Below are 110124 nucleotides of genomic sequence, written 5' to 3'. Positions count from 1 at the left end.
ACTGTCTGCCCTTCATGCTGCGCCAGCCTGAGCCTCTAAACCAGCACCCCAACCAGTCCCTCCAGTCCCTCGCCCACCTAAGACTTTCTGTGCTCCCCGGTCCTCTCAGAATGACGACCCCAGCTGCCGAGTATCCACTCCCCAGCTTCATTCCCCGTGCTCCCCTCAGGCCACTCCTGAACTCATGGTCCAGGGTGTTCCAAGCACAATGCCAGGCCTTTGCTACATCCGGTGAGCTTCACCTGATGAGCTCACACACTTCCTTTAAGACTCAGGTCACAGGTCACCTCCTCTGGGTGACTTTTCCTCAGTGCCCCAAAGCAGAACGATCTGGTCCCTCTCCCAAGCTCCTACAAGTCTGTAAAGTCCATCATTACCCTGAGCCCGCCGACACAAAACCACACGCCTTCCCTTCTTCCGTTCCAAAGAAAAGAAATAGCTGGGGGTGGGGCGCCTGGGTGGCGCAGTCGGTTAAGCGTCCGACTTCAGCCAGGTCACGATCTCGCGGTCCGTGAGTTCGAGCCCCGCGTCAGGCTCTGGGCTGATGGCTCGGAGCCTGGAGCCTGTTTCCGATTCTGTGTCTCCCTCTCTCTCTGCCCCTCCCCCGTTCATGCTCTGTCTCTCTCTGTCCCAAAAATAAATAAACGTTGAAAAAAAAAATTTTTAAATAAAAAAAAAAAGAAATAGCTGGGGGCGCCTGGGTGGCTCGGTTAAGCATCCAACTTCCACTCAGGTCATGATCTCGCAGTCTGTGGGTTCTGCGCCGGGAGCCCGCATTGGGCTCCGCGCTGACAGCTCAGAGCCTGGAACCTGCTTGGGAGGTTCCCTCTCTCTGCCCCTCTCCTGCTTGTGCACGCTCTCTCTCTCATTCTCTCCCTCTCACTCTCCCTCACAAATAAATAAACTTAAAAAAAAAAGTGGAGATTGCAGAGAATTTAGAATATATCAATAAGTTAGAAGAAATCAGGGGCGCCTGGGTGGCTCAGTCGGTTGTGTCCGACTTAGGCTCAGGTCATGATCTCGTGGTTGGTGAGTTCCAGCCCCGTGTCGGGCTCTGTGCTGACAGCTTAGAGCCTGGAACCTGCTTCCGATTCTGTGTCTCCCTCTCTCTCTGCCCCTCCCCTGCTTATGCTCTGTCTCTGTCTCAAAAATAAATAAACACTGAAACAAAAAAAAACTTTAAAAAGAAATCAGGATATCTGCCTTCACAGATACAGAGCCCTGTAAGAGAAGAAAAACATTTCCCTGAGTATAGCCTCATCTGCACAGGGTCTGCTCACTCTCTCACCCCTGCCCTCGCACGCTCACCGTTTCGAGCAGGCTGCTCTGGGGTCCACGGTCCCGGGCCACATTTGGAGAAGCAACGAGAAATAAGCACTGGAATCAGGCTTCTCAGGGTTGTTATGAGGATTAAATGAGTTATTATATAATGTGCTTAGCAACAGTGCTTGGCTCATAGTGTTAGCAATATTGGCTATTATTATTACTGTTATTATTATTCTATCTGCACAAAGAAAGAAGCAGTGAGAGAATCCACGATCTTCTGGGAAGAGCATCCTCTTTCCCTCTTCCACCTCCTGCTTCTTGGCCTTTTCCAAGACCACCAACCATCTAGGGACAACCAGCCCCTGTGACATTATGACATAGCGCTTTTCCAAAAGTGCACGTCTTACAAAAATCTGATCATGCATTGCATACCATTTTTAATAAGCTTCTATTTTCATTTAACACAATCTATCTTGGATACCTTTCCACATGTCACTGCACTCTCATCATTTGCTTACAGGTCTCACTCACCTACAGACAGCATCCTGTGGGCAGGCATAGACATCTCATGTCCCGTGCCCACCCTTCTCCCCCACCCCGTGCCACCTCAAAGCTGGCACACCATAAGCCCACTGTGAGTGTGTGTCACGAACGGCATGGGATGTGCAATGGTGGGTTCTGTTCCCTGCCTACGATCACAGCACATGTCCCTAGGGAGGGGAGAAGGCTCCCAGGGGATGCAGGTTCTGCCAGCAATGCAGCCAAGGCCAGTCAAGGCCAAGGAGTGGGAATATCTTTAAAGAACAATCTCTGAGCACATTCCCTAATGTCAGATGGCAGCAGGACTCTGAGGCTCGGCTTCATGAAAGAAGGGGTTTAGACCAGTGTTCTCAACCCACGGCGATTTTGCCCACTCTTATTCCTCAGAAGACATTTGGCAATGTATGGAGATACTTTTGCCTTCACAACAGTGATGGGCTGAGGGATGCTGCGGGTATCTAGAGTGCAGGGGCCAGGGATGCTAAAAACACCCTATAATGCTCCCACAGCAAAGAATGATCTGTCCCAGGTGTGGGTGCCAAGATTGAGAAACCCTGGTTGAGACTTAGGCTTCGGAGACTGCTTGGTTCAAAGGATTTCAGCGTTCTGCAGAGAGAAGGAAAAATAAATAAATGTGACTGTATAATATAAAGACATATAAGAGAGAATGAACCTGAGATTCCAGAAAGTCAACCCCATTTTCCTAGGAGCCTTAGGAAAGTCTCTGAAATTTACATGTAACTGCTAAAGGAAACTTACCAGAGTGTCTCTTGTACATAACAGAAAGAGGGGGCCTGGGTGACTCATTCAGTCAGTTTCCAGTCCCACTTAGGCTGGGGTTGTGATCTCCAGGTTCACAGGTTCGGCAGGCATCGGGCTCTGTGCTGACAGCTCAGAGCCTGGAGCCTGCTTCAGATTCTGTGTCTCCCTCTCTCTCGGCCCCTCCCCTGCTCGCACTATGTCTCTCTCTCTCTCTCTCTCTCTCTCTCTCTCTCTCTCTCTCTCTCTCTCTTTCTCTCAAAAAAATAGATAACCATTTAAAAAAAATTTTTAATTAAAAAAAAAAAGAACAGAAAGAGGGGAGCAGGGACCCTGGCCCCATTCCCAGCCAGCACAGGTGCCCTTTGTGTCTGTTTTTGCTACTAGGCTTCTGTGCTGCCTTTTCTTTGGGAAGGAAAAAAACCTCTGGAGGTAGGGGTCGGGTGGAGAAAAGGTTTGAAAACCACTGGTCTGTTTTGATGTCTATTTTATAGGCCCAGAAAAGGAAAGTGAGTTGCCTGAAGTCACACAGAGAATCTTAAGTAAAAGAGGAACTCCTTATGGCCAGAGCCTCTTTTTACCAGCCTCTTGGCCGCTATCCAGAATCACTGATGCCTTGGGCTAGGAGTCAGATACTTAGGGGTGGGGGACAGGCGTTGGCAAACTATGTCCCACAGATCTGGCTCACTGCCTGCTTTTGTATGGCCTGGAATTAAGAAAGGTTTTTGTGCTTTTTTTAATAGTTGAAGAAAATCAAAGGAAGAGTAATATTTCATGATACATCAAAAGTGTACAAAATTCGAATCTTAATGTCCACAAATAAGGTTTTATGGAAGCACGGGCATGCTCATTCTTTCTATGTCACTCTTGTACTGCAGCATTAGAATTAAGTATTGTGACAGAAACCAGATGGCCCCTAAAGCCTGAAATACTAACTTCCAGGGCTATACAGAAAATATCTGCCAGCGCCTGCTCAAGCTTCTGCCTCAGCCCTGCCACCAATGTGCTGTGCAATCCTGGGCAAGTGACAGAACCTCTCTGGGCCCCCTCACCTACAAAACTGGGATAAAATGTCTTCCCGTAGCTGAGTGTTATATTTGTGTTCTATTGCTGCATAACAGATTACCACAAACTTAGCCATTTAGAATAACGCCTGTTTGTGACCTCAGGGCACTGCAGGTCAGAAGCCCAGGTGGGTTCAACTGGGTTCTCTGCTTAGGGCTCCACAAGACCAAAGTCAAGTCAAGGTGTGGGCTGAGCTGGGCTGTCTTCTGGGGCTCTGGGGAAGAATCCTGCTTTCAAGCTCTTTCAGGTTGTTGACAGAATCCTGTTCCTTGTGACTGAGGACGGACGCCTTGCTTTCCCTCTGGTGGCAGCCAGGGACCGCTCTCTGCTCCCAGAGGTCGCCCTCTGGTCCGGCCCTGAGGCTCCCTCCATCTCAGCAATAGAGACCCTCTCTCAGCCTCACATCTTTGCACCTTTGCATCTCTTTGACTGCCTTCTCTGCTCTCCTTGGAAGGAAACCCTGCTTTCGAAGGGCTCCTGTGAAGAGGTTAGGTTCGCTCATCTCTGTCTTAAGGTCAGCTGATTATAATCTTAGTCACATCTACAAAACGCCCCTTGCTGTGTAACCAAAAGGCAAAGGTCATGAGTGCCGTCTGAGAATTCTGCCCACCACGGGGCTGTGCCAGGGGAGACCGGGCATGTGTGTCATAAACACTGTCGTTACAGGATCGCGCTCTGTGCGCCTGCTGCTGAGACCGCCCGCGTGGAGAGACGGCGTTCACAAAGAATTCAGAAACAAGGCAGATAGGGAGCAGACCTTGCCTCTGCATGCCCCAGGATTTCTAGGCGTACCAAAGGGGAGCCTTCACCAAGGCGTCTGAGCTGGGCTGTGACGCAGGCAGGATTTCCACAGGCAAGGGAAGGTCCGGGACTGGCGGTAGGCAGGACCGCTTGCTCAAGGCATGACGCAGATGACCGGTATTATGTCATTCTTAAGTGGACAATGGACACGTATATTTTTTTAACTTGAGAGAGAGAGAGAGCGAGAGCGCATGAGTGGGGAAGAGGGGCAGTGGGAAAAAGAATCTTAAGCAGGCTGCAGGCTCAGTGCAGAGGCAGATGCCAGGCTCGATCCCACCACCCTGGGATCGTGACCTGAGCAGACATCAAGAGTGGGACGCTCAACCGACTGAGCCACCCAGGCGCCCCAACAACGGACACATTTTTAAGCTTTTGTATAAACCAGCCTATTCAAGGTTAAAACAGCATCAAAGTTAGCATCCATGGACTGCCTCCCAAATGCCAGACATTATGTTAGTTACATCGTATACTTAGGTCCTGAGTCTCAAAGGGCCCTATGTGGTAGGAATTTTGTTCACAGCTCTATTGCAAAATTTGATTCACATACCATAAAACATAACCATTGAAAGTATACGGTTTGGGGGCCCCTGGGTGGCTCAGTTGGTTAAGTTTCAGCTTGGTTTCAGCTCAGGTCAGGATCCCAGGGTCGTGGGATCAAGCCCCACATCAGGCTCCGGGATCAAGCCCCACATCAGTGAGCGTGGAGCCTGCTTGGGATTGTCCCTCTCCCTCTCTCTCTTCCTCTGCCCTTCCCTGCTCGCTTACTCTCTCCCTCTCAAATAAAAAAAAAAAAAAAATTGTTTTTAGTAAAATAAAATAAAATAAAATAAAATAAAATAAAATAAAATAAAATAAAAATGAACAATTCAGTAACTTTTAGAATATTCACAGAGTTGTGCATCCATCACCGTAACCAATTTTAGAACCTCATCACCCCAAAAAGAAACCCCGTGCCCCTTACCGTCACCCTCTAGTCTCTCCGTGCCCCGCCCCCGCCCTAGGGCAACCACGAATCTCCTGGGTCCACAGTTCTGCCTACTCTGGACATCGCATATACGTGGAAACACCTACGTGGTCTTACACGACGACGTCCTTCCTTTGCATGATGTTTTCAAGGTTCGTCCGTGTGGTGACATGTAACAGCATTTCATTCCTATCTACTGCCAGATATTCTATTGTGTGTATCTATTACATGTTGTTTCCCTGTTCGTCCACTGACGGACATGAGCATTGTTTCTACTTGTTGGCTGTTATGAAGACAGCTGCCGCGACCGCTCGGGTACCAGACATATGTTTTCACTTCCCTCAGATGTACGACCTAGCTCATGCACTAACTCTCTACTGAACCCACTGAGGATAAAGGAGGAATTTTTATCTCCACTGTAGTTGAGGAAACTGAGGCTCAGAGAAGTGAAAACAGCCGCGCAAGATCAGAGAACAAAGCAGGCTTAAACTCCGGGCCGTCCAACATAGGTCCTGCCTCTGCATAAATATATAAAATAGTACAGAAGTCTCTGAACCCTTCTCCTTTTAAAATATTAATTTCTTGACAACGGAGCTCTTTGTCTGCTTTATCCAATATATCCAAAAAGTTCTGGTGCCCAGAAGAGGCTTGATGCATAGTAGGTGCTCGATACATGCTTGTTGAGCGAAGGGGAGAATGAGTAAGGAAGTGTGGGTGCTTGGAGGTGAGAGAGTGAGGTGGTGGAAAATCCGCACCATAGCTGTTGGGCCACAGTTGTGCCCGACGTACTGCCAGGATGAATTTTTCAGACTCTTGGAGCTGGTTCCAGCCACCCCTGCAAGGGACGTGCTCTTCCCCCGCAGTCAACCTTGAAAGGCCGGTCATCTCTCCAGTGGCGCACGGGTTCCTGGAATTCTGCGCCTGGGAGACTATTCACGGACAGGCAAGACGCTGCGTCCTCTGAGTTCCTGTTCTAAAAAAGGAAACTGCCATCTGTGGGTAAGAAGAGGATTAGGACTTCAAGGCCTCAGCTTCCTTGGAAGACATTTTCTGCCCGCGTGAGATGGCCCCAGGCTATTCTGGGGCCTCCCGTTCTGGAAGGGCTGAGAGTAGGCTGGCTGCCTTGGAGCATGGGGGAGATAGCCCTGGTCGGGTCTGAGGAGGAAATCTTGTCTGGGAACCAAAACAAAGGGCTGAGAGCCGGGACAGTCTGTGGATGGAGGCCTGGCGACAGCCTTGACTCCAGGGATGACGTCCGGGAGCTTGGGCAGACACATAAAAGGGCTCAGATTCTGGGAAAGCCAGCCATTCTCTCTGTTTCCAGAGATCCTGAGAAAGATACAGCAAGCCCGCCTCTCAATATGCTGAAATGGGGTGGAGTGGGGGTGGGGGAGAGAGGTGCCCTAGCAGACAGGAGGAGCTAGTTTGGGTCCTGACTGTGACTTGTGCCCTTGGCCAAGTCTGTGCCCCTCTCAGCCTCAGTTTCCCTGTCTGTAAAAAGTTGGGGGTCCTCTTCAGCTCCTGGACTCTATTCTGGGGCTTAATTCTCTTTCTTCCTTTCCGTGCTCCTCTTATCCTGAAGGACTCACTCGCTAGTCTACAAGTTCCCATCCAAGTCTTACTAGAAATCCTGGACACTGATGCTCTAGCGTCAGCGCTTTCTCTACAGGTATATGGAGGCTCTTCTGGAGTCACCTGCCTCTAACTCAGGATTTCTTGCATCCTGTACTAATCCACTCCCAGCCCCAGCCCCACTCACCCAACAGCTGGGCTCCCATAAGCACCTCCCACTCAGCCTATTCAAACCAAACCCTCACCCCCAACCCCACTAAGATGCCCTGTCTCACGTGGCCAAAGGTCAGCAAGTGGCACTCCCACTCACCAGCAGCAGCAAAGCCGGATGCCGACAGAAAGGTAATCGCTCGCCACCTTTTCTGGGCCTGGTTTCTCAACGGGTAAAACACGAGGGTTGCATGTGACAAGCGTCTATTGCACTTGATGGTGTCTAAGCCTGCTGCAGGCCAGGATGCTCTGATTTTATTCCATACCTATCATTAGCCTGCAAAGTGACTCTGGCCAAGTCATTCTTCTCTGTGACCTGTTTCCCCATCAGTAGTTGAGATGGGTGGACCAGAGGAGTTTTGGACTTGGGGAAGTGGAAAAAGCACTGACGTTGAAAGCAGGAGGCTTAGTTATCAGTTCGCCTTGTGGCCCTGGGCCAGTTCCTTCTGAGGTCAGGCCACAGTTTCCCCCTATATCGGATGGGGAAGGTTGGCCTACCTGCTGTCCTGGGGCCCTTATTCTCCTGCCTATCATATTCTGACACTCTGAGATTAAGCCTCTTAGGTCATTTAGCTAAAACTCCAGGATATGTTTGTCTCCTCTCATCATTCTGGAAGCTTCCAGATTGTTCTTCGGAACAATTGAAGGTGCCTTAATCACCCTGGCTCCCCAAGCAGTTAGAGAAAAGTTGGCCAGCAGGAGCTTATATTCCATTATTTTAAACAAAAAAAAATTAATATTGCATTCACAGCCTGTCTACAAAGCCCAACCAATTTTCTGAATTTCACTAAAACACCCTTGAACATCTACTTAACAAATCACTGAGCGTGTCTACATAATAGGAAGTACATAACCTCTATAAAATATGAGGTATTGACCTCATTGCATGTTATTGACACACAGTGACATTACACAGTATTGGGCACACATTGTGTTTGTTTTCTTTCAAAGGACATGTACCATAATGTAAATTATAATGAAATGATATATCAAATAAGTGAATACAAGGACCACTTAACATAATAAAACAAGTAATCCAACTTGAATGATCACCCTAATCGATAGGAGAGTTTTTGGAGTGAGGTGTGGGGCAAGAGAAGACGGTACCGTGAGTAGTGGCTGAGGCTGCCTGACCTTGATCTGTGTCCAGACCCAGGAACTGGCAGATGCCCTTCCCTTCTTGACACTTTCGACTCCGGAAGCGAATGTCTCTGACCCAGTATCCGAAGCCATGGATGAATCGTCGGGACAAAATAAATCAAGGTGGACATCTGTTTGCTTTTCCTTGGTTTACAGTTAGTTACACAGCTCTGGGACCACGGTCCCCTCATTGCATTTTTAACTGCGACATGTCTGCTCATGCCATGAGCACGCTCACTGGTAATCACAATCGGTTTGTCTCCTTGACAGGCATGAGTGATGGCCACGTGCTCACGGCCAAGCTTATTCCACCTATGTGCCCCCACCCTTAACACCCTTCACCACGTCCACTTTTTCGGCTAATGAGGGCCTCTGTGGGCCACTTGGGCTCACCCACTATCTTCACAGGCTTTTCAGTGTATTTTTCACTTAAAATATGAGCAACATTGCTCAAAGATGTGAGCAATAATGTCCAGCTCTCCTTTGGCCCTCTTCTGCCCCCACTAATCCCATGTCCCCGAATGCCCCCCTTTCTCTTTCCAGCAAGCACAGATCATTACCACCTGCCTAGTCCCATGCTACTTCACCCTTAAAAAATGAAAAGTGGGGAAAGAAATATACAACCAAGCAAACTCTAGCTTCCTCTTCTCTGATGCTTGCAGAGGAGGGCGTTGCCATTCCCACATCCCACCCCCCAGAAAAAATAATATGGCCCAGTCCCACTCCCATGTGCCCTGGGCAGAAGTCTGTGACCCCCCACCCTCTTTGGTGACCAGATGTCCTCTGACCACACTGGACTTTGGCCCTTTCTACATTGTCCTGGTCACTGGTATGGCTTCAGTCACTACTTCTAAGCCCATAAACCTCTACATGCCCCCTCTCCCCTGAACTTCAGATCCACTGCCCTGGATTTCCAACACCACATGACCATACCCTCAGCACCCTCCTGAGGCTCCAGCACCCCTCCTTGTCCCTTCTCCTCCTTCACCCTTCACATCTCATCAATAACCATGTTGCTGATTTTGCCTTGGAACTATGTTTCGTCCAGATCCCTCTCCTCTCCATTCAGAGACCACCACCCCTGTTTCCGGCCTCGGCATCTCTCCCCAAGACCATGCGACAAATGCCCTCCCAGCCCTGCCTCCTCTGTCCGGTTCGCCCCGCCCCACCCTCCTGGCAGCTAGAGTATCTACTGCAAACTCTCCTCTGATCGTGCGGTGCCCTCTGCTTGAGACGCTTCAGTTTGTCAGACACCCAACTTAATCAAGGCTAGGCAGGAATAAATTTAACGTTAGGGCAATGGACTCTCTCAAGGAACCATGAAAAGGGCTGGAATGAAGGCCATGTTGCCTTGACTCAAATACTCCCAGGATTCTCGCTCGACGTTTCGCATTTCCGCCTCTCCTCGTGCAATTGCTTTCACTCTCTCCTTCTTCACGCCGGTTCCCTCCATGGGAGGGGGAACATGGCCTCTTGCCGTTGCCAAGCCTTACAGATCCTGTCTTCCTCCCTCTATCACCACCAACACCAACTACAAGCTTTAGTTCTAAGCTCAAAAGGTGCCAGGGGCAATCACTTGGGTGAGGTGTCCGCCCCAGACCAATCAGCTGTAGCCAGGCAGTGGGGTCATGTAGCAGGGAAATGGCCACAGGGGGCCCATCTCAGCGTATCAGAGCGTTCCTAGAGATGAGGGAAACTGAGCAAGGCAGGCAGCCACTCGGGCTAATGGTAGCTGCTGCAAATGTCTCTGCACTCATTTTAGCGCTGCTCTTACGTTTCAGTCAGGGTCACGTGGCCCACGAGAATTTGATCAAAGGCACAGGCCTCCGTAGGAAGACACGCATCCTCACAAAATTCTGCATACAATTTCAAGAGATGGAGGGGTGCCTGGCTGGCTCAGTCAGCAACAACGCATGCGACTCTTGATCTCAAGGTCATGAGTTCGAGACCCAAGTTGGGTATAGGGATTCCTTAAATAAATAAAACTTTTAAAAAGAGAGAGAGAGAGAGATTTGTAGACCGTCTCAAGCTCAATCTGTGGATTTCAAGTTAAGAACTCGTGCCTTGGAGTAAAAGTCCTTTGTCTGGTTTCCTGGCATGATCTGGTCTCCCCCCCTCTGCACCCCCCTCTGCCCAGAACCTATTCTTCAGCCACGCCTACTCCTCAACAGGACAGGGTTGGCTTCGCTTTTCACTTTGCACCTCTCCATCCCCACACCACACTTTCAATTTATCCTGCAAAACTCAGCTCATGGGCCCTCTCCTTCAGAAAAACAACCCTCCTTCCAGCCTACCCAAGCTGAGTTTCTAGACTCAGCTTGCCTCTAGATAGCCACACCCGTCATGGCAATTAATTCCTAGTAAGGCTTGAAAAAAATCTGGAAGCTTTCCGGGTAGCAACAGAAGCATAAAACACAGACATTTGTGAAGAGCCACTCTTGACTGTCTCTCAGTAGATGTTACTGTGGTCTGGGTGCAATGGGGCAAATCCAGTCTGCCTTCTGTTTTTGTAGTGGGAGCTGAGTCCATGAACAGGCTTTGAACTCAGAGTAGTTTTTACAGCCGTAAATGGTTGGGGAAAAAAAAACATATCAAAAGAAGAAGAATATTTGGGGACACATGAAAATTACATGAAATTCAAAAGGCAGGGTCTATAAAGAAAGTTGTATTGGAGGCGGCCAGCCTCATTCGTTTACATACTGTCCATGGCTGCTTTTGCCCTGCAGTGGCAGAGTTGAGTAGCAGTGACAAAAACCAGATGGCCCACCGAGCCTAAAATACTTACTTTCTGAACCTTTGCAGAAAATGTTTGCTGACCTCTATTCTAGACCTTCCAAACCACCACCATATCTCACTGATGGTAAGACGTCACTAGTCGTATGACACCATCAGCTTAAGCACCACCGAGGAAGAAACGAGGCTGCTAATGAGACCTTTATAACAAACCCCAACATCAGAGATGTTACTGTTTGGGAGGGGGATGCCTCTTTGGAATTGACTAAATAGATTGTTCCTGAATGCTTATGTGCCAAGTAATACGTTAGCATTTTATATTCATTTTCTTAATTAATAATTCTTAGTTATTCCTTATCCCTAATGAAACATTTCCCAAGAGGAAATAGCTACTATCTCTATGTTGCAGCAGAGGAAACAGTTCAGAGAGGTTAAGTGACTCACCCAAGGCTACACGGAGGAGTCAGAGAGGCTGACTGAACGGCTGACTCTTTTCCACTCTGCCAGGCTGTCTCTAAGTGCCTGTCCAGATCGTCGGTCCCTTCCCCCCGAGCTCTGTGCTTCGGCATAGTCAAGAGGGACTGAAGGCTCTCCTGGTCCCGAGGCTTCGCACATGCTGTTCCCTCTGCTGGCGCACCCCGCCCTTCTCATCCTTCCCGTTCCAGCCAACACATCGCTTTCCTGAGGAAGACTTCTCAAAATGGATGAGTGCCCCCGTTTTTGGATTCCCCATAAAGGGCCTGCTTATCTCTCAATCTCTCCAGGGCTTAGATCACATTCTTCAGAGGCAGGAATTTTTCATCCCTACAGCCCAGTACCTAACACAGAGCTTCATGCAGAGTCGGTATCTGGTGCATGTGGACTGTGTGAGTGAACGAGGCCGTGGAGGGCCTAGCAGTTGGGCCCAGAGATAAGGAGGACAGCGGAGAAAGCCCCAGACTGGCTGCTGAGGACTTGGTCACTTCTGTACAGCGGGGCTGACCTGGCATCTGCCGCTTCCCCACAAGGAACCTCCGCGTGCTTGTGTCCCTTGCTCTCTACTGCAACCCCCTCGACAGAGGGCAAAGCAAGGCAGGGGGAGAAGACGCAGACGCATAATAGCTCGCACTCACATAGCGCTTTGTGACATGGCAGGCACTGTTCCGAGCGCTTCCCAAGATCACCTCATTTCATTCTCCCGACAGCCCGCTTCCTAGATGGGGAAACTGAACCGCCGCAAAGTTAAGTCACCTGACCATGCTAGCAGGTAGCAGAGCTGGGATTTGAACTCACACAGTTTGGCCCCAGGGTCTGGGCTCATACTACAGTGCTATACTTCTAAGTCAACAGAGCCTGCTGAAAAGGGCAGAAAGAGCTACTGAGACCAGCCTCTGGCAAAGGGCTGGTTATAACCAAATCTGACTTCCGGTCATTCCCTGGCTTAGCAGGCATCCAGGCAAAACCAGCCTCGCTTGTCTCTTCCCTAGGAAGAGAAAGTAGACCAAACCATTTGCACAGAGGGTAACCTTTCCTGGGAATTTTATTCAAGGAGGCGTGTATCATGCTCTCCACCATCCGGGAGGCCCTGAGTCACTAAGCGGACAATGGCTCCTATTATGGTTTCCCAAGGGCCCAGATCTGCAGGAAGCCATGGCATCCTGGAAGCAATTGACTCTGCTTCCTTGGAAATCCCAACGTGGGAGTGCGAACTGGAGCCTTACTCACCGGGACAACCCAATGCTAGTGAGTTAACACGCACTGGGCAGGTAGCAGAGGAAGCCTTGTTCTACCTGTGAGAGCTGCAGTCACTGTTCTGAGCTCCTGTCATCTTGGGCTGATGGTTAGGACACTCAGGGTCCAGCTCCAGATGGGCCACATACTGGCTGTGAGACCCCGGGGGGCTCACTCACAATCCTGGGCCCAGGGAGGATCTACCCTCATGGAGACTCTCCCAGGCTATGGGTACCCGAGGGCAGGCCTCACATTCACCTTTAACCACCTCCCCCTCCCCCCAGCAGTCAGCACAGGGCCAGGGACAGAGCGGGGACTCTGTAAATGTTGGTTGGAAGAATCCAACTGAGGTGATAGTGCAGTACTGGGTTTGAGGGGCTCTGACTAAAAATAATAAGAATAATGCAACCAGCTTCCATGTGTTTTTACTCCCCCCCCCCAACAACCGTATGAGAAAGGAATGACCTTTTTTTAAATGTTGATTTATTTTGAGAGCAAGAAAGGGGGGAGGGGCAGAGAGAGAGTGACAGAGAATCCCAAGCGGGCTCTGTGCTGTCAGCAGAGCCCGATGTGGGGCTCGAACATAGGAACCGTGAGATCATGACCTGAGCTGAAATCAAGAGTCAGATGCTCAACTGACTGAACCACCCGGGCACCCCAGGATAGGAATCATCTTTATCCCAATTTTCCATTTTTGGAAAGCTGAAGTTCTGAGAAGTTAAATGATGCGCCCAAGATCGCACGACTCGTCAAAGAGTTGCATTCTTGCACCAATGGTGGCTGCCATCCGAACTGAGTTGTTTGAATGAGGACCTATGTTTTGTTCTTAGAATCCTGGCCTGTATTTCCCAGGTTGGGGGGCAGCTGCAAAATGCAGAGTAGGAAACACCAGCTCTTGGAGACGGCCTCCTAACCTGTGCACACTATGTCAGGGTTCAATTTGTTCAGCAACACAAGAATCCCAAATTTATCACGGGGGAGTGGTAATAATAAACACTAAAGGGGCGCGTGGGTGGCTCAGTCGGTCAAGCATCGGACTCTTCATCTCCACTCAGGTCATGATTTCTCAGTTCCTGAGATAGAGCCCTGCGATGGGCTCTGTGCTGGGCAAGGCGCCTGCTTGGGATTCTCTCTCTCCCTCTCTCTCTCTCTGCCCCTCCCCCTGCTCACTCTCTCTCTCTCTCCCTCTCTCAAAATGAATAAACTTTTTAAAAATTAAAAATTAAAAACAAACAAACAAACCCTGTGAGTGCCACCTTGTGGTGAGTGCCGCTATCACATGTCTAATTGTGGTGCTTCGACAACTGAGGACACATTAATGCTGTGGTTTCCCAGGCCACAAGGGCCACAGGAAAAGTGAGGGCTCCAAAGACCTCCACACGGCTGCATCCCCAGGGCCCGAAGCCCAGACTTCCAGGCCCAGAGAGTTCACAAATGGTCTTTGATGGCCCAAAGCCAAGGCCCCAGGCACTCCCCAGGCAAATGGGGTCAGTGGGTCCTTGATCCCAGGGGGTGCCACGTCCTGAGCTCCTGCCAGAGCCACTTCTCCCCTCCCTGCCTCAGTCTCCCTCCTCCCCATCCCCCATGCCCATCAATAGTACCCACTTCCACAGTGGGGATCCTCCCCAGTCTCCCCACCTTCCCATCCTACCCAATTGGCAGATCTAAATATTATGGGCATCCTTCCATTTCTCTCCTTTCCATCACTGTTCTAGTCCAAACCACCAGTCTCAATCCTGTACAACTTCTAAGGCCCACTTATGGGCCTCACCACCTCCACTCTTGACTCCAGGGCTATCTCTGTGTGCTACGACCTGAGTCAACTTTCTAGAAGGGAAATCTGAGCAAGGGAAATTTCTCTGTAGAAAACCTCCAGGGGACAAAAGTAGGAGAAATGTGCAGAATGGATATATAAAGAATAAAAAATTAATATGTGAAGAAGTTATTTTTAATAGTACCCAGTGCTTGGCCTATACCCATTAAATCCCTGCTCCTCAAAGTGCATCTGGGACCAGCAGTGTCTTTTGTCAAATACCTCATTACAAGACATTAATAAAAGAAATTGAAAAAGACACAAACAAATGGAAAGATCATCCGTGCTCATGGATTGGACGAATTAATATTGTTAAAATGTCCACACTACCCAAAGCCATCTACAAATTTGATGCACTCTCTATCAAAATTCCAACGGCATTTTTCACGGAAATAAAAAATACAATCCTAAAAGTTATATAGAACCACAAAAGACCAGGAATGGCCAAAGCAAACTTGAGAAAGAAGAACCAAGCTGGAGAGATTATGCTCCCTGATTTCAAACTATATTACAAAGTTATAGTAATTAAAGTATTAGTAGTATTGTGATGAAAACGAACATGTAGATCAATGGAGCAGAACCAAGAACCCAAAAGTAAACCCATGCATATATGGTCAATTCATTTATAACAAAGAAGCCAAGAATATACAACGAGGAAAGGACAGTCTCTTCAACAAATGGTGCTGGGAAAACTGGCCGACTACATGCACAAGAATGAAACCGGACCACTTTCTTACATCATACACAAGAATTAGTTCCGAATGGATTAAAGACCTGAACATAAGACCTAAACTATAAACCTCATAGAAGAAAACATAGGAAGTAAGCTCCTTGACATCAGTCTTGGAGATGGTTTTTGTAACCTTGCACTAAAAGCAACAGCAGCCCAAGTAAAAATTAACAAGTGAAATTACATCAAACTACTAAGCAGAGGAAACCATCAACAAAAGGCAACATACAGAACGGGAGAAAATATTGGCGAATCATATATCTGATAAGGGGCTAATACACAAAAGACTTTAAGAACTCATTCAACTCAGCAGCAAAGAGACCAAACAATCCAATTAGGAGATGGGCAGATCTGAACAGACATTTTTCTAAAGAAGACATCCAGACGGCCAGCAGACCCATGAAAAGATGTTCCACATCACTCCTCATCAGGGAAAATGCAAATCAAAACCACAATGAGATACCACCTCAAAACTGTCAGAATGGTTAACATTAACAACTCAGGCAGTAACAGTTGTTGGCGAGGATGCGGAGAAAGAGGATGTCTTTTGCATTGCAGGTGGGAATGCAAGCTGGTGCAGCCACTCTGGAACACAGTATGGGGGTTCCTCAAATAATTTAAGACAGAAATACCCCACGATCCAGCAATTCCGCTTCTGGGTATTTACCTAAAGAAAAATGAAAACACTAACCTGAAGAGATATATGCATCCCATGTTCCTTGCAGCATTATTTATAATAACAGAGACACGGATGGACAGCCCAAGTGTCCATCAATGCATGAATGGATAAAGAAATCGAGGCATATGGAATCTCATTCAGCTGTGAAAAAAAAAAATGAATGAAATCTTGCCATTTGCGACAACATGGATGGATCTTGACGGCATTATGCTGAGTGAAATAAGTCAGATAGAGAAAGACAAATGCTGGATGATCTGTCTTATATGTAGAATCTAAAAGACTAACAAACAGACGAGAATAAAAACAAAAACACAAGCTCATAAATACAGAGGATAGATTGACGATTGCCCGAGGTGAGGGTAGAGGTGAGAGAAATGGAGGAAGGGGGGTTACAAAAAAAAAAAGTAAAAAACAAGGGGCTCCTGGGTGGCCCAGTCAGTTCAGTGTCTGACTTCGGCTCAGGTCACAATCTCGAGGTTCGTGGGTTTAGGCCCCACATTGGGCTCTCTTCGGACAGCTCAGAGCCTGGAGCCTGCTTCAGATTCTGTGTCCCCCTCTCTCTCTGCCCCTGCCCTGCTCACACTGTCTCCGTCTCTCAAAAGGTGAATAAACGTTACAAAAAAAAAAAGTAAAAAACAAAACCAAAACATGTTCATCTGTAGTCAAGCTCCGTGAATAGTAACTATTCAGTACTTTCCTATGTCGGAGATGGCTTGCTTCCTTATTCATACCTAAGAACTGATGGTAATGACTAAATGAATAAAGAAAGAAATAGGTCAGGTAAAAAAAGAAATTGAGGCTTTTAAAGAAAAGGAAGTAGCAACTCTTTCCCAGAGCCAGTAGGCAAAACGTAAAGCAGGTGGAAGCCAGCAAAATAAGTTATAAATAAAATCTAAAGCTGGCAGATGGGGCATGTGGAGATCGGGAGAGAGAGCAGAGCTAGGCTGCTGTGTGACCCCATAACGCCACTTGCCCTCTCTGGGCCTCGGTTAACTATATGATAAAATGCAGGCCGGCAAAGAGGAGGTGGACTCCTCTTCCTCTCTGAGGTCCCTGAGTCTGAGCAGTGAGGCCCCATGTTCGGCTCTTTGGCTCTAGGTCCGGTGGAGCGACGGAAGAAGCAGAAGCTTCTTGGGGTCAGATGGACATTCCAATTGTGATTCCACCACTTACAGGTGGCCTTCACTTACTAGCTGTGTGCCTTCACCTCTCCGTACTTGATTCCCTCTTTTTTTTTTTAATTTTTTTTATGTTTATTTGTTTTGTTTTGTTTTTTTGAGAGAGAGAGAGAGAGACACAGAGTGCAAGCAGGAGAAGGGCAGAGGGAGAGAGGGAGACACAGAATCCGAAGCAGGCTCCAGGCTCTGAGCTGTCAGCACAGAACCCCACACGGGGCTCAAACCCACGAACCGTGAGACCATGACCTGAGCTGAAGTCCGATGCTTAACTGACTGAGCCATCCAGGCGCTGCTTGATTTCCTCTTCTAAATTGGAGGGTCGTGGGAGGTCTGCATGTGCGCTTTTACTGCTGTGCCTGACTCATAGGGAGCCTGTTTGTCTCATTTCCCCTTCATTTCCCTAAAATGAATGCCGGAGGTAGCTTTGAAAATAAATCCCCACAGGCTCTTGGGGATGCAGGCTGGTGTGCAGAGCCTGGCCCCAGACCCACGGAAGGCCAGAGTTCCAAGGGATGTTACAGAGCTCCAGACCTCCCCACCACGGCCCAGGGAGGGAGGTCAGGCAGTCTGTGGACTGATCTGGACAGAAAGAAGTTGTGGGCCATTTTGAACATCACCCCCCTTGCACCCCTCGAGTTGCAGGTACCTTAGCTACGGTCTCAGGAGCTGCGCCCCCGCCTAGCTGGCTGCAGTGGGTGGGGGTGGGGGAGAAAGGACTGGAAGGAAACTCGTATTTAGGTACCTACAGTGGCTAAGTGCTCCACAGACAGCACTCACCATCACAACAGTCGCACAAAATAGATACCATTTCCTTGTTTCGCAGAAGAGGAAACTGAGGCTCAGAGAGGTGAAAGGATTTGCCCAAGGTCTCCTGGCTAGTTCAAGGCGGAGTTGGGGCTGCGCTCAGGTCTGACCCCAAGGGTTGGCTTTTTTGCCATCACAGTGAGTATACATGTCCATCCGCCCGGATTCCAGGAATGAGAACCTCATTCATCCCATTTTTCAAGGCCAGAGCCACTCTGATGAGCAACGGGGCCATGCTTTGCTCTGCTCTGCCGTTTCCTGGAGAGTACCGTGCTGTGCAAAGGCTGCTGGAGGGAAAAATGGGGCCCATCGACCCCAAATTCATGCACACGCGTATGAGCGTGCACCCACACAGCCACCGTCACATGATGTTGCCCAGGGGGACTCCATGCTTCAGGAGCCCCCTAGGAGGGTTCTAGATTCTCTCTCAAAGTTTTGCATCCAGGCATCAACTTACTCAGCCTGGTTCTGGTGGCTAGGAATCTCACTGCCTTCTTGCCGGCCTCCCCGCCTGCTGTGCGGGTCTGTCACCATCCCTCTGCCACAGAGCCCTCCCGATCCCCCAGAGGCCTTCCACAGGAAACAGTCCCAGCACCTTCCTTGAGGGTCTCCACAACCTGGCCCCTGCCCACCTCTCCAGTGCCCCTGCCTCCCGCCCTCCCACTGGACAGCAGCCGTCCTGAACCACCTGTGGCTTCTCTCCCTCTTGCCTCCCTGCATAGTGGTTTCTTCTACCCAGACCACCTGCGCCCCGCCTGCCCTCTTCCACGTCCCCTGCCACACCCAGGCACTCCTCTGCCACTGTGTGCCTCTTGCCCCTTGCCAGTGAGTAATGTGCTGTGCTGAAAGCAGGCTTATTCACCTGGGGTCCTGGGGCCCAGCCGGGCCTGCGAGTCTCTGGATATCAGCTCAGAGATGAAAGGCTAACAAGTGGTGAGGTAAGAAGGAAAGAATACTTGCCTTAATACTTACTTAAATCACTCGGTTTGGGGGCTGGACACAAGGGGCGCGAGGCAGTGTCTGTCTCCTGGCGTCCTGGATAAAGCCAGTGGTGGCAGAGCCCAGACTTCCTAGTTTAGGATTCCTTGTTGAGTCAGACCAGCTTCACCTTCTCCTGTTCAGGGAGGAGGGAGGGAACCCCACCCCCCCCCCACCCGCCCACCGCACATGTGGTCACCTGCTGCTTTGTGCTGCCACCTTGTGGCCTCATGGGGGAGAGCTAGTGTTATTTTTCACCCCAACGGCTAAAGCTTTCAAAGATTTGGGGTAAAACCTGTCTGAGTTGATTTGATCATAGTAAATTTGCCTCCCCATCTCCCTAATAAAAGACATATTTAAGTGCTAATCAGCAACAGACCACCAGTATGCCCACTCTGGGATGTAATTCCAACCAAAGCCACAATCCATGATGCTCTCTCAATAGCTTACGACTCCTTCCTATGGATAAGTGTATGCTTTGTTTGTATTATGTCTTTTGGGATTTCGAGGATTGCCCATTATGGGTTGGGGAGAATGTACAATCATGTTGATTAATTGGCCCAGACAATCCAGGCTGCACTTACTTTGTTCCGGGTACTATCCTGAGACTGGGGACCCATGGAGAGCGACACAGAGCTGGTCCCTACCCTCATGGAGCTGACAGTCTGGGGGCAGAGACAGAGCTTAACCAAATAATCACATAAATATACAATCTGAAACCAAGATAAATGCATGGAAAAACATGTACTTGGAGCCATAAAAGCAAAATAATAGGGGAATCGTTTCTAGTTTGGGGGCTCTCAGGAAAGGCTTCCCTGGGGAAGGAACTTTTGAGCTGGGCTCTGAAGAGTGAGTAAGAATGAGGAGAACAGCACTGGGTGTGGACTGACTTGTGTCTCCCAAATTCATATGTTGAAGCCCTAACTCCCAATGTGACCATATTTGGAAACAGGACCTTTAGAGACTTAATTAAGGTTAAGTGAAGTCACAGTGTTGAGGCCCTAATCGGATAGGACTGGGTCTTTATAAGAAAAGAAGCAGATCTCCCAGAGATCTCCCAGAGATCTAGAGAGATCTCCCTCTCTGTGGGAGCACAGAGGAAAGGCCATGTGAGGACACAGAGAGAAGGTGGCCACCTGCAAGCCCGGGAGACAGGCTTCACCAGAACCCGAGCCTGCTGACACGTTGATATGAGCCTTCCGGCCTCCAGAACTGTAAGAAGATCCGTTTCTGTTCGTGAAGTTATCTGGTCAATCTGTGTATTTTGTTATGCAGCCTGCGCAGACTAGTACAAATCCATAGAAAGGTCCCGAGGAGGACAGGAGTCTGGTCTATGACAGGTGCTGAAAGAGATCTGTGTGCCCAGAACACAGAGAGAAAAGGAAGGGAGAGGCAAGTAGAGCCCAGCGAGGGTGGTGGGTGACCGCCTTGGGTCTCGCAGGCCAGGTTCGTCCAGGAGCAGTGGGAAATGAGTGAGGGCTTCAGGCAGAGGGTTGACATCAGGTGCTTTATTTTAGAAAGAACACCTGGTGCCACCTAGAAAGTGAATCGGAATGAGCCCAAGCGGCTTTCAGGGAGACCTGTGAGGAGGCTGTTGTGCGACCAGGAGACAGATGGTGGCAATTTGTGCTAGGGAGATGGTGGGAGAGAAGTCTCTTGACTGCAGATATTCATAGAAAGCAAAATCAGTGGGGCTTGGCGATGGAAATGGGGAGGAGGGAAAGAGGGCATCCACAATCATAACTTCTAGATTTCAGGCTTATCCGCCAATACACAAGGGGGCCACTTCCTGACATGGGTCACTGGGGGAGGATTGGGTTTGAAAGAGAGTACGGACAGGTAGGGTTTCAGGCAGCGTGAGATCAAAAGGCCCGAGGGTCATGCACATGGAGATGAGAATGGTCAGTCTTGCTCCTTCCCAGCGATGTGACTTTGGGTAAGTTACAGGTCAGTTGCCCACCTGCCTGTTCTCCCTCCGGCTGTCTGCTCTGCCCCAGCCCCATATCTGAAGCCCGGGAACCTAGGAATAGGGTGAGATATTGCTCCCAAGATTATGTTACCTTACATATCACATGGCACAGCTGACCTTAAGAAGGAAAGATGCCTAGCGCGGGCCTGATATAATCACTGACTTTTCTCTGGCTGGCAAGCAGAAGAGAAAAGCAAAGATTCCACGGCACTAGGGATATTTGACACATCGTTGCTGAAGATGGGGGGCCACGTGAGAAGGAATGCGGGTGCCTTGAGGGTTGAGAAAGAGGCCACAGCCAGTAGTCAACAAGGAAACAGGGCCTTGGTGCTACGGCTCTGCCGATAGCTGTGTAACCGCGTTACTTCATGGCCCCGAGCCTCTGTCTCCTCGTCCGTAAAAAGGGGCAGTGATCATAGCCTGCACCAGGTTACTCTGTGTGACCTGCAGTGCTCAATGTTTCATGTACACTCAAGGGCTTTTCTTGAGACTGAATGAGCCCATTCATGGGAAATAAGTGAAACAGCACCTAGCATATAATAAGCGCTTGATAAATGTTAGCCATTCCTGGTTTCCAGGAGTCTGGCTCCAGGACAAAACCCGATGAGTAATCTTTCAGGCCTGACCATGGCTGTTACAAAGCTGTACCTGACAGGCCTCGGGGGAGGCTGCCTGCCCACACCACATGGGGCCCACAGCCCATGCACCGTGCGCCTGGAGGGGAGTTGCAGTCAGCATTTAGGCCTGGCTGGCCAATCTGTTACGCATGTCTGTATCCCTGGCTCCTCCATTTGAGGCCCCTATCAGGGGCTTTAGACAGAGGTCTTCCTCAAGTGAGATCTCCAGATCAGGACGGAGAAGGGAGCCGGGAGAACAAGACATTTTTCTCCACTCAGTAGTCTGGAATCCCAGCCCCCTGCCCCTCTTCCTGGAGGAGCCTCTTGTTGGGGGGGCTCCCTCTGATCCTTCGTGTTGTGGCTGAGCCACTCACTGTCCCACATTCTATTCCACCAGCAGAACATATGCTTGGCCCCTTGCTTCCACTGTTGCAGGGGTTAAAGACTTGACAATTACGCTCATTTGGCTTGTCTGAATCACCTACTCAGTTCTCTCCAGGCCATTGATCATTATCAATGATAATATTGATAGTTTCCTCTGCCTCCATCCATCTTCCCCTCAGGCCCCAACATGAAATCTTTGAAACAGGATTCTTTTAAAGGTTCGACGTCATATTACCCTTGGTCTGATGCCTTTGCGCGGGCTTGTTTCCAAGGGCACAATGTCTGCACTTTGTACTTAGGGCCTGGCGCAGCCGCTCCTGCCCAGGCTTCACCTTGACACCCCACCAGTCCTCTCTAGGAACTCCTGCGGCGGGCACCCACACTGGAGGGCCTTGCCCACGTGGCCTAGCTCCCACTTGTCTTTCAAAACACTGCTCTGGGGATGACGTCTTCCCGGGATCTTCTCCCATGCCCCCAGAGCACGTGCTGCTACTGTCATTGTGTTGTCCACCCTTTGTCACAATCTCACAGTACAGATCAGCTTCTTGAGGGCAAGAACCAGGTCTTATTAGATTTTGTGTCCCTGTGCGTAACACAGTCGCCCGCACATTGAAGGCATTCAGGAGATGTGTGCTAAATGAGAGAGGGGGTGATGAGGGGAGAGAGGAGGGACAGGAGCAGGGAGGGGAGTTTAAGAGGGGGGTGGCGGACAGGAGAGAAGGAAGAGAGAGGGGAAGGGAGAAAAAAAAAACAGTGGAAAAATTCAAACTCTTTGCTTTGGTATTTGAGGCCTTGAAGAGTGGCTTCCTTTCCAGCCCCTTTCTTGGTGCCCTCCAGCCTGCTGAATGCCTTGAGTACCCAGAGCACAGCATACTCATTTCTGCGTCTACACTTGCTATGTGTAGACTCTGTCTGGACCATGGAAACCCCTCACTTATCCTTCTCATCCTCTATGTGGTGAGCTTCTGGTCACCTCTCCCTCACCTCCTTTCAAATAGTAGACCTTCCTTCCCAGACCTCCTTATTCTTCTTCCTAGCTTTATTTTTCTCCATCTGTCATTAAATATGTCATCTGTCCATCCAACCATCCGCCCATCCATCCATCTGCCCATCCATCCATCTGTCCATCTATCCACCACCCATCTATCCATCCATCCATCCATCCATCCATCCATCTGCCCACACATTCATCTGTCCTTCTGCAATTTGACTCTTTCCACCTGAATGTAGGTTCCATGAAGGGAGTATTTTTGTCTGTTTTCTTCACTGCTGTGTCCCCATCATGGAGAACGGCCCTGGCAGCAAGGTCTTCAATAGTCCTTACTGAATGAATGAATTCCTCCTTCAAAATGCAGTCCAACTCTTCCTTTGTGTGAAACTTACCTGCTTCATCTACCTCCCCACCAGGGAAATCCCTGCCTTGCTTGTGTTACTTCTGTGCCTTGTACACAGTTTTGTTTTCCACCTACCACACTGAGGGGTAGATGTCTATCTTAGCCAGGTTTCCTATAAAAAGAACCTGAGGCAAAAGCTTTGTTAAAGGGTACCATTCCCAGGAAGCAAGAGGGAGGGGAAAGGGAAATGAGATGGGGTGGGGGGGAGGGAGTAAATACAAGGGTTTAGAGAAGTCAGATAGACTCTGCTATGTATTGAATTGTGTCCCTTGAGTTCATATACTGAAATCCTAGCCCTCAGTGCGATGGAATTTGGAGGTGGGACCTTTGGTAAGTAATTAGGTTTAGATGGGATCATGAGAGTGGAGCCCCATGATGAGATTAGTATCCTGAGTTTTTTTTTTTTTTTTTAAGTTTATTTTTATTCTTGAGAGAGAATGAGAGTGAGCAAGTGGTGGGGAGGGCAGAGAGAGAGAGAGAGAGAGAGACAGAATATCTGAAGCAGGCTCTGCACTGACAGCAGAGAGCCCAATGCGGGACTCAGATTCATGAACCATGAGATTGTGACCTGAGCCGAAGTCGGACGTTCAACCAACGGAGCCACCCAGGTGCCCCGAGATTAGCGTCCTTGTAAGAAGAGACAACTGAGAACTTCCTCTCTGTGTCTTCCATGCGAGGACACAATGAGAAGTCTGCTGTCTACAAGCTGGGAAGGGTGCCCTCCCCCAGAGACCGACCTTGCTGGCACCGTGATCTCAGACTTCCAGCCTCTGGAACTGCGAGAACACCTGTCTGTTGTCTAAGCCCCAGTCTACGGTGTTATAGCGGCCTGACCAGACTAAGACAGACTCACTGTATTTTGGAACAGCCCTGGAGCATGCAGGGCAGGCGGCAAGCGATTTATTTGCTGGGTTGTTCCCGTCTCTTGCTCACTCTGGGCATTAACCCCCTGCACTGCCACATCGTGCTGCTTGGCCGCTGGGCAGCTGCCGGGAAAGCCAGGGCCTCTGGGGGTTTGGTCCGGCCCAGCCAGTAGACGGGAGCAACAATCTCTCCTCGTCAGCCGGCGCTCCTCCGTCCGTGATAACCCGTCCACATTTTGAGGCGGGACTTGATACTAAGGCCACCCCAGCCAGGAAGCAAGGCAGACGGGCTGAGCAGGTGCAGGGGGCAGCGATTTCCTGACTCTGCCTTTAAATGGCTCCATAACTGAGCTGGGCCTATGCCACATCTCTAAAAGTAGATTCATGTTGCCCGTTCATAGCGTGGCTGAGAGAAATAAGGCGATGTCTCTAACATGGCCAGCCCACAGCTCCCAGGGATCACGCTTTTACTGTTGTTTCTGGCTGCTCGGAGTCTCCTGCGGAGTTCAGCACGTCAGAGCTCTCATTCAGCGTTCCCTGAATAGACCCCACCAGGGTGTGCAATACCTCGCTTCCAAATGCATAAAGAACAACCAGGGTTTAAACGAGGTGGGGCAGGGGCACTGGTCGAAGAGGGCTTTGTCGGTAACTGAGCTTGACTTCAAGGAACAGGCAGGGTTTTGCTTAGCCCAACTGGATGGGAAGAAAAAGTGGATCTCTTGTCCCTTCCCCACCTTAGTTTTGGCCTCGACCACTGTACCATTCATGCTTGCAAAAAAAAAATTAGTTGAATTAATAAACACAAGGTGACTTGGCTTGCCCCCCGTCACCACTAATTGTGTGTCCTTGAGAGCAGGAACCAACCCTTCTTCCTACTGTACCCTACTATACTTCCTACTATAGTGCAGTGTCTTAACTCGTGGACGGTGAGATTCGTTTGCAAGCAACGTAACCCAACTCCAGGCATTTGGACAGAAAAGCAATGCATTAAAGGATCTTGGGCATCTCAGTGTAACTCTGGGAGGCCTGGAGGACCAGCCTCGGAGGATACGTAGCCTTGAACAAGGCCACCGAGAGCCCCTACTGCTGCCACAGTGCAGTGACTCTGGCTTGCACAGCAAACACCATGACTTGGGTCCTGTGCTGCCTCGGGAAACCAAATGGAGCTACTGCGGCCGCTGCCCCCACCCTCACCACGACAGAGTCCACACGGTCCCTGCCTCCCTGACCTCGAGCTGCTGGGACTGAGCCGGAGAGGCTGATGCCTCTGACTGCAAAGCCCCAGCTGCATGTGGGGGAGGGGGGGCTGGGAAAGCGTGGATAGGGCCCGCAGCTTCTGGGTATGGCACTTGCCACCCTCCAGGACTCAAGAGTTGGGAAGAGGTTTAGCACTGAGTGCTCTGAGAGAATTTTGGCTTGAGGAAGCAGGGTGCGCCCGTGCGCCATGGCAGGGAAGAACTCCGAGAACGTGCCGTCCCCCACGCTGGTCCTGAGCTCAAAAGGCATGCTGTGGAATAGTTTAGAATAAAGGCCGGAGAGGTAGGGCGGGGACACATTCAGAGGGCCTTGAATGCCAGGATAAGGAGTTGCTCCTTTAGTCCATAGGCAATGAGGCCATCGCAGGTTTTTGAGCAGCTGTGAGGCACAAAAAGTGGCAAGGAATAGAGCAGGTGATGGGCTGGAATGGGTATTGAAGTCAGACAACCTGTATGTGCCAAGGACAGGCCTTTTCCCTACCCCCCAAAACACAGGACCCTCACATTCATTTCCTTCTCTAAAACCTCCCAGCTGAGTCACTCCCCCGGGGACCGAGATGTTGGCCACGCTCCTCCACAGAGACAGAAACAATGGGAGAGTTGTGTTTTTCTCAAGTAAACACATAGTTCTCACCTTGCAGGATTATCTGAATATTCCATGATTATCTGAATAGTAAATGAGACAAAGTACCTAAAGCACTCATCACATAGTAGGCCTTTAATAAAAGGTAGCTAATAACTATTTGTTGAGCAGTTACTATGTGCCAGGCACCCCTCACCACATCCCTGTGAGGCTATGTGCTATCCCATTTCGCAGATGAAATGTGGCCCAGATTTGCTCGAGGCCACCCTGGGAACAAGCGGCGGAACTAGGATTCGAACCCAGATATGCCTGTCTCTTGAACCAGAGTTCTCAGCCGCTGAGCTCTTTCTCGGGGCAGAGCTGAGCTTTAGGGTTGTGAATGCGATGGCCGTGAGTTAGTGGAACGGGTTGCAGAGGGAGAGATGGGGGGCCATAAGCCCATTTAAGCAGCAGGCTGGCCTCTAAGCTTCATGTGCCTGTGATTCTTTTGGTGTCACTGGCCCCTTAAGAAATCCTGAATTCTCAAGGTCAGAGTCCGCTTTAATTCACCTTTGTAGCCTCAGCCCCTGGCCCAGCACCCAGCACAAGTAACACTGGGGGGGGGTGGGGTGGGGAATGAACGAATTGAATGTACTTTGTGCTCCCAGACAACTGTCCTGTCCATTTCCGTGCCCCCAGTGCCCGGCTGGGTCTGGCACGTGGAGGGTCCTCGTGTGGTCACCGGGCTTCTCATAAACCCAGAACCTTCCCCGAGAAGCCTTTAGACCTCGACTTCATCCCTGCTAGAAAATCGCCTCCCATCTACCTGGTCTTCATGGACAATTTAACCTTCCTAGCCCCCGTGCACTTCTTGTTCTCTGCTGGAGCCTGATTAGAACATCCATTTAATCCCCTTTTAACATATTGAGCCCTGGCAGTGCTCCCAGTGCGCTCCAACCATAGCCTCAGCCCTTCCCCTCTCGGCCCGAAAACAGCCCAAACGTAGGGACGATCATCTCCATCTTCCCGAGGAGGAAATGGAGAGGAAGGTTGCCTGCTGAGTGCAAGACCTGGGATTAGAAGCCCAAGTCCTGTCGACTCTGAAACCTGGGCTTTTCTTTAGTCCTCACCACCGGTAGGAAAGCCGAAAACGTATCTTCCGTGCAATCAGCATTTATGTAATAAAAGGCCCTTCTGTGGGTCCAGCGTTAGAGAAAAGTGTACAACAGCTTCATCCCTTCTGTGTGTGTGTGTGTGTGTGTGTGCGTGTGTGTATACAGACACGCACATGTATACTTGCACACCCGGTACTCACTCCATAGATGCTAGACTCACCACAGTTATCTCCAGGAATTCAGAGTCTCATGGATGTCTTGTTTATTTATTTTTTTTTTAATTTTATTTTTTGATTTTTTAAAATTTACATCCAAATTAGTTAGCACATAGCGCAACTATGATTTCAGGAGTAGATTCCTTAGTGCCCCTTCCCCATTTAGCCCATCCCCTCTCCCACACCCCCTCCAGCAACCCTCAGTTTGTTCTCCATATTTATGAGTCTCTTCTGTTTTGTCCCCCCTCCCTGTTTTTATATTATTTTTGTTTCCCTTGCCTTATGTTCCTCTGTTTTGTCTCTTAAAGTCCTCATATGAGTGAAGTCATATGATACTTGTTCTTCTCTGACTGATTTCACTTAGCAGAATACCCTCCGGTTCCATCCACGTAGTTGCAAAAGGCAAGATTTCATTCTTTTTGATTGCCGAGTAATACTCCATTGTGTATATATAGACCACATCTTCTTTATCCAGTCATCCATCGATGGATATTTGGGCTCTTTCCATACTTTGGCTATTGTTGATAGTGCTGCTATAAGCATGGGGGTGCACATGTCCCTTCAAAACAGCACATCTGTATCCCATGGATAAATGCCTAGTAGTGCGATTGCTGGGTCGTAGGGTAGTTCTATTTCGAGTTTTTTGAGGAGCCTCCATACTGTTTTCTTTTTTTTTTTTAATTTTTTTTTTCAACGTTTATTTATTTTTGGGACAGAGAGAGACAGAGCATGAACGGGGGAGGGGCAGAGAGAGAGGGAGACACAGAATCGGAAACAGGCTCCAGGCTCCGAGCCATCAGCCCAGAGCCTGACGCGGGGCTCGAACTCACGGACCGCGAGATTGTGACCTGGCTGAAGTCGGACGCTTAACTGACTGCGCCACCCAGGCGCCCCTCCATACTGTTTTCCAGAGCGGCTGCACCAGCCTGCATTCCCAGATGTCTCGTTTATTTTTAAGTTAATATACCATAGAGTATATTAGCCAAGGTCCAGTTATGCCAGCAGAGAATTTGGTATGCAGAAATGAAAGCTGGTTCAAAATGGCTGACGCAGGAAAGGAAAGGTCAAGAAGAAGACACTGAGATATCATGGAGGGAGCAAGGGCAGGGACTGCCTCACTCCTAGGGCTGGGGGTGGGCGAAGGGAAGAGGCTGGACTTGTTCAAAGTGAACACTTGGAGAAGGGCCCCGGGGGCCTGGGACCCAGCCCCTGGGGAAGGGGTGCAGGTCCCTGGCACTGTGCCCCCAAGGCGGAGGCATGGTGAGGATGTTCTTCAGGGAGGGGGAAAACCACGCACTGGATCAGGAGGGAGCTGCTAGTGCAACAGAGGTGTCGCCGAGGTGAGGCCCGCAGGGAAGAGCAAAGCCACCGACGTGCTCAGGAAGCACGAGGGAAGGAGCAAGTCCCTTCTCCCCGACCCACCCAGTGCTGGCCGAGTGCTTCCTCCCTCTCCGTCTCTCCTCTTTTCCCCATTCCTCACTTGCCAAGGGAGCAGGCGCACAGATCCTGACACGGGGCCACTGGGCAAAGCGGACCCCGATGTGGTTTGCTCGGTCCCAGCTCCAGCCTCAGAGCGGCCGAGTGTGAAAAGGTAGGGCTGGAGGTGAAAGGCAGGAGCTTACTGACACACCAGGTAGGGAAGGCTCGGGGCTCCAAGCCAGCTCCTGAATCTTTATCCTGCCCCTTCCACTGACTCGCTCTGTGGCTGGAAGCAAGGCACTCTACTTCTCAAAACCTCTGTTTCTTCTGCCGCAGAATGAGAGGGGAGCTCTGACCTCCTGCTTCTCAACCTGTGGTTCTCATACCAGAAGCGTCACAATCACCCGGGAACTTGTTGGAAATGCAGTCTCCGACCCAACTCCCGACGGCCGGGATGAGACTGTGCATCTTAGCAAGATTCCCGTGCACAGTTAAGTCACAGAAGGACTGTGCTAAGTGCCCCTCCGTGCCAGGCCCGTGGCAGGTGGGTATAGCAGTGCGACGGAAAGACATGAGGTTTATAGTCAGACAGGTCTGAGTTAAAATCCTCGTTCTGCCCTTAGCTTCTCTTGACTTCAATTTCCTCATTTGGAACAAAACAAAACAGAAACAAAACAAAAGTGGGGGAGGGATTCCATGAAACTCACAGGATCATGGTAGGGATGAAATGAGATGAGGGGGTGCCTGGGTGGCTTGGTAGGTTAAGCGTCTGTCTGTTGATCTCGGCTCAGGTCATGATCTCACAGTTTGTGCATTTGAGCCCGCATCTGACTGTACAAAGCCTGCTTGGGATTCCGTCTTTCTCTCTCTCTGCCCCTCCCTGTCCTCTCTCTTTCTCTCTCTCTGAAAATAAACAAAGAAACTTAAAACAAAACAAAACAAAACAAAAAGACGCTCCCTACACGAGCAGGGCTCGAGATTCTTTTGTAGATCTGTTAGAGAATCCGTGTAGATCAGGACACCAGGCCAGACTTCCTAGGAGCAGTACTGAAGCCAGGCCTCCAAGAATTCATAGGATGTGACCAAACCACCCTCCAAAGAGACTGGAATCTAAAAAGACTTTTTTAAAAAAATCCGGAAATGCCAAACATATGTTCTCTTCTCTAGAACTGTCTCTAGATGGCGCAATAGGAATGTTGTGACCCAAGGACTGTATTGGTTATGGGACCTTGCAGGTCGTAATGGCTCTTTTACTGGCCTCAGTCCCCACATGTGTAAAATGGAATCATTTTGCAGTAGACATTACTTACATAATGAAAAGATATTCCTGTAGTGGTTTATTTTTTAAAGAATGCCTCCAGGGTCACCTGGGTGGCTCAGTCCGTTAAGAGTCCAACTCTTGATTTTGGTTCAGGTCATGACCTCACAGTTCGTGGGTTCTAGCCCCGCATTGGGCTCTGCGCTGACAGGGTGGAGCCTGCTTGGGATTCTGTCTCTCCCTCTCTCTCTGCCCTTCCCCTGCTTGCTCTCTATGTCTCTCTCAAAATAAATAAAGATAAAAACTTCAGGGGTGCCCAGGTGGCTCAGTTGGTTGAGTGTCTGACCGGCTCAGGCCATGATCTCGCGGTCTGTGGGTTCGAGCCCCACGTCAGGCTCTGTGCTGACAGCTCAGAGCCTGGAGCCTGCTTCAGATTCTGTGTCTCCCTCTCTCTCTGCCCCTCCCCTGCTCGTGCTGTCTCTCTCGGTCTCTCAACAATAAATAGATGTTAAAATTTTTTTTTAAATATATGGTCACATCTTTGTTCTTCAAATTAACTGCTCGAGTGCTCACCTGCCCGTCTCAGAAAAGACAATCTCTCTCTTCAGACACCGGTCTCCTTTCCAGCTAGCCAAGAATTCCAAAGGTTCTGGATTCCAAAGGATTTGAATTCCAAAGGATTCAAATCCTCACTTCACCATTGCAATGACTCACCACTGTCAGAAGGTGTCACTGTTCCACACCGCTGCTGCGGCAGCCCATCAAGGGCACCCCTCTCCTTCATTCCAACAGAAGAACAGCACAGCTAGGCATGGCCCAGAACCCAGCCCTCTGCCTCCCTGAGTGGTTGCTCCGCCACCAGACCCTTGTGGCGTGCAGCCCTTTGAGGCTTTTGATGCTCTTCCCCTAGCTCTAGGACCAGGGACAAGATCACAGTGTCCACTTGCTGGGTGTCTAGACTTTCAGACCTCGGGGAAAAGCACTTGGGAGGTTGGGGGTCTCAGGCCCTCTTCTCCAGGGGTGCTGGATTCCTACATATTTATCGGCCTATGCTCCCTTCAGATTCTTTCCTTTACCTATGACACCCTTTTTTCCTAGAACAGTGTGGTTGTGGCTGAGCCTGAGTCCAGAGACCCTGCACAAAACCAAGTAGGTCAGCACTAAGGCATTTTGCTTGAAAACCGCATTTCTGCCTTGCCAGTCTTCTGCTTCCTAGAAAGGTCTGGGAGGCTCTGCATGGAGTCCATGAGTGAGGTCAGCCTGAGACTGGGGATGCTGAACAGGAGGAGCACAATGAACCACGGAGGGACCTGAGCCACACCCAAGGCTGGGAGTGGAGGAGAAGAAGGGGCAGAGCCAGGCATGAAGTTGAGCAGCCAGGCTGGTGGAAGGAGGGTGCCAGGTCCCATGCCCAGGTGGACGGGAAGATAGGATTTCAAGGAGGACAGAAAAGGGCTGTCAGGATCAGGCAATTCTAAGTCATAGGCAGTCTACCTGCGAGCCTTTAGGAGAGGGTCACGGGAGCCAGCGTGGGATAGGGATGAGGAAATGGGGGCAGGTTAGGAATGAAAGAATGGCATCGCTGGAAAGAACATAAAGATTATTTTTTAATACCACTAATGTTAGGGGTGCCTGGTGGCTCAGTCGGTTAAGCGTCCGACTCTTGGTTTCAGCTCGGGTCAAGATCTCGAGGTTCGTGAGTTCCAGTCCCACATCGGGCTCCACGCTAACAATGCAGAGCCTGCTTAGGATCCTCTCTCTCTTCCTCTCTCTCTCTCTCTCTCTCTCTCTCTCTCCTCTCAAAATAAATAAATAAACTTTTTTAAAAAATCACTAATTTTAGGGGCGCGTGAGTGGCTCAGTTGGTTAAGCGACCAACTTCGGCTCAGGTCGTGATCTCACAGTCCGTGGGTTCGAGCCCCACATCAGGCTCTGTGCCAATGGCTCGGAGACTGGAGCCTGCTTCAGATTCTGTGTCCCCCTCTCTTTCTCTGCCCCTCCCCTGCTCATCCTTTGTCTCTCTCTCTCTCTCTCTGTCTCAAAAATAAATAATAAAACATTTTTTGAAAACCGCTAGTTAAGGACAAGAAGACAGACACTTAAGAGGTTACGTGAACTGTGACCACTCGGCTAGTAAGAAGCAGTTAGCTGCGTTTAACACGTACTTGTCGAGCATCTGTATATGAAGAATTATTCCAAGCACCAGGAGAGATACCAACACGGTAAAGAGGAAGTCTTCACTGTCAACAAATAGGGGATAGAAGTCATGTGGTGCATGTAGGGGAGAAGGGAACAGGGTTGAATCTCCTAGTCTCCTTTTGTCTTCACAGACACCACATGAGTGGGATTTCGTTTTCTTTGATTGGCAGATAAGGAACTTTAACCTCAGGGATAAGATACGCTAATTAGAGGGAGATTCAGAACTGAAACCCAGGTTTATCTGATGGCAGGATCTAAGTGCTTTTCCTAACACTAATATAATTCAGGCACTAAAAACCAAATGGGTTCAAAGGAAGAAGCTGCCTGCCTCTCTCTGGGAGTTGTAGGAAAAGTTTCGTAAGAGCAGTTGTACTGGATCATTGAAAAAACTCGCAGACAGAAAGCCACCGGGTAGGAGAGGGTAAGGTGGAAATGGTGACCAGAGTACATGGGAAAAACTGCGAGTAACTTCCTGTATGAAGAAAGTCCCGGAACTCAGTTCAGCTGGAACCAGAGTCCATGTAAGACAACAGTGGGGACAAGGGGAGAGTGGGAACTGAGGGCCACAGCATATACAGACCTTAGAAAGCCTGGAAGAGAAACTTGAACGTACTCTGCAGATGCTATTTCAGCAGGGAAATGACACATACAATCCGAGCTAGGCTGTAGGAAGACGAACCTGTCAGCATATGTGGGTTGGTGCAAAAGTGAGAAATGGGAGGCCGAGGACAAGTTAGGAAGTTGCTGAAGTAGAGCAGGGCTGGAAATAAGTAAGCGGTCAGTGGAGCTGGAAAGAAAACAATGATTTATATTGCTGTAATACAGATGTGTCTTAATACAACCCATCTCTATTATAACTATATAATTGCTGAGTACATCTGTTCAGTAATAACAGAGATATTTACTGAGTACTTACTACAACCTGCGCACCTTGCTAAGGGCTTTATAAGCGCTAATTCATTTGCTACTCATAGCAGCCTTACGAGGTAGAAACTATCATTAGCCTCATTGTACAGATGGGGAAATGAAGGCTTTGAGCAAATGGGAAACACACCCAGGGTCGTATAATTAGTATCTGCAGAAAACGGAACTCAACCCCCATGTGTTTGACCCCAGAGTCCATGCTGTTACCCACATGTTACATACTCAGCCCTCACGCCCATGTCTCCCGGGCTCAGCCTCCCCTAAATTAACAAGATTTTGATGGAAATGTAAGCCCTGTAGAGTGGGATGTGGAATCCTGGTTCAGCTACTTAAAAGCTGACTGATACTGGGCATGTTACTTGACCTCCCGAGCCTCTTTTCCTTCTGTGGACTGGAGACAGCAGGCCAACTTTGCAGGGCCGTTGAGAAGACCCAAGGTGGAAGCCCATGGAATATGCCTGGGCAGTGCATGGACACTTAGGAACAAGTGGTCAAGGAATGCTCGTTGTTAATAATAATAATACAAGGGTCTTCAGATGAGGGCAGCCAGGCTGACAAAAGGACTAGAGATTATGTCATCTGAAGACCAGTTAAGATGAATGGCTGTTTTTATGTGGAGGAAGGGAACTGTAATAGTCACCTTCAAATGTACAGGGTTGTCAAATGGGAGGAGACAGGGAAGACTGATTCAGCGTGGCTCAAAAGGGCAGAACTGGGACCGTGGAGGCTACTCTAGGAGTTTCTAACCACCTGAGGTGACTCACACTGGGAAAACCCTCTTTGCCAGATGGTGGGATCCTGTTACTGGAGGGTTTCCAGAGCAAATATTTACGAAGGTTTACAATAATTGTCCTCATGTATGGGTATGTAAGAATCACTCAGACAGCTTGCCAAAACCCAAATTGATGCGCCTGCTTCCAGAACTTTTGCTTCATAAGGCCTGGGGTGGGGCCTGAGACTTTGCACCTGTCACCAGCTCCCAAGTGATAGTGCAGCTAGCCCATGTTTACACTTTGAGAACCGTTCAGTTCCCAAGAGGGTAATAGCTTCTAAACCTCAGACCTGTTTGGTTGGTCCCTAATGATGCTCCCAGACGTCAGAAAAATTATGAAATGTATCACATGTTTCACAATTGCTAAATGTGTTCAATGTGAAAGACTGCTCTTCATTCCAAGACTATGACCTTCTGACTCTTTCTGGTGTCGAAATGGCCTTTCTCTCGCCTAAGGAGAATGATAATAGATGATGGTTCTTTTGTTAGTTGGTTTCTTCACATGGCAAAAGAGCAAGCTGGAAACCCTGGGGTGGTTCTTCATTTTTAAAAAATCCTTTTGGTCCATGTCCTTCTAACATCGAGGACGCGCTACCCCTGGGAGAGTAAGAGTTCCGATGAAGTGTTTTCTCAACGTTTATTTATTTTTGGGACAGAGAGAGAGCATGAACGGGGGAGGGGCAGAGAGAGAGGGAGACACAGAATCGGAAACAGGCTCCAGGCTCTGAGCCATCAGCCCAGAGCCTGACGCGGGGCTCGAACTCACGGACCGCGAGATCGTGACCTGGCTGAAGTCGGACGCTTAACCGACTGCGCCACCCAGGCGCCCCTGAAGTGTTTTCTCTAAGAGATCCCTTCCAAAGTTAAGTTCAGGCGTCTTTTAAAAAGGCATTAGACACCTCTTTGCCTGGCGGAACAGCTTACTCAGAACATATTTGACCTTTCATTAATGCTTCCAGTGATCATTAAGCACATCCAATACCATAAAGTGCTCTCAGACCCACAACCATGCCCTCAGGGAGGCTACTTACAGAGGACTGTTTGTCCCTCATTAAACCGCCCATGTGTCAGCTTGTTCTTCTGCCTATCATCCAAAGAATGTCAGGCTACCAAGCTTATTAAATCAGTGGTTTCATTTTACACATCAATTTAAGTCAATAGCCTGTGACTTTGAGACACTTGTCTCTTACAAGGAATAAGGGTCATAGGCTCAATAAAAGATCAAAGAGAGTTGCCCCTTTCTGTTGCGAAATGGTAATGGCAGGCAATTCTCCCTGAGAACTCACTACATGCCAGAACTTACCTAGAGCAGTGAAGTAATTTGCCCGAGGTTAATTTATGGGAGTCAGGATTCAAACAGAACAATCAGAATGAAATGGGCACCGCCAACCTTTACTCTGCCCAGTTCACTGGTGATTCCAACAGTGAGCTTCTGTAGTCTGGCCACTGAGTGAACGCAGATATTGTTTGTATGTAGTTTGGGTACATAAAACTATTGCTTTTTGTGTGTTTGTATGTAGTTATTTCTGTATGTGTGTACGTAGTGCTTATGTGCTAATCGTTTTTGTTTAAGGGATGTTCTGCTTGTTAGAAGAAATTGAAATGATTCTCATCCAAGAATCAGGCTCGGGATCAGTTGACTTGGAGACACTGGCCTTGTGCTGTGTGCTGGGCACATGGAGATTAGGAGATGGCTCTACTCCCCCAAGAGCTGCCCTTGGGAATGCCAGTAAAGCGTGGAAGTTCTCTGGGCTGCGAGTGCCAAGGAGAGAGATCGGTAATGCCCTAATTTCTGCAGACTACCTTTCTATCACCATGACTGGTCAGTCAGAGACACTGGCTTCAGTCCTTCCTATCTAGAAAGCACTGACAGCTGGTCATTATGCCAAGCTGGAAAAGGAGACTGGTGGCTGGATATCTTTTATAGTGGGCTGGTCTTAAGCAAACTGCTCGCGTGTCTGTTGAGAGACACAGGACAGGCCAAAGGGCACAACCAGCTATGTGGTCTGAAGTTAGTACCATCAAAATAACCATGGCATTCTGTAATGTCAGTAAGGGTGTAGAGATATAGCTATTCTTGTACCCCGTGGATAGCATTTGTGGAGAGCAATTTGTCAGTTGGTTTTCAAATATAAAAAGAAATTTAAGAAAATTTCATGTGTTCGAAAATATGTGTGATAATGAAAATTTACTGGAAATTTTCCCATCATAGATTCCCCCACAATGGTCTGTCAGAGTGTGGACTGTGTCTAGTTCACTGCTCTATCCCCAGTACTTTTCACGGTTCCTATACATCAATAATCTCCACCTAGAATTGATTCTCCTTCTTCTGCTGGATGTTGCTGTATCTTCTGGAACGATGGTCACTCCAGCCGTCATCATAGAAGATAACCTGAGAATGACAGCGTAGGCAGCTGAGAGGAAGATCTGGATCTTTCAAGATATCACCGAGCCAGTGAATTAACGAACTCTGGGTCAACCTATGTTCAGACTTCTTGCTACATAAGAAAATAAGCACCCTTCTTCTTGTGGCTGTTTGAGTTACGTGCAGCCAAAAGCATCACAAGTGAGAGACTGAGTGAATGAATGAATGAATGAATGACTCCATCCACTAGTATAAGAAAGCCAACTCCCCTACAATCCAGTTAAAGTCTTATCTTGGAGACTTGGAAAACTGCTTGCTCTTCTTAAGAAAGTCAAGGTTAGGGGCGCCTGGGTGGCGCAGTCGGTTAAGCGTCTGACTTCAGCCAGGTCACGATCTCGCGGTCCGGGAGTTCGAGCCCCGCGTCAGGCTCTGGGCTAATGGCTCGGAGCCTGGAGCCTGTTTCCGATTCTGTGTCTCCCTCTCTCTCTGCACCTCCCCCGTTCATGCTCTGTCTCTCTCTGTCCCAAAAATAAATAAACGTTGAAAAAAAAAAAAATTAAAAAAAAAAAAAAAAGAAAGTCAAGGTAATAAGACAATGAAATCTTGACTACCTGAAATTAGTTTTCTGGATAAACTTTTAGGTGAAAGTGGCACTTTGCAAGGGAAAAGAACCTCTTATTAGGGCTTAAATATATATTATTAATGTAATTATTTATTTAATTATTAATTTAATAAATATAATATTAAACTTATAAATATATAAGAACCTCTTATATATATAAATATATAAGAACCTCTTATATACATATATAAATATATAAGAACCTCTTATTAGGGCTTAAATATATATTATTATTAATTATTTATTTAATTATTAATTTAATAAATATATATTTATATATAGGGCATATATATATATGTATATATATATATAAAATAGTCTTAGAGAAGTTTCAAAGTCAAGAAACATTCAGTCCAATCTCCTAAATGTTAGCAAGCATTAGCATAACTTGAAGACCTTTTTAAAAAGCCAATTCCTGGGACTCACCTCTGAAGGTTTAGACGCAGTGGGATGTGTGAGTCCAGGAACTGGTATTTTGGCCAGCGTTCTGAGGTGGATTGTCTGCAGACTACATTTTAAGAAACCCTATTCTGAAATTTCCACTTTATGTCATGGAACTGAACCACAGGAAACGGCACTTCCCCCAGTAATCAAGGGAGCGTATTCAAGTGATGGAAAAATCCAGAAGATGAAAGCCATATTTTGGCTTATCTACTCACCAGATTAAGACACTGATCAGGCAGGTTTAGGCCCCCCAAGTCTGATGTCCCTATTTATTAAAAACAATATGGATCGGGGCGCCTGGGTGGCTCAGTCGGTTAAGCGGCCGACTTCGGCTCAGGTCATGATCTCACGGTCCGTGAGTTCGAGCCCCATGTCAGGCTCTGTGCTGTCCGCTCAGAGCCTGGAGCCTGCTTCAGATTCTGTGTCTCCCTCTCTCTCTGCCCCTCCCCTGCTCCTGCTCTGTCTCTCTCTGTCTCAAAAATAAATAAAAACATTTAAAAAAATTTTTTTAAATAAAAACAATATAGATCAATAGTCTGCTGCATTGCTACCCCTCAGACTAATCTCAAGGACCAAACAATCTCAGTAGATGTATTGTATGCATATAAGGAGATGTTCTTTGTTAGGAATCTGGTGTTTATTGAGCTCCTTCATAAAAAAAATTATTGGGGTGCTTGGGTGGCTCAGTCGGTTGAGTGTCCAAGTCTTAATTTTGGCTCAGGTCATGATCCCAGGGTAATGGGATCAAGTTCCGTGTCAGGCTCTGCCTGAGTGTGGAGCCTGCTTGAGATTCTCTCTCTCTCCCCTCCCACCGCTCTCTCTTCCTCTTAAAAAAAAAAAAAAAAATTTGTATTGATTAGGTTATATTCATTATGAAAGAAACGGGGACACACATTATAGGAAGTCTGCTACGTTGTCAAACTATAAAAGTGATTTTGCTGACTCTCCAGTTAATCTGAGAGCTTGTTCACCAGAACATCCTATTCCTAAGCATTCTGACTGGGCTTTCAAGTAAATAATGTACAGTTATTAACAACAATGTGCATTCATGAAGAGACTCCCCACCAAAGGGAGCTTCCTTGACTTGGTCACAAATTAATGGCCCAACACCCACGGGATGGGGAAAATATTTGCAAATCATATACCTGGTACGGGATTAATATATAGAATACATAGAGCACTCCTAAAACTCAACAATGACAAAAAAAAAAAAAAAAAAAACAAAAAACATCACAAACCCGATTCAAAAATGGGCAAAAGATTTCAGCAGACATTTCTCCAAAGAAGGTATATGAATGGCTAATAAGCCCATGAAAAGATGCTCAACATAACTCATCATTTGGGAAATGCAAATCACAACCACAACAAGTTACCATCTCGCACCCGCTAGTACAGCCACTATGAAAAAGAAAATGCAAACCAAAACCCAGAAAACAAGTGTTGACAAGGATGTGGGGAAAATGGAAACCCTTGTGTATTATTGGTGAAGACAGAAAATGGTGCAGCTGCTGTGGAAAACAGTTTCCTGTTAAGCATAGAATTATCATCGGATCCGGCAAGCCCACTTCTGGGTATATACCCAAAAGAATTGAAAGCAAGATCTCGAAAGGATATTTGTCCACCCGTGTTGATAGCAGCATTGTGGACATGGCTAACACACGGAGCCAACCCAAGTGTTCATCAGTGGATGAATGGATAAGTCAAAAGCGGTACATACAATGGGATATTTCGACCTTAAAAAGGAAGGAAATTCTGTAGTATGCTACAACGAGGATGAACCTTGAGGACATGATGCTAAGGGTAACTTCGTGTATGAAGTTTGCATTTCAATTGTCCCCTCTTGACTGGAGCTTCAGAGAGATAGAACTTGAGACAAATCTGTCATTTAACAATTTTTAGTAGCCACCTTTAAAAAGCAAACGCGGCAAGTGAGATCAACTTCAATATTTTATTTAGGCCAGGGCATCAAAACATCATTTCAATGTGTAATCAATATAAAAATTATTAATGAAATATTTTGCATTCTCTTTTTTGTACTGCCTTTGAAATCCAGTGTGTTTTACACTTAAAGTACATCTCAGCTTGGATTGGCCACAAGCCAATAGCTAGGAGCTGTTGTATAAGACAAAACAGGTCTATTCTTTGTGTGTGTGTGTGTGTGTGTGTGTGTGTGTGTGCGCAAGTTTATTGGTTTTGAGAGAAAGAGAAGAGCACGAGCAGAGGAGGGGCAGAGAGAGGGGGAGAGAGAATTCGAAGCAGGCTCCGCACTGTCAGCACAGAGCCCAGTGCGGGCCTCAAAACCATGAACTGTGAGATCATGACCTGAACAGAAATCAAGAGTCAGACGCCTGACTCACTGAGCCACCCAGGCGCCCCTAGACTATTCATTTTTAAAGCCCAATGAATATTTGAGCCTCAGCCCACATTCTTCATTCATTCATTGGTCAACAAAAGCCAGAGTGTCTAACATCAAGCATTATGCTAGAAACTGGAAATACAGAAGTGAACGAGACATCATGTGCCCTAAAGCTGTCTGTGGGGGTGAAAGACACATAGATACTTTAAAAATAACGTGAAAGAATCGTGACAGATGCACTCTCTTTTTTGAGCACCTGAAAGGGGAAGGAAGTGCCATAAATGTAGTTTTAGAGGTGGCCCTGAGCTGGTTTCAAGGATGTGTTTAAGGTTAGCTCTACTAAGGACCTGGGTAAGAGCATTCCAGAGGTGCCGGCGTGAGCAGAGGCAATGAAAAAATGAGGGATAATGGGGTCCAGGGAACCACCTAAGAGTGCATGTTTCTGCAAAGATGAAAGAGAGGGAAGTGGATAGGTAAGCAGGACCAGTGTAGGACCTGATCAGTCATGTTTAGCTTCTAAAATAAAAATCTCTTACACTTTCCAAAATATTAGAAAAAACAACCTGCTTTCTACAGAATTGAGGTGAAACGCCGGTAACAGTCATGACTCCTCTGTACTGACTGCCCCAGAGCACCCCACCCCTGGGGCTTGCGACACTGCAGGGCACAGTGGCCGCTACTGCGTTTGCAATGGCTGGGACTCCTTCCTTCCTTCTTCCCCCTCCAGTCCTGCCTATCTGCCTCAGGCAAGTGGAAAACGGGGAAGGGTGCTGACCACAGCCTGTCCCTCAAAAGCCTTTTGGAGTTCAGGGACAGGTCTTCACGCTTCTGGAATGTTTCCTCGTGGATAAAATGGGGCTCACACTACTACCCACCGCCCAAAAAGAACTGCTGTGTAACTCAAATGAATCTACAAAAAGCGCCTCAAGACTAAATAAAAGGTGCATTATGTGGTCTTGCGGGCACGGAGTGACCTGACCTGCCGAGGTCAGGGCCAGGTTTGCATCCTCTCCGGCCGGCCGGGACAGGAATCCTGGGCCAAGCTGCAGGGTGGCTGACCCAGGGCGGTGGGGAGCCCCCACCGCACCCGTCGGAAGTAACCCAACGCATGACCGCTTAACGCGACCCTCGAGGAGGCACCACTTAAGGAGCAGGGGCAGCAGCCGCATCCCTCGACCGCCGCCGCCCGCGTCCGCACAGCCTCCAGCACCGCAGGGCGCAGTTGACCCCACCAGCGCGCGTGTCCCCGACCACCCCTCCCCACGCGTCGGAGAGAAGAGGGTGGAGCGGCCTGACTCCCGCAGCCAATAAAAGCAGCGGTTTCCTGGTCCGATCTCCGGCGCGGCTCACCATTGGTCGCCAGCCGGGTCTCGGCCCACCGAACCTTTGCGACCCCAGCCAATCGCGAGGCGGCGACGCGACCCCAAGACTCCCCGGGAGCGGGCTGCGGGCGGCGCGGGCGCAGGCGGGCGAGGAGCGGGTGGCGGTGACAGGCGGCGCGAGCTGGCACCCCCTCCCCCGCGCGGCGCGCCGCTGGCCCCACCATGGAGCCCGCCGTGTCGCTGGCCGTGTGCGCGCTGCTCTTCCTGCTCTGGGTCCGCGTGAAGGGGCTGGAGTTCGTGCTCATCCACCAGCGCTGGGTGTTCGTGTGCCTCTTCCTCCTGCCGCTCTCGCTCATCTTCGACATCTACTACTACGTGCGCGCCTGGGTGGTGTTCAAGCTCAGCAGCGCGCCGCGGCTGCACGGGCAGCGTGTGCGGGACATCCAGAAGCAGGTGAGCGACGCCGGGCGGGGCACACAGGAGCCGGTCCGCGGCAGTCGGTCGTGCGCGCTGAGAGCGCCACGCCGGGGGCGAGGTGGCGGGCGGTGCGCAGGTTTTGGAGGGGGGTTTGAACTCAAAATGTGATGGGGGGGTGGTGCTTCCCGGAGAGGGAACGGAGTGAGCAAAGGCCTTCGGGGGACAGAACGTTGCTCGGTGTCTGTGGAGTGCCTACTATGTGCGGAGCACGTGCGGGTCCCCAGAGGGATATAAAGGATCACGAGATAGGGGAAGGCGAGCCGTGCACAGGTGGCTGCCACCAGTCCCAAGCGGTCTCAGAGCGGGGAGGCCCTCTGGGAGGTGGAGCTGGCACTAGAGACTGGGAAGTAGGGAGGAAGAGGTGTCAGGGGGAGGGTCGGATTTGAGCCAAGGTCCAGAGCGGGAGAAGGTTGGAAGTCAGTTCCGAGCTAGGTTGGGGCGGGGCCTTGAGTTTGGAGTTTACTCTGTAGCAGCCGGGAGCTGTGGACTCCTGTAGACTAAAGGACTAAAGTGAGAAAGTAGCACCCAGCCAGGGCGAGGAGCCTCGCCGCGCGGCTCTGGGCCTGGCGTTCATTCCTTGGGGAGACATCTCCAGTAACTCTGGAAGTCCTCCTCCGTGTCTGCGCCTCCGGAGCCTGTGCCCCAGCCGGTGCTCACAGTGGAGCCTCCTTCTCCGTGCCCAGCGTTGGCATGAGCATCGGGTCTGGGCATTTTCTTGGCTCCCTCTGCCCCTGCTTATGTTCTTCTCTTAGGGGTGTTAGGTTGCAAGGAGCTTCTGTTTCGTGCCACCACCCTCACCGCAGGTGTAGCAGCCTCCATGTTCTGCTGGCGCAGGGCTGGGTGCTGCAAGCAAGAGTGGGAAGATGGATGCTGAGGGCCACTCCCATGAAGGATAAGACCTTGGACTGGGTGGCAGGATGCAGCGTCTGGAACTGCTTTGCGTGGGCTGCCCTGGCCTCAGTTGATCAGTCACAGCTCCAGAGCCCTGCCTACCCTCCCTTCCCAGCTGCACCCTCTTTCCTAGCTCTTTCCACTTGTTCAGATTCTCCATGTATTTGTCACCGCCCCCCCCTCCTCCCCACCAATCAGAGTGTGAGCTCCTTGAAGGCAAGGACCGTTCTCCAACTCACATCGGGCCCATGGGGTCTGGCCCAGAGCAGCCCAGTGAGCGCTTGTTCACCTGAACGAAGCCATAGGGTTCACTGGACAGGAAGACAAGGGGCTTGCCCAAACCAGCCCACTGCCTTGGACCTGCCATGTGCCACCGCCTGTGCCCCTGATGTCCATCGTTTCTAATCTCACAGCAACCCTGGTAGGTCTTATGCCTGTTTTACAGGTGGAAGAATTGAAGCTGAAGCCGTAGTGATGTGTCCAAGTGGATATAGCTAGTAAATGGGGCTGGACCCCAGGCCCAGGTCAGCCTGGTTTTAGAGCCTGAACTCTGACCTATCTTCTTTCCCAGCCCTTTCCATTCCACCCAGAAGGTCTGGTTCTGTTGCCTCACACCTAGCTCGTGGTAACAGCCATCTGACCAGCCACTTAAGTAGTTGCCCCTTATCTTGGCCGTCCCCACCTCTCTCTGGCACGTGGTCACAAGAACATTGCCTCCCTGCCCAGATTCTTGTTTGGTTCGCATCAGGATCCAGTCCAACCGGTGGTTCAGGCTTTAAAACCTCAGACTCCCTTCCTGTGGCCCATCCGACGCACCCACAATCCATTTCCTGCACCGCTGAGTTTGAAGTCCTGGGACGCAGAGAGTCAGGCAGGGGCAAGGCCTGCTTGATGGTGGAATCCCACCTCTCACCCCTTCACAGAAATCTCTTCCTCAGTAACCCTCCTCTGCTCGAACACCTGTGTTTCACAGGGTGCTCTGGCCTCTGATGGTAGGAAAGTTCTCCCCCATGTTGAGCGGTTTGCCTCACAAACAGCTCTTGCTTCAATGCAACGTCCTCCACAACTTGGTTGCATGTGATAGGATCCAAACTCAGATTGGCCTGAACAAAAAGGGATTTTATTGGCCCAGGTCCTGAAAAGTCCAGGAGTAAAACTGGCTCAGGTATGACTGGATCCAGGATCGCCTGTCCCTAATCTCACAACTCTCCATCCCTCTGCCATCTTTTGGCTCTGCTTTCCTCCGGGTTGACCTCATTCTCAGGGAGACCCGTTTCCCTGTGGAAACCCCAGCAGTTTCATCCAACCAGCTCAGCAACCCCAGTAAAATGGGAGCGCCTCTCCTAGAACAGGTCTTACTGTCTTGACTGGGATCCTGGGCCCATCCCTGAACCTGTCACTATGGCCCGAAGGATGGAATCAGACCTCAGTCCTGTGCCCACCTTCTGGGGCAGGGCTAGACTCAGCATCACCTGGACCAAAGGAGGATGGGAATATTAGAAGCATATGATGAGGAAATGGGTGGTCGAAGCTCACAGCGACAGATGTCCTTCTCAGTAGGAAGGGGACATTTCCTCCCGTGTTCCTGATAGGCATGGCACCTCGCCGTTTGCTCTCGGTGTTTTGTGTTCTGGTCACTTAGAGTAGAGGTTTTGCAAAGCTCTTCCTTCCATCGGATTGGTGGTCCTTCCCTGCCCCTACTCTCACCCTTCAAGTGACACGGGTTAACACACACACACACACATACACACACATACACACACATGCTTAGAACAGGGCTTGGCACATAATGAGCCTCAGTAATGAGTGTTAACTGTTATTCTGTTCTTGACCGTTAACACAAGCACATCTATCTTTCCAGGTCTGAAGTTGGACAGTCCTGCCTGTGAATCTGGGCTCTGCCCTTCACTGGTTGATTGACCAAATTATTCTGCTTCTCGGTTTTCTCACCTACAAAAGAGTGCTGGTCATCCCGCCCTGCTGGGGTTGCTGGGAGAAGTAAAGTACCGACAGTGTACAGTGGGTGCCTGGCACAGTGGGGGCACCCAGTAAATGGTTTTCCCTTGTCAGGTTGTGTTATGACGGCTACAAAACCTTTCCCGAGCTTCCCAGTTAGAGTTGTTTCCATAGCACTTTGATCCTGTTTTTTAGCTCTTTCTTCATCCTGCTTTGGGGGTGTGGTAACACCTCGGCTTTTCTGTTGGCCACACTAGCCGGGGAGGCTTCAGAGGGAAAGGCCTGTGGGCCTGCCAGGGCCTGGCAGGATGCAGAGGCTCAGTAAATATTTGCTCACACGGGAAGGCGTCACTCCAGGCGCCCTCTCGTGAAAACAGGGCCGCGAGCTGCTCTGGGGACCCCTGGTGGGGCCAGCTCAGTCTCTGTCCCACTGTTGCAGGTGCGTGAATGGAAGGAGCAAGGCAGCAAGACTTTCATGTGCACGGGACGCCCCGGCTGGCTCACTGTCTCGCTGCGGGTTGGGAAGTACAAGAAGACACACAAAAACATCATGATCAACCTGATGGACATTCTGGAGGTGGACACCAAGAAACAGGTGAGGGTGCCACAGTTCCCCGGCTCGGGGAGCAGGTGGGGCACTACCCCTGGTGCAAGTGACTCACAGGGAGACAACTTCAACCAAGAAGACCCCGGCAGGGACAGGACCAAGACCCCTGGTCATCACAGAAGGCTCTGCCATCCTTCAAAACCTCATAGCTTTGGAAGAGATCAGTCATAGCCTTGTTCCCCAGGAGGGGCAAATTGAGCTCAGGGAGACCTGTTGATTGTCAGCAGTTCCATGGGAAGAAAGGTTGGGGTAATCGTGGGCAAAGAGGAGAGAGAAAATGCAACCTATTACCCCTTCCCAGTAAGGAAGCATTCTGGTAAAAAATGGGCTTTGGAGGCGGCAAGGAGGAAGGGTGACCCACTTGTTAATAGACTTAGACATGTGCTTAATCTTTGTCCTGTCCAATGGTTTTTCTTGAAACCTGGCATAAGGAAAAAGGAAATAAGTCTAAATCAAAGACAGCACAGGGGGATTGTATCACTTCTTCCCTTCCTTCCTTCCTACCTTCCTTCCTTCCTTCGCTTCTTCCCTTTCTCCCTCTCTTTTCTTTCCTTTACTTTTTTCTTATCTTTACTTCCTTCCTTCCTTCTTTCCCTTCTCTCTCTTTCTTTCTCTCTCTTTCCCTCCCTCCCTTCTTCTCTTTCTGTCACAATTTTATTTCTAATGGAAGATCACACAATACCCTAGTAGTAGGGAGTTATTAGATATAGTATATCCACACTATGGTATTTTGTTGTGAGGCCTTGGCCATGTTGCTTAATGTCCCTGTGTCTTTTCTTTTTTTCCTAAGCAGCTTTATTGATATATACTTGATATGAAATAGTGCACAGGGGTCCAAAGACAATAAATTTTGGCATATGTATGCACAATCAAGACAATGAACATACCCATTGCCCCCAGAAGTTTCCTTGTGCCCCCTGGGAATCCCTTGTTTAGCCCCCTACCTGCCTCTTCCCCCCACATTCCTAGGCCTGCTTTGTATCACTAGTTTGTATTTCGAGTTTCATATAAATGGCATCAGGCATTAGGTACTCTTTTTTATTTTGTCTGACAACTTTCACTCAGCATAATTTTTTAATGATTATTTTTGAGGGGGAGAAGGGGCAGAGAGCGGGAGACACAGAGTCTGAAGCAGGCTCCAGGCTCCAAGCTGTCAGCACAGAGCCTGACTCGGGGCTCAAACCCACAAACCAGGAGATCATGACCTGAGCCGAAGTCAGACACTCAACCAACTGAGCCACTCAGGTGCCCCTCACTCAGCATAGTAATTTTGAGATACATCCATGTTGAAGCAAGTATCAGAAGTGCGTTCTGTTTTACTGATGAGTAGTATTCCATTGTTTATGTAGATCACAGTTTGTTTACCCATTCACTTATCGATGGACATTTGGGTTGTTTCCAGTTTGGGGCTATTACCGAGTGGCTAGGAGCATTTGTGTACAGTCTCTATATGGACCTATACTTTCTTTTGGGTAAATACCTGGAAGTGGGATAGCTGGATCCTATGATGGGAGTATGGTTAACTTTTTAAGAAATGGTTAAATTGTTTTCTAAAGCGGTTGTCGCATTTCACATTCCCACGAGCGTTCCAGTGGCTCCACATCATCATAAACTTGGTGTGGTTGGTCTTAATCCTAATGGGTCTGTAGTGGTAGCTCGTTGTGGTTTAACTTCCATTTTCCTAATGACTGACGATGGGCATCTTTCCATGTGCATACTTGCCATTTGTGTATCTTTTTTGGTGAAGTGCCTGTTCAAATCTTAGGCTGAGTCTTTTTATTGGGTTGCTTTCCTATTATATATTCTAGAAACAAGTCCTTCATCAGATACACAATTTGCAAATATTTTCTCCAGTTTTTGACTTCTTTTGAAAACCAGAGTTAACTTTGGAGTTCAGTATATTAATTTCTTTCATAGGTTGTATTTGTGATGTCTTATTTAAGAAGTCTTGCCCTAGTCCTATGTTTTCTTCTAGAAGTATTACAGTTTTCTGTTTTACATTTAAGACCTTGATCCATTTGGAGTTAATTTTTGCATATGGTATCAAATGTGGGTGAAAAAATATTTTTTTGTATGTGGATTTCCTGTTGTTCTAGCCCCTTTTGTTGAAGAGATAATCTTTTCTCCACTGAATTGGCTTTGCTCCTTTGTTGAAAATCATTGTCCGTATACGTAGTTCTGTTTCTAGAATCTTCTGTTCTGTTGATCTGTTTGCCCATCTGTATGCCAATACCATACTGTCTCGATTGCTGTCGCTTTATAATAAGTCCCTAAGAATGAGCTGGGAAGTACTCCTTCCTTTTCATTTTTCTGGAGGAGTTTGTATAAAATTGGTATTATTTCTTCATGCAGTAATTAGTAGAATTAACAGTGAAACCATCTGGGCCTGGATTTTTCTTTGTGAGCAAGTTTTTATCTACAAAATAAAAATTTATAATAGCACTATGGCTCTTCAGTTTGTTTCTTCTTGGTGAGCTTGGTAGTTTGTGTCTCTAAAGCTGTTTGTCTATTTCAGGTTGTATAATGAATTGACATTAGGTTATTCATGATACTCCCCTACTGTCTTTTGAACACCTGTAGAATCTGTAGTGATGCCACATGTTTCATTCCTGATATTGGTCATTTGTGACTCTTCTCTTCTTCCTGACCAGTCTAGCTAGAGGTTAGTCAACTATACTGATCTTCTCACAGAAGTAGCTTCGGTTTCATTGATTTTTCTCTACTTTTGGTTTGTTTGTTTTCTATTTCATTGACTTCTGCTTTGATCTTTGTTAATTCCTTTCTTTCACTTACTTTGCATTTAATTTTACACTTAATTTGGTCTAGTTTTTTTAAGTTGAAAGCCGAGGTAATTGATTTAGGCCTTTCTTTCTAATATAGATGTTTAGTGCTATAAATTTTCCCCCTAAGCACAGTTTTAAAACAATCCCACAAATTTTGAATCTCTTCACATTCATTTAGTTCAAAATACTTTCTGGTTTCTCTTTTTTCTTTTTTTTAAGAGAGAGAGTGAGCGTGTGCACAGGTGAGAAGCAGAGAGAGAGGGAAAGAGAATGTTAAGCAGGCTCCATGCTCAGTGCAGAGTCTGACGTGGGGCTCAATCCCACGACCCTGGGATTATGACCTGAGCTGAGATCAAGGGCCAGACACTCAACCGACTGAGCCACCCAGGCATCCCTGGTTTTCCTTTTGATATTACTTTCACTCATGGGTTATTTAGAAGCATGTTATTCAGTTTCCAAATATTTGGGAACCCAGAGATCTTTCTATTACCGATTTCTAATTTAATTCGGTTATGGTTAGAAAACATACTTTATATGATTAGAATCCTTTTCAGCTTACTGAGACTTACTTTATTGCCCAGAATATGGGCTATCTTGGTAAATGTTCCATGTGCATTTTTTTTAACACATATTCTGCTCTTTAGGGTGGCATGTCAGTTAGGTCAAGTTTGTTGATTCAAGTTTGTTGTTCCAAGTTTTCTATATTCTTACAAATTTTCTCTCTGTGCTGTCAATTATTGAAAGAGAGATATTGAAATCTCTGCCTGTGATTGTGAATTTAGTTCTCTTAGAGCTCCATCAGGTTTTGCTTCATGTATTTTGAAGCTCTGCTAATAGGTATATAAATGTTTAGGATTTTTATGTCCTCTTGATTGAATGATTTATGTCCTCTTGATGAATCCCTTTATCATTATGAAATGACTGATTTTATTCCTAGTTACCTTCTTTGAGATCTACTTTATCTGATATGATTAATAAAGTCATTTCATCTCTCTCTTGACTAGTGGTGGCATGGTGTCCACTTATATTTAAAGCATGTTCCTTACAGGCAACATATAGTTAGATATTGCTTTTTAATCCGATCTGACAATCTCTGCCTTTTAACTGAGATGTTAAAGCCATTTTTATTTAATGCCATTATCAATAAGGTTTGATTTAAATCTGTCACCTTGTTCTTTGTCTTCTATTTGTCCCTTTGTTCTTTGTTCCCTTTTCCTTTTTCTTTTTCTTTTTCTTTTTTTTTTTTTTTGCCTTCTTTTGGATTATGGAATCATTTTTGTAATCCTATTTTAACTCTTTGGTTGGCTTACCTGTAACTTTATGTTTTGTTCTTTTGGTGGTTGTTTTAGGATTTATAGTTTGCACTTTACTTATCCCAGTCTACCTTCAAATGATAGCATCCTATGTCATGTATATTGTAAGGGTCTTAACATTAAAGTACTTCCGGTTCTCTTCTTTCCACCTTTGTGCTATCGTTGTCATACTTTTATATGTTGTAAACCCCACTATTATTTAAAAGTCTGTTATCTTTTGAAGAAATATAAATAATAAGAAAAAATCTTATATACTTACCGATGTAGTTACCATTTCTTCATTGCCTTGTGTTTCCATCTGGTTTCATTTTCTTTCTGCCTGAAGGAATTCCTTCAACATTTCTTGTATGGTGATTTTGCTGGTGATGAAGCTTTCAGCTATTGTAATGTCTGAAAATATTTTTCTTGTTTTTGCCTTCATTTTGTTTACATTTCTTTTTTATTTTGGGGAACTACATATAACATAAAATTTCTCATCTTAACCTATTTTGTTGTCGGTGGGGAGAGGGGCAGAGAGAGAGAGGGAGAGAGAGAATCTTAAGCAGGTTCCATGCCCAACGTGGAGCCCAATGCAGGGCTTGATCTCACGACCCTGAGCTGAAATCAAGGCAGACGCTTAACCAGCAGACCCACCCAGTTGCCAAACCATATTTTTTAAGTAGGCTCCATGCCCAATATGGGTCTTGAACTCACGACCCTGAGATCAAGAGCCACATGCTCCACAGACTGAGCCTGCCAGGTGCCACAGTCATCTTAACTGTTTTTCAGCGTACACTGAACAAATTCTATCTTTGTGATTTTGGCTACTCAGTGTACCTCATAAGTGGAATCATACAGTATTTGTTTTTTTGTGCCTATCTATTTTGCTTAGCGTAATGTCCTTACAGTTCATTCATCTTATAGCATATTGCAGAATTTTCTTCCTTTTAAAGGGTGAACAATATTTCATTATGTGTGTGTGTGTGTATATATATATATAAACACCACATTTTGCTTATCCATTAATCTGTTGATGGACATTGGGTTGTTCCCATGTTTTAGCTATTGTGAATAATGCCACTAGGAATGTGGATGTACAAATACCTTTTCAAGTCCCGCATTCAATTCTTTCGGGTATATAGCCAAAAGTGGGATTGCTGGATCGTATGGTAATTCTATGTTTAATCTTTTTTGAGGACCTGCCATACTGTTTTCCACAGCAGCTATACCATTTTACGTTCCCACCAACAGTACACCAGGGTTTTAATTTCTCCACATCTTCACCATCACGTGTTATTTTCCGGGTTTTTGTTTGTTTTGTTTTTTGATAATCCATCCTAACACATTTTAGGTTGCCTTCATTTTTGAAAGTTGTTTTCACTGGGTATGAAATTCTCGGCTGATAGGGTTTTTTTTTTCGCTGTAAGTTAAAGATGCTTCACTGTCTTCTTTCCTGCATTGTTTCCAACAAAGCAACCTCTCATCCTGATCTTTGTTCCTCTGCATGGAACATGTCTTTTTTATTTCTGGCTGCTTCTAAGATTTTATCATTAGTTTTGAGCAATTTTATTATGATGCCCCTTGGTATAGTTTTTTTTCCTAATTCTTGTGCTTGGGATCCATTATAATTTTCACCAAATTTGGAAAATGTGGGGGTCATTATTTCTTCAAGTGTTTTTTTCTGTCTCCTGCTCTCCTTTGAGGACTGTCACACATCTATGAGACCTCTTAAAGTTGTTCCAGGGCTCAGCTCACTGATACACTGTAAACATTGTAAAAAAATTTTTCTTTGGGTGTTTCATTTAGGAGCATTCGAATTGCTGTGTCCTTGAGTGCACTGCTCTTTTTTCCTGCAGTGTCTACTTTGCTGTTGATCCCAGCCAGTGTATCTTTCATCTCCGATGTTGTTTTCATTTCTAGAAGTTTGATTCGGATCTTTTTACTGTCTTTTTAATATCTCTACTTAATTTTTTGAATATAGGGAATATAGTAATATAATTACTGGTTTATAACAATTATTTTAATGTTCTTGTTTGCTAATTTTAATATCTCTGCCAAATCTGGGCCTATTTTATCAAAACAGATTGATTGATTTTCCTCCTTTTATGAGTCAAATCCTCCTGCCTCTTTGCATACCTGGTAAACTTCGACTGGGTTCTAGACATTGTGAATTTTACCTTGTTGGGTGCTGAATATTTTTGTGTTCCTGTAACTCTTCTTGAGCTTTGTTCTGGGACACAGCTATGTTACTGGGAAATAGTTTGATCCTCTTGGGTCTTGATTTTTCAGGTGGGGTCAAAGCAGCGGGTAATCTAAGGATAGTTCTTCCCCATTGCTGAGGCAAGGTCATACTCTCCCCATTGCCTTATGAACCCCGAGGTTCTCCAGTCTGCCTTGTGAGAACAGATATTCCTTCCTTCCCTGGACGAGCCCTTGGCATTGTTGCCACTTTCCCGAGCCTCAGCCTCAGGTAACTTCCTTACATGTATGCACTGATCATACTTCACTGAACGCTCAGTGGGCATCCTTTGCGGTTCTTCGAAATTTTCTCTGTGCAGTTCTCCCCTCCAGTGCTGTGTCCTGCAAACTCGATTCACCTTGGTCTTCTGCGGCTCTCAACACAGAGTTCACCGGGCTCCACTGCCTTTCCCCTCCCTGCACTGCCTGATTCCAGGGAATTAGGCTGGGCGTTCACAGGGCTCCCTTTGTTTCCTGCCTCCCAGGGGTCATTAACGTCATTGCCCGATGTCCACGATGTTGAAAACTCTCGTTTTGCTTATTTTGTCTGTTTCCTGCTTTCAGGCAGCAGGGTAAATCTGGTCCCTGTTGCTCCATCTGGACTAGAAGCAGAAGTACACGTTGGCATGTTAATGTGTCTATTAAAAATTGTGTTTCCCAAGAATATTTAATGGCAAGGGATGATGGTCATAGTGTTAAATTTTATTTTTTTTTTCTTCAACTTTTTTTTTTTTTTTTTTTTTTTTTTTTGGGACAGAGAGAGACAGAGCATGAACGGGGGAGGAGCAGAGAGAGAGGGAGACACAGAATCGGAAGCAGGCTCCAGGCTCCGAGCCATCGGCCCAGAGCCCGACGCGGGGCTCGAACTCGCGGACCGCGAGATCGTGACCTGGCTGAAGTCGGACGCTTAACCGACTGGCCACCCAGGCGCCCCTCGTAGTGTTAAATTTTAAAAAGCAAAGCAGAAAAATATGTGTATGCGTGCCTGAATTTGTGTGTTATGTGTGCGTTGTATTACGACATGCAAAATAGCCATACATGCTGTGGGAAAAGACTGAAAGTAAATACACTCCAGTATTAACACTGATAGCTAGGATGACACGAAGAAGTAGGATGGATGATTTTTGTCTTTATCATATATGCGGTTTCTTTCAAGTAAATGAGCACTTCTATAATCTCAAAGAAAAATAATCTAAGTATTAAGTGTAACGATATTTGAAAGGATAAGATTAAACACTAGCAAACCCAGCACCAGAAACCCCATTCACTGTAACGAAAGCTAGTGTCGTATTCTAGAAAGAGGCCATAAACGGCATGTAGAAATCCTGTGTGATTGTGTGAGAAGGTTTGGGATGACACCTTCTGTGTGGAGAAGCCCCCAGTAGCCCTTGCAGCCTCCTTGTGACCCAGGGTCTCTCTTCTTGTGTCAACAGATTGTCCGTGTGGAACCCTTGGTGACCATGGGTCAGGTGACTGCCCTGCTGACCTCCATTGGCTGGACCCTGCCTGTGTTGCCCGAGCTGGATGACCTCACAGTGGGTGAGGACTATAGGGGCAGAGCTGAGGCACCGTGTTGGTTCAGGGGCCGCCACTATTCCATCCATGACAGAAGCCACCACCTCTGTCCACCTAGCGCCAAAGGCAGGGCGTTCACTGCCTACCTTTCCATCTCTGAGCAGCTCAGGTTATTAGGCAGCACCTTCTCCTCTCTGGTGCAAATATGCGTCCCTGTGACTCATGTCCGTTATTCCAGTTCTGCCTTGTAGAGTGAACACAATAAGTCTAGTCTCTCTCTTCTTCCTCAGGATTCATGATCCCCAAAGCTTTTCCTTTCCAGGGCAAACACCTTTAGCTCCTGTAACTATTCCCACAGAGCACGGCATCCTGCTACCCAGACAACCCCCCTTTTCATCAAGGTCCCTCTTAAGATGAATGAACATGGTTTTCTATGCTGGGTCTGGCCAGAGGTGAGGGTGTGAACGCCTTTGACAGGCTCTCACGTCTGTTCCCCTACGCTGGGAAAGCCCTCAGGTCCTGTCCTAGCTCCTCCTTCCCTCTCCTCTCCAGATCCAAAGAGATGGGAAATCTATCCCAAGCAGCCAGCCCTGTCACGTCTCCCTTGTGCTGTGAGCTCCCATGAAGTGCCCTTTACCCGATCCCCCTTGAACCTGCACCCCACAGCTCTGCCTGGCTAACACACATTTTCTCTGCAGGGGGCTTGATCATGGGCACGGGCATTGAGTCATCATCGCACAAGTACGGTCTGTTCCAACACATCTGCACCGCCTACGAGCTGGTCCTGGCTGACGGCAGCTTTGTGCGATGCACACCGGTGAGTTCAGAGACGGGGGACATCCCACCAGCCTGCCCTGGGCAGCAAGGGTCCGGGGGTTGGGGAGGGAGGGACCCTGGGGATGCTTCACTTCAAACACACCTGTTCGGTCTGGGCCTGTATTCATAATAATCACAAAGATTGATTGATATAGCCCCTTACACATGCTCAAATACTATTATAAATGCTTCATATGTTTTAAGCCATCTAATCCTTCGATAACTTCCTGAGGTAATATTATTAGCCACATCTTATAGATAGGAAACTAAAACACAAAGAGGTTGATAAACCTTCCTGGGACACACAGCGAGGAAATCCCACACAGCTGGGATTCAAACCCAGAATATCAGACGCCCAGATCAATGCCCTTAACAAAGTATCACTCCATTCTGCCTCTCTCAGGGAAGTCAGGCCTGAGCCACAAAGCTCTATGCCATATGCTGTGAGGTGTAACTAAAAGTGGCAAGAGGGGTGGTTTGGAAAAAATAAAAGATAATTCTGCCCGGAGTGGGATGCAAACATTTAAGGTGTTTTACCCTAATGAGCGGGACGGGATTGAGACTTTAAACAAACTCAGATTGCCGAGCCTATCTAAGGGGCCCCTGGATGGTAGGGACAGAGTGACTCTTTAAAGGAAGATGGTTCAGAGAGTGACCAGGGTCGGTGGTCCCACAGAAGAGAGTCCGGGGCAGGCTTGAGAGCACTGGTCTTAGACAAGGATTCCCACCAATTCAGCACGTTTTCTGAAACACTTGCCTGGGCCCAGCCTTCCAACCTGTTTATTACCAGCAGAGAAAGGAGACAAACATTCGAGAATCGCTCCCCTTCTCTGAGGCCCATTTTCCTCACCTGACAAATGCATCATCAGGAGGAGATGGTAGATGCCAGATGTGAAGCTCCTAGTGTAGAGGCTGGGTACCTGGCAGATACCCAGTTATTACAGCTGCTGTCTGACAGTGTAGTGAGGTGGGGGCCCAGATGGCCCACTTCCACTGTTCCAGAGACTTCTGCCAGCCTGCTGCCGAGCTCCCCTGCTCCAATCCCCTGCCCCAGTGCACCCCACCCCGCCCGCACCAAGTGCATACAGCATGCGCAGTGACCACACGGGACTGTCCTCTTGGGTAAGGGCCAGACAAAGCTAGACGTTTCCAAAAAGCGCTTTGTTAAAATCAAAGAATCTGAATTAGAAGGACCAGATGAGAAGTCTCCAAGACAAATACCGAAACGAGAAATGATAAGGTTAGAAGCGGATTGCAGAACCAGATGAGGTCTTGCGGGAAGAACGCTGGGTCGGGACTTAGGTGACCCTGCCTGAGCCCTGGCATCCCTGTGCTGACTTGTGGGATGCCTCGGGTCACATGGGAAGCCCTGCCACTTCTTAGAGCCTCACTTTCCTTACTGTTCAAGTGGGAATGTGAGTGCTCTGGGCTGCCAGGGCGGGGCTGGGGGGTGGGGTAGGAGAAGGTTGGATTTCACAGCTAATGGACTGCAAAAGCCTTGTAGGTTTGAGGAATGGCCCATTTTGATGTTTCTGGGCTCCTTACTCGGGTTCACACGATGAGATAGTGACAGCAGGAACTTAGCCGAGGCCCTGGGTCCTTTGCACCCCATTGGCTGTGTGCCACGGTGCGGGGTCCAGGGATTCAGCCTCTCAGCATGTGTTGACTCTGACTCCCAGTCGGAAAACTCAGACCTGTTCTATGCTGTGCCGTGGTCCTGTGGGACCCTGGGCTTCCTGGTGGCCGCCGAGATCCGCATCATCCCCGCCAAGAAGTACGTCAAGCTGAGGTTTGAGCCAGTGCGTGGCCTGGAGGCTATCTGTGACAAGTTCACCCGTGAGTCCCAGCGGCCGGAGAACCACTTCGTGGAAGGACTGCTCTACTCCCTGGATGAGGCCGTCATCATGACAGGGGTCATGACAGACGAGGCAGAGCCCAGCAAGGTAGGCCAGGGTGTCAGCTGCCAAGGACCAAGGCCTGGGGAGAAGGAAGGCCTGGGTGGGCTGGGGCTGAGCCTGTTCCCCCACCCTGACCCTGGCAGCACATTCTTTGAGGCTGTGGCCTTGGTCAGCCCACCTGGGGTTTGGACCCTGAGATCTAAAGTCAGAGCTGTCTGGGGCCCCTGGGTGGCTCAGTCAGTTAAGCGTCCGACTTCGGCTCAGGTCACGACCTCACGGTTCGTGAGTTCGAGCCTCGTGTCGGGCTCTTTGCTGACAGCTCGGAGCCTGGGGCCTGCTTCACATTCTGGATCTCCCTCGCTCTCTGTCCCTCCCCCGCTCATGCTGTCTCTGTCTCTCAAAAATAAATAAATGTAAAAAAAAAATTAAAGTCAGAGCTGTCTGAGGGATGGAAGCATCCATTTACTCTGCCCTGACCCCCTGCCAGATACGTGCGTGTCTCTTGATAGGTGTAACCTTTATCTTCACTGCAACCGCACTGTATACATGAGGAAACCGAGGCTCCGAGAAGTCATGTAAACATCCCCCAATGCAGAACCGAGATTTGAAGGATGGATTTGATGCCTCGGAATCTGGATTGATAGCCGTTTAATGTATAATTTTTAATAGCTTTTTCGGGATTTGTATTCCTGAGAGACTTGGAACGTGTAAATGAGTGAAAGGAAGGAAAAGACCCAACCTGTCTAGAATATGTTTATTCTACCCATAACAATATTGAAGTGTATAAAGAGAAGGGAAAAGTTAAAGTGGGTCTCTTTACCCCAGGCTCACTCCCAGAGCAACTACTTGTAACACTGTGCATTCTTTTTTTTTTTTTTTTTTTTTTTTGAGAGAGAGAAAGAGAGTGCACAGGGGAGGGGCAGAGAGAGAGGGAGAGAGAGAATCCTAAGCAGACAGAATCCTCTGCACTAATGGTGCAGGGCCCGACTCGGGGCTTAAACTCACAAACCATGAGATCACGACCTGAGCCGAAATCACGAGTCCAATGCTCAACCGACTGAGCCACGCAGGCGCCCCATCCCTGAGCATTCTTCAAGGTGTGTGCACGTGTGCAGGTGGACGTGCCCTCCTTTCATGCCATGGTGTCCCGCGATTGCGTGTAAATATTTGACCCAACCCATTGCTCAGCGATGAACATTTATCCTGCTTCAAGTGTTTTGCTCTTACAAATAAGATTGCATCAAAGATTCTCTACCATCTCTCCTTGGCCTCTTGTGCAAGCAGTTCTGTGGGACTGAGTCCAAAATTTGGAATTCCTGACTTAAGGGTTTGAGCATATTAAATACTGACAGCTACAAGCAAACAGTCCTTCAGGAAAGTTGTGCTTCTGTCCGCTTCTGGTGACGGCGTGTGAGAGTGCCTTTCCCCCACCTTGCCAGCACTGGATAGGATCGCGCCTTCATTTTGGCCAATCTGATAGGGTTAAAAATAGCATCTCGTTTTATTTTGCAGCTTTCGGGTTACGTTCGAGGTTAGAACATCTCTTTGTCCAGTTTTTCAGTTTGTTTGTCCTCAGCTGTGATCGCCTGTTCAAATTGGCATTTTCTGGTTTAGTGTGATGTACGCGTTTCTCCACGCGGTTACGTTGCCTTCAAAACGGTCATTTCATGACTGTTGAACATCGTGTTGAGCTAACGCCCTGTCATTTACTAAACCGTCGCCACACAGTTGGAAATAAGTTGCTTCCAGTCTTTCCTTATTTCAGTTCATGTAGCCATGAATATCTTTTGTCTGTGAAGGGAATAATATCTGAAAGTACATTGAAGGATAGGTACTCTTTAGCCTCCTGATCTATACCGATATACTTAAAACATTTTAAAATTGTAAAGGACTGAAAATCATCTGGTACAATTCCTTCTCTAAACAAAGAAACGAGGCTCAGAGAGGGAAAGAGACTTCTCTGAGTCCACCCAGCTAGCATGGGGCAAATTTAAATTCAGGTCTCTGACTTCTAGTTCAGTGTTATAATTTAGCATCATTCACGTTGACCGCTGTGCCCTGTGCGCGGGCGCCGTGGTGGGCACTTGCCATGTTGTCTCTTCTCGTCTCCCAACCACTCCAGGGCGGGTAATGGCTCCATTTTGCTGGAGGAAGTATACAGTGCTGAAAGCAAGGCTCGGGGAGGCTAAGAACCCTGCCCGGCGTCCGCCCAGTGTGTTGGAAGGAGAACAAGCAAATTGGCAAACAGTGTACAGGATGACCCTATTTTTATGGATCAGTGTGTATGCGCAGAAAAGAAAACCGAATACCCCGTGGTGTTTGTAGGTTCCTCTGGAGGGTGAGGCTCTAAGGGGTCTTCTCTTTCCAAGTTGCATATTTCTGCAGTGTTTCCAGTGTCCACAAGGCGTTTACGTCGCTTTTGGAATTGGGAGAAAATATTAATAGATTTTTTTTTTTTTTTTTACAATGCTCACACTCCCAGAGGCCGCCATTCAAGGTTCTCTGCTGCCCAGGTTTGGCCTTGTTGTACAACAAGGAAAGGGGTTGAGTCCTTGCTCTGCCTCTTGCCAGCCCTGTGGCCTCAGATGCTCTGTTCAACCTTGATGGCTCTCAGTGTCCTCATCAGCGAGACGAGGACGGCTCTGCCTTGCAAGGTTGTGGAAGGGATAAAGAACGAACACATAGGTGCCAGTGACACCTGCCCAGAGCATGTTGTTGTGATTCTTCTCCTCCACGAGCTACCATGGGGCTTGCTCGTCTTGCCTCTGCTCCTGCCTTTACCTCTCTGAGGGTCCCCCGGCAACATCCTGCCCCTCCTGCCTGGCCTCTACTCTCTGCTTTCTCCTAACCCTTTGCTGTGCCCCAGCCAGGTGTGATCTCACCTCACCCGCCCCATCAAACTCAGATGCCTCTCCCACCCCCTAGAGAAGGTGGTCTGACCCGGGGGCCGAGGGCAGTGTGTGTGTGTGATTCCGAAGAAGCACGGAAAAACTGCCACAGAGTTTATATTTTTACTGCCATTTTACATGTGAAGAAATAGGCTGAGAGGGTGACCTGCCCAAGGTCAGACGGCGGGTGGCTGGGCCAGGGTCTGGCCCCAGGTCGGGAGCCGGCACTCCTTCCGGGCCGCCAGCCTGCCTCTCTCCTAAAGCATCTGGCCGGATGTCATTTCCTGGGTGAAGAAGGTGAGGCCCAGGAAGTCTAAGTCATCCCAGGGCACACGGCTTGTGAAGTCCTGAAGCATTAGGACTGAAGCAGACTGGCTCCCTATGAGATTCAGGCATTGAGGGCCACAGGACCCGGTGCCAGGGAAGCTTGAGGTTCATTCTCTGAGCGTCCTTCACCGATGGGGGCTGCCTGGGGGAGCGCAGCGCCCAGAGGGTCGTGAGGCCTGCTCTAGGCGGCAGGGAAAGTGCCACGGTCAGTTAGTGCCGTCGGTCACGGGACCTGGTGACAAGAGGTCAGCCTGGCGGGAGGGAAGAGTGCTCCCTGCCTGGAGCCGTGCGTTGTTCAACATTTGCCCTTTCGTTTTCCCAGCGAGGAGGGGCAGCAGCCGGTGCGGGGAGGGGTGGCCGAACCCTCTAGGCTGTCGGGAACTGACTGTCAGGCCCTGGGCGCACCGCGTGACCACGCTCCGTTAACAGGATACCCGCTGCGCTCAGCCTCGCTGGGTTTTCAGGAGTCTCGAGGGTGGTAACAGACATGAAAGCTGTGAAAAGGCCAGGGGTGCGGAACCGAAGCCGGGTATCACCGTCACACCCTTGGTGGCGTTCGGTCCCCGTCTGTAGCTGACACGATGCCCTCTGTCATTGCAGCTGAATAGCATTGGCAGTTACTACAAGCCCTGGTTCTTCAAGCACGTGGAGAACTACCTGAAGGCAAACGAGGGGGGCCTGGAGTACATTCCCTTGAGACACTACTACCACCGCCACACCCGCAGCATCTTCTGGGAGCTCCAGGTGAGGCTCGGATTTCCCAGGAGTTCCGGCCTGCCCCGGCCGGCCGGGCAGGGAACCAGGATGGCTAGCATTGCAACCGCACTGTCTCCCTGGGGGAAAGAGCAGCTTTGTCCCAGGGAACCAGACACCCTGTTGCACGGCGACACGGTCGTTCCTCTCCGGGGACTTAATAGCTCTCACTTAATAGCAGGCTGGCATCGAGCGTCTGCCACCGAGTGGGGCGCAGGGCCAGGTACCTGGCAGAACAGACACCTGTTCCGCCCTTGAGGGACGGTAGCCTCCCTAAGCTGACAGACTCTGGCACCGTGAAGGGCCGCGGGAACAGGAAGTGGAAGCAGCTAGTTCTGCCTAGGGTCAGAGGTGGCTGTCAAGCTTGGCCTTGAAAGGTGAGCGAGAATTTGCTTTTGTGCATGGAGGAGTGAGGAGCAGTGACATTTGAAAGAGGGGTGTCGGGAAGGCCTCTCAGGGGGTGACTTGTGAGAGGGACCCGAGCAGGGGAGAACAAGCCAGGCAGGGCTCGGGGGGAGAGCGTTCCAGGCAGAGGAAGAGCCAGAGTGTGGGTCCTCAAATGGGCTACGTGGGTTCTTTTTTTTCTAAGTCATATAACCGAAAAATAATCATTTTAATGTATAGAATTCAGTGGCATTTAGAACCTTCATGATCTTGTGCAACTACCACCAAAGTTGCTGAGGGCCTTTGGAGGAGAGGAACGGCGGTCGGGAAGCACCAATGAGGCAGCAGGAAGCAGTATGAGCCCCCTCCCTCACCTCCATCCACCCCAGATGGTCGTGGGAGAGGAAATGATACCGCCGAGGAGGCCTGCAGGGGCCAGCCAGGCTCCAGCTGAGAGCAGGGAGAGGAAGACAATATTGAGAGAAGAGATTGAGAACGGGGGGGGGGGGGGGGGGGGGGGGGCTTTGCTGATGTCAGACCACGAGAGCACAGGGGAGGGCCTGGGAGACAAGGGGGTGTTGCATTGCAGTAGCAGGTAACAGGTAACGGGGCACCTGGAAGCCCCTGGTGACTAGGTTAAACAGGGGTGACAGGCCTAAAGGAATTAAGCCCGGTGGCCTTCTAGGAGGAGGTGGTCAGTTCTAATAGGTCTCTCGGGCCAAATGTGATGGGGCCGTGGCGCGAAGTTGGAGGAGTGAGGCATGGAGAGTCATCAAGACCGGGGCCTCGGGGATTCCCCCGCCTCTGTTAGCCCTCCCTCAGACAGTGTCAAGGCCCAGCAGTTGGCGGGCAGTTTTGCCAAATGCGGGAGACACCATAGGGAGTGTCTTTGTTAAGAGCAAGGACATTAAAGAGACAAGAGAACGAGGACCAGCAGAGGACACTGGGGAGGGCATCTGAGAGGTAGCAGTGACGTGCAGTAACGCGATTGCTCCTCACGCGTTAGCCGTTGTGCCAGACCCCGTGCTCGCATGATCTTGATCTTCCTCACAGCCCTGGGAGGGGGAGTTCTCTGGTCTTTTCCACTTTACAGATGGGGAGACTGAGGCTCAGGTCTTCCAAAGTAACGCAACTCAGTAAGAGATCGAGTATAATAGCAACTACCCCAAACTTAGAGCATTAAAACATCTGCCAGATTATGACTCTCGTTTTGGTTCTGTCACAGCTTTCTGAGGGTCAGGGATTGGGGAGTGATCTGGGTGGCTCTGGCTTAGGGTTGCAGTCAAGGGTCATCCAGAGGCTTGCCCAGGGATGGAAGATCTGCTTTCCAGAAGGCTCCCTTGCACGGTTGTTGACAAGAAGCCTCCGTTCCTTGCCGTGTGGGCTGCTCGAGTGTCCTCACGACAAGGCAGCAGGGGCCTCGGTGCCTGTTATGACCTGTCTCCTCACTCCACCAGTTCCCCCCACCCCGTGCTGTTCGTTAGAGCAAGTCCAGCCCACGCTCAACCAGAGTAGCAAAGAATTTATGGGCTGTTTTTTTTTATTTAAAAAAATTTTTTTAATGTTTATTTACTTTTGACAGAGAGAGAGAGAGAGAGAGAGAGACAGAGCATGAGTGGGGGAGGGGCAGAGAGAGAGGGGGACACAGAATCTGAAGCAGGCTCCAGGCTTTGAGCTGTCAGCACAGAGCCCAACACGGGGCTCGAACTCAGAGACCGCGAGATCATGACCTGAGCCGAAGTCGGACGCTCAACCGACTGAGCCACCCAGGCACCCCAGAATTTGTGGGTTTTTTAAGATTACAGAGTTAGAATTCATAATAAGGTTCGTCTTATATTTTTGTGCTGTTAAGCAGTGGCTGTCCGGCCTGAAGTTAAAGGCAGAATCTTGTATGATGGGTGATTTACAATGGACATTTGCACACAGGGCATCTGGGTAGAGCACCACAGTGTCCACGACAGTGGGATTGCAGAAGCTGGGACTTCTAGAAAGAAGGGGTAATAAACCATGTCACCTGCAAGTCTTTTCCCCCTCCCCTGAGGTTAACTCCTCCTCCAGGCAGCCCTATACCCTAGTTCCTCCTTGCTGAATCCACCCTTTAATCAACAAAACGTGACCTGGCCTGGGTGCTGAACTGCCCAGTCCGTTTCTGTCATACGTGGGCCAGCCCTTCCGTCACCCAGCTCAGTTAATCAGCAATACCTGGGGTCAAGGCCAGCTACGTGATCTGCCGGGCCCAGTGCAGAAAGCAGGGGAAAAGTACCATCAAAGGCACTAAATGATAAAGCCTTTTCTTTTCTCCCACAGTCTCTCTCTTCATAAATATTTGCTATTTAATGTTCTAAGTAAAGAAAAATTAATAACTTAAATTATTGGAATGACTTTACTGTTCATCTTTTAAGTACAAGTATAAGAGCGTTTAACTCTTCATGCATATGAATTTCGTTCTTAATGGACCAGTAGAAATGCTGCACAAAACCAACTCAGCTATTTTTATCTCCCCTCCCGGTGACATGCACATTCCACGAACACTCCAGGGCGGCTTACTAACAAGTAAGGAAGGACTGAAGAGGAAGAAGACTCTGAGCAGCCCCCCCTTTCCCTTCCCTCTTATGTCCTCATTGCCAGCCGGCGTAAGTGGCTGGCTAATACAGGGAAGTAACACAAGTAGGAAATGTTACGTGGGGTTCTTGGCTGTTCATGTTTCTTAGAACGTCATTGCCACAGGGCCTGCCTTTGAGGTTTGGGGTCCTGGCTCAGGCCAGGCCCCCTGGATCTGTAGTGGGGCCCAGCATAGCAGAACAGGCCAGTAGCAGGCTGGGCCCAGGTAAAAGTCAAGGGCAGGCAAAGAGCAGGGGACCAGGAGTGAAGCCAGGGACACGGGACCTGAGGTCACTCAGAGGCAGAAAAGATGAATGATGGGGCGGACAGGTGGGAAAGGAGAAGGGCGGGACGGGGCATGCTGTTTAAAACTTGAACTTTTCTGAGGTTGAGATTTGGGGAAAGGAATGGTTCTAGCTGACCCTTGTGGGCAACAAAGGACTGTTTTTAGGGGAAAAATACAAAAGGCGCTTAAACGTGAGAGAGGTGATGGGTCCCACTCGTCATTAAAGACGGGGTGGAACAAAACTACAGGAGTCTCATCTGTCACCCTCAGGATGACGGCGAGGCAGAAGTGGGAGAACGCTGTTTGGCCTGAGTGTGGGGAAACAGCGCTCTCTTGTGTTGTTTGGGAGGGTATAAAATGGTACAAAGTCTTGAAACAGTATCCATTGAAATTGCATATACTCTTTGAACCAGAATTTTCCACTTCTAGGGATTTATCTTACAGGTAAATGAACGTGCAAATGGGCAAAGATACATATACAAAGGACGTTCGGTGGAATAGTCTGGAAATAATCTAAGTGCTCATCAGTAGGGAACGGATGAAATCAATCAAGGAACACCCATATAGGAGAGCAATGATCCGCAAACATTCTCTGTGAACGGCCGGATAATAGTTAGGTTTTGTGGACCATGAGGTCACTCTAGAGGCTCCCTCTACCCATATAGACAATATGTAAATGAATGGGCCTGGTTGTATCCCAGTAAAATGTTATTTGTGGACCAGATTTATCCCAGGAGCCCGAGTTTGTGGGTCCCTGCGGTAAGTACAGTGTTAGGCACCCACGACCAAGCATGTGTGATGGCTCTCTGTGTGCTGATGCGCAGGAGGCTGTTAGATGCCATCTGTGAGCTGTCTTTATTTGTTGATTTATTTATTTTGAGGTGGGGGAGAGAATGAGTGGGGGAGGGGCAGAGTGAGAGAATCAACCAGGCTCTGCGCTGAGCCCCAACTCGGGGCTTGATCCCACGACCCTGAGATCACGACCTGAGCCGATATCAGTCAGCCTTTCACCTGACTGAGCCCCCCGGGCTCCCCAGGGAGCTGTTGTTTTTTAAGCCCATCTGCTTGTCTGTGCACGAGATGTCTCTGATTCCTAACGGTGGTTGCGTTTGGGGAGGGGAAAGAAGTTGGGTCGGGGAGGAAGGAAGTGGGTTCGGGACTAAGGGGGGAAACGGGGTGAGGGACTACGGGAAAGGAGGCCTGACCTTTGGACTGCTGGGATTTCTGCTGTGGGCGTGTGTGGCTTTTCCGAAAGCAAGCGAGGGAACAATAAAAGCCGTGCTGCACATTGCGCTCCCGTGTCATGTGCCGGGACCCAACAGCAGAGCAGAGCGCAGACGGGTCCCTCCCGAATGGGAGCAGTCTCTCCAGCGGGAGAGCCGCTTCCAGGGGACAGGAGGGAGGAGTCACTCAGCCTCCAAACTCAGCACCCTGCTTCCTTTGGGAAGCCACCACTGACCCCTCTGCTGATGTGGGCCCTGCGTCTTTTAGTCCCAGCTCTCCCCACACGGTAGTCCCATGACCTGTCTCTTCATCACCTGAGGAGAGGGACAGGGATCACCCCAGCGACCAGCATGGAACCTCCTAATTGTTGAACGAGGACAGGAATGTCCTTGGCTTCAAGAATGGGGTAGCAGGTGGACAAGGACACTTGGGAAGACAGACTTGGAGCAAGAGGAGAGGGAAGATACTGAGCTGGGGGCCAAGGTCTCCGCTGTTGGAGCTGGGCAGGCTTGCCAGCTGGTGGGAGCCCTGGAGGAGCTGGTGGGCAGCGCAGGGTGTGGTCGAATTGCGGGGGTAGGCTGTGAAGGGCCACAGGCACCAGAAGAGAAGTGGCTAGTTCTGCTTAGGGTCGGAGGTAGCTCTCAAGCTTGGCCTTGAAAGGTGACGAAGAACTTGCTTTTGTGCATGGAGGGGTGGGGAGCGGTAACACGTTGAATAGGAGTCAGAGAAGGCTCTCGGGGGATGCTGTGAACCAGTGGGCTTGTCGATGACCCTGAGCCAGACCTTGCCCACTCCAGTGAGAGCCGCCCCTGGCTGTGCGACCTCAGGGAAATTGCTTAAGCTCTCTGAATATCGCTTTTCTCGTTCAACAGCATGTATTTTTCAACCACCTATGAAATGCCTGCTCTGTGCCAGCCACTCTGACCCCAACAAAAAAACAGCAATTATAACTACCTTATTTTGCTCCAGGCACTGGGCTGAGTGCCTTCCAGTTGGTATTTCGTTGTTCCCTCAAGTCCTGTTTTACAGATAAGGAAACAACGCTCAGAGAGGTTAAGTAACCACCCCAGGCTATCGCAGTGGGTAAATGTCCGAGCTGAGAATCAAACCCAGACCCGGTTGGTCAAATCCCGGGTACCACCGTGCCCCTCCTGCTGGAGGAGTGTGCCCCGTCACGCTTTCCCCGAGCACGGACCAAGGACCTGGCCCTGATGCATGGAGACACAGCCTTCGTGGGCCTGTTGTCTCTATCGCCAGCCTTTGTCTTTCAGGACATCATCCCCTTCGGCAACAACCCCATCTTCCGCTACCTCTTTGGCTGGATGGTGCCTCCCAAGATCTCCCTCCTGAAGCTGACCCAGGGAGAGACCCTGCGCAAGCTGTACGAGCAGCACCACGTGGTGCAGGACATGCTGGTGCCCATGAAGTGCCTGTCGCAGGCTGTGCACACCTTCCACAATGATATCCACGTGAGCCGGGGCAGGGACTGATCCTGGGCACGCTTGCCCTCTGGGCCTCCGTTTTCCCAGCTGTAAAACGGGCCTGCTCAGCGATGGCCCTGATGGGGAGCCCTGATGGCTCAGCGAAGGCATGGGGGCTGCTAATGAGCACTTCTGTGAGCACATTGTGTCCACTGATGCAGTGAAATGGAGGTGCTCTCGGCTGCGGCCTGGGGGATTGGGAGTGAAGCCAGAGAGGGGGTTCCCTGGGGAGGGGTGGGGTGGGGTAGGCCAGCCGTGAGCCTGTCACCTGTTGGAGAAAAAGCACCAACGCCCCTCTCCCTGGTCCACCCAGGTCTACCCCATCTGGCTGTGCCCGTTCATCCTGCCCAGCCAGCCGGGCCTGGTGCACCCCAAGGGAGACGAGGCAGAGCTTTATGTTGACATTGGAGCCTATGGGGAGCCGCGGGTGAAGCACTTTGAAGCCAGGTCCTGCATGCGGCAGTTGGAGAAGTTCGTCCGAAGCGTGCATGGGTGAGTGGCCCAGAGGGTGGTGCATTTCCTCCGGCCCCAGAGTGCTGCCACAGGGGTGTAGAGCAAGGGCCACGGTGATCAGTCCCGGGGCCAGACCGGCTGGCTGCCTAGCGAGCGTGAGGCCCCAGCAGCCTTGGTTCGGGAAGCACCTCGCGAAAGTACAGAGGTGGGATTGCAGGGGTTCTCACCCTTCTTCCTCCACTCCTCCTCGCATGAACACACCAGCGTCCCCCAGCTGCTCGGGCCAGAGCCCCACCATCACCCTGCTCCCCCTGCCAGAGCAGATGACGCTGTGGTTTTAGATAGGTTTGGGGCTGCTGCTCCGGGTCGGAAGAGCACAGCTGAGGAGGGAGGGGTTCATGACTTGAAAGCCACGCCGGGCCCTGGACGGCATCGCTCAGAAACTGGCCTGGAACAAACGCTTGATGCCTTGAACACGGACACATCTCAAAATAATTAGCTGATTGGGAAACACACACACACACACACACACACACACACTCAAAACAAAAGCCAGGATAAAGGAGACTTGTCTGATTCCATTTACACGAAAGTCCAGAATCCATGGGGACAGAAAGCAGCTCTGCCTGGGTCAGTGGGGGTGACGGACGGCACAGGGGCATGAGGAAAGTTTTGGGGGTGATGGCCCGTGGTCATGGGCTGGACTGAGGTGACAGTTTCAAGGTTGTATACAAATGTCACACTGAGTCAAGTTGTACCCTTTACATATGGGCAGTCAATAAAAAAAAAAAAATGAAAAGAAGGCAGCCCAGTGGCCCCCTCGGCAAAATGGGGGCAAGCGTCCCTGTGCCGCCCTCCACCACCAGCTCGGTAAGGGGGTTGAACGAGAGATCCTCCAGGAGTACTTCCCGCGCCACAAGGCGTGTGACGCGTGGGGGACAGCTGGGGTCCCGCGGGTCCTTTTCCCCTCCCTGCAGCCTCCCCTCCTGTGCTCTGCAGGTTCCAGATGCTGTATGCCGACTGCTACATGAGCCGGGAGGAGTTCTGGGAGATGTTCGACGGCTCCCTGTATCACAGGCTGCGGGAGCGGCTCGGGTGCCAGGAGGCCTTCCCCGAGGTGTACGACAAGATCTGCAAGGCCGCCAGGCACTGAGCAGGGGCCGGCCCCGAGAGACACAGACATGTGGGTGGGCCCCATCCCCCAGGTGCAGGAGGCATCTTCTCTTCAGGCAAGCTTGCCGGCCCTCCCAGATCCACCCTTCCAGAAAGAAACCCCTCCAGAGATCTCACCCGGACCACCCCAGCGGCTCCCAGGGGCGGCCGAGTGGAGTGCAAAGGACATGGGCTCCGGAGTCAGACATACCTGAGTCCAGTTCCCAGTTCCGGCACTCATTAGCTGTGTGACTCCGGGCAAGTCACCCAACCCCTCTGAACCTAGCTCTTTGCCCGTTGAAAGGGGGCAACAGTACCCACCTGCAGGCCACAGTCATCCAGGTCGAGCGCCTGTCTCCTCGGAGGTGCTGGAAACGTGTAGCGGCGGTTGCTATGGCTTCCCGTTCAGCACCTCATCTGACTGGCGAGCTCGGATTCAGCGCCGGGTCCAGGAAGGCTCCGTGCAAGGTCACCTGGGCGCAGGTTTGGCTGGAAGGGTTGAAGGGATGCCCCAGAGCTGGACTGCGGGTGCTTCAGTCAGCCAGAAGCACTCCGCGCCGAGAGAAGGAAGGCTCCTCTCTCCCCCTGGGCTCTTGGGAGGGCAACAGATGGGGCAGGCAGGCCCAAGATGTGCTGTGCCAAAGGTCCCAGTCCAAAGTTCCCTCTGCCGCCCTTAGTAATGCCCTGCCCCTTGCCCCTTCCCGCTTAGGCTTGCGGGCCCATCCCAGCCACCCCCCACGTCTCAGAGAGGACCTTGTCCTCAGAGAAGACAGCACGGACTCCTGCCCTAGCCCAGGTGGAGCGAGTGGCTCCTGCTCTGAACTGGGTCCGGAGATCCTCGGCCCATCCTTGGCTCCTCAACCCTCCATGCCTCATCTGGTCCCCAGAGCGTGCCTAGACACGGTGGGGGTGCATCCACGCTGCTCTGCGGCATGCGGTGGGGGGGTCAGGGGTGGACCACACCAAGCAGGAAAATGGAGATTTGGTGAGGATTCTCGCTGTGGGGCCAGAAGGAAAGACCATCAACTTGATTTCTCCAACTACTCATCCCCCTTCGTTCTCCCCCACCCACAGCTGTAGTTAATTTCAGTGCCTTACAAATCCTAAGCTCAGAGAAAATCAGCTCCGTTTCCCTTCCAGAAGGAAGGGAGCCTCCCCAGGGCCTTCCCAACTCGTTAAGGTTTGATTGTTTATGCAACTCCATCTGAAGAACCGCCCGGCCTCAGCTGAGGACCCAGAATCTGAGAAGGAAGTGTGTCTTGTGGGGAGCTGGGATTAAGCCAACTGTGCCAGGCGGTGACATTCTGAGAGAGAGCACAGCCCGAGAGGCAGGGGCTGGCTTTAAGTCCCTGCTCCCTTGTCAGCAAGCCATGCGACCGTGGGCAGGTCATTTAGGCCTCTGAGCTGTGGCCCCTCATTTTACCCTGTCGGTACAGCCGAGACCTCCCCGGGCCCTCCTGCTGTGGGAGCACATGCCTGTCTTAGACAGTGTGCTTGCAGCGCCCCTGGAAGGTCAGGTGAGAAATAAATCCTCCAAGTGAACACTTGGGCTGTCTCTCAAGGTCCTTCCTTGGGTCCGAGACCAGCTGTCATGTCGCTTTCAGAGAGGCGCACCTGTGGCTTGCAGGGAAGTGTCTGTCCCGTCTCTGTAAGTTGCTAGAATCCTGATGGAACCAGTCTCAACACACTGCAAAGTGTCTTAGCGTGGCCCTGTGAGTGCCGGGCGCGTTCATGGCACTCAGAAGGCAAGGGAACCCCCCTTACCCATTTGGCCCCATGGGTGGGGGGGGGCGGAACGTGAAAACAAAATGAGAAACCTCATTCTCCAGCTTGTCTGCAAAGCATGTGAATTCTGGCTTTAGCTCTCATGTGGGCCCCTGTGCTTCCCACTCGGTGCTAAGCTGATGATCCTACTTCCTGTAGAGGAATGGTTTGCCCGAGCAGAGTAACCCATCAAATAAGGCTCTGTCCTTTCACCAGAGGGGTCTCCATCCTTAAGCCGCTGGGACTGTGGCCAGAGATGCCAGCAGCCTCTATCATGCTAGATGATAGATAGTCCTAGGATAACCAAAATCCTGCCCTTCGCAGACCTCCCCTGGAAACTGGAGCTTGGAGGGGAAGGTCTTGGGATCACGCCAGCCTCAGGTTAATGTTTTGCTCCAGTGATCTCTTGCCCGGAAAGGGGTAGACTTCCAAGCATGGCGAGCCTAGCTACCGGCACTTTCCTGCAGCCAGTCCCATCACTGTCCCTCCGTGTGGTGGTTTGGGGTGCGGTGGGTGTGGAAAGTGAAGGAATAGGCCTCTCCCCTCCAGAGCCCCGAGTTTTTTGGCTGGAAGGATGCATAGATCAGATATTGCTGGAAGGGAAGGGAGGGGGTGGGGATGCGCATGGCAGTGCATGGTGTGTGGTTATTTGTCCGGTGATCACGGGGACCAAGGGGAAAGGCGCGGGTGTCCCCCAACAGGCTCTTGGCTGCAGGCGCTGTGCCCACTGTCTAGAACACTTCCCATCCCCATGGCTGTGTGGCTGCTGCTGCTGCTGCTGCTGCTGCTGTAAAAATAAAAGCGTTACCTGGAAATTAGCCTTTGTCGTTTCTTGCTTTGGGGACCACAACGTGGAGTCAGGCTGGGGCTCAAGTCCCGGGGCAATTTCCCTCTCTGGACCTGCATGCCCGGGGATGAGGGCTGAGAGACAATGTGGGGGGCGGGGGTGGTGCCAAGTTTGTCTCGCGCGATTTTCCAACCTGTTTTCGAGTTTGGCATAGGTCACAACGTGACCTGGCATAGGTTTCAGTAGGAGCCCTCTGACCTCAGCGGGGAGGGTGGAAGCCAGGAGACCAGCAAGAAGGGCCCAGGTGAGCAGGGATAGTAGCTCAGATCAGGGAGGGGACTGCTTGTCAGACATGGTTGTCGGGAGCTCTGGGCTACAGTGCTGGCTTGGTCACTGGAACCCCTTCCTTCCAGCTGCTGGAGCTGGGTTCCCCAGCCTCCCTGGCACTCAGATGTGTCCTCGTGTCTGGGCTCATCGGGACGCGAAGAGAAGTGGGAGAGACCTCCCACGTGAGGTTCTGGCACGTTCCCCTTCCATTAGCTGGATTCCAGCGACAGCCAGGACATAGGCTGTGGCTGAGTCACAAGCAGGAAGGAGCCCGAATCCCTGAGTAGCCGTGTGCAGAACTGCCCGCCGCCTGTTCCGGGGGCAGGAAATAACGGACGTTGTGGCGGAGTCACTGTGCACGTGGGACTGTTTGCTAGAGCTCTTCGATTCACCCTAGTTGGCTGTCAGGCCAAGATGAGCAGAGATGTAAGAGCTGCGTTTAGGACAATAATGTTTTAGGCAAACATGTGGATATACACGATGGACGTCTTCCTAAATTACGTGTGGTACGAAAGGTCCCATCCTGAGGTTCTTTGGGAAGAACGCTTCGGAAATCTTTTCCAGTTCGGTGTCTCACAAATCTGGATTTTGTGAATTCTCTTTAAAGGAGGAGAAATCTTTAGTGCTCCTTAAAATAGAATTCGTATTTCACGCCTTAAATGTCACCCTGCATTGGAACAGCACACGACACACCGTATCGTATTTAATCTTAATCCTGGACCCAGAGCAGGCCCGTTTATACCTGCTCAGGCCAGGAACGGGAAGCTCAAGAAAGGGCAAGTGATTTGCCTGAAGGCCACGGGGAAGCTATTAAACAAGGATGCAACCCCGTCATCTAATCACAGCCTCAAGTCTGGGAAGAGCCTTAGCCAGCGCCAGGTGAGACAGATCTCGAAGCTGTGAAATGAGGCCCCGTGGCTGAGCCGCACACACAGCGGGTGGGCGGGAGGTGAGGATTCCCGCTCCGTCTGCTGAGAAGGGAGGCAGGGAGCGTTCTGCTTCCTTCCAGGGCAGTTCCTTCCACCAGGAGCCCCTCTTGCCTGAACAGACCCTCAGCCCACACCTGCAGCGTCCATGCACTAACATTCATGCAATCGGTTTTCCAAACTCGGCTCACGTAAGAAAAATCAGACTACGCAAGTTAAATGTAGACGTATTTTTTAAATACGCTTTCGTGGGGTGCCTGGGTGGCTCAGCTGGTTAAGTGTCCGACTTTGGCTCAGTTCGTGGGTTTGAGCCCCACATCGGGCTCCGTGCTGACCGCTCAGAGCCTAGAGCCTGCTTCAGGTTCTGTGTCTCCCTCTCTCTCTGCCCCTCCCCCACTTTCACTGTCTCTCTGTCTCTGTCTCTCCCTCTCTCTCAAAAATAAATATTTAAAAAGTTTTAAATATGCCTTCTAGTTCTATCTTGGTTATTAAATGGCCTATAGGTTTCGTCTGGCATGACTAATTAATGCCAGTGACTGCTCTGACAAGCTGTGTTGAGAAAATAGGTTTTGTTGAGGTCTAGGAAGGGGTATTTTGATGGTGCTAGGGGTTGAATGTGTCCCCCACCCCCACCCCCAAAATTTGCATGTTGAAGCCCTGATGTGATGGTATTGGGAGGTGGGGCCTTTTGAAAGTAATTGGATCATGAGGGTGGAAACCCCAGGATGGGATTAGTGTCCTTATAAGAAGAGACTCAGAGGGGCGCCTGGGTGGCTCAGTTGGTTGGGCGTCCCACTTCAGCTCAGGTCACGATCTCGCGGTCCTTGAGTTCGAGCCCCGCATCGGGCTCTGGGCTGATGGCTCAGAGCCTGGAGCCTGCTTCCGATTCTGTGTCTCCCTCTCTCTCTGCCCCTCCCCGTTCATGCTCTGTCTCTCTCTGTCTCAAAAATTTAAAAAAAAAGTTAAAAAAAAAAAAAAGAGACTCAGAGATCTAGCTCTCCTTCTGATCGCCGCCATCTGAGGATACAAGATGTCCATATGCAAACCAGGAAGAGGGCTTTTAGCAGATACCCGATCCGCCAGCACCTTGATCTTTGACTTGTTGACCTCCAGAACGTTGAGTAATAAATGCTTGCTGCTTAAGCCACCCATGCTATGGTAGGCTGTCATAGCAGCTTGAACTGCTGAAGTCAGATAGTGTGAAGATTGTTGACCCAAGGGAACCAGAAATAGCTGAATCCTGCCCTGTCTATCACCTCTCCTCCCCATGGGGTTCCCTAGGGAGCAGACCTAGGGAATGACTTTTGTAATGGGGCGCTGTGAGGTAATAGGAAAAAAATATATAGGTCTCTGTCCCCAGTTCTTGGCACAGGGTTCCTAAAAATCCTTGTAATTTCGGAAGCGATAAAAGCACCAGGAACATCGTTTATTCTAATATCTGGCCTTTGATCCTGATTCCTGACTCTGAGCTCCTAATTCCCTTGGAATTTCCTGGGTGAGAGAAGGGTCTTTTGCCCTAACGAGGCAACTCTGGGTGGGCTCCTGGTGGGCTCCTGGATGGGGTTCTGAGGGTCAAGTTAGAGAAGGTGAAACTCTCTTTAGGGCCAAGGGACCACGGCAGGGCCAACAGCAGGACCCAGGCTTGCTCAGGCTCAAGGTAGGCAGCGAGGAGCCCACGATTACAAGGATTCAGGATGTGAGCTCTGAACAGAAGGGGCTTCCCAGAGCCGCCTCTCACCTGGCCTGGCTGCTATGCCTGGGGTCACTGTGGGCTCACAGTATGAGGCACTGCATAGGGTTCATGATGGCCAAAACCATCACTCTCAGGTATTGATGAGGAACTAACACAGCCAAGAAAAGTCTCATCCTATTAACTATGCTAGCTAAAGCAAAAGTGCTGTGCAACCTAGGTAAGCTTGTTCCTTCTCTGAACCTCAGTTTCCTCCTTTAAAAGCTAGCTGTGCTTGATCGTGCTGACGTATTAGATGACCAGCTACCTAGTTGCAACAGGCCTGCCTATGTGAGATGCCCACTCATTGTTACGTTATCTGTGGTCCAGGTTGCAAGGTTGTGCCAGAGACATAGGTCTGGTGGCATGGCCTATGAAAGGCAGCTTTTGCCCTGCTCAGGGTTGCTCACAACCTGGCAGGACCTCATATTGGACTGGAAGAAACTGCTAGCCTCCCAAGCAACCAGGGGGATGCTAGATGCTGATATCACTTTTATAAGGTTTAGGTGCCAGAGTACTCACCCCAGTCTTTCGTGGACGACTGCAAGAGACTGAACTAGGCAAACCTCTTCCCTGATGTGGAACTCTTTCCTCCAAAGCCTTTAGTCCAACGTATAACAAACAGAGTTTGTACTTTGGTTCAAACAGAGCAGGGCTAAGAGCCCAGCCCTCATGGAGCCCTCCAGCCTTCCTTCCCCAGTGGTCCCCGGAGGCCTCAGCAGAACCCAGTCAACAAACCTCAGCGTTCCTGGTCTCTTACGGCCCCGCCCAGGCAAAAAGTCAAAGGTCACAGGAGCCGGATTTCAGCTCAACATCCATAGGACTCTTTACAAGCATGCCTGCCTGCGCTGGAAGGGACTGTCTTGGAGGTGTGTAAGAAGCTAGGCAGAGAGTTGTTGTTGTGAAAGAAAGCAGTAATCCCAAACTGAGATGCCCAAACCAGCGGTGTGGGAAGGTGACACAATGTGATGCCAGAAAAAATATTTCTGCGCGTTCTGGTCTGGGTCAGAAGCACATCTTGAGGCAAGGATTTCAGTGTAAGTAGTTTATTTGGGAGGTGAAGAAAACACCAGTTGGTGGAAGAGGTGCCAGCCAATAAAATGTGCATTGCCAACAGGTTACCACTGTGGGCAGCTGGAGATGAATTGTGCTGGGAAAACTCTGACAGCCAGAATAAAAACCTACACCTCAGAGTCAGATCCCATAAGGGGTGAGGGAGCTGGGTGCTTATATTCCAATTCCATCGGTCAAATCTGAGGGCAGCTCCCGGGGGGGGGGGGGTGGTATTAATTCCTGTGGCACTTCCCCTTCCATGGAAGGAAGCTTTCTATGGTGGCCAGAGAACCCTTCACTCCATTATGGCTGGATGTCCCTTCTTAGCATACGTGACTTTAGGGACACATAGAAGTTCCTTGGTATTTCAAGGGAAAAGTACTTCAAAGAACTGCCTGATTTAAAGTTGTTACATAGGTTTCTCTTACAAAAAGGCAAGCGTTCCAAAATCGCTGACCTACTCTATGCTGACGGTGACTGTCAGTAATATCACAGCCAACAAATATACTTGAAAAAAAAAAGTACTTATTCTATAAGGCCAATTCATCTTTTTTTAAAAAGTGTAATCGCGGGGCGCCTGGGTGGCTCAGTCTGTTGAGCGTCCGACTTCGGCTCAGGTCACGATCTCTCAGTCTGTGAGTTCGAGCCCTGCGTCGGGCTCTGTGCTGATGGCTCAGAGCCTGGAGCCTGCTTCGGATTCTGTGTCTCCCTCTCTCTCTGACCCTCCCCCCCGCTCATGCTCTGTCTCTCTCTCTCTGTCAAAAATAAATAAAACATTAAAAAAATTTTTTTTAAATAAATAAATATTTTTTTTAATAAATAAAATACATAAATAAAAAACTTTTTATTTAGAATTAATTTTACTTATGGAAAAGTTGCAATGATAGTTCAGAGTTCCCACGTCCCCCTCACCCAGCTTCCCCTAACATTAACATCTACATAACCACAGAATTATCAAAACCAAGAAATTGACTTAAAGTGTACAATTTGGTTAGGCTTGATAGTTGGATATAGCACAATTGTTTATTCATTCATCTCTTGATGGACATTTAGGCTCCTTCCAGTTCAGGGCGCCCACAGATAAAGTGGCCAGGAGCGTCACAGTCTCTGTATGGACTTTTGGTCTCATTTCTCTTGGGTAAATACGCAGGACTAGATTATATGGTAGGTGTATGGTTAGCTTTTGCCAAATTGTTTTCCAAAGGCGTTGTATGACTTTGCATTTTCCACCAGCAGTGTATGAGAGTTCCAGTTGTCCCACATCCTCACCAACACTGGGTATGGTCAGTCTTTTTTAATTTTACCTTTTTTAATACGTGGGTAATAGTATCTCATTGTGGCTTTAATTTGCATTTCCTTAATGACTAATATATATATATTCCGAATATAAGTCCTTTATCAGATCTATGATTTGCAAATGTTTTCTCCCAGCCTATGGCTTGTCTTTCCATTATCTTAATAGTGTCTTGGAAAAAACAAAAATTTTTAAATTTTAATTAAGTCCAATTTCACGATTTAACAATTTATTCATACCATACCAAAGTATCCTCTATAGAATAACAGTTAAATTTGTATCTAAGAAATTTCTGCCTAACCCAAAGTCCAGAGATTTTCTTCCTATGCTTTCTTCGAGAAGTTTCATTAGTCAAGGTTTCACATTTAGGGTTTTGATTTGTTTTGAGTTAATTTTTGTATATGATTTGAGTCATTGATCACAATTTTTTGCATATTGATAATCAACAGTTTCCCGCACCACCTGTTGAGATCATTCTTTTTCCACTGAGTTGTCTTTGCACCTTTGTTGAAAGTCAGTTGTCCATTGGCGTGTGGGGCTGTTTCTACATTCTCTGTTCTGTTCCTTTCATCTGTCTATCTTGACACCAATTTCACACTATGGAATAAGGTAATGTTATTCCCCCAGATTTGTTCCTCTTTTTCCAAGTTGTTTTGGCTATTTTACGTCTTTTGTATTTCCATATGTTTTAGGATCAGTTTGTCAATTTAAAAACAATTACCGGGATTTTGATTGATATTGCATTGAATCTACAGATCAACTTGGGAGGAACTGATATCTTAGCAATATTGAGTCTTTTGATCCATGAACATGGTATAGCTCTCCTTTATTTAAGTCCTCTTTAATTTCTCTTGGCAGTATTTTATAGTTTTCAGTGTAAACATATGTATGTTTTTTGTCAAATTTATACCTAAATATTTCATAGTTTTGAGACTATTATAAATGGCATTTTAGCTTTTCAATTGTTGGTAACCACTAATATATAGAAACATTTGCTTTTGGGGCACCTGGGTGGCTCAGTCAGTTGAGCATCTTGCTTCAGCTCAGGTCATGATCTCACAGTTTGTGGGTTCGAGCCCTGCTTCGGGTTCTGTGCTGACAGCTTAGAGTCTGGAGCCTGCTTCAAATTCTGTGTCTCCCTCTCTCTCTGCTCCTCCCCCTCTTCATGCTCTGTCTCTCTCTCTCCTTCAAAAATAAATAAAAACATTTTAAAAAATTTAAAAGAGAAATATTTGGTTTTGATATGTTGATTTTATTTCCTGAAAACTTGCAAAGCTGACTTATTAGATCTCGTCCACATGTATTTTGGCTTATCAAAATACTCATAGTGGTTTTTTTTCACATAGGCAACATGTCTGTGCATAAAGACAGTTTTACTTCTTCTAAAACAGTCATTTTGACTTAAATGAGAAAGTAACTGCTTTTTATAATATACTCACACTCTGAAGAGTGGAGTTTTGTGGCTGAGGCAGTGGTGTCCCAGCCTCCTTTTTTTCTAGGGACAACACGCTCCTGCCATCCTACACAATCTCTCACTGACACAAAACAGTGAGGGAAGAAGATGACATTGTGAACAGCCCCACAGATCCATCTATAGGCTAGACTGGTGTGCTCACAAGGCTGAACTCTAAGGGTGAAATCGATTGTTCCCAATGGCTGCACCTTGCCTGGAGGCCAGCAGCCTCCTCATACGTAGCATTAGGCCCTGCTGAACTTCCAGAAGCATCCTGGGATGGAGATGGAGAGCACCAGAAGGGGGCCTAGAGCTGTCTTATGACATATACTACACTTTTCCACCTCTTTTTGGATTTTAATAATCAGGGAGTCAAGCAATTTGACTTTAGAAGAGGTTCCAAGAGTGTCAACCACATTCCACCCCATTAGTCCATCTGCTATCTGGCTCCCATGTTCATGTCACTGGCTAGTTTGAATTCTCAGCATAACTGATCTTTCATAGCAAAAAGTATCTGGCCCCAGCTGTCCCAGCAGACCATGTGACCTCCAGGTAGATGTCTCCAGCAAAAGCATTCCCATTATATCCTTCCCCTCTAGGCATTCCCATGTGTCCTTTCTCCAAGACCCGCCCCCCCCCAACCCAGATTCCCACTCCTATCCTCCCATCCCCAAATTTGTCTTCAGGCTTTTGGGGCCCTCTGGTCATCACAGGATGTCCTTCATATGCAGCTTTAAGGAGTAGGATCTGAATTGTAATCCACTGTTGGAGGGCACTTCCCTTTAGTAAAAGGTGTGATCCTTTCCCTTTAAAAAGACAGAAAGAGAAAATGAAACGTGTCCCTTGGAAGGAAGTGAGCCCCCATCCTTGGGAGGGGCACCCATGGGGGATGAAAAGGTACCTGTCGCTTGTGCTTCCCAAGGGATCCTATGTTGGGTAGGAGAACAAAATTGATGACTTCTAGTAACAAAACAACCTGGTTTTAAGAACCAATTTGGCTCATCAAAGCCCTCAAGTTGGTCTGTAAGAACTCCAAATATGAAATCCTAGCATTTGAAAGGTCACCTAACCCACCCCTGAGAGGGAGAAGGAGAGGGAGACTGAGGGCCAGAGGGAGGAGAGAACTTTCTTTTTTTTTTTTTAATTTTTTTTCAACGTTTTTTATTTATTTTTGGGACAGAGAGAGACAGAGCATGAACGGGGGAGGGGCAGAGAGAGAGGGAGACACAGAATCGGAAACAGGCTCCAGGCTCCGAGTCATCAGCCCAGAGCCTGACGCGGGGCTCGAACTCGCGGACCGCGAGATCGTGACCTGGCTGAAGTCGGACGCTCAACCGACTGCGCCACCCAGGTGCCCCTAGAGAACTTTCTTGAGGTTACACTGGTGGCCAGAGTCAGGGCCAGAATTCCAGCCCAGAGCCCCTGACTTCAGTCCAGTGACCCTTGCATTTTTCTGATTGTTTCGTCTGAAGGGAACCCCTGAAGACTCTAGTTCATGGAACTCTAGTTCCACTCCCAGAGCCATTTGGAAGATGACATTTCAATGAGAACACTTTGTGTCTCAAACAGCATCTATCAGCCCTTATGTTACACACACTTATGTGTTTATTCTCTTTCATACCAACATGTAAACTTAACAAGGGTGGGACTTTCATTTTTCTTTTTTTAAGTTTATTTATTTTCAGAAAAAGAGAGCACGCAAGCAGGGGAGGGGCACAGAGAGAGAGGGAGAATCCCAAGCAGGCTCTATGCTGTCAGCACAGAGCCCGATGCAGGGCTCGATCTCACAAACCATGAGATCATGACCTGAGCCAAAATCAAGAGCCAGATGCTTAACTGACTGAGCCACCCAGGCGTTCCAGGGCTTTGATTTCTTTGCGGATACTTCCCCTGTGCTTAGACTGTTACCTGGTGCTCGATAGGTGCTCCACAAATATCTGTCAAAGGAAGAAAGGTGGGAGGGAGGACTCACCAGGGTAAAAGAGGTCTTTACTTTCATCTGGTGGGTCTTCACTCCTCCCCATCCCACGACCTCTGGCCTGGCTCAGAGCCTCAGCCCTTCCCTGACCATAAGACAGCCTTCTTGTCTCCACCTGCTTCCCACTGCCCCACCCCACGATGCCACAGAACACATCTTTAAAACACAAGGGCTGCTTGGGCTCATGCTCTCTCTCTCTCTCTCTCTCTCTCAAAAATAAATAACCATTAAAAATTTTATTTTAAACACAAGACCTACTTCCCATTAAAACCCTTCTGAGTGTCTGGGAGAAAATATTTGCAAACCACACATCTGAAAACAGATGGGTGCTTAGAATATATAAAGAACTCTCAAAACTTAATAGAAGAAAGCAGGCCACCCATTTTTTTTTTTTAATGTGCCAAAGAAGAGATACGGAGGAGGCAAAGCCAAGCCCCACCCCCAGATTACACCTTCCAAGTGGCCCTTTCCAAAGACCTCCTCCGAGGAAAGCTTACTGGTGACCTGAATTATAGGTATTTGTCTGCAAAAAGGCCAAATTCCTATATGAAGAGGCTGCAATCCTGTTGTAGCTGTTTATCTTGCTTCATCACCTGCCAGAGCCTCTCCTGGGCCCTGCCCTCCGATCACTCAGCCACCTCCAAACAGGTCAGGCTTATTCACCCCTCTGCACCCATGCTGGCAGCCTGGGATGCCCTCTGTCTCTGCACCACCTTCCCAGGCAGACTGGCTCCTCCCTGTGCACACCACCCTCCCACAGCACCTGGCTGAGCCCTCTGTCATGTACCTGATTCCAGATCAATCCCTCCCTCCCTGCCCCGTTCGCCTTTCTGAGCAAAAACCACTGGCCCCTAGCAAACACGTAATTGGCTCATCAATCGCTATGACTTCCCCGCCTCCTGCCCTCCTCCTAGGTCCATCTTTTTTTGTGCTAGGGTGACCACCCCTCCAGCCTGTACTGTGGGTTTCACCACCTCACAACTGAATCACCGGCTTCTACCTGGCCCATCAGCCCCGAGATATGCTCAAGCCTCTATCCCTACCCACCCCTGCCAAAAATAAAGGAAGACAGAGGAAAAGAAGGAAGAAAGGAAAAGTAAAAATATGGCCTCCTCTCCTCTCTGCCTTCCTTTGGAGCTGAAGGCCCTATCTTGCTCTGGTGCCATAGGGTCTCTATGGCAGTCACCAGACTTCCGTGTCGCACAGTAAATGTGTAGTTTGGCCTCCTGAGTCCCCTCTTCCAGGCCAAACTCCTAAATCTCCTACCAAAGTGGCATATACAAAGGCCCAGGAGGTCAAAGAAAACTGATCAGGGGAGGGTAGGTGGAGTGAGAACAGGGAGACCAGCCACAGTGAAGATTTCCTCTGCCTTAGCCTTCCCGGTCTCGAAGAGCCAGGTCCTGGCCTCATCCTCCAGGAGACCATGGGGGAAAGAGTGAGGAAAGCATTCTGGATGGAGAGACAGAAGTCCTGGGTCCCACTTGCCCTGATTCTCCTTCCCTGCTGCCCTGTGACCGTAGAAAGGGGTGAGTGCCTTCCGCACGAAGCTGGGAGCCATTCTGGGGCAGAACTGCTGTCTGGCTCTCTTCTGCAATGTTCCAGCAGTCGGGATGTGCCTGGCACGGGGCAGCTGCTCAGTGAACCTCTGAAGACTGTGCGCACGCGTGCTCTTGACGGGCAGCGGCTTTTCAGGAAACTGCTCTCTCTCCGAATTCCAGTTGTCTCAATTGGAAAACACTGAGACTAATATCTACCTTTTAAAGTCATGGTATACAGGGGCGCCTGGGTGGCTCAGTCGGTTAAGCGTCCGACTTCGGCTCAGGTCATGATCTCGCGGTCCGTGAGTTCAAGCCCCGCGTCAGGCTCTGTGCTGACCGCGCAGAGCCTGGAGCCTGTTTCGGATTCTGTGTCTCCCTCTCTCTCTGACCCTCCCCCATTCATGCTCTGTCTCTCTCTGTCTCAAAAATAAATAAACGTTAAAAAAAATTAAAAAAAAAATAAAGTCATGGTATACAATAAATGCCCACAAAATCACTTTGTACCTTATAAATATGCTTCAAGAATATAAGAATTAATTGTCACCATTATTGCAAAGAATGGATATTTTATTATTTCCATTTTAGATGTCTGGATAAGGAATATGACTTTCGTTTAAAATGCTAAAACGGGAGGGCGCCTGGGTGGCTCAGTCGGTTAAGCGTCTGACTTCAGCTCGAGTCATGATCTCACGGTTCGTGAGTTCAAGCCCCACGTCGGGCTCTGGGCTGGAGGGCTCGAAGCCTGCAGTCAACTACAGATTCTGTGTCTCCCTCTCTCTCTGCCCCTCCCCCACTCATGCTCTGTGTGTGTGTGTGTGTGTGTGTGTGTGTGTCTCTCTCTCTTAAAAAAAATGAATAAACATTAAAAAAGCTCTTAATTAAAAATAAATAAAAATAAGAAAAATAAACTGTTAAAAAGGTAATATGCAGGTTGAAGCCTTCAGGAGGAAGTGTCGCGAGGTCTGCCATTTACCTGAAATGTATGACGTTAGGAGATGATTAACAGATCAAAAGAAGGATGGATCGGTACCAAGAGATGTCATAAAGCAAGAGTAAAACATTAATGACATCATCTAAGTGGTGGGTATATGGGTGTACACGGTAAAAATCCTTTCAACGTTTTCGTACGTTTGAAATTTTTCCTAATAAGCAAATGTCAGGCAAAAAAGCCTAGAAGGAAAAATCAACTTCTGCCAAACCAAACTGGCAGTTTCCCACGTGTTCTGTTCATGGAGTCATCCAGACGTGACTCTTTCACCAGGGAATGCACTGACTCATCCCTGAACGCGTACTCATCGAGCTCCCTCTATGCATGCCAGTGAGACACTAGAGGTCCAGAAAGAGACGCTCTCTGGGAAAATCAGGAAAGGCTTCGCGTTTATGTAGAGCCGTGGAGGATAAATAGGAGTTTTCCAGACAGGAACTGGCGGGGGGAGGTCCCAAGAGCAGGTCACAGTGTGGCCAAGGCCTGGAGAGTGGTGCAAAGTGTGGCCTGACTAGGGCACAGAATGCTCGCGTCTACACAGCCAGAGGGTGGGTCAGATGACACGAGAGCTGGCTGCGGGGCTCCTGGTTGGCTCAGTCGGTACAGTGGGTGACTCTTGACCTCAGGGTGGTGAGTTGAAGCCCCACGTTGGATGTGGAGCCTACGAAAGAAAGAAAGAAAGAAAGAAAGAAAGAAAGCGGGGAGGAAGGAACATTAAAATCAGACAGATGTTAAAAAAAAAAAGAAGACGTGGTTGTAAGAGCCAGAAAGATGGCTAGATGCAAAATAATGTTCCACTGTTCGGCCAAGCATCCTTATGACACACCTACTGCCTACATAGCTCTAAAGAATGAAAACCAAAAGGCTACCTTTCCCACAAAGGAGCTAAATCCCAGGCTGCCTGGCTGGAAGCCCAGAACCCTGTGGTATGGTGGGAGGAAGCAGGTGAGGCTAGGGAGTGAGGGTGAAACAGATTAGCTGTCACTAAGCGTCCTAAAAAGAGACTTCACAACTCTCCCACACTTGCCCTTCCTGACCTGGCTGGCACATGCTTTGAGGACCTATTGTGTTTGCCTCCAAAACCTGACGCCTCCAGGCCTCACCTACTCCTGTATAAGATGGGGAAGGGGCACCTGGGTGGCGCAGTCGGTTAAGCGTCCGACTTCAGCCAGGTCACGATCTCGCGGTCCGTGAGTTCAAGCCCCGCGTCGGGCTCTGGGCTGATGGCTCGGAGCCTGGAGCCCGTTTCCGATTCTGTGTCTCTCTCTCTGCCCCTCCCCCGTTCATGCTCTGTCTCTCTCTGTCCCAAAAATAAATAAAAAACGTTGAAAAAAAATTAAAAAAAAAATAAAAAGACGGGGAAGGCGGCACTGACATTGATCCTTTGCCTTCTATGGCAGGCACAGTCTGTGGACTTTGTGGGCGTTTCCACCCACTGGCACACAGGATTATGACCAGCCGCAGGCGGGGATTAACAAGAGGGCATCAGCACTGAGTGGTGGGGAGCCAGCAAGAGCGCCCCCATCCGCCCAGTTTCCATTCGTCTTCATTAATTCTTGACTCCTGCTTTATTTTTATGTTTTCATTTTTTTTTTTTAACTTCTAGGGTCAAATGATTGCTTCTTTTGGTTTCGATCTTTCTTGGTTAATATTAAAATCAAAGGTAGAAATTTTACTCCAACTGGCGTTTTTTAAATTTTTGTTTATTTTGAGAGAGAGTGAGAGTGAGCCGGGGAGGGGTAGAGGGAGAGAGAGAGAGAGAGAGGGAGAGAAAGAATCCCAAGCAGGTTCTGCACTGTCAGCACGGAGCCTGATGCATGGCTTGAACCTACGAACCATGAGATCATGACCTGAGCTGAAATCAAGGGTCCGATGCTTAACCGACTGAGCCACCCAAGCGCCCCACTCCAACTGGTGTTTTGACAACATTACACAGATTTCGATATAGAGTTTGTTGTGAATCATTTCTAAAGAGCGTATAATTTCCAACGTGACTTTCTCTTAGACCCAAGAGCTATTTAGAAGAGGGTTTCCCAATTCCAAGTACTTGGTTTTGGGGACGATCCTTTTATTGTTAATGTTTTGTCTTATTGAGCCATGTTTAGAAACAGTGACCCCAAATTTTCTATGTAGGATGTTTTAAATTTAGACATTTTTAAATGAGGCTTTCTTAGAGAATCAACTTCTTTTTTAAGTTTACTTATTTATTTTGAGAGAGAGAGGGTGCATGCGAGCAGGGGAGGAGCAGAGCGAGAGACGGAGAGAGAGAGAGAGGGAGAATCCCAAGCAGGGTGCAGAGTCCGAACTGTGAGATCATGACCTGAGCTGAAATCAAGAGTCAGATGGTTAACCGACTGAGCCACCCAAGCGCCCCAAGGATCAACTTTTATAAATCTTCCATGAGTAACTCAAAACAACGTGGAGTAAAATACACCTATTCAAACCCTCCAAATAATTATTTATATAGACTTACTGTCAGATTCTCAAACAAGTCTATTCATGATTGTGGGAGCTCGTCACTGTCATTTGGGGTGTAAAGGTTCAAAGTTATTATCACTTCTTTATGGATTTTATTGTTTATCGTGATTACTCACCTTTGTCCCATTTCACATGTCTGCCTTGAATTCTACTTTGCTTCATATTGGTATTGCCACTTTTGTTGCTGGTGGTGGCCGTGGTGGTTACATTTATCTGGCATATCATAGGCAGATATATTCCTACATATTATGTCTTCCCCTTTCTAGACCTCTCCAGGCTAATCCATTTTTCATTTGATTGGAGTATCCCCCCCAGTAATATTTAAAAATTTTTTTTTCAACGTTTATTTATTTTTGGGACAGAGAGAGACAGAGCATGAACGGGGGAGGGGCAGAGAGCGAGGGAGACACAGAATCGGAAACAGGCTCCAGGCTCTGAGCCATCAGCCCAGAGCCTGACGCGGGGCTCGAACTCACGGACCGCGAGATCGTGACCTGGCTGAAGTCGGACGCTTAACCGACTGCGCCACCCAGGCGCCCCGCCCCCCAGTAATATTTGAAGAAAAGATACATTTGATATACATCCTGAATCCTTAGGCGTCTCTATTTGCCTTGCACATGAATGACCGTTTGGCTAGACAGAGAATTCTACAAACACTGTTTTCTAGCCACGTTTCAGAAGAGAAGCCCCCAACATGTCTGATTGTCCTTTATTTAAGTTGTAGGTTATTGGTCTCTTCAGAGATGAAACTTACAAGATTTTTATTTTTACCTTTGCAACTCAGAAATTTCACCACGCTTTAAGCAAACGGAACGCCTACATTAATTTTTCTCCCTTCTGAAATCCCAAGAAAACAAGAGTTAAGGAATAAAAATTGAAAAGCATATTACTCGCGGGGACCAAAAGAAGAGGCAGCAGTAAAGAAACAAATATTTTGGAAGTTAAAACGCAGATGGAAGAACGGCAACTAACTTGGCAGACCCAAGAGAGCTAAAACGTAAGCCAGTAGGAGATAAATTCAGGAATTCTCTCACTCCAGAGACTGAAGAATTAGCAGCACCCGGTCCTTCTGGAATAGGAATGAAGGGCCAGAAACAAGGCTACTAATTGAGAGTCTGCGTAGGATGCTTCCCTCCCCACTCTCTGCAGCCAGATGAGTGTCCTTCATGGATGAAGATTGGGGAATTTATTCTCTGGAGACAGAGGGGGGGGTCTCTATACAAGATGACACCAGGCACAGAGGAGATCATGAGTACCACCCTTACAACAGAATCAAGTGGAAGTTGGACCACTAAATATTGAGACCTCAAGGCTCTTCCACTTAGAGCCCTGCCAGCCAGGCTTTGATCCTCCAGAAGAGTTTTTTCCCAGCCAAGGTAAAAGACAAAAGATCTAACAGCCCTGACACTGAAGTTCCCCCAGTGAAAATCCGCAGCTTGGTCAGCCTATGGAGAAGTCCATAATTAACAAGTGCCCCAGAGCCTTCAGTAGGATTTTCGGTTAGATACGCATGCACAGCCAAGAAATATCAGACATTTCAGAAAAATCTCTGGTATGGAATCTGATACCAAAACAAACATACAGGAAAATGAAAGGATTTGATAAAACGAGACGATATCAGGCAAACTGTCTTAATCAATAATACCTTCAAAGTATGAGCAAACATGGTGTCCATGAAATAAGAGAATAGTGTTGCTAAAAGGAACATTTTAGAAATCAAAAAAGAACGGTTAGAAATTAAAATAGGAGGGGCGCCTGGGTGGTGCAGTCGGTTGAGCGTCCGACTTCAGCCAGGTCACGATCTCGCGGTCCGTGAGTTCGAGCCCCGCGTCGGGCTCTGTGCTGACGGCCCGGAGCCTGGAGCCTGTTTCCGATTCTGTGTCTCCCTCTCTCTCTGCCCCTCCCCCGTTCATGCTCTCTCTCTCTCTCTGTCTCAAAAATAAATAAACGTTAAAAAAAAAAAAGAAATTAAAATAGGAAATCAGAAAATGAAAAACTCGGTGAGTGAATGAGAGACTATTGCTGCTGTATGGAACCAAGCATGGAGCAGACTTTTTAAATGAATCAGTGAAAGAGCTTATAGGGGCACCGGGGTGGCTCAGTTGGTTAAGCACCCAACTTCAGCTCAGGTCATGAGCTTGCCTTTCGTGAGTTCAAGCCCCATGTTGGGTTCTGTGCTGACAGCCAGCACAGAGCCTGAAGCCTGCTTCAGATCCTGGGTCTCCCCTCTCTCTGGCCCTCCCCCTGCTCTCTCTCTCTCTCTCTCTCTCTCAAAAATAAATAAACATTTAAAAAAAGTGGGACACCTGGGTGGCTCAATCGGTTGAGTGTCCAACCTCAGCTCAGGTCATGATCTCATGGTTCGTTGAGTTCAAGCCCTGAGCCCCACTCTCAGTGCAGAGCCTACTTTGAATTCTCTGTCCCTTTCTCTCTCTGCTCCTCCCCTGATTGTTCTCTCTCTCTCTCTCTCTCTCTCTGTCAAAAAGAAAAAAAGAGTAAGCTTATAAAGAAATCCTTTTTCCCACCTTATGACCTACCTACTGTGCCATGACACAATCTTCCTGACGCAAGAAAGAGCCCCAACAGGTCAGGTTTACATGGACAATGTCAAACCAGAGCCCTAGGGAAAATCATGCACAGTCTCACAATTAAACACCCACAGGGACCTGCTGGTTGGCTTCCATTTGGCAGCATTCATTGGCCTTAATTGAGCCTGACCATGTTCCTGTAGGGTATAAACCATTACCCTTTTACGGATGGGAAAACTGAGGTCTGGAAAACAAAGAGTGACTCTTGGCGGGAGATGGGTCTACATGGAGAACCTATCATTTGTGTAGTCTGTCTCAAGAGCATTTGTCCTCTATTCGCCTTTTTTGTTTTCCTGATTATCAAAATGTTACATGCTTATTTTGAAAAACCTAAACATCTCAGAAATAAAACAAAGTGCAAAAGACCCTGGTAACCCTCCACAGGTAACCACGAGCAACAGGATGGCGCCTAGTTCTCCAGACTGTGTTGTCTACGCATATGGAAATATATTTTTAATAGGATGATTATTCTCCTATTTTTTTTAATTTTTTTTCAACGTTTATTTATTTTTGGGACAGAGAGAGACAGAGCATGAACGGGGGAGGGGCAGAGAGCGAGGGAGACACAGAATCTGAAACAGGCTCCAGGCTCTGAGCCATCAGCCCAGAGCCCGACGCGGGGCTCGAACCCACGGACCGTGAGATCGTGACCTGGCTGAAGTCGGACGCTTAACCGACTGCGCCACCCAGGCACCCCTCTCCTATTTTTAATATTCACATATATTTACTCTTCCAGATGAAGTTTAAAATAAATATATCCAATTCGCCTTAACAGCCCCCCCAAATTTGGCAAAATGGCACTAAATGTGTACATCAATGAGGAGAATTACTGTTTTTCCAACATGGAGTCTTTCCATCAATAAACGTGGTATTCTCTCATTTTTCAAGCCTTTATTTTGACATCTTTACTGGTAAAGGTTTATATTTTTCTTCCTGTATGCCTTAACTGTACCTTATTAAGTTTATCCCAGTGCATTTTATCATTGGTATTGCTACTAAGAATGAGATCCTTTCCTTTCTCTCAATTATGTTTTCTATTAATTGTGGCTGCAGTATCAGAGGAAACTCTTCGTCTTTACAGTTGTGTTTTTTAGTTTTTTTCATGTTTATTTTTGAGAGAGAGACTGCACGTGAGTGGGGGAGGGGCGAAGAGAGAGGGAGACACAGAATCCGAAGCAGGCTCCAGGCTCTGAGCTGTCAGCACAGAGCCCCATGCAGGGCTCCAACTCAAGAACCATGAGATCATGACCTGAGCCGAAGTCAGACACTTGGCTGACTGAGCCACCCAGGCACCCTGCATCTTTACAGTTTTAAAATGAACTCTGTTGGGGGCACCTGGGTGGCTCAGTGGGTTGAGCGCCTAACTCTTGCTCTCAGTTCAGGTCGTGATCTCACTGTTGGTGAGACTGAGCCCCATGTCAGCCTCCAAGCTGACAGTCTCAGAGCCTGCTTGGGATTCTATCTCTCTGCCCCTCCTCTGCTCATGTTCTCTCTGTTAAGATAAATAAAATAAATTTAAAAAAATAAAATAAAATAAACTCCCTTGGACTATTTTAGGTAAATGCACTACAAATTGTGATAATTTGCCCTTCCTTACCAATATTTATATTATTTGTTTTTCTTGTCTTACTGCATTTGCTGGAACCTCTACAACAACGCTGAAGAGGGCCAGGGTCTTGTTCTTGACTTCATGAGAAGCCTTCATCTTGGCCTCTTCTTTAAAAGCCCCCACCCTCCCTCAGGACTCAAATGCCCTCCTTTTTCTCCCCCATCCCTGTCTAATTTCCTTTGAAATAGAGGCTTTTCCTTAGGTTTTTGACAGCAGGGGGTGAGTTAAACTACTGTAGTTCCTTTTCCTGGATGATGTGCCTTCCAAGCCTCTGCAAAGGACTTGCCGCTTCTATAACTAAAATGCAGAATTCTGCAAAGGCAGAGCAGCTGCTAAGAGACAAGGAACTTGCCTCAGCGTCCACAGACACGCATCCTCTCCTTCAGTCCTCAGTGCACACTCCGCAAGGTGGATTGTCTAGTGCACTCTCATTGTTCAAAGGAAGGTCTGTCTCCAAGTAACTTGTCCCAGGTCACACAGCTAAGTGGCAGACAGAATTCGAAGCCAGATCACAAGGGAAATCCTACAACCTCACAGACCTGAGCGTTGGACATGATTACAGGGGTCAAGGGGAAGTCTGGACACAAGGGGAAGGCCGATGTTCAGGGGAGAAAGTCTAACGGGGATGGGACATCCTTCCCTTCCCTGTAGGCCTGTGCTGAGCAAGCAGTATATAGAATGGGGCTTTGCTGACAGGGTGGCCGGAGAGGAGTGTCAAGAACCTTGGGGCGCCTGGGTGGCGCAGTCGGTTAAGTGTCCGACTTCAGCCAGGTCACGATCTCGCGGTCCGTGAGTTCGAGCCCCGCGTCGGGCTCTGGGCTGATGGCTCAGAGCCTGGAGCCTGTTTCCGATTCTGTGTCTCCCTCTCTCTCTGCCCCTCCCCCGTTCATGCTCTGTCTCTCTCTGTCCCAAAAATAAAATAAAAAACGTTGAAAAAAAATTAAAAAAAAAAAAGAACCAGCCCGTGGCATTCTTCCTAGAACCTTCAAATCCTCACGTGGGCATTGGTATAAGGGAGGGGCCCTGCCCTGGGAACAAAGACTGGCTATGAGTCCCAGCTCTATCACTCACCTGCTGTGTGACCTTGGGAAAGTTGCTCCCCTCTCTGGTCCTGGTTGAACACCTATAACATACCCAACCACCTTGACTAGAAAGAGGAAGAAAAAGGTTTTGCACAAAGTGTTCCATTTGACTTTCTAATTTATTTTTATTTTTGTAAGTTCATTTATTTTGAGAGACAGAGAGAAACTCAGCATGAGTTGAGGAGGGGCAGAGAGAAAGGGAGAGAGAGAGAAAATCCCAAGCAGGCTCCACACTGTCAGTGCAGAGCCCGATGCGGGGCTCGAACCCCCACATCATGAGATCATGACCTGAGCCGAAATCAAGAGTCAGATGCTCAACCTACTGAGCCACCCAGGCGCCCCTAAAGTGTTCCATTTGATTTTCAATTAAACAAAGCAGATGAATCCATGCATTTATCTCTACTCTCTCTACTCTCTTCTGCAATCTGCTAAAAGGACTATACAGAATTTTTCTTAAAAATAGACAAACAAGAAAGGGAGAGGTTGATATCAGGGGACAAAGGGTATAACGTGTTTTTCTGGGACCCAGGAATTGGAGGCAGGAGTATCTCAAAAAGCAGGCGCAGGTCCGAAGGCTGAAAACAGAGGGAATGTTAGATACACACACACACACACACACACATACACACACCTTACTCCTCGCCCACCAGGCACAGCGGAAGATGGGCAGAGAGGCACCCTGGTCAGAATAGAGGGAGTAGGTGGAAATCCATACACTGTCTGAGATTCCCCTGCCTCCTCCGCCTAAACACAAGTAACCGCATTCACCCACTGCAGGATGCAGGATGCTTTTCCAGAGAAGCTGAATGGTCCCACAGAAAACACCTACAACCATGACATTGAGGGTCCTCCAAAAGAACGACTAGACCTTCATCCAATCACTCCCGGTGAAGCCGCCAACTGACAAGCCCCACCCACACTCACAGCAGTGTTCAGTGCTTTCCTCTTAAATGGGAGCAAGACAAGTAAAAGAAATAAGGCACTTGGAAGAAGCACGGTCAGGCCGGGAGCAAAAGGAAACCAAAGGTAAACTGTCATTGTTACTTTGATTAGAGAACACGCTGCGTAGGAGACACTGAACTGGGTGCTAGGGGAAGGAAGTGGGGAAGGGAAGGGAAGGGAAAGGAAGGATCCACACAACACTCAGGAACTCTTTTTTTTTTTTTTTTGAGAGAGAGAGAGAAAGAGAGAGAGAAGGTGCAAGTGAGCAAGGGGCAGAGAGACAGAGGAGAGAGAAAGAGAGAGAAGCAGGGCTTACCCGAAGTGGAACCGGAGTTCACGAACCACGGGATCATGACCTGAGCCGAAGCCAGATGCTTAGTTGAGCCCCCCAGGCGCCCCATACTCAGGAACTCGTGCAAACTAAAAAAGATTGAGCCAAAATTTCAAAAGGCAACAGTAGGGTTCAAAGACAAGGACAAGGAAATTTTACCAAAGAGGAGGATGGAAAAGGCAGACAGAAAATGAGAAAAAAACAAACAAAAAAAAAACCACAAAAAAAAAACCACAAAAAAGCATGACAAAAACAGAGCATCACACCAGGATATCTCCCCTTCCTAAGAGAGGAAATTCCCAAAGACACAAATGCAAGTGATTTTCCCCAGATAATTGTCCCAGATGGAAAGAACCCAGTAGGTACCCAAAACTATGGGTGAAAATAGACTCATAGTAGGACAATTTAAGACTAAATCTCACCATGAAGTTTCAGCACACAAAGGACAAAGGGAAGATCCTCAAAGCTTCCAGAGAGGCAGGTGCAGATTGCATGGAAAAGGCAGAAAACCAGAACGGCACAGGAATTCTCAACCATGCCTGAAGCTCAAAGACGACTGAGCAAAGTCTTCAACATTCCGAGGGCAAAATGTTCCCAACCTAAAATCTTATCTCCAGCCAAACTGGTGATCAGTTGGGCAGGTAGGAAGCAAGATTTTTTTTTCAGGCATGTGGTCTATCAGAAACGTTACCGCTCATCCCCTTTTCTTAAAAAGCCCCCTCCCCGCCCCCCGCCCGACACAAACCAAGAGCATAAATCAAGGAGGCAGACACGACGGGACTATGTTGATAAAAATAAGCATTTAAAAGTCGGTCTTCCCTGAGCAATCGGGTCCTCGTGCCCTCACCGGGTTTTCCAACAACAAAATAATCTAGAGTGCGCGTTTGTTCGCCTTTTGACATTTCTGAAAACGAGATCACGCTGCAACCGATGGCCTCTTAGGGCAATAAATAAGGCAGCGGCTAGCATTTGCGCACTGCTTTACAGTTAGCCGTGGCACTTTGTGCACCGTTTTTCCTTCGGCTTCACAACGGCTTCCGGAAACCAGTTTTATCAAGCCTGTCGTGAACACCAAGAAACTGAGATTCCGTGTGGTGAAGCCACCCAAGGCAGCGCCTAGCTGGTGTGGGTTGTGAGTGGGGGAGTTAGCATTGAGTCCCTTTTCCTCACCAGGAGCGTTAGAGTATCTCATCTGGGGCTTCACAGACCTCCGCTCATCTGACAGTTGAGGGAACCAAGGCTCAGAGAGGTTAAGGGATGCGCCCCGCCTCACACAGCCCGGCAGCCAGGCAGGGTCAGGATCTGAACTCTCTACACTGCCTCGCTGTTTGGCTGGCACCAGGGGCAGCAGCTGTGTTCCCATGGGAAGCAAGGACAAGGTGGGGGGCAGGGGAGGAGGGCATCCCAGCCCACCCCAGTGTAAGCCCTTCCCCCTCTGCGGGAGCTCCAGGGGCACTCACTGCATGACCCTGTCCCAGGCCGGGTCAGAGGGGTAGCGCTTGGATCCACCCAGGTACAGGGACCGATACCGCTGCCGTTGGTCCTTCGTCTCCATCAGCCAGGTGTTGAGGTAGCGGCCCACACCTACGGGGTTCTGCTGCAGGGAGAGGATGGCGGGACACGTGAACTCGGGCCTCCCGGCTCTCCCCACGCTGCTCCCCACTCCATCTGTTAGGGGTTGAACTGCGTCTTCCAAAGCGACATGTAGAAGTCCAACCCCCGGGACCTCGGCGGGTGACCTTATCTGGAAATGGCCGCTGAGGTCATTGGTAAGGATGAGGTCCCCACATGAGTAGGGTGGGCCCTTAACCCAATGAGACCGGTGTCCTTCTAGAAGAGACCCACGGGAAAAGACAGCCCTGTGGCAGTGACGTCAATGACAGCGGTGGAAGGGAGTGACGCATTCACATGCCCAGGAACTCCAAAAACTGCCGGCCAGCACCGGAAACTAGAAAGAGGCCAGAAAGGATTCTCCTCTGCAGGTTTCAGAGGGAACGGCCCTGCCGGCACCTGGACTTTGGACCTCCGGCCTCCAGAACCGTTTCAGGATAAACTGCTGTTGTTTGAAGCCGCCTGGTTGTTGGCGCGGCCGTGGGAAGCTAACACACCATCCCACCCAGAAACCTATGTCCTAGATACAAGAGGCGGCAACAGAGAGGTTCCAAGAGGAGGAGAGGAAAGGTAACCTGCCCAGAGGTGACCAGTGAGGGCAGGAGAATGGCTGGTCAGGAACCTGGTCAGTTCCAATGGCTGGTCAGTTACCTGTGGCGTAACAGTGCCAAGGGTGGCTCGAGAGAGATGCCAGGGGCCGCACACAGTGGGATATGCAGCTGAACTTGCTGCCCACGAGGGAAAGGCCTGTCTCGAGGGGGAGCAAGCTCCCGGTGGTGGGCCTCCTGTCCCGGGGCAGGGCGAGCTCAAGCCCTGGGACCCAGACGGATGTCACCTCAGCTCCTTCCACTCTGCAGTGGCCAGCCCTGTGCTAGGAGCATCCGGCTCTTACCTAAACACCCTATTCGGGGTCCCCAAGTGAAGACCTCTCCCCCGCAAGAAGTACAGGCATGGGGTGAGAAAAAGCAGCTTGTGGAGGGCTGACCTGCAGGTTTCTCTGAGAATCGGGCAGGATGACAGGGTGTGGGCACAGTGGAGGCCAAGCCGTCACTCTGGGAGGCGAGCGGGTGGGGTGGAGGAGGGAGAGCTCAGGTGTGGGGGTGCGGGAGGAGGCGCAGTGGGAAGGCAGGTAAGTTACAAGCAGAACGTTCCCCCGGGAAACCAGGAGACACTTAAAAATAAACAGCTGTTCAAAACCAGGCACAACTAACCCTCGCTACTGGAAGTCAAGACGGGGCCACCTGGTGGGGAGGGAGGTGTGTGTCAAGGGGGCTCCTGGGGCGCTGGAAATGCGCTCTTCAATGCTCTGGGGACTTGTTACAAGGCTGAGTCCATTTTGTGACAATTCACGGGGCCGTCCGCTTAGGATTCCTGCACTTTACTGTATGCTTATCAGAACCTGAAAAAATGTGCACTTGAAAACTGAAGGGCAGCAGTAAGAAACAGAATGAGGTCAATAGCCACTGCCATTTGTATAAATTAAGAAGGCCTGCACACAAAACCCAAGAACTTATTAGCCATTTTACAAGAACGCTGAAAGCTCTATCACACACGTGGGGGATGGCTGCCTCGGGGGAGGGGGAGGGCGACAGAAGGGGTCCTTGCTCAGCCAAGGATGAGAAAGGGGCCAAGTCCGCTAGCTGCTCCCTGAGGCCCTAAGACAAACACAAAGAGGATGGAGGGAGCATCCCCCTGGGAAAATAAGAGCGTGAGCTGGCTCTGGGGTGACGTGGTTCTCAAAGTGTGGTCCCCAGACCAGCAGCGGCATCACCCGGGAACTTGTTAGAAATGCAAATACCCAGGCTCCCCTAGAGGCTACCGAATCAGACTCAGACGCTCCGGCAGGGCGCCCAGCATTCTGTGCTTTGACAAGCCCTCCAAGGGGTTGCTCGTGCCCACTCAAGTCTGGAAGTCACTGCCTTAGAGAAATAAGATGGTAGGAATGGGTGTTTGTCCCTTGGGGAGAAAGAGGTGGGATCGGGCTCACGCAGAGCATCAGTTCCCAGGTGTGGGGGTGCGAGGGCTTGGTGCTGCCTGTAGAGGCAGGAGAGGGTTCCCTGGCCATCACCTTTTAACCCCCACCCCAGACCTACTCACCCAGCTTCCCAGAATCATCTGGTAGGCCTTTATGCCCATCCGCTTGGAAGACAGCAGGAATGGTGGCTGGTTGACATGTTTGCATTCCTTCTTTGGAGGAAGCCACGAACCGGGACCAGACGTGGCCTAGGGGTTAGAAATGAAGGCTGAAAGCTGGAGGGGTCTGGCAGTGGTCAGCCTGGGACCAGGGCAGGTGAGGGCTCCCGACAGCCCACCCCAACCACCCGCAGCCCTGGGCCTTGAGCCAAAAACAGTGAGGGGGTTACCCAGCCACCTTCCGACTCACCAGGAGCCCATCCTCGGAGGGTGGAGGGGCCCTGTGGTGCCCTCATAACAGATGTCACCCACTCTAACCCCACCCTTCAGCCTGACACCTCTTTCCAGTTTCCCAAGGGCGCACAGGGTCTGGCTTTGGAGCTAAACGAGCTGGCTTCCTTCTCACACTTGCTGGGGGAGCCAGGGCACATCCCTTCCCATCTCTGGGCCTCAGTTTCCTCTTGTGAAATGCAAATGATAACTCCTACTTTGGGGCGCTGGAAGGTGCCTGGCCCACAGCAGGCATTCAGGAAATGTTAGCACCCTTTTTCATTCATCCAGACCCCACTGCTCCCCAAGCCCCTAGCAGTTCTCCGGGGGGTGGGGGGGCAGGCCCTGCGTGTGGGAGGCGGGAGCCTATCCGGGTCACTGCCTGTCACACCCCAGAGAGGAGCCCACCATCCCCTCAGAGGGAGTAGGTATGCAGTCCTCTGTCAGGGTGGACCCCTTATTCACGCTCTGCCCTGCCCCGCATCCCCTTGGCCTCTCCCCAGGGGAGAGAGGAGCACTTGGCAGGTGCCAGGCTCCACCCTGCCAGCTCCAATCCTTAACCGCTGACTCTCAAGCCACCTGGTTATGCTCAGAGGCCAAGCAAGCAAACTGAGCCTTGGAGAGTGGGAGGGACATACTCAAAGTGACAGGTGCGTGCATGACCAGGCAACCGGGTGGGTCCGACACCCCAGGCTGAGCTTTCCCCTCGAAGAGCCAGCCCCATCCCATGCCCCCCCCCCCCACGCGAGAGTCCCCTCCCCAGAGAAGAAGGCAGGCAGGCCATGGGGGGAACACTGACTAGTTTTCGGGGGCACTGGCTAAGGGTCGCCCAGTAAATCCTCTCCGTCGGGGTTTCCGGGTTGCGAGGAATTTTCGAAAAAACCCCACGCTTCTTATTGTGACGCGAGTTAAGCTCTTCCACGAAGGTCGTAAAATTCATCAGTTCCCTGGGCTTTTTTTTCTGAGAAACAGAAAAGAGAAAAAAAAAAAAACAAAAAAAACAGAAGCGTCATGCCAGGAAAATCGGAGCCCTCTCTCTGGACCCTCCGCAGCAGAGAAAAGTGGGTGGTCACACCAGGAGGCACTACTCTCCACCCTGCCTCCTGCAGCCCTGGCCGTGGACTTGGAAGACGAGTCCCTGGCAACCTCACCTCCAAGCCACGCCCACTGCTTAGCTTGGGGCTTTTGCCTATTCCTACACCTTCCCACTCATTTCAAGGGCATTTACTGCACGCGCACTGTTCTCAGCGGGAGCAACAGTCCCAATATTTAAACACCAGCGCGATGGGGGAACACAGACGACTGTCAGGGCTGCGAAACTACTCTGCGCGATACCGTAACGGTGGATACGCTTGCCCAAACCTGTGGAAGACACAATGCCCAGAGTGAAACCTAACGTGAACGTGGACTTTGGCTGATAATGACGTCGGTCTAGGTTCATCGATTGTACCAAATGTGCCCCTCTGGGGGTGGGATGTTGCCAGTCGGGGGGAGGCTGTGCATGGAGGGGGAACAGAGGGTGCACAGGAACTCTGTACTTTCTGCTCAGTTTTGCTGTGAACCTAAAAATGAGCTTAAAGATAAAGTCTATTACTTTTTAGATAATAAAGAATATTATGTGGCCTGGGCACTGGGCCAATCAGAATAGGAGCTGGCTGTAGGGCCTGTGGAGGGTCTCAAGGTCCCTGCTATGCTGGGCAGGACCACTTCAGTGGCTGGTCATGGGAACGTCCGGAAGTCGGGCTGCAGGGCTCATTCCGCAGCTATATGCCAATTGGCCCAAAGTATGTCAACATTTTACCTTCACCACCCCCATCCTAGGGCTTCTGAGCGCTCACCACCTGCTGACACTCTATGTTGGTTTCACTTATGACTGTGTGTCCTTTTCCGCCGGAGTATAAGTGCCACAGGGGGCAGTCACCCCCGTCACTATTACCTGGCCCAAAAGTACACACCGGGTGAATGCACAGTGGAGGGAAAATGAACAGGTAATTGGACAAATAGTCAATTCCAATTGCTATGAACAGGAAGAAAGCAAAGCCCAGTGTGCTATGGGTCACACAACAGGAGCATGATGGGAAAAAGGCGGGGGGGGGGGCGTCGAGTTAAAATTCTACCTCAGTTTCCCCAGCCTCCCAGCCTCTGGCTTGTTAGCTGTCACTAACAAAGCCAGCTGAGACGGGCCTGCGATGCCTGGGAAGTGCTTCCAAAATACCAGGGCGCCCAGACCCGTGCCATCAAGGTCCCTGCAGGCCTTGTGGCCAGTCTCCCACGCAGCCCGGGGGGCTGTGACCATCTGCTCCTCCTCTGCTGGGCATGCAGGCGAAGTCAGACAGACATGCTGGGGTTCAAATCCCAGCTCTGCTCCTTACCAGCTGTGTGGCTGGCCTTAGCTTCCTCATGGAACACAGGCTGTGAGGGGGAAGTGAGCAGCGTGTGGGAGGGCCCTGCAGCGCTTGGCACGCAGGGTGGCGGTGCTCCTGGGGCTGATAAGCGAGGGCTGCCATCTGCAGGGGAACCCGTGCTCCGTGCCCCGCCTGGGTACATACCTGCACAGAGTAATGTCCATAAGGCTGGGGCTTGCTTCGGTCACCGGAGAAAGTGTCGTAGGGGCCGCGGGTGCCCATGGATCGTGCCAGGTAGGTCTCAATGCCACTTTTGAAGGAGTAGGTGCCTGGTGCCAGACCACTCCCCTAGAACAGAACCCGGCTGACAGTCCCACGGGAGAACTGCTGAAGCAGGCCCACCGCCTCCCGGGGTCTCAGTTCCCCATCTGCCCTGGGAGTCTCCCCCTTCCGCCAGGACTATGCAGGAAGGTGGGCAAGTCCTGGCCAGAGGAGGGGGTACCTGATGAGCCAAGAGGAGTGGCCTGCTGGTCATCCTGCACATGAGGACCTGAGAACGGTTCTGGGCTTTCTCCTCCAGCTTTGTGTATGGGTTACCCTTCACCCCATAATTTCCAGGGCCTGGATAGTAGTTCTGTGAGAGGTGTGGGGAGGGACACAAAGGTCATCAATCCCACTCCTTATGCTGAGTTTGTCTGACGAAGAGAAGCCCTGGGAGGGGAACAGGACGTTCAGGGCCCTTGTGTGTTAACCGCCCCCCAACACACAACATGGTCAGTCTCAACACAGCTCCACCACTGCTCAAACCTTCAGTTCCAAGTTCACACTCTTCCCCAGGGCCCCGGCGGCCTGTCCCACTTATTTCATGCTGCTCCCCGCCTACATCCCACACTCCAGCCGAACTGGGCTCCTTGCTGTATGTCAAACACAAGCCATTCTGCCAACCTCCGTGTCTTTGCTTGCTGGTGTTGTTACCACCACCCAAAATGCCCTCCCTGCCCTCTTTGCCTTGGAAAGTTCGAATTCTGCAAAGCCAGCTCAAATGCCATCTCTCCCGGGAATGAAGCCTTCCTTCCCTATCACCCCAGACAGTTGCTGGCTTTGGTGGTCTCAGAAATGCCATCTGTCACACCTGCTTTTGCATGAATCGGGTTCTCACTGTATTCTGAACAGTGCTGTCGCCTGGAAGGATCTGGAGTCCTGGGTTTGAATCCTGGCTTTGCTGCTTCATAGCTGAGTGACCTTGGGCATACCACTTAGACCTTCTGAGTCTCGTTGTCCACATTTGTAACATGGAGATAGCAATAATTTTCTTCCAGGGTAATGAGGATGAAATTAAATGCCTCTAAAACTTCTTGCACAGTGCTCAGTCCCTAGTGGGCACCGACATATAAGTCAGGGTGGGACGCCTATCTTGGGGGTCCGGAGAAGGAGGGGGGAGAGGCTGAGAACCGTGGCTAGAAATGAGCACCTGGGGGTTCCACTGCCAGGGTTGGAAGTATGGTCTCTGGAAGTGGAGTGAGCGGAGACACCCTGCAGTGTAGGTGGGTGGGTGGGTTGGTGGGGGGAGGTGGTCCTTGGATAGAGACCTGGAACAATGTTTGCTGCTGCCATGCATCTTTTCGCCACACGAGGTCGCTGCGCTTCCACAGATGGCTCAGCCCTGCCCACCTCCGCCAGGAACCAACCCTGGGGAAGCAGCCCTACCCGGCAGGCTGGAGAAGGCAGGGAGTTCTACCCCGGGGCGGGGGGAGTCAGCCAGTTATGGCATCAGATCTGTCCTGCCCTCAGAGGACAGCACTACATGTGTCCTTCTTCTAGGGCCTAGGGTTTCCAGGTGCGTTCAGAAGACCCCCAAGGTAGGAAGCTGGGTGCCTGCACAGTGCGTTAGGTGCTTCAGAAGCCTCAACATTAGGTTCTGGAGGTGACTCAGTGAGATCAAATCAGCACCATCTGCAACTAACAGATGGAGAAACAGAGTTTCAGAGAGTCAGACCTCGAGTCCAAGGTCCTACCTCTGGAAAGAAGCAGCCGCTAGGGTTCCAACTGCAAAATCCAGGCTCTTTTCTGAGCTGTTTCCCAGGGGCGGGAGGGCCATGAGCCTGGGTACACCTCAGAAGTGACCTTAGAAGTGCCAGTTCCGACACAGTAGCCACTGTGAAGAAGGTGGGGAGGACCTTGAAGGCATTAGGAGGCATTCAGACCTGGTTCTGACACACGAGGGTCCTTCAGAAGACCATTCTGGCAATGGTAGGGGACCAGGAAATCGGTCAAGAGGCTGCTCCTGGGTGGAGAAGGGACAGTGGCCTGGGCCAGGGTGGAGGCAGTGGGGATGGAAGGAGGAGGACAGGAGGCAAAAGCACAGACCCTGGTGACTGTGGGGAAAAGGACCCGCTAGGTTTCTGACTCTGGCAGCTGGTGGTGCCATTGCTGGAGAAGAGTAGGGCTGGGGGAGATTCTGATGTGGGGGAGAGGGGGGGCAGGGTGGCAGCGAGGGGAGAAGAGCCATGAGGGAGGCTGGCAGAGGAACTCCAGAGCTGCAGACCTAGTGTCCCCAGAGCCAAGAGAGGGGACAGTGTGCTGAGGGAGCGGGTGGTGGCATCACCCAGTGCCAGAGGTGGACAAGATTCAGAAACCAGAGGAGGAAGCATTGCCTTTGCTGTGTTGGGGCTTGACAGCCCCATCCTTTCTGGGGAAAGATTCATGGGGCCCCCAAAGCAGGTACCCACAGCTTTGGCAATGACACTGGAGAAGGCCCCAGTGGAGAGGTCAGCACCCTACACAGGTAGCGTTTGTAGACCTGTATAGGGGTGGGGGGACAGCTAGAGGGACCAGAGGACAGAGGAGGCCATCAGGTTCCCAGCCCAGGTCTCACAGCAAGAAGACAGCTGAAAAAGCAGGCCTTGGACATGAGCTGCCCCGGGATTGCCTTCTGCACCCACTGGGGCAGTGGCACACCTTGAACTCACTGTCTAGCCCTGAGCCCAGGACAGTGGCTCGGAGAAATCCTGCAGGGCCTGATGGAGCAGCAATGGCAACAAAGTGCACGAAGAGCCAGCTGGAAGGAAGGGTCAGGCCGTGGAACCTTCCACCTGCTCAGCCAACACTCACAGATGCCCCAGTGCAGGGGGGCTGGGGACACAGGAAGGAAGCATCAGATTTGTTCCTCCGCCACCATCTGGGCTGGGTGCTATTAGACCCTGTCCTCCAGGGACAGTCAAGGAACAAAGTCCAAGGGAGCCAACCTATGTGTAAACCGCACGGGCTTTGTGTGCACCCCTTAGATTCAAATCCTGCTTGTGCCACTGGGAAGCTCTGCAACCTTGGGCAGTTACTTAACCTCTCTGTGCTCCAGTTTTCTCATCTGTAAAGTGAGATAATGCTAGTGCCTACCTCACGAGGTGAGGTGGCGGGGGTGGGGGGGTTGTGGTGAGGATTAAATGAATCAGTACACTCGAGTGCTCAGGACAGCACCTGGCACATCGCAAGTGCGGTGTTAAGCGTCAGCTATTATTACTTTAGATTTGAAGGTAATGACTCAGTTTTAAATGCCTCCAGGCATCCCCTCTCCCTATACTGCAGTTAACAGCTTCTGCACCTAAAGATGCAAAGAGTAATCTCCAGGCTTCACGGTGGTTAAGGTGCAGAAGAAACGGCCGGGCTCTGGGGTTGGACACTGCCTGCTTCCCAGCTGTGCAGCTTGAGGCAAAATGCTCGTCCTCTCTGAGCCTCCAGCGCCTCATCCGGAGTGGCTGTAAACAGGATGTTTGGGAACACCAAGGACTTAGTAGGCGCGCGTGCCCTGATTGAGTCCACAAATGCTGACTGTGCGCCCACTGTGTGCCAGGCACTGCTAAGAACTGGGAATCCTGCAGTGAGCCACCCCGGCAGATGTCCAGTGGGGAAGAAACGCTAAACACAAGCACCATCAGGACTCCTGGGAAAGGGAGATGTCTGTCACCTAGTGGGGGTCAGGCAGGCTTCTCAGCTGACAGCTGAGGGCTGAGGAGGAGTCCCTTAGACCAAGGGGCCGCTGGGGGAGGGGGAGAGGGAGAAGAAGGGCATTTCCGGCAGAGGGAATGGCAGCAGGAAAGCCCCGGTTGAAAGAGCTTGGCCCATTTGAGGAGCTGGAAGAAAGACAAGAGCATCGGGCGGGGAGGGCACCAGGGCAGGGAGGAGGGGCACTCCAACCACAGTCCTCACTCCAGACGGTCTGACTTCTGCCTTCTCCCTTGCTGAGCTTGAAACCCACTCGACGGGACCATCATCCCAACCCACCCGGATGCCACCCTACCCCTCACCGCCATCACCTCCCATCTGGATGCCTCCGCCCCTCACCCCTACGAGCAGGGTGCTCCTCTGAAAACATAAATCAAGCCCTTCCCTTGTCAAAACCCTCCACTGTCCTCCCAGTGGAATCAATCCCGAAGCCCCCACCTTGCCGCCCGGTCCTGCCCTCTGGCCCTCACCCCTCTGCCATCTCTCCACCTTCCGCCTTCCGCCCTCAACCCTCCCCCACCACCAACCTCCAGCCACACTGGCCTCCTGCCTGCCGGCCCAATTCAGGGCCTAAGCCTGTTGTTCCTGCCGTCTGGAACGCTCTCCTGCAGCTACCGTGAGTTTCTGTTGCTCACCTCCTGCGCGTTTTGCTCAAATGTCACCTCCCCCCAGAGGTCTTCCGGGACCACCCCAGAAATTACACTTCCATCACTCTGTCGGTATCCCTTCTTTGTCTCATTTTTCCTCATGGCCCCAATCATCTATGACGTGCTTCTCTGTACTGTCATTTCTTCCACTAGGGCACCAGCTCCAGGAGGTTAGGGGCTTGTCTTCCTCGCCGCTTGATCCCCAGGCCCGAGAACAGTGCATGGCACTTAGTGGGTGCTCACTCAGCATTTGCTGGCTAGATGGATGAGTTTGTGGAGCACCCAATGTATGCTGGACTCTGTCCTGGGGACTCAGAGATGAACCAGACCCATCCCTGACAGCAGGGAGCTCCTCGGCTGGTGGGGGAGACAGACGCAGGAAATATGACAGCCCCTGGGCTCGAGGCTGTGGTAGCAGAAAGCAGAGGGGTTTGGGGGACCCCGAGGAGAACCTGGCCGAGCCTGGCAAGGAGGCGGTACAGGAGGGGCACTTCCAGCACTATCCAGGCTACATGCTCTGCAGCCAGAGCCGAGGGCGGGAGGGCTCGTCCCCAGTACACGAGGACACCTACCCCAACGAGGCCACGGAAGCGGGTCTCCCCCGAGCTGAGCAGCCCCCGGGTGCTGCACGGTTTCTGCTGCAGCTGTTCTAAGAAGTCTTTGAGGTTGTAGGAGCCGGGCCCCAGCTTCTCCTTCTGCCCCAAGAGAAGAAGGCAGAAGGTGACAACTTGAACCACGGGGACGTCCACGCAGGAGGGAGTCTGGAGGAGGGCAGCACTCCGTCCAGGATGAGCGCTGCCTGGGAGGACTCACCTGCAACCGCTTCTCTTTCATGATGGCCTCGTACTGGAAGTGGGGCAGCTGGGTCAGCCGGGTGGCTTCCTGGGTCCTGGCCCAGCCTGTGCCCACCTCCTTGCTGAGTTTCTTCTTGCTGAAGCAGGTCTCCTGGTAGCCATAGGTTCCAGGTCCTATGTGGGACTGAGTCAGAGCACAGTCATACCAGTCTACCCACAGAGTGAGTCCTCCTCACCGACTGGGGGAGTAGACAGGCAGGACCCGGCTGTGCCCGCCGCTCCCCGTCTCAAACCTGGCACTGAGGGGCGTGGCACTCGAGGTACAAACACAACATCCTCTGTCATTGGTCCCCTTACACTTAGGGGTGGCACCTCCTTCGGAGCTCACAGCTGGTTGGTGGCAGGGAAGAAATGGCACCCGGGTCTCCGTCTCCCCAACCCACGCTGTTCTCACGACAGCCCTGCATTTATCAACACATCTGAGGTCCCAGCTCTGAGCCAAGCTCTGTGCTCCAGACTGAGGGCTTGGAGAGGCGTCAGGCATTGGCCCTGACACAGCTCAGCTCCTCCTCCGTGGTGAGGGGCTTGGAGGGGCACGGGGAGTGTCAGAGAAGCCGCGCGCACAAACTCACCATCTGCACAGAATGAAGCCTGGAGTAGGGGGCCTCGGTGAAGGTGCTGAGTTTCTTCTGATTGGGGTAGATGGCGGAGACATCAAACCTAGGGAGGGGGGCGCCCGGGTGGCTCAGTCGCTTAAGCTTCCGACTCTTGATTTCTGCTCAGGTTATGATCTCACCGTGTGTGGGATAAAGCCCCGGGTCGGGCTCTGGGCTCTGGACTGAAAGCGCGGGGCCTGCTTAGAGTTTTCTTTCTCTGCCCCTCCCTCTCTCTCTCAAAATAAATAAAATAAACTTAAAAAAAAAAAATAACCCTAGGGAGGGACAGAGACCCCGAGAGAGGGAGGAACAGAGACCCCGAGAGAGAGCTCAAGGCCTGGCCCCCCGTCCTGGTGTGGCCAGTTCTGGGGGCATGGGGGGCTGTTGGCTTCCCAGAGGAGCTGGCCGGTGGAGTAGGAGCAGGACTGCGGCCACCGCAGGGTCTCCGGGCTTCCTGCTTCTCTCTCCACCCTTGCCTGGTCCCCTCCTTTCTGCTGGAAGCCTTTCCTCAAAAGTCACCTTATCGTCACAGCCCCCACCCCACCCTCCAGCACTGGCCGGCTCCCCCTCCCAGTTGGCTTCTTCTCCACAGCCCTTACCACGACCCAGCATTTTATATAGGTTTCTTTTTTGGTTTATGACCCACTCCAACCACCCCTCCCCACAAGAATGCCAACTCCTGAGTACAGAGTTTCGCTGTTTGTTCTCTGTTGTGTCCCCAGATGCTAGAGCTGTGCCTGGCACGGAGTAGGTGGCACATGGAAGTCACGTAGAGGTGTGAATGAAAGACACCTGGGCTGAAATCCTGCCCACCACCCTTACGCTGAGCGACCTCCTCCCCGGCCGGGCCGCCTGGCCTCTCTGAGCCTGGCCCATAGGAGGTGTTCTTGGAACGCCTTCAAATCACTTGAAGTTGGTGAAAAAGAGCTCTGGGCAGAGAAGCACGGCAGGTGTGACGCGGAGAGAAAGTCGCCCCCCACCCCCACCCCACGCTGCCAGTCTCTCCTCCTGTCCCTCCCTCCTCCCCCAGGCTCCAGCCGCGCCCCAAAGGGCCCCACCTGTGGCTCTGCACCCCGAAGGGTGCCCCGCTGAACCACTTGGTGCCCATGGCTCGGGCGCCCCCAGGCGAGGTGCTGGCCGGGACTCCCGCCGCGGGACCCCTCCCGCGGACGCTGGCGGCCACCGCTGCCGCGGCAACCCCGCCTTGTGACCTGTGATTCCCGGAGAAGTGCGCGCGCGCGCTGCGCCCACGTGGCGCCCCCTGCCTGTCTCCTTCCGCTCTGCACGGTTTCTCCGCCACCTTGCGGGGCATCCTTCGCTGAGCCCCGCAGATCTAAAGGCCCCTTATGGTGGTTAATATGGATTCCTTTTGATGGGAACTTAGAGTCATTTGTTGAGGAACCGTTTCTGATTCCTTGCTTTATCCCAGCGCGCGGCACCGAGCCTGGTAGAATGAGGCTCCCAAAGGCCTCTTAACTGTTAGATGCTCATGGCAACACCGGGGCCCACAGGCAGGGCTCGGCTTGGGCAAAGAGGGCATCCGGGTTCCTTCTCCATTTCAGGGAGGGAAGGAGAAAGTGGGAACCAGTAAGGAGAGCCAGAGTGTGGAGGGAAGGCTCGCAGGGATGGAGGCCTGGCCCGTCTGTCCCCCATTCCCCAGACACCCACTCGGGGCAGACACTCTGTAGGATGCCTGGTCCTGGTCCTGGGAGTCTAGTGGGAGAAACAATGACCACACAGTGTGGCCAGGCCTATGAGAGAAGGAGGCCTCTGACCCAGCCGTAGGTGGGTAGGTCAGGGAAGGCTTCCTGGAGGAGGAGAATTCCAAACTCATTATTGAAGTGTGTGTATGAAGTGCTAGGTAAAGAAAGGAGTTGAGGGTGTATGTCCCCAACAGGGCATGGTTAGCTCTCTTCCCTTCTCTTCCTTTATCCCCCACCAGTGTCTTTTGGTCATGCTATATCTAATATCATCTCTCAAGATTATCTTTGATCCTCCCAGTGGTCTTAGGCTGAGGCTCAGCAGAAACAACCCCGGTTGATGATGACAGGACGGAAGCCAGAGGGAAATAGGACTTGCCTGGGGTCCTGTACCCAGTCTGCGGTGGAACTGGAGGACCGGGACACTGCGTCTCCTTTCACCCGGTACCCTTCTGACATGCCAACAGAGAATTTAAATAGGAAGTTCAGACCCCTAGCAGAGCTGTGAGCTGGGCTCTCAGGCCCCAGGCCAGGCGGGCACATGGCCATGGCTGGCAAGAGTGTCCACCCTGCACCAGTGGCGATCAGAAGTGTCAGGCCCAGGGAGCACACACAGAACACACACCCCAGGTCATCTACGCACAGGTTCTATCTACCCTTTCCCACCCGTACAGCCTTGGGCAATCCATTTTCTTTTCCGATCCTCTTCCGATCCTTACCTGTAAAATGAAGCGAACAACCTCTGTCTCTCCAGACTGCTATGAGGATGAAATGAGCTAATTTAGGTGTGCTCCTGGCACATAGCAGAATCAGTGAGGGGCCATTCCCAGCCCTGAGAAAGGGCCCTTGGAAGGGTCCAGAGGCAGAGACTGGGTCTCATCAGCTCCCGATGCGGTAACCTGGCACATAGTAAATGCTCAGTAAATATTTGTTGAATCACGAGTGAACAAATAAAGGAATTAATCTAGAACAACTCCCCAGTCACGTACATAGCCTCAAAGAGCGTCGTTTGAGTCCTGGCCCTGCTGCTTTCTCGCTGGTGGCCTTGCGCACGTTACCCTGACCAAAGTTCGATTTCCTCATCTGTGACGTGGACACCGACTACAGCCTTACGAAGGAGCTCTTTTGAGGTGTCAGTGAAGTGTGGTTGTGTCCTGTGCGCTGGGAAGGCCCTGTGACCGGCCCCAGGTCTGCCCAGGTGTCAGCACAGCCCATAACCAGCCTGAGGCTGCTTTGCTTCTTCTCTCCCAGCCTGAGCCCCTGGGATCCAGGGCTCCTGGAGGAGTGACCACAGGATATAGGCCAAGGTCTGCTGGGCTGGGAACGCTGGCAGCCAGACAGGCCAGAGCAGGTCCAGAGCAGGTGAGTCAGCTGTGCAGCAAGGAAGCCGCCCAAGTCAGCCCAAAGCCTCCCCATCATAGCAACTCACTAATCCTAGCAACCAACTCGTTCTCTCTTGACCCTTGACACGCCCATGCCCCCCCCCCCCCCCCCCCCCGCCGCCCATCCCATTACACGGAAGAAGAAACCAAGGCTCAGAGAGGGAGAGTAACTCGCCCTGGTCACATCTAGTGAGGTGTAGGGTCACACAGCGAATACGGGACTCCTAATTAGGCTTGGGAGCTCCCTGGCTGTGGGAGGTTCTAACCACCCAGACTCTGGAGACGTCTGTTATGTCAGCAGAGTCAAGATTCTCAGTCAGGAGTCAGGCCTCTGCCATGGTGCTGTGGCCGCTGCCTTCACTCCACATCCCCTGCCGTCTCCTGCCCACGCTCTGTAAGTTACGGCCATATGGGCCGCTCTGTCCCCAGGCACGCCCTGCCCGGCAAACCTCTGGCCCTTTCGTGTGGCTCTCCTGCTGCTGAAATGTACTGCAACTCCCCTTCCATTCCAGTTCTTACTCACCTTCTCAGAGTCAGATCGAATCCAAATCCACCCATTAGGATGGCCATTATAAAAAAACAATACAAAACAGGGGCGCCTGGGTGGCTCAGTCGGTGAAGTGTCCGACTCTTGGTTGCAGCTCAGGTTATGATCTCCCGGTTGGTGACTTCCAGCCCCAAGTCGAGCTCTGCGCTGACAGCGCAGAGCCTGCTTGGGATTCTCTCCCTCTCTCTGCCCCTCCCCTGTGCATATGTGTGTGCTCCCTCTATCAAAATAAACAGGTGAACTTAAAAAAAAAAACAACAACACAGTAAATACCAAGTACTGGCAAAGATGTAGAGAAATTGGACCCCTTGCGCGTTGTCGGCGGGAATGTAAAATGATGCAGCTCTTATGGAAAACAGTATAATAGTTCTTCAAAAAAACTAAACATCGGTATGACCGAGTCTTCTCTCTTCTGGGTATGTAGCCAAAAGAACTGAAAGCAGGGACAGAAACAGGTATTTGCAGACCCATGTCCGTCGTAGCATTGTTCCCTACGGCCAAGGTGGAAACGACCCACCTGTCCACCGATGGATGAATGGATAAACAAAATGTGGTCTCTACATGCATACAATGAAATATCGGTCACCCTTAAAAAAGGAAGGAAATTCTGACCCTGTGACAACACGGATGAACCTTGAAGGCTTTAGGCTGAGTGAAAAGAGCCAGTCACAAAAGGACAAATATTATAGTATTCTAGTTATAGGAGGTAATTAAAGTATTCAAATTCAGGGGAACAGAAAGTGGAACAGTGGTTACCAGGGGCTTGGGGAACGAAGGATCAGGGGGCTATTGTTTCATGGGCACCGTTTCCCTCTGGGAAGATGAAAGGTTTTGGGGAAGGATGGTGGGGATGGCTGCACAACAAAAGGGATGTGCTTGATGTTACTGACTGTACATGTTAAATGTAACCATTTAACAATGGTTAAAATGGTCAGTTTCAGGCTAAGCAGGTGTTACCACAATAAAAAGGCGGGGTGGGGGAGAGCCAAGCACTCTGGGAATCCATCCCTGATGCCTCCAAGAAGGCCGGAGCCCAAGGGTCATCTCATGGGCACCAGCGATTTAGAGCAATTCTTGTTGACGAAAACTCGTTAAGTTTCATATTTTAAAATTACAGGTGAGAAGTAGCACCGGGATGATGTTTTGAATTTACCTTTTTATTGCGCAAGGCATGCTTTTCCCCAGGGGGTTGAGTTCCTCTTTTGAAAACGCTGGTCTCTTTTTCAAGAGGCTGGAGGCACAGGGTGTCAGGAGCCCTGCCCAGGTGGAAGGAGGGGCAGGAGGGTCTCAGAAGCTCAGATCGGCTACAAAGCCCAAGCATTGGAGGACCAGCCGCCTTGCAGCAGGGAGTACAGCCCTACCTTCTAGACGGTAGGGAACCAGTGCCCATCCTGGGAAAAGACCAGCAAGAGCAAGAAAACTGGGCCACAGGGGGCATATGGGATAGAATGGGAACCAAGGGGGTGGAGTGGGAGCTGCTGGCAGCTGTCCAGAGTGGCATTCACCAGGTTTACCCTTGATATCTGCCCTACCTCTAGGGGAGAGAATGTCACCCTCATGTCACAGATAAGGAAAGTGTGAGGTGTGCAATTACGAAGTGACTCATACTTATGAAGGTCACAGATTATTAGGGATGGCAAAGGCAGGGCAGAGGAGGCAGGGAAATCCTAAGTGGGGAAGCCATTATTTATTAACGGCCTAAGGAAGAGCCGAGAGAAGTGGCCGGCTCCCTTCAGAGGAAGGAGAACACAGGCACTTGGGAGAGGGTGGGGACAGCAGGAGTGAGGGCGGCTTCCACAGGCCGCTGGAAGGGCCAGTCCCGGCCCTCCTAGTCAGCGAGCTGAGGCAGAGAGAGTGCGGCAACGCCCGCGGAGAAAGGGCCTGGCTGGGGTTCAGCCAGCTGGGTTCCAGGATGCTTGGGCCCAGCTCGGTTCTGTGACCCGGGCAAGTCCTTTCCTCCCCAGCCCGTTTCCCGCCTGCTGAGCGGAGAGAGTAAAACCAGGCCTTTTGCCACGCACCGGGGTTCGCGCGCCCCGCATTTGGCAATGCACCTGTTTTTCTGGCATACCTGGTTGTGCAATGCGTGCGTCCAAGGGCCGCTGAGCAGCGAAAGCCGACACACCCACAGGGCGCTCCCGGAGCCCAAGCTCAGACCCTCCCACCAGCGGGAGGCGGCCGGGGAGCCGGAGGCGGCAGTACCCTGTGCCTTCCTGCGCGGCCCCTCGCCTCCCGCGCCGGGCTCGCCCCAGCCACGGCACCCACCCCCCTCACCGCAGCCTCCGGGGGCAGGGGCGAGGCCCGGGGAGCAGGGGGGCTGCCATGGCGGAGCCGGAGGCCGCGGCCGAGGACCTGGACGCCCTCGTCGACGACCTGGACTACCTGCCGGGCCACTTCCACCTGGAGATGCAGCTGAACTTTGAGCCGCGCTCGCCGGCCTCGCTCCGCGCCCGGGACCTGAAGCTGCAGCGGGACGGCCTCCGGCAGGAGCTCGAGCTGGCGGCCGCCCCGCAGCGCCCCGCCGTGCGCCACCTCCTAGGCGCCTTCGCCTTCTACCTGGAGGAGCTGGACGAGGCCCGCGAGCGCTTCCTCGAGGTGGCCCGCGAGGACCCGGGCAACCTCAACGCCTGGGCCAACCTGGTGCACGTGTACGGGCGGCTGGGCCAGGAGGAAGACGAGGAGGCGTGCGCCGGGCGGCTGGCCGGCCTCATGGGCCTGGCGGCCGAGGGCCAGGCGGCCGGGGACCCTCGGCTCCGCGCCGCGCGCTGCCTGGCCGAGCAGGGCTACGCGCACGGCTTCGACGTGGGCTGCGCCAGCCCGGAGGAGCGAGCGCGGGTGCTGGCCGCCGGCATCGCGCTCTACGACAAGGCGCTGGGCTACGGGCAGCAGGTGGGTGAACCCTCCCCAGGCCGGGAGGGCTGGGGTCGTGGCCCCCAACGTCTACAGGGACGCCCCCGCACCCCAGACCCTCCCCAAACCCTGGCCCTTTGGCTTCCGGAATAAGCTTTCGGTGCGCCCCTCCTCTCCAGCATCCCTCAGGCCCTGGGGCCCAGACCAGGCTTGTTGTAGCTTTTCCCTGCCAGGCTAGGGCGTGGACCCGCTTCCTAGCGGGAAGGCCTGCCTAGGTTTCTCTTTTGGCAACTCTGCAAAATCAGCCTGGCCCACCCACCCTTCTCGTCTTGCTCCTCCCAGCAAGTGTAATGATGTAAGGGCATTATCCTCCTGTTACAGAAAAAGAAACCAGAGTTCAGAGAGGTACCATGACTTTTCCTCAAAGGCAAGGTTTGGCTGATAAGGAGGATGTTGTATAATGGCTTAGATTGGTGACATATAAATAACAGTAAGCCTTCACACACCCGGGGCTCCATTCACAAAGCTTCTGCACACCTCCCTCAGAGCCTTTTCCACCCAAAGCCTTTTCCAGCTTCAGAGAGGAAATGTGGGGTCCAGACCTCGGGGAATGCGGGGTAGAGGGCACGGACTTGGGTTAAAGAGAACAGCGCAGGCTAGAGGTCAAGAAGGTAGGCTCTGGGTCAGATAGTCCAGGTTCAAATCCCAACCCCAGACACCTCTCACCTCCGGTCCATCCTTAACACCACCTAACTTCCATTTCCCTCCCTGCAAAATGCGGATAATAATGGTACTTCCGTCCTAAGCTCCCTCAGCTGTGAGATGAGGGCGCTCCCATTTGATTGATGTTGCCATGAAGACCTCATATTTGGAAAGCACTTAGCATAGAGCCGGCACAGAGATGCAAGGTTGCAGATGACCTCTGCCTCTCCTGGGCTGAGAGAGCCTCCTCAGAACCTCCCAGAAAAGCCTCTTCTGCCCCAGGTTGGGGGTAGCTGTGCTCATCGCGGGAGGTCCACAGGGACCCAGGTTTTCTGTTTTAAAGCCTGAGCCCCAGACCCTGAATGCCAGCTGCCCACAGTGGGAGGCATGGCTAGTGTAGCGTGTATTCGGTGTGGTCCCAGCAGCAGGGCAGGGCCCAAAGGGCCCTGAGCTAGGAGCCAGGGGGCCCTCCTGGGCCTTCCCTTCTGGGCTGTGGTTTCCCCCTCTGTGAAGTAGGGGCAGAAAGGGGGGGATTGAATGGTCTATAACGTCCCTTCCTGAGAGCAGGGGGAAGGCTTCCTGGAGGAGGTGGGCGTGAAGGCAGAGG

The 110124-nt window shown here is 50.3% G+C and overlaps 3 protein-coding genes across 4 annotated transcripts in view; 2 read left to right on the top strand and 1 right to left on the bottom strand.

The window, feature by feature from the left end:
- Positions 1-41170: 41170 nt before the first annotated feature.
- On the top strand, positions 41171-69599 carry DHCR24 (24-dehydrocholesterol reductase). The gene is made up of 9 exons (XM_030325983.1): positions 41171-41451; positions 44762-44917; positions 52676-52781; positions 53456-53574; positions 55253-55516; positions 59287-59430; positions 65206-65403; positions 65729-65907; positions 66868-69599. The coding sequence occupies exons 1-9, from the start codon at positions 41221-41223 to the stop codon at positions 67019-67021; spliced, it is 1551 nt and encodes a 516-aa protein (XP_030181843.1). The 5' UTR covers positions 41171-41220; the 3' UTR covers positions 67022-69599.
- Positions 69600-77009: 7410 nt separating this feature from the next.
- Positions 77010-104921, bottom strand: LEXM (lymphocyte expansion molecule). Of its 2 annotated transcripts, none has more exons than XM_030326963.1 (10): positions 104759-104921; positions 102316-102403; positions 101703-101867; positions 101462-101584; positions 96746-96877; positions 96448-96591; positions 94698-94859; positions 93593-93718; positions 91345-91481; positions 77010-77159 (listed from the first exon to the last, which is right to left on the bottom strand). In XM_030326963.1, the coding sequence occupies exons 2-10, from the start codon at positions 102316-102318 to the stop codon at positions 77087-77089; spliced, it is 1065 nt and encodes a 354-aa protein (XP_030182823.1). In that variant the 5' UTR covers positions 102319-102403; positions 104759-104921; the 3' UTR covers positions 77010-77086. The 2 variants fall into 2 exon arrangements, with proteins under 2 accessions (XP_030182823.1, XP_030182822.1); XM_030326962.1 differs by lacking the exon at positions 104759-104921 and adding an exon at positions 103398-103447 and having other exon boundaries at positions 91345-91478.
- Positions 104922-108284: 3363 nt separating this feature from the next.
- Positions 108285-110124, top strand: part of TTC22 (tetratricopeptide repeat domain 22) — a 19412-nt gene continuing 17572 nt past the window's right edge. The window contains exon 1 of the mRNA XM_030326961.1: positions 108285-108854. Coding sequence (XP_030182821.1) covers positions 108288-108854 — 567 coding nt within the window. The 5' untranslated portion in view covers positions 108285-108287. The remainder of the gene's footprint in view (positions 108855-110124) is intronic.

This window comes from Lynx canadensis, chromosome C1 (genome assembly GCF_007474595.2).
Source record: "Lynx canadensis isolate LIC74 chromosome C1, mLynCan4.pri.v2, whole genome shotgun sequence".
NCBI classification, from domain to species: domain Eukaryota; kingdom Metazoa; phylum Chordata; class Mammalia; order Carnivora; family Felidae; genus Lynx; species Lynx canadensis.
The sequence above is the reverse complement of the archived record's forward strand: the minus strand, read 5'-3'. Positions and strand labels throughout refer to the sequence as shown.

Bases quoted from the DNA above. Each gene is read 5' to 3' on its own strand.
- DHCR24 (XM_030325983.1), top strand. From the start codon at position 41,221: ATGGAGCCCGCCGTGTCGCTGGCCGTGTGCGCGCTGCTCTTCCTGCTC. The intron at 53,575-55,252 runs GTGAGTTCAGAG...TCTGACTCCCAG, and splicing joins GCTTTGTGCGATGCACACCG to TCGGAAAACTCAGACCTGTT. The intron at 65,908-66,867 runs GTGAGTGGCCCA...TGTGCTCTGCAG, and splicing joins TTCGTCCGAAGCGTGCATGG to GTTCCAGATGCTGTATGCCG.
- LEXM (XM_030326962.1), bottom strand. From the start codon at position 103,447: ATGGGCACCAAGTGGTTCAGCGGGGCACCCTTCGGGGTGCAGAGCCAC. The intron at 96,878-101,461 runs GTAGGTGTCCTC...CACCTCTCACAG, and splicing joins GCTTCCGTGGCCTCGTTGGG to AACTACTATCCAGGCCCTGG. The intron at 93,719-94,697 runs GTCAGTGTTCCC...TCTAACCCCTAG, and splicing joins GCCAGTGCCCCCGAAAACTA to GCCACGTCTGGTCCCGGTTC.